The following is a 104,910-nucleotide window of genomic DNA, read 5'->3' as shown; positions in this document are numbered from 1 at the left end:
CCAGGAATCAGAAAAAAGTACCCCATTCTTTTTTTCCTTCCAGCTTTGCATGGACAATACCCTATTCTCTACTTTTGTAATGATTTTATTTGTTATCACTTGAAAGTAGGCATAGGGAATATCTTAGAGCTTAGTTTCTCTTTTGACAAGTACTTCAAGAAACAAACTTACTTTGGCCTTAAGGATACAAAGAAAGTACACATTTCTTATTTTTTCCATTCATTCAGCACTTACTGAGTGCCCACTGTGTGCCAGGAAGGTTGCTGGGTACTGGCAACTGAGCAGTGGACAAGGCAAATACGATCACAGGTGTCCTGGACTCACATTCTATCCGGGAAAAGAGACATGGAACACAGATGAGTGAATGTGATGTGTGTTATAAAGAAGATGCCATGAGAGCTATGGGTGTGAGTAACAATGACATCTAAGTAAGTCTGGGACACATGGAAGACTTGTCTCCCTCCAGAGGAGATATTTAAACTGGAAACTGAAGGATAAGTGGCAAAGGGAGACAAGAGGCAGAGGAGTGTTCCGTGCAGACATCTGTTTGGGAAACACTCCCCCTCACTCTGCAGAGAGCAGTTGGGAATTATACTCTCAGGACTACATTCCCATATCACCTTCCTGCCATCTCTTTCTTGATCTCTGCTTCTACCTTGTTTTGTTCATTCACATCTCCTAATCATGATTGCATTATTTCTTGAATTTAAGTTTACCACTGTTATTTAATGTTCTTAATTTCAAAATTTTATAAAGTATTATAAAAGAGTTTTTTCTAAAAATAAAATAAAGTTGCTTTTTCACTTGTATCTAGTCTCTGATTCCTACTTTAACTGATATTTGCCCACATCAAAGAAGCTTCCTTCATTGTTCATTTGAAGAAAACTAAAACAAGGAAACCATGGCTTGTACTTTTTTTAATGTCTATGTATATTTTATGGGTCAATGAATAGGAACGGGAATAGTTTCATGAAACAATTTGCCTGAAAACAAAGCTAAGCTAAATATGAAAAAATGAATAGTTCATTAACATACATATGCTTTTTAATTCTCTTACACTAACAAAGAAACATATGCAACGGACTCTCTATTTATTTGCCACAATCCAAAGTCCTCCCACCTACCATATTCATGGGCCAGATTCTTCCTGTTACCCAGCTGAGGCCCAAGCCTGCCAATATGGGGACCAAGCTGGACGTGATTTGCAGCCAAGAACAGAAGGGGAGTAATTGAGAGATTTTCTGGGCTCAACAGCTAACATCTGACTAACTGTATGTGTTGTCTTCTACATCGGTACCTAAATGCTATCCAAAGCACTCTTTCCATTATAGGACAAACTATGGTTTTTTGTTTTTAGACAGAGTCTCACTCTGTAGCCCCAGGTAGAGTACACTGGCATCATCATAGCTCACTGCAACCTCAAACTCCTGGGCTCAAGCAATCCTCCTGCCTCAGTCACCCAAGTAGCTGGGTCTACAGGAACGCGCCATGATGCTGGGCTAATTTTTCTATTTTTAGTAGCGATAGGGTCTTGCTCTTCCCCAGGCTGGTCTCCAACTCCTGACCTCAGGCAATCCTCCCACCTTGGCCTCCCAGAGTGCTAGAATTACAGGCATGAGCCACTGCGCCTGGCCCAAACTGTGGTTTTATAGCAGAAAAAGCACTAGAATTGTGGTCAGAACACCTGGGTTTAAATCAGAAGGTCTGGGTTTCAATCCTAGGGGTTGGGGAGGTGGGAGGATCTTAGAAAACTCGTAGAGCCATAAGTGCCCACAGGGGGAATGTAATACACACTTTCACAGGTGTATTAGCTTGCTAGGGCTGCCATAACAAAGTACCACTAACTGGGTGGCTTACACAACAGAAAATTATTTCCTCACCGTTCTACAGGCTTAAAGTCTAAGATCAAGGTATTAGCTGGCTGTTTTCTTCTGGGGCCTCTCCTTGGCTCACATTACAGATGACTGTCTTCTGTCTGTGTCTTCATGGGGTCTTCCCTCCGTGTGTGTCTTTGTCTTAATCTTCTCTTCTTATAAGGACACTAGTCATATTGGATTAGGGTCCACCTTAAGGGCCTCATTGTAACCTAATTACCTCTTTCAAGACCCTGTCTACTAATATGGTTACATTCTAAAGTATTGGGGGTTGGGACTTCAACATATTAATTTCGAAGGGACACAATTCAGCCCGTAACAACAGGATTGATTGATATTTTGAAGATCAGTTTAAATGAGACTGAAGAAATGAAGATACCTGGGTTTTTAGCAGATGTTCAATGAAAGCTGGTTAAATATGAACAAATACACAACTTTTGAAGTAGCCATTGTTTCTAACATCATCCATATCTCTACTCCAGAAACATAGGTACTTGGTGTTAAAGGTAAACTTTAAATGGAAATCTGTACTTCCAGTAGGGATACACAGAACAATCTTGTAATAAAATAATTCAAAATGCTTGAGTTAATTCCTTTGCTGCATTTGAGCTTCAGCAGTAATCAAAGAGAGAAATATCTATGTGATATTATTCACCAGGCTCATACAAATTTTCTTTTTGGGAATTATGAGTATTTTAAACATTCCAGTAACTGGAGTTGATTTTATTCAAGGTTTTATTCTAAACCAGAGTCAAACTTTTAAGTTTGATGTGTTTGCTCAGAAATCTAAAATGTGTGTAAACATGTATGGGTGTGTTTCTCGTGAACATAGCAGAACTGTAAAATCAGAAAAATACTGTGGCAGAATTAGTAAATGCATTAATACATTAATAAATACAGCAATGTAATTCAAACATAAAAATAGGTGAACCATTCAGGACTCTTGCAGGGAACAAATCTAGGCAGCAAATAGAAAAGATCAAGACTTCCCCAATATTCTCAATCATTGAATTATTCTCAAAAAAATGATGAGCCCAGTTCTATGATGATATTCAGTAACTATGAAATGTCCACTCAGTAAACAGCATCCCATTGACAAATGGAAAAACACAGGTATCACTTGACCCAAGTAAATGTGATCTAAGATTTTTGAATGAAGGAGGACAAAAAGTTAAATCATTTACAGAACCTGCAACCTGAAGCAAGTATTGCACCTAATTTGTTTCCTGGTTGGATTACATTATTTTAGGTTAAGGAACCTACACGCAAAGTAGATTATTGAAGCCCAACTCGATAAGAAAGACATTTGTAAACATCCAGAGTATAGAAAAAAGAAAAAAAAAGGGATTATGTTCTAATATCTATAATTAAGGAAGCAGCTTAGAGAATTCCAGTAAGTCCTGGGGATGGGGGAAGGATGAGCAAAGAAAATACTCAGGCATTCGGGCTGCTAAAGTAGATAGAGACTTGGTAAAACACCTTTCTTTAAAGACTAAATAGACCAGCGCATTAAAAACACCTTCTCCAGGCATGGTAGTGCAAGCCTGTAATCCCAGCTACTCTGGAAGCCGAGGCAGGAGGATCGCTTGAGCCAGGAGTTTGAAACTAGCCTGACACAACATACCAAGAGCCCTGTCTCTAAAAAAAATAAAAATGAAAAAATCTTTCACATAAATTATTTAAAATTCATTCTGTTGGGTAAACAGATATATTCTATTCTTGATATATATCCCTTTTGGTTGTAAGAAAGTGGTGAGGTAATACTTTTTATAAAATCCTCACTCTCATTCTCTCTTCCCTTTTGCTCTCACTCACCATCAGTACTCCCTTCCTCCCCAAATCAGGTATCTCATTACTCAAGGGAGGTATCTGGCAAATAACCTGCAGGTCTCTTCCTGGCTTTTCCAAAATCCTAGGCCCATAGGAGAAGGATGAAGTATTTCAAATATGGAGAAGTGGGGAACTGAGGATAATAGGGACCCTCACCCTCAACCCCTCCCTGGGATAGAAAAATATTCCTGAGTTAGGTAGGTGGAAAAAGAAAAATTGCAGGAAAGCAAATATATGAGAACTGAGACCACCTGCACCCACATCGCTATTAGTACTGAGAACTGAGGTCACCTGTGTCATCTTGACTTTTGTATTTACTCCAGGATATTTTTTCCCAGGGAAATAATTCTATGAACTAGAAAATAATTTCACTGTATCCTTCAAAGAACTTCCTTAAAGTAAATTTATCTGAAGAAATAGTTTGTTCATCTGGGCAAAGAATCCCTTCTTAGGACTGTAGGGGGAAAACAAATGTGCTTTAATGAAAAAATATGCATTGTTCAGAGCACACCCTTCTGGATTATATAACTTTTAGAAGGAGGTTCTGTGCCTTTCGTTGCCTTTGTACTATTTTACAACTCTGTAAATTAAATTGTAGATAACTTATAGCAATGTAAAATAATTCTTGTCTATATACTTGCAAATAAATTGACCAGTGAAGGTTAAATTGACTTCCCTCCTCCATTATGGTAAAAGAAAATTTTGCCTCCATTTACACATTCATTTCAGTATTTTTAATCTATAAATGTGTCTGTTCTTTAGATTCTCCTTGAAACCATTCAAAGGAGAATCTCTCTCGTTAATAATGAGTTAAATAATATCTTTACATACGTTCATTTTATATGTGCTGAGGAATTATGATTCTTCCCTTTTAAAAAAATTATTAACTAGACAATAGATTACTTACCTGGGCAAACAGCTAGATGATTAAATAACTGTTTACTTATCAAGATTTACTTTGAGATTCTGATCTCATTGTTTCCACTAACTCTAAGCTATTATACTATCAGATCTTGAACGTTGCCTAATCTTCATCAGATCTGCACATGCAAATATCCACTTTAAACTACTTAAGCGTGGGCCCCAGTTCTCCATCTCTGATTTTCCCCTTCTGAGACACTACAACGATTTCATCAACGTGGGGTTCTCCCTTACCGCAGAATGTTCAGTGTTCACCAAGTTCAGTTTTGTTTGAGCAACACTTTATTTGGGAGGCCTTTTTTGGGAGCTGGCAATCTACACTATATAGAGTAATGGCTTTATAACTTTTGTGACTGTGACCCACAGTTAAGACGTACATTTTACCTTGCAACCGAGCAGACGCCCAGTGCCTGTGTGTGTCTCCACGTATGTAATTGAAATAAAATTTCAGGAAGCCAGAAAACATGTATCTTTTCTACAGGCAATTCCCTTTGATATTTCTATTCTATGTCATTTCTTAAAAACATTGATGATGACCATTAAACTGATGCAGGAGGATACATATTTTAAAAAGCACTTGTATCACTGGTAAGTACCAGCAACCCAGACCAAGCTAAGGGGGAACAGCGGCAAAATCCTCAAATAGGTCTGTGGATCCCCATGAGCAGAGCAGACCTGTGGCCTTGACCCAAGGAGACAGCAAGACCCTAGAGAAGAAATAACTGTCATCATTTGGCTAATGTTAGGCAAACAGGTTCTTAGGCTTCTCATAAAATTACCTGCCCCTCTTCATCAAGCAAAGCAGATGCAGCAGAATGCCTCTCGCACTTGAGTATTGCACAAAGTAAGGATAGGCAAATAGGAATGTCTCCACAAATAGACAATACAGGATCAAGGACCAGAAGGGTGATGGATATTTCACAAATGCCACTGAGAACAGGAAACATCAGGGGTCAGATAGCCCCCTATGGGTAAGTCTCCCAGAAATCAGCCGCAAACGGAGAGCAAGGTGCATGTCTGTGAACCACAGGGAAGGTTGAGAAGCCCTAAATTGAGAGACAGATTTCTGTCTCCCTGACAGAATAAAATCTCAAAATTGAAATTAACCTGAATAATAGAAAGACAAAAAAAGTTACATGTTTCTCATACCTGAGTTTATGTCCTGAATTCCATATTCACACCTTAAAATCATTTCAAAACTACGATTGATGTTATAGAAGTAATATATTCTACAGAGAAACATTTTGGAATACTGCATTAACTGTTATAGAATCATTTTTAACTAGGTAATAGTTTACAAGGAAGAAAACAAAATCAGGGAAATATTCTGAAGGATTAAGTTTATAGTTTGCTTTAGTACATTAAGCTCTATTAGCTAATTGTATTAGTCAGCTCAGGCTGCAATAACAAAATACCATAGATTGGGTGGCTTAAACAACAGAAATTTATTTTCTCACTGTTCTGGTGGCTGGAAGTCCAAGATCCGGGTGCCAACAAATTTGGTGTTTGGTAAGGACTGTCTTTCTGACTTGCAGACGGCTGCCTTCTTACTGTGTCCTCACTTTGCCTTTCCTCCGAGTGTGTGTGGGGAGAGAGAGCGAGAGAGCAAGCTCTCTGGTATCTCTTCTTATAAGGACACTAATCCTATTGAATCAGGGCCCCACCCTTATCACTTCACTTAACCTTAATGACTTCTTTATAGGCCCTATTTTTAAATACAGTCACATTGGAGGTTAGGGCTTCAACAGATGGATCTGGAGGGGAGGACACAATTCAGTTCAAGGTACTAATGTTTTGGGAGAAAGACCTAGCAGAAGTGCCATGTTATAGGACTAAAGATATTTCTTGAATTTTCCCTAATTCTTTAAGCTTGCTTTATATTTTGAGCTAAGAGGCAAAATTGACTTCTGTCAAGACAATATTCATAGAATAAATGGCATTTTAAAGGCAAGGCTTAACTATAAATTAATCTATGTTATATTTAGTTAAAAGGGAAAAAAAGCATTTTTATACACAGCTCTGGAAATTATTTTAGACCTTAAATGACTGTTATACTTCTTCTTAAATGACTGCTACTGCAATTCCAGAAAACCATTTGTGAAACACATTATTGATTGTTGGCAATGTGCTCATTTCTTTGTTAACAGAAATGTCATTCTTTTGGACTGCTCCTAAAGTCATATGATTAGAAGTTTTGGTTCAGAATCAGAAATAAAAATGTATTTTTATTCTGATAGTGAATGATGATGATGACAGTGGTGGCAAAGATGATGAAAATAATAAATAGCTCAGTGTAGATTGATTTACATATTTTTATCTCCTTTGTAAACTATTCATTTTGGCAAATAATATACTATATTATTCACAATGATTTGTCCAGCACTTAAATCTTAAGGGTATGTTTATAATTTTATTGTATAGACAGTGTGCTCTCCAAATCAACTGTACAAATGTATTTTTTGATTACTTACACATTCCTGAATTTGTTACAGACATATGAGATTGAGGGATAACTAAAATAAATGGAGTTTTACTGGAAACTTTACTGTTATATTAAATGAATAATAATCCCACAATTCATAGTCTATTATTCAAATCATGATATCTATCAAATTATTTATAATATGATTACATATTTTGAAATATTATAACGGTACTGAACAAAGACAATTATGCTTCCTAGAAAATGGGTTTTTAGGCGTCTTAAAGTGATGCTCATTAGGAATAATTTATTTGCTAAACAGCAATCCTTTCTTTTTTGTTAAAAGAACCCACCTTGAGGTTTAATGTGTACACCCTTAAAACTATTATCAAAGCATAATTTACACCCCATAAGATTCACCCATTTTAAGTGTAACATTGTATGAGTTTTAGCAAATGTATCTATCTTGTTGTGCAACTACCACTAGAATCAAATTTTAGAACACTTCTGTCACCCCCTAAAATTCCCTTCTGCCCCATTGCAGTAATTCCCCTACTCCCAGCTGCAAGGCAAGTACTTACCTGCTCTCTGTTGTTATACATTTGCCTTTTCCAGAATTTCAAATTTCATGTCTTTTGTGTCTGATTTCTTTTACTTATCACGATATTTTTGAGATTCATCCACATTATTCTGAATAGCAGCATTTTGTTTCATTCACTGAGTTGCATTCTGCTGAGTGTGTGTGCCACATTTTGTTTATACATTCACCGGTCGCTGGCTGTTTGAGTTGTTTCTATTGTTATGAGTAATGCTGCTATGAACACTTGCATAAAATTCTTTGTGTGAACATATATTTTCATTTCTCTTAGGTAAACATCTAGGAGTGGAATTGCTGAGTGGTGTGGTAGGTGTATGTTTCCATTTTTAAGATACTGCCAAACTGTTTTCCTGTGGCACTTTGCATTCCCACCAGCAATGTACGAGAGTCCCAATTATACTGCATCTTCACCGACACTTGGCATTAAGATATTCTAGGCTGGGGATGGTGGCTCTCACCTGTAAACCCAGCGCTTTGGTAGGCCAAGGTGGGAGGATCACTTCAGCTCATAAGTTTGAGACCAGACCGGGAAACATAGGGAGACCCTGTCTCTACAAAAAAAAAAAATCAGCTAGGTGTGGTGGTGCACACCTGCAGTCCCAGCTACTCAGAAGGCTGAAACAGAAGGATCATTTGAGCCCAGGAGTTCGAAGCTGCAGTGAGTTATGGTCATGTACTCCAAGGTGACAGAGTGAGCCCCTGTCTCAAAAAATATATATATATATGTATAGTATTAATATAATAGTCATGTGGTATTATCTCATTGTGGTTTTAATTTGCATTTCCCCAATAACCACTGAGGTTGAGCATCATTTTGTTAAGTGCCTGTACAAACCTTTTGCCTGATTTTTCAAATTGAGTTGTAAAAGTTCTCAATGGATCTGGATAAAGTGCTTTGTCAGATAAATATTTTGCACGTATTTTCTTAGAAGCTGTAGCTTGCTTTTTAATTTTCTTAATGGTTTCAACAACTGAAAGATGTTAATTTTTGTGAAGACCATCTACCAATTTCTTTCATTTTTGGTGTATCTTATCCCAAGGTCATAAATATTTTTCTCCTATGCTTTGTTCTAGAATACATTTGTGTTGTTGGCTTTACATTTAGGACAACGATCCATTTTGAATTAATTTTGGTGTTTGATGTGAAAAGCATTTCAAAATTTATTTCTTTTCCTTGTGGATATCCAGTTATCACAAAACCATTTCTTGAAAGACTATTCTTTTCCCATTGAATTTCTCTGGCATTTTTACTGTAAATCAATTGCCCGCATAAGTGTAAATTCATTTCTGGACTCTCAATTCTGTTCCATTGATTTGTGTGTCTATATTTAGGAATCCTTTAATTTTTAATCCTTCAGAATAGGATAATATTTAGAGAAAAATAAACATGTTCAATACCTTCCACTGAAGTATATAATTTATCAAAATTTAAATATAATAATTGGCAAACAAGGACAATTAATCTTGCTAGAAAACATATTCTTACCTCACAGTTTAAAACAAAATGGTAATTAAATCATTTTGGATTTTTTTACTGGATCCAGAAAAAAATTAGAACAGAAAAACTTGTTGCTTGAGAAAATAAATACTGTTTAGTGGCCACAGCAACCTCAGTTCGTATCCAAGTCACGGCATCAAAAAAGAAAGTAAGAAAAGAAAGAAAGAGGAAAGAAAGAAAGAAAAGAAAGAAAGAAAGAAAAGAAAGAAAGAAAGAAAGAAAGAAAGAAAGAAAGAAAGAAAGAAAGAAAGAAAGAAAGAAGCTGCTAATAACTGATGTATTGATTATATTTGCCAAGAAGAATACTTTTCAATTTTAAGAGGGTTAAATAAACATTATTATGAGACATTAGAAGCATAGCAAGAACACACTTATTTCCTTTAAAATGGTTCAAGCCTTCAGCCACCAATAAATTACATACACAAGTATAAAACATAATGTTAGGTGATGTAACCATATGCTACGGTTTTAACGTCCCCTCCAAAATGCATGTTGAGACTTAGTCCCCATTGTGGCAGTACTGAGAAGTGAAGCCTTTAAGAGGTGATTGGATCATGAGGGCTCTGCCCCCATGCGTGCATTAATCCACTCAGGGATTAGTGGATTAAAAGGTTAAGTGGTTATCATGAAAGTGAAACTGGTGGCTTTAAAAGAAGACAGACCTGAACTGGCACACTCAGTCCCCTCACCATGGGCGGTGAGGTGGGTGGATCGTTTGAGCTCAGGAGTTTGAGACCAGCCTGAGCAAGAGTGAGACCCTGTCTCTACTAAAAATAGAAAAAAATTATCTGCCCAACTAAAAATATACAGAAAAAATTAGCTGGGTATGGTGGTGCATGCCTGTAGTCCCAGCTACTTGGGAGGCTGAGGTAGGAGGATCGCTTAAGCCCAGGAGTTTGAGGTTGCTGTGAGCTAGGCTGATGCCATGGCACTCTAGTCAGGGCAATGGAGCGAGACTGTGTCTCAAAAAAAAAAAAAGAAAGAAATTCCTTTTTTAAAAAATAAATTATCCAGTTTTGGGTATTCTGTTATAAGCAAAAAGTAGTAACAATAATAATAAACTCATACACTCAATAAATTTTTAAAAATTGAAATCATATCAAGTATATTCTCAGACCACATTGGAATAGAACTGGAAATCATTAAACACAAAGAGTGGCTCAATGGATTGAAAAAACAAGAGCTAACTCTATGTTGTCTGCAAGAAAACCACTTCACCTACAAAGACACAGATAGACTGAAAATAAAGGGATGGAAAAATATATTCCATGAAAATAGAAACCATAAAAGAGCAGGAGTAGCTATACTTCTATCCAATAAAATAGATTTCAAGACCAAAAACTATAAAAAGAGACAAAGAAGGTCATTATATAATCATAAAGGTGTCAATACAACAATAGGATATAACAATTCTAAATATGTATGTATCCAAAAATGGAGCACCCAGATATATAAAGCAAATATTATCAGAGCTAAAGAGAGATAGAACCCAACACCATAATCACTGGAGACTTCAACTGCATTAGACAGATCAACCAGACAGAAAATCAACAAGGAAACATTGGACTTAACCTGCACCATGGACCAATTGGACCTAATAGATATTTATAGAATGTGTCATCCAACAGCTGCAGAACACATGTCCCTCTCCTTAGCTCATGGATTATTCTCAAGGATAGACCATATGTTAGGCCATAAAACAAGTCTTTAAAAATTAAGAAATAAAACTGAAATCATACCAAGTATTTTCTCTGACCACAATGAAATGAAACTATAAATCAATAACCAGAGGAACATTAGAAACTATAGAAACATATGGAAATTTAACAATATGCTCCTGAATGACCAATGGGTCAATGAAGAGATTAAAAATGAAACTTTTAAATTTCTTGAACCAAATGAAAATGAAAATAACCTATGGGATAGGTTATAGCAATAAGTGCTTACATCAAAAAGTAGAAAAGCTTCAAATAAATAACCTTTTGAGGCATCTCAAAAAATAAGAAAAACAAGACCAAACCAAACCCAAAGTCAGTAGAAGAAAAGAAATAATAAATATCAGAGCAAAAATAAATGAAATTGAAACAAATTATTAATATGTGGTCAAATGATAAAATAATGATAAAAATTACTAAATGGTGAAATAATAAAATCATCCCCTTGTATATACTCTGAACTCCCTTGCCTTTCTCTTACTTTATTATACTTGGATAAACAATAAAATCTCATTAAATTCAATTTTCAGTCCTCTCTATGACTCTACCTGCATAGTGAAACCTGGCTGGAGAAAACACACAAAGAACTATGTTGATTGGTCTTGCTTAAAACACATGCTTATTAACTGCAATTGGACCCTAGTGATGCTTGGCAGTCATATTTCTCTATTGCATTCATTCTTCCTTTTTCTTATAAAACTATTTCATATCTTCTCTCTCTTAAAACCTCCAATACCTCATCCCTAATCTTCAATCTTAGCTAATAACCTCACTACCTATTTCAGTGAGAAAATACAAAACTTCACACAAATATTTCCACAAGTTCCCAGGACCGCATCAGCCCACCTACCCCACATTTGTGAGAATGTTCTCTGCCATCTGGGCTCCTGGCTAAAACCAGCCCTTCCACTTGTGCACTATATACCATCCCCTCTCCTCCACTCAAGGACATTGCTCCAAAAATGTCCTCTTTCCCTCCATCATAAAATTTTCCCTCTCTACCAGATCATTCCCATTAGCTATTATTTCTCCCTTATTAAAAAAACTAACAAACTAACAGTCTTTTGATCCTGCTTCCCTTCTAGTCACAGACCTCTTTCTCTCCATTCCGTCACAAAATGACATTTATGCCAGTTGTCATGACAGTTCTAGTTTATGCTTGATTATTAATTAATTGAATCTTGGCTTAATTATTAATGGTGCCCTTTTCAAATATGTTTCAGTTTGGACTGTAAACATATGGTTAGCTTACCTTCTAACATAAAACTCCTTAAAAGAGCTAACTATTCCAATCCAGTGATTTATTTAAAAAACAAAAAAGCTATCTATGCTCATTCTCTTCAATTTCTTGCCTTTTATTCTTTCTTGAGTCCCACTGCAAACAGGTTTGTCCCCACTACTCCAAACTGCTGTTTTCAAGGTCACCAACCATGTCCATATTGTTAAATCTGATTGTCAGTTCTCATTTCTCATCTTCTTGACCTTTTAGCAGCATTTAACATAGCCAATCATTCCCTCCTTAAACAATCTCTGCACTCGGCTTTCAGGGCTCCTCACACTTTTGATTTTCCTCCTGTCACTCAGTGTTCCAGCTGGTAGGAAGAAAGAAGGACTAAGTAAAGACAGGCCCCTCCCTTTAAGGAAACTTCCCAAAGTAGCCCATAACTTTTCTGCTTGGTCACATGATCACCCTTAGCTGCAAAAGAGGCTTGGAAATATATTATTCATACACACACACACACACACACGTTTTTTTTCCCAGGCAACTGGATAAAAACTGGGGATTCTATTACTACATAAGAAGGGAAGAAAGAATATTTGGAAACAATTGGCAGAGTAATTTTCAGGTTTTCTATAAGATTTTATCTTTTAATAATATAAGAAAACTATTTTAAAAATACAACTGAATAGGCCAGCGTGATGGCTTGTGCTTGTAACCTTAGTGCTCTGGGAGGCCAAGGTGGGAGGATCATTTGAGGGCAGGAGTTTGAGACTAGCCTGAGCAAGAGCAAGACCTGTCTCTACTAAAAATAGAAAAAATTAGCCGGGCATGGTGGCGGGCACTTGTATTTCCAGCTACTTGGGAGGCTGAGGCACGAGGATCGCTTGAGCCCAGGAGTTTGAGGTTGCAGTGAGCTAGGCTGATGCTACTGTACTCTAGCCTAGGCAACAGACTAAGACTCTGTCTCAAAAAAAAAAAAATACATTTATATATATATGTAAAATTGAATAATGGTGAAAGAGGATAAGAAGGTAAAAGAACAATAAAAAATATTTCAGTCTCAGATTATTTGACAGGTTTCCCTTTGGCTCTTCAATGAAATTTAGAAGCATTAAGTGCATATGAAGTCAAATGTATGGGATCATATTTTTAGTGAATGTGTATAGTTAGTATCTATAGCACTGCATATATAAAGATCTCATACAATTGTGAGGTAAAATACTGAGGTCCCAATACATAAATGAGTAAAGACCAAAAACAAAAAAATTCACAAAACATACCATACCTAACTAAATACAATCTTTATCCTCACTAGTAACTGTAAGAAATAAAAGAGCCAGGTAAAGATACCTATTAATTAATTTTTTAAAGAAGTATTTGTTTGCTTTGTTATTAATAATATTAATTTCTATGATGGCAGAGTTAAGCAGCTGCAACAGAGATCATATGGTCCACAAAATACTTAATTTGGCCCTTCACGGAAAAAAACTTGCTGACTCATGGCATAATATAATCTGAGCCTAAACATGATGAAGTAAACAGAATGATTTACATTAAGGTGAAAAAAAAATCAACTACAAATATACAAGATAGGAGAGACTTGACTCAGTAGGAATGTGCTTCAATGAAAAAGTCCTGATGGTTAGAAATCAGCAAAACTTATATATCGGAGGGAAAAGTGCTTAAAAACCAAGAAAACATATTCCTAGACTACCCTAAAAGAAAAAATATCTGCACTAGTCGTTGCAATTCTCCTGGACCAACCATTCTCCAACATATACTCTTCTCTCCAAACTAGCACCTTCTAATCTGTGGTTAAGTAACACTTATCTGCCAGACTTTAGCTTAGATGTCATTTCCTCTGAAAAGCCTTCTTTAATTCCCCAAGACTGGGTCACGTGTACTCACCTTATCGTGGCATTTAGCTCGTCCTATTGAAATTGCCTCTTTGTCCATCTGCCCCATTAGAGGAATCCATGTAGGCAGAGAGAGGTAGGTGGTATTCCAACACCAGGCCCACTGCCTGCCACAGAGTAGTTTTGTAACATGTTTGTGAAATGAATGAATGCCACAGAACCGTTATATTCCTCATCAGTCAGACTGCATGGTATAAGTACACTCATGTGCTCTTAATGACAGGAATGTATTCTGAGAAATATGACATTAGGTGATTTCATTGTTGTGTGAACATCGTAGAGTGTACCTACACAAATCTATCTAGGCTACAAACCTGTTCAGCATGTTACTGTACTGAATACCGTAGGCAAGTGTAACACAATGGTAAGTATTTGTGTATCTAAACACAGAAAAGGTACAGTGAAAATCTGGTATAAAAAATACAAAATGGTACACTTGTATAAGTCACTTACCATGAATGGAGCTTTCAGGACTGAAGTTGCTCTGGTGAGTCAGTGAGCGGTGAGTGAACGTGAAGGCCCAGGAGATGACTGCACTACTGTAGATTCTATAAACATTATACACTTAGGCTACATAAATTCATAACAACTTTTTTCATTTTTCAATAATAAATTAACCTTAGCTTACTGTAACTTTACATTATATACTTTTTAACTTTTTGACTCTTGTAATAACACAGCTTAAAACAAACACATTGTATAGTTGTACAAAAATATTTTTTCATTATATTTATTCTATAAGCTTTTGCCTATTTTTAAAATATTGTACTTTATTTTAAACTTTTTTATTAAAAACTAAGACAAAAAGACACACATTAGCCTAGGTTTACACAGGGTGGGGATCATCAGTATTACTTTCTTCCACCTCCACCACTTGTCCCATTGGAAAGTCTTCAGGGGCAATAACATGGAGCTGTCATTTCCTATGACAAAATGCCTTCTGGAATAGCACTTGAAGGACCTGCCTGGGGCTGCTTTACAGATAATTTTTTATATATAAGTAGGAGTACACCCCAAAATAATAAAAAGTCTAGTATAGTAAATGCATAAACCAGTAACATAGTTGTTTATCAAGTATTATGTACTATACATAATTGTATGTGCTATACTTTTATAAGACTGGCAGAGCAGGTTTGTTTACACAAGTATCACCATAAACACTTGAGGAATGTGTTGCACTAAAAAGTTACAATGGCTAGAACATGATACGAATTTTTCAGCTCCATTATAATCTTATGGGACCACCTTCGTGTATTCACTCTTATCATTGACCAAAACGTTGTTACGCAGCAGAATGATTGATTTCAGTTTTGGTGATAAGCAGACTACAGATGTCCTATTCAAATCTATCCTCCCTTCCCTGCCTTTCTGGTAGGCAGAGCCTCAGTTTTAGCTTGGTTCTCTCCTCTGGCCAGGTACTCAGGGAAGAATCAATACTACAGCCATGAGAGTGATTCATCTTAACCAACAATAGTTTAGGCAAGAATGTAATGCATTTAAGTGCAGTGAGGTGTAAAGAAAGTCTGCTGAGGAATTCCTGGGAAGGAGTTATACTTAAAAGAAAATGTGTGAGGGAAAATGCCCCTTTTTCCTGTCTTGATATACCTATGTTTAAAGACGTTTTGCTAGGAGCTGCTTGCAACCATGAGCGTTAAGAGAATAAAATTCCATGCATTGAGGATGGCAGAGATGAAAGAACGAACCCAGGCCCTTGAGGTCCTTGATAACATCAATAAGCGTGTGGAACCACACCATGGCTAAATGTATTGTTTTAAGTGAAATAATAAACTACTATATCTAAACCACTTTTAGGGTAACACTTATACTTGAGAGTTCTTTCACTTGTAGAAACATGCTAACTTATGTAAGTGACATTTTAAGAGAAACTTTGGCAAATTGGGATGCATCTAAATGACAAGTAACGTCCAAGGCTTTGGAAACCACGTCTTTTGAAGAATAAAGGATTAGGGATTTAAGCCTAGAAAAAAGAAGACTCGAAGGGAGATATAACAACTCTAATGTGAATGCAAAATCAGGGACTAATGTGCTTTAATTCACTAATTGGGGGGGAGTTCAAATAATTAGAACTACTTAAAACAGAAAGGTTTATGAGGTAGTGTGTTTTCTCATTGTTAAAAATTTCAACTGTAATTTCATGACTCCTTTTTGGGAGCATTCCAGATTTGCCTTGGTGTGAGGCTGAGCTAGAGAACTTCTAAGTTTCCTTCCAACTCTTAAGATGCCATGATTTTATTCTTTGACTTCGTGATATGCACTGCAATAATTGTACAAGCAGGAAAGAAAAGTGCAATTAACCCTTAACAACATGGGTTTGAATTGCGTGGGTCCACTTACATGCAAATTTTTTTCAATAAATATAGTCAGCATTCCATACCTGCAGGTTCCACATCAGCAACCAAACGTTCATCGAAAAATAGAGTATTTGAGAGATACGAAATCTGAAGATATAAAGAAGGCCAACTTTCCGTATATGCAGGTTCCACGAGCCAACTCTGAGACTTGAGTAGGAACATGGATTTGGTATTTACAGGTGTCCTAGAACCAGTCCCCCGAAGATACCAAGGGATGACTGCAAATATAATCACCTGTGTATACTTTTATATTATCTGTGATTCAATTTCTAAAATTGGTCACACTATAATAGCCTCTTGACATATTTATGGAATACACAAAAAGTGGACCAAAGCAAAATCAAAATTGAAAGCTACTCAGCAAAAAAACTGTTTTTTTTTGAGACAGAGTCTCGCTCTGTTGCCCGGGCTAGAGTGCCATGGCATCAGCCTCGCTCACAGCAACCTCAAACTCCTGGGCTCAAGCAATCCTTCTGCCTCAGCCTCCCGGGTAGCTGGGACTACAGGCATACGCCACCATGCTCTGCTAATTTTTTCTGTATATATTTTTAGTTGTTTGGCTAATTTATTTCTATTTTTAGTAAAGACAGGGTCTCGCTCTTGCTCAGGCTGGTCTCAAATTCCTGAGCTCAAACGATCCTCCTGCCTCGACCTCCCAGAGTGCTAGGATTACAGGCATGAGCCACTGCGCCCAGCCAGCAAAAATATTAATAAAAAACAGAGTTTTTCTTTAAGGCAAAAAAAGTGGAGGTGGGGAATGATACATGTAAAAATTGCAAAGTATAAACTGGGCTCTCATTAAGACTTATGGGAAAGGTTTACACACATGAATATAGTAATTCTCAAATATCTGTTCTAATGTAGAAAAAATCTAACATTTTTAATAAAGACATGGTTGGCACTGGCATGTTTTTAGATTTATTTCCATTCTGTTTAGCTGGGAATGCTTTACATTCGGGAAATTTATAGAAATAGGATATAAAAAAGTTGCTTATTTGCTCATTCTATATCCCTCTTCAGAACTCTTTTGCCTTCATAGTTCTAATGTTTTATATTGAAAAATTCCTTGCTCAACTGCAAGAAATTGAAAGAGTAAAAATAAACCAGAATGAAGAAAGCACCAAATAGGGATTATCATAGCTACTTGTGCTAATAAGAATTATAAAGCAAATACATTGGATTCAAACAATATACTCAGTTGTACCAACTTAACTGGCATAATGATAGAACGTCTCCCATACCAGTGAGGGTCCCTGACTCACTTTTCATGTCAAAACTGGAATTGTAACAGATTCCAATAGATATACCCTTGTGGGTATATAATTTGAAGAATTGAATTGCATGTGCTAATTTTTTTCACATTAAATTGGAGAATTTTTCTGTATATGTCAAGATTTTTGCTTTAGGTTTTAATCCAAATGATACACATGCCAAGTTCTTTATTACGCATCTATTTTAGTTGAAGTTATTTTAAATATTGTAAAGAATGGACTTTCATCATACCCCTATGAATCTGTTTCACCCATATCCTTCAGGGATACTTCAGATCTTTTTCTTATTTAAACCTTTATTCATGTGTCTACTTTTTATTTAATAAACTATCATTTATTCTCAATGACATTTGTCAGTATTTTAGTTTTTTGTTTTATCAAAATGCTCTGCTGAATGACGCAGAAAGGTTAATCACTTCATTGTACTCTCCTAACCTGCATAATGCTCAAGTATTTCTAAATTTAAATAGTGAAAGAGTTAAGTCAAGAATACAAGAAATTTCACTTACCATTAAGAGTTCAGTAATTGATAAAGAACAAATTGACTTTTAATTGATGACTTAGAGTATATTGAAAATAAAAACTAATTTATAAGTTATATAGCATTACCTTTTTATCTAAATTGTTTCAGAATTTTTAAAACCCAGATTACTCTTCTTATTATTTTTTCCTAGGGCCAAAAATTTATTGTACATGATTTATAATCCTACATACAAAGCAGAAGACATTTTCTCGTTTCTTAATATGCTTCTCTTTTAAAAGTTTCAAATTCTCAAACCTGCTGAGACTACACAGTAGTGATGGCAACAAATATGCTGAATTTCAATATTTTAACACTAATATGAATTTCTTTCCATTTTTCAAAATTCATTATAGTACTGGTTTATAAAAACCATTGTGTTTACATTTCGGTTTCACGTTACTTTAATTTTAACACCTCAAAAAACACCCAGTCAGGAACAAAAAATAAAAATTTATCAAGTATTATAATTTAATGAAATTGGTTTTGTAAAACATTACTGCTTCAGTGTTTCTATATACTGTTAATGTCTAACTTTTGGGATTTTATATACTCTAAAAGGAAAATCAAAATATAGTTCAAATTTTACTTTCCATAGCACCTCTAGGTACAAGCTAAAGTTTGTTTGCACTTTAAGTAGTTAGGCACAAATGAAATTAATTCTTAGTGTCAGTCAGTTTCCCAAAGAGAAATCATTTCAGCCACTACTCTTTTGGATTTATTTCCATTCTGTTTAGCCGAGAGGACTGGCAGATCTCAACAGCCACACCACCATATGTTACAATCAAAGCCAGATGACATTCTGGCACTGCAGCAGTACCATGAAGAATGTTTACATTCTTTGCCTATATATTACAGCTATATTTCATTAATTGACATACTGATTTTAATTATTTTTATTATTGCCTATATTATAAATACAGGTTATATATGTTACTGCCATAAAATATAAGTCAATATAAAAATCATAAACGTAATATCCCCCTCTCCCACTCAAAAAATATTACAAAAAATTATAAAAACTGAAAAATGAAATACATTTTTAAAAATACAAATTCCCCAACATACAAAAAACCCCTAAAAATTATATATTCTCCCATGTCAAACTCTTTCTTTACAGAGTTCCTCCCACCCCAACTATGCTCCATTTCAGCAAGAAATAGACCAATCAACAGACGAGTTCCCCAAGATTGAGAAATAAACGAAGAGGAAGGAGCCGTATAACCAGCTCCCTGAACAAAAACGCCTTGTTGGAGTTCTGTTATGTTTCAAGTTTCCATGCCAGAAAGATTTGCTGTCCAGAACTTTATAATTTTGTTTCACTGATACCCTCCATTTTAAGTTGTTTTTCAGAAAAGTATACCCTCCTTACAGTAACAAGATACACGCCCCAGTTGTTCAGAGAAGTCAGGTGGCGTTCCACCACACATCTTGACCAAGGACCCCCAAGCAAGCTACTCCCCACAAACTGTAAGTGCACAAGAAAAGATTATCAATATTAATCCCCAGCTCATTATACTACAAAAATCTCAGCCCTAGGAGGGGCTTATCTGCCATTTTTTTAATCACGCAATGTATGTGCCAGTATGATTTCTGTGTTTGTATGCCTCGCACTCCACTCCAAACATGTAATAATGCTCACTAACTTCATGCATCATTCATTTCATCTCTAAAAATACCCCTGACCCCATCGGTCAGGGAGGCAGATTTGAGGTAGTGCTCCCACCTGACATCTGCCACAATAAATCTTTCTTCCGTGAAAATCCTTGTGTCAATAATTGGTTTTCTGTATGGTGAGCAACAGAGGGAACCCCCCTTGTAGGTTCATTAACAAAGTGATATGCTAATTTTGTTTTGTGATAAATCAACTAGAAATTCCGATATTCAAAATTCTGAAGAACACACAGTATGGCAAACATTCCCACCCCACCCTCCTACCTTTTTCCCCCCTTCAGACTCAAGACTGCCCTCTTTTTATAACTGCCAGCAACTACTTTTCTGCCTGTGTTCCATCTCCCTTCAATCTGAAAGGACGAATTCAATATCTGAAAAACATCCTTGATACCTCATGCATTCATTTTAATCTTTCAATAAATTTATTGAGCACCTACTATGTGCCAGGCACTGTATGAGGGATAAGGAATACAAAGTTGAACAATGACAAAAACACAACTTCTGTCCTTATGGAGTTTACAATCTAGTGGGCCTAATATTAATCAAATGAACACATATAAAATTACAAGTGTCAGATGCTAAGCAGAGGTATGTGGTCATGTGCGAAATATATTAAAATAGCAGTGGATCTTACTCTGAGACCGAAATTGAGAACGCTTCCCTGAGGAAGTGACGAATGAGCTGAGACCTGAAAGACAAAGAGGAATTACCTAGGCAATGGGGAGGGACAGGTAGTTCAAGCGAAAGAAACAGCATCAATAAAGGTCCTCTGGTGAATGAAGCACTATAATTCTCACTACAGATATTTAAAGAAGAATGAAGGTACAATACAAAGTAACACATGGTACACAATGAGGTTAAGTGGTAATAGTAATAACAGGTTACCTCTACTGAGTGTTTTTTTTTTTCGGTGATACGCCAGCCACTGCTTTAATCTTTTCAGACATTAAATGCCCAGAACTACCTTATAAATTAGATAGTGGCCCTAATATACGTGACCTGATAGGTCACATATTTTGTTTTCATCCTAAGAGCAATGAAAAGCCATTGAAGTGTTTTAAGCTAGGGGTGAGAGTGGGGGTAAGTGGGTTGCCTTGATTAAATTTGCTCATTGAACAAAAAAGAGAATTCTGCCTGCAGTACAGAGTGAATCCAAGGAGAGCTGGAGTAGCTGCGGGAAAATGAACTAGGAGACAACTACAGTACTGCAGACAAAAGGTGCTGATGGGCCGAGTGCCATGGCTCACGCCTGTAACCCTAGCACTCTGGGAGGCTGAGGTGGGAGGATCACTTGAGCCCAGGAGTTCGAGACCAGCCTGAGCAAAAGTGAGACCCCATCTCTACTAAAAAAAAAAAATAGAAAAAAATTAGCTGGGTGTGGTGGCGTGTGCCTGTCAGTCCAGCTACTGGTGGCGCTGAGAGAGGAGGATCGCTTGAGCCCAGGAGTTCGAGGTTGCGGTGAGCTATGATCATGTCGCTGCACTATAGCCAGGGTGACAGAGCAAGACTCTCTTAAAAAAAAAAAGGTGCTAACACTAGCTTAAATTAGGGAATATTTAGAAGTGAAGAAAAGTAGACAAATTTGAGAGATGTTTACAAGGTAAAATGACATAAAATGACACGACTTGATGATGAACTGATGGAGAGGAAGGTGTCTTAAGGTGAGTTCTAGGTTACCAGTTTGGAAATCAGGGATAGAAAGATGCCCTGGTTACACTGCAGGCTAACAGAAACTTATTAAAAAGTAAGTATTTAACTCCCATGCTGACAGTAAACAACAATAATAAAAACGCAGAAAGGAGTTTCTGATTAATTTTTCCCACATATATTTGTGATCATATACAGCCTGTGATCATATACAGCCATGCTTATGTGGCTTAAACTAAAAATAATGCTTCATCAAAACCAGTATCATATGGTGCTGTTTTGAAGTTTTAGGATAAAATGAGAAAAGAAAACAAATGGAAGATACAAAGTTTTTCTGGCATGCATGAAATTAAAAAGCAAAGCATGGAAAACCTACTACAATGCTACTGTAATCAAAACAACATGGTACTTGCATAAAAACTGACACATGCATCAACGGAACAGAATACAAAACCCAGAAATAAATCCACACATTTACAATGAATCCATCTCTGACAAAGATGCCAACATCACACAATGAGGAAAGGACCTTCTCACCAATAAACAGCGCTAGGAAAACCGGATCTCTACATGCAGAAGTATGAAATTTGACCCAAATCTGACACCATATATAAAAATCAACTCAAAATTCATTAAAGATGTAAATGTAAGACCTGAGACTGTAAAAACACTAAAAGAAAACATAGGGAAAAAGCTCCATGACACTGGTCTGGGCAAAGATATTTTGAATATAACCCCAAAAGCACAGGAAACAAAAGCAAAAATAGATGCATGGAAGTATATATGAACTATTAATACAAAGTTTCTGCATGGCAAAGGAATGGACAGAGTGGAGAGATACCCCACAGAATGGGAGAATATACTTGTAAATCATACATTTGTAAGGAGCTAACATGCAAAATATATAGGGAGCTCAAACTCAATAACAAGAAAACAAATAATCCAATTTTTAAAAATGGGTAAAGGACCTAAATAGACATTTCTCCAAAAAAGACATGCAAATAGCCAACAGGTCTATGGAAAGGTGCTCAACATCACTAATCATCAGGGAAATTCAAGTGAAAACCACAGGAGATATCATCTCACACCCGTTAGAATAGCTACAATCAAAAAGCCAAAAGATAATTAAGTGTTATCTAGGATATGGAGAAAAAGGAATCTTCACACCCTACTGGTGGGAATGTAAATTAGTACAGCATTATGGAAAACAGTATGGAGGTCCCTGAAAAATTTAAAATAGAACTACCATACGATCCACCAGTCCCACTACTGGGTATGCACCCAAAGGATACAAAATCAGTATGTTGAAAGGGGTATCCGTAATCCTATATTCACTGCAGCATTATTCACAGTAGACAAAATATAGAATCCACCTAAGTGTCCATCAATCGATGAATGGATAAAATAAATGTGGAACATATGCAAAATGAAATACTATTCGGCCCTAAAAAGAAAGAAAAATTAGCTGGGTGTGGTGGCGCACACCTGTAGTCCTAGTTTCTCCAGAGGCTGAGGCAGGAGGATTGCTTGAGCCCAGGAGTTGGAGGTTGCAGTGAGCTATCCTGCACTCACTCTAGCCTGGGTTACAGGGCAAGATCCTATCTCAAAACAGAAAACAAAAACAAAAAAGAAAAATTTGACATTTGTGACACCTAGAGGACATTGTGTTAAGTGACATTAGGCAGGCACAGAAAGACAAATCCTACATGATCTCGTATGTGGAGTATAAAAGAATGTTGAACTCATAGGAACAGAGAGTAAAATGGTAGTTATCAGACTGGGGGTCAAGGGAATGGGAAGATGTTTGTCAAATGACACAAAATTTCAATTAAATAAGTTCAAGAGATCTATTGTACATCATAGTGACTAAAGTTAATAACAATATATTGTATACTTGAAAATTGCCGAGAGATTTTAAAGTGTTCTCACCACAAAAAAATAAGTATGTGAGGTAATGCATATGTTAAATAGCTTGATTTAGCCATTCCACAATGTATACAAATATCAAAACATCATGTAGTACACCATAAATATATACAATTTTTATTTGTCAAATAAAAATGAAGAAAACAAACCCAAAAGCAACCACCACCCCCCCCCAAAAAATAAAAAGCAAAGCATAATTACTCTTTCTGTCCCCTGATCATTAACATCTCTCTCTTAGAGATTTAATTTTTTAAAAAATTCAGAGTCTGACAAATTTATTTCTAATTTATGGTCATTTAAAAAACCCTGGTAAGTATATTATGAATTTATTCCTGTATTACTCACAGTACTAAACAGTTTGGAGCTAACTTAAAAATTGCCCCACTCTCCTTTAAGTAGTCTGAATAATACACAGTAATACATACATCCATCCTACATACACAATTGAAAGTATTATAGTCATTTTTAAAAGAAAAATAGATAAAACAGTGATTCCTCCCTTAACCCTAACCCTGAGAAAATCTGTGAATTAATGATCAAGCTAAAATGAAAGCATGTATTTAAGCTTTAAGTCAAAAGGCCAAGTTAATAATTGTGATTTTGGTCATTTGTCTTTTCTGAGCCTTAGGGTATTTTTTAATTCAAAACCTCTAACATATGAATAATACCTACCTCTCAAAATTTGTTGTGGGCATTACATGAATAATGTTTTTGAAAGTGTTTTATGAATTTTAATCCTCTATAAAAATAGTATTCCTTATAAATTAAAAAAAATAGAACAAAGCACATGCAGTGCTCAAATTATTATCATCTCTAGTGTTTATATGATTTTCTTGGGAAGGCCAAATTTAAAAGCAATAAGAAAAACACTCAGCTTCTTTAACATTAGGCAATTGTAATAGACCACAGAAAAAGTTAAATTTATACAGAATAGATTAATCCTGAAAAACACTGTTGGCTCTAAAGAAATTAATGTCCCATTAATCCTTTTCTATAACAGAGACTGTTTTTGCTGAACATATACCTACAAATCAAATGTTTTCTTCTACCGGCATAAGCTATACATCTTAAATCTTTAATTAGACCTTTGCATTTAATCTAATGCTATTTAGGTTTAACATGTTTTTTAAAATACTCTGTGGTAAAATGTTAACAATTTAATCTGTTTGTGGCTGTATCCTCAGTACTCAAAACAGTGCCTATATTTTTAAGTAATGTCAATAAAAATGGATGTATAGAAGGTAAAAAAAAAAAAAGGCTAACACTGTATTTTCTCTTGTTCTTTTTTTTTTTTTTTTTTTTGAGATAAGAGTCTTGCTCTGTTGCCAGGGCTAGAGTGTAGTGGTATCATCACAGTTCACTGCACTCTCAAACTCCTGGGATCAAGTGATTCTCCTGCCTCAACCTCCCAAGAAACTGGGACTGCAGGCATGAGCCACATGCTCGGCCACTGCTATTGTTTTTAATAAAGCCTAAATCACTATAGCACTTAATATAAATGAAATATGTATTTTCCCCAACCACTTGGATATAAGGACAATTATTTAAGTCACACCAAACAAGCAAAGCACCATAAAGTGTTGCAACATGGTTTAAAATTTTCAAGTATCAAGAAAGAGAGTAATCCAGCTGTTTCATGTTCCATCTTGAATATATTTATGTTTAAGAATGTGAATTTTAAAATAGATACCAACTTAGTTTAGTTTCATCATAAATATATTTTAAATCGTTAAATTCCTGTTTCTTAAACACTCATGTACTTTTATTTCATAATGCATGATCCAGATTCTCTCATGTGGATTTTAACCTTAATCCCTAGAAAACAGAATTCGAAATTTACCAATGACTTTTATTTTAGAAGACTGTGTATGTGTGTATATATATAATATTTATATCAATCATATAGCATTTTAATCAAAACTAGCTTTATAAATTCAATATGTGCAAACACCCACTTAATAATACTACAAGAATGGTATGAAATTGATTTATGTGCACAAAAAGAAAATTCTCTGAACACATTCACTTCTTAAAGAAGATGAAGAAATCATATAAATAGTATTAAGTAAAATGTTTATAGTTACAAACGCCAAATTTAGCAAGATAGTTAAGTTAAATTACTCTTTTACTTCTAACAATAAGTGTTTAAAGGAATGTACAAGTAATGCTTTTTGAATCACTTAGTCATATACTCTAACATTTTGCCTTTGTACAGTTTGTGCTTTTCATTTTTACATTTGTACCATCTTTTTGTTGAAAATTATAGCTTCTACTTATATAGTTTACCCATCACTTAAAATGATTTTCCCCACATTTTCAAGACACTTTATAATTTCAGTAGGGTGAAGATTTTCCAGAGTTTTCAAACCCATTAATTATATAATTTATTAATTTGCTTGGATTTTTTACAATTAAATAATTATAGATTTAAGTACATAATTTGAGTAACATTACAATGTAAGCCTCTTTTTATTTTACATTAGCCCTAGAAGCATTTGAATCTTTGTAAATAAAAGTAAATTATTAAGAAATAGTAAGAAGTAAATTCAGCGGTCTGTATGGGCAATAGGTTTTCATTTTCCTTTTTAAAAAAATGCCTATAATGAGACATCAAAATTAGGAAATGACATCTTTTCATTAGGCATGTAATTATTTTACAGAATGTATTGACTTCCCTAGATCACACCAGTTTAAAAGAGGGTTGAACCCCAAAACACAAAACAACCAAAAGATTGTAATGCTCGTACCTCATACTTTCTAAACTGGCTTTGGACTAGTCACCACTTGTTCACACTCCATTTCATTTTATTGTCTTTTCATGAAAATGAAAGTTTTCCACTACTTGGTAACATCCACATTATAAATATAACCTTCCTACTCCAGAGCTATAATTTGAATCTTGACTGCCACTCCTGTTATTCAACTGTCATCTTCTTTATATGATGGAGAAGAGCATCTTTTTCCAAGTGAGCCTCTGCAAGAGCCATTTTAGCTTTAGCCAGTTCCTGTTTAAGAGATTCATTCTCTTCCATGAGCTGAAATAATAAATTGGGAAAATAAAGAGAATTTATGTCATTCTCAGAAAATACAGACTATATATAGTATACAAAGGCGTGATACTTAGAATAGCAAAAATACCCAACGCTGGTGAGGGTACACTTAAGCTGAAAATTACTTTGAGAAGCTATTTGGAAACACGTATTTCAAGCATGTAAAAACGATCCTATATTTTGACCCAGCAATTCAAAATACTAACTCCTAATTTCCAAATCTAATAATGATTTTGTTTCATATTAATTTCCCTGGACTCTCTGTGGCCACAGAGACAATGCTGATCTACCTCTACTTCCTAGACTTCTCTCTTTTATTGGCTTTTATGCCACAGCTGTTTCATGTTTCTCTCTCACAACCTATGCCCTTTTCATCTTTTCTTCTGTTTTTTTTAAGAACCCTTAAATTTTGATTTTGTTAGATTCCATAGTTGGTCGTCGTCTCTTGTCATTAGAGTCACTCTCTTGGATGATCTCATCTACTCCCACGGCTCCAACTACCATAGATAGCCTGATCTAGCACAGACCTTTCTCCTGAGCTCCAGGCTCACATTCTGAATATCCATTAGACATTTTCGTCTAGATGGCCAATAAGTCTCCCCTCCTCTCTTTAAGACTTAGACCAGGTGCAGGGGCTCATGCCTGTAATCCTAGAACTTAGGGAGGCCAAAGTAGGAGGATCACTTGAGACCAGGAGTTCAAGATCAGTCTGAACAACACAGCAAGATCTCATCTCTACAAAAAACAGAAAACTTAGGGTGGCGTGGTGGCACACACCTGAGGTCCCAGCTACTCGGGAGGCTGAGGCAAAAGAATTGCTTGAGCCCAGGAGTTGGAGGTTGCAGTGAGCTATGGTGATGCCACTGCACTCTAGCCTGAGTGTGCACACACACACAAAAAGACTTAGTTCAAGTAAGTATTTTATTCTCTTAGAGCCATTCCCTAAACCCTAAGTATGAGGATACAGCAAAACTAAGGACTTTTTGCATTTATACAGATACATTAATACACATGCATTTAATTTCAAAGAGTTCTCAGACTTCTTTAATCCCAGCTTAGGAATTCCTGCCTTACAGACCAACTGAAATACTTCCCTATACTTGCCCCAATCCATAGTATAGCACCTGGCACAGTGTGTACGAACACTGATTGCACACTCTTGTCTTTCCCACTGCATTGACTTCTTCAGTAGAACAGGGATCGTACACTGTTCTATTCCATATCCCTACCTCAGTTGGCAACCAATAAATCTTTGCTGAACAGATAAAGTAACATATTCTGCGGTTCTATCATAGAGAATTAAAACTCTGCTGAATATTTTGTTTATTTATAATGGCAAAAAATCAGAAGCAATCAAATGTTAGCAAATATTAACAGGAAGGCTCAGAAATGATAGCACATCTACATCCATATTAGTCAGCCATAAAAATAAATATGGGACAAATGTAGCAATATGAAAAAATATTTCTTAAATAATGTTAAGTAAAATAATATAGTATATAGACTTGAATATTAATTGCTAAAAGAAATGGAAAATAACATGTGAGGAAAAATCACAAAAATATTGATAGGACTACAGGAAAGCAGAAGAAATTAAACTTGTTTTCTTTATCTTGCTCAACACTATAACCACAGCATCTAGCACAGCACCTGGACACAATAACAGGCATTCAATACATTTTATTTAAATTAGTAAACAATGTGTTAATTATTAGCATCTTAATATTTAATTATTTTAAATGCAAAAAATAACTCTGAATTAGGTATTCCATTACCTGTTCCCTAGTAAAGTCAAAGGAGCATTCAGGAAAGTTAACTGACTGAGAAGGCCAAGGAACTTCTGGACTTGTCTGAGTGGCTTGAGTGACACTGCATTGTTTCTTCAGATCATACTGTCCACTGGTCAGTGCTACTGAGTCAGAATCACTTTTGACATTTTCTTTCAAATCATTTCCAGTGTTAAGTATATGAGAATCTGATCAAATAAATAAAATGCTCAGATAACATTTCCAGATATTTGATAAATCTTTAAAAGTTCTATCATGAAAAACTAATTTTAAAATGAATATATATCAGTAGATTATGGGATAGAAAAACAATATGGAAAAATCAATAAGACCAAAAGTTCATTCTCGGAAAAGATCAACAAAATTGATATACCTTTAGTTAGATCGACCAAGAAAAAAGAAATTGCAAGAATCAGAATTGAAAGAAGGAACATTACTACCAACCTTACAGAAATAAAAATTATTATAATGAATACTATGACCAATTATATGCCAATAATTGGATAACTTAAATGAAATAGGTAAATTCTTAGGAAGACACCAACTACCCGAATAGATCCAAGAAGACAGTGTGAATGGACCTACAGCTGGTAAAGAGACTGAATCTGTGATCATAAAACTACTCACAAAGAAAAGCGCAGGCCCAGAAAGCTTCGCTGGTGAATTCTATCAAACATTTAAAGAATATCAAATCTTTATAAACTGTTCCAAAAAAAAAAAGAGAAGGAACACTTCCATACTTTTTCTATGAAGTCAGTATTATTTGATACCAAAACCAGACAAAAAAAAAAAATCACAAGAAGGCCAGATGTGGTGGCTCACGCCTGCAATCCTACCAATTTGGGAGGCTGAGGCGGGAGGATTGCTTGAGGCCAGGAGTTTGAGATCAGCCTAAGCAATATAGCAAGAACCTCCGTCTCTGCAAAACAGAAAAATTAGCCAGGTGTGGTGGTACGTGCCTGTGATCCCAGCTACTTGGGAGGTCAAGGCAGGAAGATCTTTTGAGCTCGGGAGTTGGAAGCTGCAGTGAGCTATGACGATGCCACTGCACTCTAGCCTGGGTGACAGTGCAAGACTCTGTATAAAGAAAGGAAAGAAAGGAAGAAAGAAAAGAAAGGAGAGAAAGAGAAAGAAAGAGAGAAAGAGAGAAAGAAAGAGAAGAAAGAGAGAAATAGAAGAAAGAAAGAAAGAAATCACAAGAAAACTAAGACCAAAATGCTAATGAGTATAAACATAAAAATCCTCAAGAAAATATTAGCAAACAGAATCCTCCAATATATAAAAATAATTATATACTACAGCCAAGTGGGATTTACCTCAGGAATGAGTTGATTTAACATCCTAAAATCAACTATTGTAAAGCATCATATCAATAGAATAAAACCGAAAGCCACATGATCATCTCAATAGATACAGAAAAAACACTTGACTAGATGATAAAAAACACTCAGGAAATGAGGAACTGAAGTGAACTTCCTCAGTCTGATACAGGGCATCCTCTACAAACACCCCACAGCTAACATCATACTTAATGGCGAAACACTGGATGCCTTTCACCTCTGCCAAAACCAGAAACCAGACAAGGTTGTCTGCTATCATCACTTTTATTCAACATTGTCCTAGAGGTTCTAGCCATAGCAAATGGGCAAGAAAAAAACTAAAAGGCATCTGGATTGCAAAGGAAGAAGTAAAACTATCTCTACTCATGGATGATTGCCTTGTATATAGAAACAATTAAGGAATCAACTACTAGAAGTAACAAATGAATTCAGCAAGGCTACAGAATACAAAATCAACATACAAAAGTTAATTGTATTTCTAGGCACTTGTAATGAAGAATTCAAAAGTGAAATTAAGAAAACAATTCCATTTGAAGTATTAAAAAGAATAAGAAATTTAACAAAAGAAGTACAAAACTTATTCTCTGAAAACTACAAAACGTTGTAAGAAATTAAAGATGATCTAAATACACAGAAAAATTCCCATGTTCATGGATTGGAAGACTTAATATTGTTAAGATGGCAACAGCCCTTAAACTGATCTACAGTTTTAATGTAATTCTTATCAGAATACAAGCGGGCTTCTTTGTAGAAATTGTCAAGCTGATTCTAAAACTCATGTGGGATTGCAAGGGACCCGGAAGAGTCAAAACAATCTTTAAAAAAGAACTAAGTTGAAGAATTTACATGTGCCAATTTCAAAACTTATTCCAAAGCAAGTTGGTAATCAAAATAGTGTGGTACAGTCATAAGGACAGACAAATATATAAATGAAATAAAATTGAGAATCCATAAATAAACCCATGTGTCCATGGTCTTTACCCACACCCAAAACATAAAAGCTAACTCTAATGTATACAATTGAATTAAAGAACTAAATTATCTAAAAACTAAATCTACACAACTCTAAAACCATTAAGGTAAATCTTCATGACCTCAGATATGTCAATAGGTCCTTAGGACATCTGAAACACAAGCAGCAAAAGAAAAAAACAAATGAATTGAACATTGTTGTCTTATTTTAAGAAATTGCCACAGCCACACCAACCTTCACCAACCACCACTCCGATCAGCCAGCAACCATCAACACTGATGCAAGACCCTCCCACCAGCAAAAAGATTATGACTTGCTGAAGACTCAGATGAGTGTAAACATTTTTTAGTAATAATGTATTTTTCCATTAAGGTATAAACATTGTTTTTTTAGATATAATACTACTGTGGACTTAAACTACAGTATAGTATAAACATAACTTTCATATGCACTGGGAAACCAAAAAATTAATGTGATATTTGCTTTATCATGGTGGTCTGGAACCAAACCTGCAATAATATTATTATCTGAGGTATTCCTATATAAAGAAGGGGTTCAGCTTCATTCATGTGAATATTTAGCAGTTCCATCACCATTTGTGGAAATGGCTCCTTTCCCCCATTGAATGGTCTTGGCAGCCTCATCAAAGCTTAACTAACCATTCTGGATTCTCAATTCTATTCCATGCAAATAATCTTTTACCAAGCTCCTTTTCTACTCAATCAGGTGGAGATTGTTTCTTGCTTACAATTACGAATGCTGACTGGTACCATTTTTTTCAAGTGTTTGAGAATTCCTGTATGTATGTTAATCCCATCTTTTTGACTATAGATGCTGTTTCTATTTACCATAGTCAATTTCTAGTGGTTATAGAAGAGGAGGGGTTGTGCCACAGGATGAAATACACCAAGTTTGTCAACTGGGTAGGGACTCATTCTCTTCCTGGGGATTAGCAGCTGCAGAATCTACCCTCAATACTTTGGTCTATATGCAAACCCTGCCTAAGCCTGCTACTAAGAAGAACATAGGAGAGGATCTCAAAAAGCAATGCTTAGGTTATTCATGCTATTGCCTCAGGGACCCATTCTAATTTTAGCACCTTTTTGGGAGGATTCCCCCTTGTTTTTGAGAAGGAACATCCCTAGAGTAGTTCTCCTGGACTCTCTTGGTCCCCTTTCTCACTTCTTCCCAGGGAAGAAGGTATGACTTATCTGATTGATGAGGTTAGAAAAAAGAACTATGTATGTGTGGTTCGGTCTCTTCTCGCTTTGGTGTATACTATATATCTTGCCTGCAACAGGGTGCTCTGTGTTCTGCTTTGTCTACAGACGTATAGTTTGGGGAGCTAACGCGTTTTGCAGATGGAGCAACACACCAAGCATTTGGCAGACAGAGCAATGCACCAAGGTGCACTATATCTTCTCACACACCTAAGCTATCCTTTCCACCTAAGTTTGTATCAGTTATGAAGCTGACATTTTGATGTATATACAACGTTGGGTGAATGTATATAAAAGAACAGTGAGACATAAAGCTAAGAAAGCAATCAATTAGGAGACAAATGTAAGATCAAGAGACATGTGAGACCATAAAAGCCTCTATCATGGTCATTCAAAACACATTTCTAGAACAGTCAGCCAACTATTTCCAGGGTAGAGATCCATACATAAATGATACTTTATTAAAATGTACTGAGAGTGTCCCTCAATCATCTACTACTGCATGTATACATGCATGTATACATATATACAAATGAATGAAAAGAAATAATCAGTGTATAAATAATTTAACTTTAAAATCTGAGTAGGTGTTCATTTAAATTGTTTTTCATATATACCTCTGATATGAAAAGAACCATCATCATTTCTCTCCACCACAAGATGATCAACATGCACAGTTACAGGAGCTGGTTGAAGGGATAGTGTACTACTCCGAGGACTGTCATCCTACAGGAAAGAGAGATAATATTGGCAAGGGTTATTAAAGTAAATGATAAAATTAAAATGATCATTTTTAATAAGGACTACTTTAGCCAGTCATATTTTTAATGAGTGAGAATATATCTTTATATGCTTTAGTTGATACAGTGAGAAAACTGCCTGTTATATTTTGACATTTTATAATTTGTTTTTCTTTTTTTTAAGCCACGGTCTCACTCTGTCACCTGGGCTGGAGTGCAGTGGGATGATCACAGCTCACTATAACCTCAAACTCCTGAGCTCAAGGGATCTTCCCACCTCAGCCTCCCAAGTTGCCAGGACTACGGGCATGTGCCACCACATCCAGCTATTTTTTTTTTTAATTTTCTGTATAGACATCGGCTTGTTGTGTTGCCCAGATTGGTCTCGAACTCTTGGCCTAAACAGATCCTTCTACCTCGGCCTCCCCAAAGAGCTGGAATTTTAGGTGTAAGCCACTATTCCTGACCACATTTTCTAATTTCTAAGAAGGATCTCTACATCATTCAACCCAAAGACCAACAAATTCATTTTAATAAATGCTTATATATATTATATATAGAGAATATATATTATAAAGAAGGCATATTCTTAGGTATGAATAAAAATCCAGATATGCAAAGTGTACATTTATAAAATGAAGATACAAAAGTATTTATTAACATACTTTTAAATTTATTTTTGTGTTAGAAACTTGTATCTTCATTGGCATTACTGTTGCAACAGTTTCATCTTCCAGAAAATGTTGAATATTCATAAGAGAAGATATAAGAAACTCAGTGCTGAAGTTTTCTATATGGCATTGCAGGAATCCATTTTTTTCTGCAAGCAACGAGTGTATTGCAGCACCAGGCCCACTTACAAACCTCAGAGAAATCTCAGGAGAAGATGTGCAATGAATTACAGCTTTCTGATCCGAACCTAAGGAAAATGAGCATATGAAAATGATAACTTTGTAGAGCTACTCAAAAATATCACTACTGTCATTAAGAGGATACTGTCATTTTGTACATTGAAGCAATGATAGACAAAATAGTTTTAATATTTACCCCTAGTTTAAATATTCTATAGTACATATACAATATAAATACACATTCTAATTTCAATTTTTTTAGATAACTTTCTACTACAATAATGTTGACTTCCCTATATTTTCTATTTTTTGGCAATAGGAAAAAATCTGTCATAACTCTGATATACCTATCTTAGTTACTTAGAGTGTGTTTTAGTGTGTACCTATCTATACGTTTGAATGATGACTGTTATGGCATAAAAGTGACCCTTAAGCCATTTCCCTTAATCCTGAAGTTTTACACCTTCCTCATTAAATTGAGTCCTTAAATAATGAAAAAATAAATAAAGAAGGCCTCATTAAAATGCTTCTATTAGAAGACTGAAATTATCATAAAGGAAATATATGTATATGTATATATACACAAAAACAGACACACACATATAATTTTATTTATCTATGCCTTGGCCTTGTTCCAAAAAATAATTACAGATGGCTTGCAGAGATACAAATATACAAGTTTAAAAACAAATTTTAAAATTTCAATAAAGCTCCCATTGAATATATAATTTAAAAATAAAAGTAGTGGAACCCCCGAAATAAATTACTTGTGAACTGACACTCATGGTGACTATTTTGCTTTTTTATGCTACCTAGTTCCAAAATGAATGAGAGGCAATATGCACATGGTATAATCCAATAAAAAATGAGTAAAAAAAGGAAAAAAGGATGGAAGAAAAAGGGAGAAGGTATATGGTAAGGTTGATAGCCCAAAATACATTATTTAAATTCCTGCGCCAAAGGTAGACTAAAAATTAGCTTCCTAGCAAAAATTAGAAAAATACAACCAGTTTCACATTCACAAAGTCAATAAGATTAAAAACAAACTAGCTGTTCTGGAAAGGCAAAGCTGTTTCTGTTTCTGAGATATGAAAGTTATTTATCCCATAGTACTCAGAAGAAGAACCCTGCTAATTAAATTCATGATAACATTTTATTTTATTTCCCCCTAGTATGGGTATCAACAGGCCTCCATTCACAACTCAACATAGAGAGCTGTTTTTAAAACTTTTATTTCAGGTACAGAATTACATTTAATTAATGTTATTACTACTTATTAACATTTAAAATAAATAAGAGTTCCAATATAATTCCAAAGAATTCTCTAAATATTTAAAAGTTCAGATATTTTTATTTTTTAAAATAGAAGGTTAAACAGTCATAAATCATTAACGGTTAGATAGTGTTCTTTCTTATATCAAGAAACACAATAAGAGTAACTTGTTGATTTAACAAGAAGAGAAATTAGCAACAAACAACTTGGTTAATGGGAATTTATTTTGCCTTTAAGTATTTACTAATTTTTAAGAGACAGGTCTCACTATGTTGCCCAGGCTGGCAGGCACTGGATATTCACAGCCATAATCCTATTGCTGATTAGCATGGGAGTTTTGACCTCCTCCATTTCTGATGTGGGCCAGCTCACCCCTCCTTAGGCAAACTGATGGTTCCCCACTCCTGAGAGGTCACCATATGGATGCTGAACTTACTGTGGACACCTGATGGGCATGGAGCACTTTGGCCCAAAAAGCCTGGGCTCAAGCCATCCTCCCACCTCAGCCTCCTGAGTAGCTGGAACTACAAGTGTGCCACTGGCCCAGCTTGTCTTTTATCTGTCTATATATCTACCATCTGTATTTATACTCTCTCTCTCTCTCCAGGGAGCTGAGGATTTTAAACAAATCAGTATTTTGGTGCAGAGATAAAGCAAAATCTTTATTATTCAAAATCACTCCTCCCTCTTTCCAAAACTGGCACTTGGGCAAAAAGAAATAAAATTCTTAAAGAAAAAAAAAATCACTCCTCCCTACTGCCCCTTATGCCATGGAACTATTATGCCATGTCTTCCCAGTAAATGAATCTAAGGTCCACACAATGAAGAAAATAACAACCAAACCAAAAAATCAAAAACAACTTTGCAGTACTAACTGCTCGTGTCAGAGTGACAGCAGTATATACAAACTGTAAGTCAAACACTATCTTGTCAGTATGGTTGTTATTGCTTAAAATGTTCAAGCTAAACTATTTATTGCTGTGGTTTTCCTTTTCATTTCCCTATAGACCCCCTTCCCCTTTCCTTTTCCTTTTCTTTCCTCTTATTTATCTTCAAAAAATCAACTGAGACAGTTGGGAAAATAAGGTTTAGCACTTATTATATAACAAGGCATTCCAATACAATTTCTTCAGTTAGGAACAAAATGAAACAAAGTAATAGGATATAGGATTAAGTAAGCTATAAAGAATAGTTTAAACATTGTGCAACTCAAAATAATTTAAGAATGTACAATTTGAAAAGTGTTTGGGTTGGGTATACTATAAGGTCTAGATTTTGACATTTTATTTCAAATCGTATTTTGTTATTTTTTGTTCACTATGAAACTTTTCCAAATGTACACTTAGCTCTTCCATCTTGCATGCTACTAGGATTTAAACAAGCTAATAAAAAATTCTTGAATTTTTTAAAGCAAATACACTGTAAACCACAAGTCCTAACACAGAAAATCACCAGGAGCTGATTTTTTTCTACTATGTTGGCTTATAGACAAATGGCTCATGTTTCTGCAAATCCCAGGGTCTGAGGTGATAGCATATTTATTTGGCATCATGCAAGACTGCGTTTATTTCAACGTATTACAGCTCAGTGACTTTTTAAAAGACTTTTTTAAATGAACACTGTCATTTCAAATTCTTAGTATGATTCTGATAATTTCTTCCAATGACTGAAAACCACAAGTGATAACTCTACATAAACTTTGAACAGGGATGGTTTAATGTTTTCCTCTTTACGCACTACACGTTTTGTTGCTTAGCATATGTATTGATCTCAGAATGAAGAACTGCAAGGACAGCGTACATATTTTTTTCAGATGCCAAATACCAAATACTTTGCTTAAAAGAAAGATAATGGAATAAAGAAACTGATATTTATCCCAGAGAGGAACAAAATTTGAACTTTTAAGATTACTTTATCACTCTTTACATATAGACAAGAGCTCAATTTTTTCAGACTCATTATCTCAAAGAATGTAAAGATGAGAAAAAAAAAAGAGCTTGCCAATTTAATCAGAACATGTTACGGAATTAAAGTGATCTAAAGGAACAAATTTCTTCCATTATTATTATTATTATTATTATTAATGCAATTTTCCTTGAATTCAATTATACCAAAGATAGGACTGCTGATGAGTCATATAAAAACAAGTTTAATGCATATTAATGTATTTTGTTTGAAAATCTAAAAAAATATAACTTACCAATTGGACGATTACAGAGGTAATGCCGAAGACTGATGTTGCCTAACTGGTCTGGTGTCACCTGATTCACTTGAAGACAGATTTCTGTGTCTTCCCCTCGGATGTCGATTTCCCCATTAACACCAGTAATTTTAAATACCACAACTGACATCTATCAATGATTGCAGAAATAATATTAGTATAGCAAGTAGTTGACAACAAAATTGAAGAAACACAGGAAATTATCATTAACCTCTAAAAAATATAATTATGTTCTACCAAAACAAAAATATACTTGTGACTTACAGAAAATGGTTGTTACATTATAGTGACAATCTTCAGTTTCTTTTCTTTTCCATTTAGTCATGAAAAAATATTTTAGGTCACAAAGATTATGACATTTTTATGTAAAATGATTTTCACTAAAAGCTGGACACAATATATTTTTTAAGTCTTTCTTAAGAATATTTGAGGGCTGGGCATGGTGGCTCATGCCTGCAATCCCAGCACTTTGGGAGGATGAAGCAGGAGGATTGCTTAAGCCCAGGAGTTCGAGACCAGCCTAGGCAACATACTGAGATCTGGCTCTATAAAAAATACGAAAATTGGCTGGGCGTGGCGGTATATGCATGTAGTCCCAACTACTTGGTGGAGTTGAGGCAGGAGGCTGGCTTGAACCCAGGAGTTTGAGGCTGCTGTAGGCTATGATCACACCACTGCACTTCAGCCTGGACAACAGAGTGAGACCCTTTCTCTTAAAAACAACCACAACAACAAAAAAAAGAATATTTCACTGCATCAGGAGGGCATAAAAGAAACAAGTAACATATTTCCTTTGTAGAAGGCCCCTCAATATAAGGACTAACAATCTTCCTTGCAATCAAACTTTTTCAACGTGTATTTAAAAGGGACAAAAATACAGGTCAGGCTGGGCTCAGTGGCTCATGCCTGTAGTCCTAGCACTCTGGGAGGCAGAGGCAGGAGGACTGCTTGAACTCAGGAGTCTGAGACCAGCCTGAGCAAGGGTGAGACTCTGTCTCTCCTAAAAATAGAAAGATTAGCAAGGTATGGTGCAGCACACCTGTAGTCCCAGCTACTCAAGAGGCTGAGCAAGAGGATCGGTTGTGTCCAGGAGTTTGAGGGTGCAGTGAGCTATGATGATGCCACTGTAATCTACCCAGGGCGACAGAGCGAGACTCGGTCTCAAAAAAATAAATAAATAAATAAAATTTAAAAATAGGTCAAAAAATAAAAGGCAAGACAGAAAAAAGACAGAATGTGAATAAAACACATTTAGAAAGTAAAATGTAGAGAAAAACAATTCATTAAGCACTTTCAAGAATAGAAGGAGCAAAGTGAATCACCTACCACCTAAGTATTCATTTTATATGTTAATGTCCTAAAAGTGTATATATTAAACATGAAATAAAGTTGATGGCATTTCTCTTCATAGAATCTTTCTGAAATGATTACCAGGTCATCATGATTTTCTTGAGCACCCTCTGAATTTGTACTGATGGCATCTGGAGAAGTTTCACCATAATTCTGTAGGCTTGCACTAGCATTCACACTCTCAGCTGGGCTCTGGTAATTTGCAGTTGAGCTCTTTTTATTTCCTGAATTAGCACAAAAGTAAAATAATAAATTAAAAATCAGTTTTACACGTGACCTAACAGTGTGTGTTTAACCAAAATGAACTATTCCTTCAACTCTTTCTCAAGCACAGCCTTGTTTAAAAGACAAAAAGAAAAATTAGATTGTGATTAGTGAACAAATAAGAAGAAATAATTTTCCACAATAAAATGTCAGCTATACTAAAGCCCTAAGCGTAGTATAAAAAATCTTCTGCTACTGAACACAGCCTGTTTTCTCCACAATGTAGCTGCAGTACTGGTTTAACCAACAGGTTCCTGGTCAGCTTCGCCCTCTTCTCATCTATCCACACTGAATAGTCCCAGTCTGACCACTTCATTTCTCTTTTCAATATCCTATAGAAACTCCTAATAATCTTTCACACAAAGTTAATACCACTATTATTAATGTGATATTCTCCATCCTTATCTAGCTGCCTTCATTTCTCAGTGTGCTGTACTTCAATTTTTCTCAAACTATCTGTGGCAAAAGACAAACTGTTAAAAATTTTCTGTTCATCACAGATCAATACTTTTTAAAAATACCATAAAAATGAATAAAAAAATTAAACTGGAAATGACATTATCAAATTTGTGTTTTTTAGCGCGTATTTTGTCTATGGAATAAAAATGAACTGCAAATGGATAAGAATAGATGTGGCGACACTAGTCAGAAGCCAGTAGTTGCCCAGTAGCCCAGTTATGTCTTCATGTATGAGTATTCATGAATATATATATGTATGTATTTAAAAATACACATACATGCATGCATACATTAGCATATCTGTATACATATAGATGTGCATGACACACACATATACACATATAAAATTACTTAAAGTCCTGGAGGTATATATACCAAAAGTTGATGGTAGTTACTTCTGTAGTGGAGAATGATACCAAAGGCAGAGTAAGGGTAATATTAAAGTGATAGCTTCAATTCTTACTTTAGACATTTCCATATTATCAGATTTTTTTACAATGAGTATTCATATATATATTTTTTAAATTAAAACAAAACACCAAAAGCCTCCTCCCAAGGAACATTAATTCCTCTGACATAAAATGAATAACAAAGAGTTCAAGAGAACAGGAATATATATTAAATGTTAAATGTTTAAATGTTACAAACAACATCAACATTTTTCAAGTCCCTAAAAATGGCTACTGTTTGAATTTATTCTAAGATAGTAATGAGAAATGCTGAAAAAATTTATGAATGATGATATTAACTATACCATTTTTATAACTAAAAATTATAAACAATCTAAACATCTAACATAAGGGAAATGATCAAAACGTCATGGTACATGCTTATGGCAACTTTATATAGGCTTAAAAATATTTCCAAAGAAGATTAAATAATATTAGGAAATACATACAGGTAATAAAAAGCAGGTTATAAACCATATATGCAATACGATGACAAATACCTATATATATGGTACCTATACAAATTCATAGAATAAATCACAGTTGATATCTCTAGGATGTGAGACTTTTGGGTGATTTTATTTTCTAACTTGTAGTTGTATTTTCCAAGTTTTCCATATTTGAGTGGTAGTCACTTTTACTTATTATTTAATTATTAGAAATAACAATAAGAAAATCACTGATACTTGGAGATTAAATAGGGATATTTGCCAGAGGTACACTGTTTTTGAAGTATTTTGATCATAGGACAACACTCTGTGTTAAGGCAGGATTATCCACCATAAAGGGGGCAAGGGGCAATTAGAGCAATCTGAAAACCTAGGGTAGATTTTTATGACCTATATCAGTAACTCTTTTACATTTAACCAATATGCTGGAAAGGAGATTGCTATGAATTACCTTTAACAGGTTTAGAGTGAGAATTTTTGTTTACATATAGTAATCATTTACTAAGTCGAAGGAACCGGTATAACATATTGGTTGGTTAAAACCCTGGGCTCTTCAGTTAGGCTAGCTGACAAATCTGACTCTATTACTTCCTGGTTGCATAACTTTGGACAAGATACCTAATTTCTCTAAGCTTCAGTTTCTAAATCTATATAAAAGTGATCAAGAATCATAATTAACTACCACTTATGGTTGTTTTGAGGATTAAATCAATGTATTTTATAGCACTCAGCAGAGTGACTAGGGTTGTTGAATAAATGCTTATTATTGTTATTAAATGTCATCCATCATGTAAGGTAGGACTGACTAGCATCTCCCACCTACTTAGAGTTAACTGTGATTGAGTAGAGAGCTTTTTTCTGACTTTTTTGTGCAGTGTGAATTTGTTTTAAGAAGGTGTGTTCATGTCAGACAGAAGAGCTCAGACTTTTTAAAGTCTGACTGCCTGGGTTCAAATGATAACTCTACCACTTACTAGCTATGTTACCTTGGGTTTGTTATTTAACCTCTCTCTGAAGATAACAGCACATTATTGATGGAATTGTTGTGAGGATTAAATGCATTAATATATATACAAAGCACATAGAACAGTGTCAACACATAGTAAATGCTCAATAAATATTGGCCATTGTTACAATAATATTATATATACTAGTAACATATAACTGTTATAACAGGGTTGTTGTTCAAATTAAATAAGTAAACTATTCAAGCACCTGCAATGGTTTGAATGTGTTCCCTCCAAATTTCATGAGTGGCCAAAGTGACAGCATTAAGAAGTGGGGCCTATAAGAGGTAACCATGCCATGAGGGCTCCTCCCTTGTGAAGGGGATTAAGGCCCTTATAAAAGAGGCTGCAGGTAGTGTCTTTTGCCCCTTTGCATTCTGTCATAGGAGGACACAGGCAATCTGGTAAGGTTGGAACTTAGAATTCCCAGCCTCCTAAACTGTGAAAAGTAATTTTCTGTTCTTCATAAATTACATAATCCCTGGTATTCTGTCATAGCAGCACAAAAATTGACTAAACAACACCTGGCAATAAATGGTAGCTACTATTACAGCAATTACATTAACAATATTTATTATATTATTACTTATATACTTACTATATTTATTATTATATTACTAATTATCTAAACTAAGCTGTTTTCAACTTATCAACAGGCTTATTTCCCTTCAAATAGAAAGTAATGTGTATTTGACACTGGTCTCCTATGTTTCTATGTCTGTGGCAACTACTATCTGACTATGGCCCATGATTTTATTCCTGTTCACAAAGTATCCAATGCCTTACTGAGGGGTATGCACCTAATACCTTCTAAGTCATTCCCAGTGGTCTTTCCTGGGGCATTGGTTGCCTCTGAATGAAATGAGGGAATCATGTAGTTCCCTAATACATCTTCATATATGTGAAAGAATCCTGGTTTTGTAAATCTGTAGCTCCAGTCTGGAAAAATTTTAGTCATAGGACCATATAATTGAATTCACCATGCAAATTAAGCCCACCTAATCAAATTTCCAGATATAGGAGTCTCTGTAAAAGAGGCTAGTAGCATTAATGTTGGCTGCTTTATGGTCTAAATGACCGCATACAAATAATTGCTAGATGTAGGCCATAAAGAGGAAGAAGGAGTATCTGGTTAAAAGAAACCATGAAACAACCATTAGAAAGTTAGGTACTCTTGTTGTGTGTGTGTGTGTGTGTGTGTGTGTGTGTGAGTCAGTCTTTGTTGGATGTAATCAATGATTATTGAATATAACTTAAAAAGTTAAACAGCACTTTCTTGTAAGATCTGTGTGTCTAACATGAATTCTTAAAACTTTCTTTTACCTTTTTCCAAAAATATATGGCTATCACTTCCATCACTTTCTAACAACATTTCTTCCAATACCATGCTGTCAAGTGAAATGGTATCCAATGACATTTGAGAGGAGCTTCTTTTCATGTTCTTGTAAGAAACACAGAGTGGAGCCAAGTTGGGTGGGCATCGTTCTTTAGGCTTTCCACTGTTAACAAACAAAATTATTAGAAAATTACTACATGTATAGAAAACAATTTTATCCACAAAGTACTTCTAACAAAATTAAAATATGTATATAGCATATACAAGTTTTCATATTATATTATATTTAAATATATAGGCTCAAAGCATTCTCATATTTTTAAAAAATCTATTCTTCCATGTATTAACTCTAAGAATGCCATCTCTTGTCATGAGGTTTTCTGCCCCAAAACAAAATATACTAATGTTCACACTTAGCAAACCACGCCCCTCCCCCCCAAAAAAATCCCCAAAATTCCAAAAATATGTTGTTACCTTAAAGATGACTGGGACTTAAGTGTCATAACTGTGGGTGTCTCTTCTTTACTGATTTCCAGGTTCTCAGAGGCTGAAGCTGCTTCTGGAAGCAAATCTTCAGCTTTAAAGATTGACTCTATGGTTTCATTTCCTTTACTAGTTAAACTATTTGAAAATATGTTTTGATTACCATCATTATCAAATGACAATATATTTGAATCTTCTCTGTTATTTAAGATACTGTTTGAATCTCTGTAAGAAGAATCCTTCTTGTCACTTATTTCTGATCCAGTTTCTCCTGAGCCACTTTTGTAAACAAGACCACTACTTTCATCTTCACTTATTTTCCCTAAATGTTTGTCTGATAAACAGTCCAGAAAAGAAATGCCTGTTTGCAGATTTGTATCACTAGCTGATTTGAAAAGCAAAGGATCCTTTAAAGGGACATGGCTAAGGTCAACACTCATAGATCTGTTGTCTGACATGTGATTAACAGTTACACTTCTAATTCTATTTATACCACTAACTTGTTTCCTTTTTGAAGATAAAACTTCTCCATTTTCAGTAGGCAAATAATCAGGAACCACTGGACTCACACTTTCAGAAACAGGAGACTTGATCCTGTTGGCCTGATCCACTGGATGTAGCAAAAGAGCCAGTTCTGCACTTCTAAGTAAAAATCCAATGCAAACAGATGTTTGATTAGCAGGATTGCCAGTTACAGCTTCTACATCTTTCCTTAAGTTCTCTAAAAGCAAAATAAGTGAATCATGGAGGAAAAGTAGGAGCAGATACTGGTAGTGATTGATTTGCAAACTGACATGTTTATGAACGTGAACGAGGACATGAATATCTGCTTCTGATGATGAAGAGGAAAATCTTAAAAATGTATCTGATGAAGAAGGTTTCTGACTACCATTTGTGAAGGGTTCAGACTCTGTACTATAATACTCCTTCAAGAGCTTTTTCCGCTTCAACCGGCCAGCTAAATCACTAGATTCACTTTGTGATGTATTTAGAGATACTTGATCACAAGTCTGCAGCTCTTTTTGTGACTCTGTATATCTTGTTGGTTGACAAATCCAGACAGAAAGAGGGAAAGAGTCTACAAAGCTTATTGGTCGTCCTTTTCCACTTTTCATCCCTTCATAATCTATCCAAAATTGAGAAAAGTAAACAGCCCACACATCCATGGCAGCAGAAGTTTTAAGAGTATGTTTATTCAATTTGGGAATAATATTTCCTTTATAAACTTCATGCATTTTTGTATCTTGTTCATGAGCATGTCTCTGGAAGATTGGATGTAGAAGATTAAAATTGTCACAAGATTTGGGGAAGCTCGTATACGTTTTACTAAAAAAATCACAATCTTTGAAATTTTGAAACAAAGCTTCTAGATCAGAATGTCGACAGTTTGGACAATGCCTTGTATTTGTGGCAATCATTTCAGAACTCTGAATAGAAATTGCACGTGGCTGATCTTGATGACACTCCGATTTCATTTCAGAGGGAATAACAAGCTAGAAGAGAAAAAAAATTAATCTAGTCCAAATTGCAAATGCACACATCTCAGCAATTAAATAATCATGAACATGACTTAACTCAGTAATTCTTTTTCGTGACATGTCCCTCCAAAATACTACTTTCTTATCCAGACATAAAACACTCTTTCCCTCAAATCTTTTTATTAAATTCACTAAAGGAGACTTAAATGATTGACTACTAAGAAGAAACAATCTTTTTTATAAAGAAAATATGAATAATATATATTTCATTTATATACATATATATATAGCACACAATACATCACTAAAGAACAAAATTGAATTAAATCATTACTACTACATTTTTCCTATGCCCTGAGTATATAGAAGGAAGTACTGAGCATGGAAAAGGAATTTTCTGTTAGGATATTTTAAATCCAAGTGTTTTGGAAGATGAAGTGGATGAGTCAATGGAATTACTAGAAAGATGTTGCCAGAATCACTTTTGTGGAGGAAAGCTATTATGAAAATAAACTTAAGCGTATAGGTCAAGCTATTTACTAAAATAATTTTCAAGGGATAATTAAACTCAGTCCCCAAAATACTCATATCAATGAGCCTCAAGTGACTGGTTTTAATACTACCCACACTCAGAAAATGTAAAGATCATTGTATAAATGTATCTTAAACAATAATTGTAAATGTTATAAAGTACATCCTTATAAATTTAAATTTTATAAGATCATTGAGAAGATCTTTAAAATATTTCTGCAAGGCAACTGTTGAATGTTATTAACCTCATTTTAGAAAGAAGGAAATCAGGTATATAAACAGTCTACCAGCAATAGACCTATAAACTGAAATTTTTACCCATGCCCAAGTTTTATTCTCTAAATTTACTAAAGTATGTATACAAGGTGTTTTTTAAAAATCCCTTTCTTTAAAGTTTAAATATATAGAGAGTTCAGATTATCAACTACTTGGCTATAATAAAAAGCAAATTTCTATTATCTTTGAATATTAATAACAATAAATGTGAACAAATAAAACTCAGACATAATTTTAAAATTTCATTGTATAATTTATCCTTCTTAGAAAAAACTTTATTGGCTCTGGCAAGTAGAAAAAAATTACTGATTTAAATTTTACTTCTACAGCTCACCTCCAAATGGATAAATCGTGAAAAAAATAAAAAATAAAAGGAAATTAGAGAAAGAAGGGGAAAAAGCTCTAAGAAATACACAAACCTTAACTCTTAAACCTTCTACAATTGAGAATCAAAATTAAGCGTGACATTTCAAAACTAAAATTAAGATTACAATGAAGTTGATTTATGTTTGAATACCCATCTTAAATCCTAGAGATTATAATGCTGTCAACTTTACTTCCTCCATAAAAATGGTTTTGTCGTCACAGCCACTTGTTTGTATGGTACCTTTAGCATTAAGCCGTCAACCCGAATATCAACATGCTCATCAGATTTTGAATTCTCATTCAACTTGTACACAGCCATGAATTGATTAAGACTCTGTTTTAAATCCAATAGAAATTGATTTAACCATAGAATGCTTCTTTCATCCACAGTAAACTGCAGTGCATTCAGCTGGCTATATAAGTTGGGAGATGGAACTGCAGAGAAAAAAATTTTTTTTAATTTTTAATTAAATAGATAGCTCTAAATCTTCCCTGAGAACAGAAAAAACATTTTTTAAAAGTTTTATTCTTTCTTAAGAAAAAAATTTTGAGATTTTATTTACAAAATTAAAGTGATACATGTAAATGACAGCAAACACATTTAGATAGACAAAAACATTTTTCAATGCTTTACTAACTGGAAAATATATAAATATTTTTATAAATATTTCAAAATATATATATGAATATTTTAAATATATAAATTAATCTAAAACTAACTGCATAAATAGGAAGTACTATTTGGATTTCTTTTCCTAAGATTACATTCACCAAGAAGAAAACTTCTAAAAACATCACCTTCCTGATGAACTATCACATCAAAATGGTCATCAATCACATATTTCTATAGGACTTTACTACCTGGATCTTAATCTAAATCCTTTCAAATGAAAGAGCTAAGTGTAAATGACCAATTCCTTATGAAAGTGATAAGCCAGGTAGATCCTTGAGAGGAGGAACCATACACAGTTTTATTCCCCACTTTAACCAAGACCTTAGAATAATGCTTGGTGAAAAGTAAAAACTCAAGTATCTCTTGAATAATATGATAAATACACTCTTTTTCATAGTTCTCACAAAGTAAATTAATATTTATAATTAGTACATCACTTCCTGAAATCCACACATATTTCTATCATAAAAGCCATTTACTTTTCACATCTTGGTGAAGATCTCTTATTCTAAAAATTCAGACACATTTACTTCTAACAAGGCCAAAAATATGCATATCTGGAACTTTTAGATTAAATTAACTTAAGAAAAATAAATCTAAGGTGTGGAATATCAGTAGAGAAATAACACGGTAGCAATGTTCTGAATATGGTTTTTTGCTTATGTTATTCATTTATTCATTCACTTTCCTTTAGCAAAGCATCACTGAATGTCAACTACACAAGTCTGTGTACTTATACTAAGCACAAAGAATAAAAAAAAAATAGGGAATGGTCCCTTTCCTTAAATTCATAGTTAATTACATAAGGCAGATAAGAAAACACAAAAATTATAATTCAAGTCTATCAGAAACATGCAATTGTGAAGTCTATCAGAAACATGCAATTGTGATACGGAGGAGCTTTTCTTTGGGAATAGAAAGGAAGTGGGGTGCTGAGGAGATCGCATAACACTCTGGAAGGAAAGGGAAGAGAATCTCAATGTGTGGATTGAATGATGATGGTGGCCGCAGAGAAAACTGGAGAGCAAATGGTGCCCTAAGCTAGAGCAGAGAAAGCAGATCTGGGACTGATAAAGGAACACAGAACACTAAGCAATAGAAAGCTCTAGATGCAGTTTCCAACCAGGTTCTATTTATGAAATAGATTACTACATAGCTATTAAAAATATTTAAAATGAGCTTGTAGAAACCTCAAGTATGCTCATATCATTAAAGGAAAGGGGCAGGATGTAAATCATATAGTAAAAGAATCACATTCATAACAGGACTAACGATACCATAATTATTGTTATGGACTAAATTATGCCCCCCCCCAAATGAACTGTGTTTTATAGCTAAAATATAAATAGAGCTTTACTAAAGGGGGGAAAAGTGACCTTGCTCTACAAATAACCTAACTTTCATTCATTCTTTTATTTAACAAACGGCAACTAAACACAAAAATGAGTTGAATCTCAGGGATAAAATGAATCATAAATACGATTCCTGCCAGCAAGGATGCCACAAGCTGGGGAGGGAAAAGGACAGATGAACAAACGATAACAATACATAAAATTGTTAGACTAAAGTTATGTACTACATGCAAGGATTATAAGAATAAAGAACAATGGAATTTTCTTTTTTCACATTTATAAAATTCAAAAACTCAGCAGGAAAAAACAACCCTTCCCAAAAATGGACAAATAATAACAAAATAGGAAACACTCTTACTTGGAAAATCCTTTCCATCTGGATAGTAATATTCTGTGAATTCTATATAGACAGCTGACATTTCTTGTGGCAGATACAGAGATTTTTTATTGCAGGAAATCATACTTTTGGGGGAAGAACGACATTGTTCTGCTGTAGAGACCTGAAAAAATAAGTTTATAGAAGTTACACTGAATAAAGCACTTTCCTAAGAATTTATGCAACTTCGGTATCATTTCAAATTCTTTTAAAACTAATTCCAATTAATTTGTTAATAGTTCCTTTCCAATGTAAACTTTATATTTATCTTCACATTAAATTTGTTTTAAATACCCACCAACTATTCAGAAAACTCTTTAACTTTTGGATCTTTATCAGTTACAAAATTAAGATTGCACAACATTCCTTGCAAAGTTAGTATTCTAAGCTTTAAGATAACAGATGGAAAAATAACAATAATGATATTCTTTCTCTTTGAAGTTGTGGATAAACTGAAAAAAAAAATCACTTTTTTTGAGACAGGATCTGGCTCTCTGGTCTAGCCTGGAATGCAGTGGTGCAATCATAGCTTTCACTGCACCCTTGAACTACTGGGTGAAAGAGATTTTCCTGCCTCAGCCTCCTGAGTAGCTGAGACTACAGGTGTGCACTGTCATGCCAAGCTGTTTATTTTTTGTAGAGATGAGGTCTAGCTATGTTGCCCAGGCTGGTCTTAAACTCCTGGCCTCAAGCAATTCTCCCACCTTGGGCTCCCAAAGTGCTGGGATTATAGGCATGAGCCACTACACCCTGCCCATGATAATGATATTGTAACAGATAATATAAATAAGTAAACAGCAGTCAAGACAAAGATCCATGTCCTTAAGTCCAGAATGCTTCCCCAGTATACTCATTATAATAACTCTTTATCACAATTTCACTACTATAAAAAATAATACAGCTATATTTAGAGTTTCAGTTTGGGATAACAAAAAAATTCTAGAGATGAATAACGGTATTGGATGCACAACAATGTGAATGTACTTAACACCAATAGACTGTATGTTTAAAAATGATTACAGTGGTACATTGTTATATTTTACCACAATAAAAAATAATATAACTATAAACACTTCCATCAAAGGATGATCTCTTAAATTATTTTTCCAAAAAGAGTATTAGCTTTAATTTTTTGATTACATTTTCACTCCTCCCTCAAAACCAGCATTGTTTTATAATTACATAAAAAAATGTATATGCAGATGTCCCCAAAGTTCTGCCAATGAGGTTTTATTGGTTGTATTCATTTATGTTAAGTTTAGTAGGCCCAGGGATGTACCCTTTTTCATTCATTCGACATGTATAGTTCTCATATGAAGTGGAATACTTTTTTAACAGTTTATGTTTTCTCCTCTTATATAAATTGCCTAATTAAACCTTTTGATTATTTGTACAGTTAGTTCCTACAGTATCTAATTAGAAAGACTTTCTCCACATATGTGGAAACAAATCCTTTTCAATTCAAAGTGTCAATTTATTTTCATAAATAACAGCTCATTGCTTTTTCCCTTTAATAGTTAAAAAGGTATTCAAACTGGGAAGAACATACTATTTTATTTTCTTCTAATTACCTGTATTCATTTTATTTATTTTTGGTGTATTTGGGGAGGGGGGTTTCTTTGCCATATTTGACTCTTAACCACTTGGGATTATAGGTGACTCCCTTACCTCATTTTCATATGAATTTATTTAAATCTTGAAACTTAAAGTCTGCTTTAAAAAGCTGCAGCATATGCAGTCATACACCACGTAACATTTCAGTCAATAACGGACCACTCATAAGCGAGTGGTCCCATAAGATTATAATGGAGCTTTTTACACAATAGTTACTGTACTGTTTCTATGTTTAGAAATGTTGAAATATACAAATACTTAAAATTGTGTTATAATTGCTACCTTATTCAGCCCAGTAACATGTTATACAAATTTGCAGGCTAGAGCAAGAGGCTATACCATATAGCCTAGGAGTGCAGTAGGCTATACCAACTAGATTTGTGTAAGCATACTCTATGATGTTCACACAATGACGAAATAATATACCCATCATTAAGCAATATATAACTATATATAGAACGTAATGAAAAATATAAAGGCACTATGAGAAAATCACTGTTAAATCAGCATCTCTCAAAATTGGCACCATTGACGTTTGGTCTCCCTTTTTTGTGGGGAGTTGACCAGCACATTGCAGGATGTTTAGCAGAATCACTGGCTTTTATTCACTAGATGTCAGCAGTACACCCCCCCAGTTGTGACAATCAAAACTGTCTGTAGCCATTGCCAAATGTCTCCGAATCAGAGTCAAATAAAAACTTTTGAGATTAAACTAAGTCTCAAAGCCATAGACCAGGGGTGGCCAACCTGCGGCCTTAAGGCCACATGTAGCTTTCTAGGTCCTTAACTGCATGCAGCCTTCTGACTGAATCCAAATTTTACAGAACAAATCCTTTTATTTTTATTAATATATTTTATTCATCTTTTATATTTTTATTTTTAAAATGAACATATTTAAAATACCTAAGAATAAGTTTCAACGAAATAATCCTCCCAGACTGACCAGAACAATTCGAACACTAGTAAGCCTTAAGGGCTAAACTGACAGCTGCTATGCTCATGATTGAGTTCTAACTTCTCCAGCCTGATTGGAGCCACTGCTGCATGAGGCTGGTTGGTGAGAGTTTATAGGGGTCAAGTATGCCAGTCTGTTACCAACTTTTGATAACAGTGTACTGTGTTTCTGTTTGAAGTGGAATTTATGAATAGCTGCACAACTTGACAGGATTTTTTAATTCTGTCTGCTTAACAGGCCATCATGTCAAAGAAAACCAAGAGAATGATGAAGGAAGAAAATGGATTTTTTAATGAGGATTGGGAATTGCAATATTATCTTGTTTTTGCTAAAGATAAGATGATCTGCTTGCGTTGTTATACTGCAATATCAACATTAAAGAAATGCAGTGCTCATCAGCATTATAACACTCATAAAGACCACAAATATTTTAAATTAGAGGAAAAGGCATGAAAGGTTGTACTGCAGAAATTAAAAAATGAAAAGCAAACGCAAAGACAAATCTTTCAAGCAACAGTAAGACCTGGAAATAATGCCACTGAAGCAACTTATAAAGTAGCTTACATACTTGGGGGGAAAAGGGAAGCCATTCAGTGATGTAGAAATTGTGAAAGAATGCATTGCCAAAGTTGTAGGATGCTTAGACCCCGATAACGTTTCAAAATACAAACAACTGCCTCTTTCAAGGACAACCATAATTATCGGCAGCATGAATTAGCCTTCAACTTAACAGAACTTCATGCAATACTTCAAAAGGAAAACATATATTATTCAATCGCTTTGGATGAATCAACTGATACTACTGACTTTGTGCAGATTTTATACTTCCTTGAGTCACAACAGAAGAATTTCCTTTTCTACATAGAGTTACTTGCTTTGGGCACTCATGCCAACAGAACACGGGGAATAGATATCTTCAACAACATTCAAGATAAATGTGAAGGTAGACTGAATTTAGTAAGTTTAGTGAGTGTATGTACAGACGGTGTACTTTCCATAACAGGAAAACATAAAAGTTTTATTGCACAGATAAAAAATATTATTAACAGATCCAGAGGTTCTCATTTCTTTTCATTGTGTCTTACATCAGCAAAATCTCTATGCTAAAGCTACCATTTTAAGTGACACTTTGCAACAAGATATAAGTACTGTTAACTATATTCAGGCAAATGCTACATGGCATCATCAGTTTCGTAACATGCTAAAGTTGAATGATGAGGTATTTGGTGTGGATTTGCTATATCATTCTAAAATGTGTTGGTTATCACAGGGACAGGTGTTAGCCAAAATTTTATCTCTGTGAGAACAGATAGTTAAATTTTATAAAAAATGGAATCAGCAAGGAGAATTATTGAAAGAAGATTTCTATAGGAATACAGCATTTCTGTGTGATATCATGTCAGATCAAAATGACTTGATTATTTCTTTGCAAGGTAAATCTAAATCTATATATGATAGTGTGGCAAAAAATTCAAGCATTTCAAAAAAAGCTATCTTTTTTCAAAACATGTCCTCTTCAAAAGGAAATTTTGGATGAACATTTTCTTCCCTGGTAAGCAAAGGTCATTGATGAACAGGAGGATATATGCAAATCATCTGAAGAATACACAGCTGTTATAGACCTATTAATTGGAGAATACAATGAAAGGTTTACTGACTTTGAGAATCATGACATCACACTCAAATTAGCATTTCAGCCTCACCTAGTTGATATCACCAAGGTACCTAAAGACTATTGATGGAACTGATTGAGCTCTCAGTAGATGACATTTTACAGTCATTGTCTGATGCTAAGAAAGATCCAGTTGAAATATGAAAAAATGCAGTAGAACACCCACACCTTCGGCAACATGCCTGAAAAATGTTTTCTTGCTTTCCAACCACTTATTGCTGCGAATCTATATTGTCCTACCTAACCCAAGTCAAGACACCCTTAAGGTCACAAATGACTGATACCCATCTAGAGGATCAACTGAAACTGCGGACCTCCATGATGCCACCAAATATGCAAATACTTTCCAACAAAAAGCAGATACAACGAAGTCATTAAAAAGTTAATTTTAAAATTAACAAATAATTTTCAATTTTTGAAATTATTAAGTACATAGTAGTTAGATTTTTAAAAAATAATATACATTTTAAAGTATATCTAATTGAAGTTTCTTAAATGTGGCCTTATTTGATTACAGCTAAACTAATTCCACCTTCCAACATGAAAAGGTTCTCCACTCCTACTATAGATTTATCAAAATAAACCAGGACAATTTATAAATGACACAAATCTGAAATCCTTATTTTTTAAAAAATAGGTCATATATTCTATTGTTGTTCTCAAGAATCGATATCAGATGATGTTAAATTATTACTGGCTGAATAAGATTATTAGTATAAATGGAACAGAGTTCTTAGCTATAAAATTATGTTCATAGTATAGCCAAAACTTGATAGTCCAGAAAAGCAAAAAAGGCATTTTAGTTTGTTCAGAGACCATTGTGTTATAAGGAATTTGGCCTCCCTTTATCCTTGCTCTTGGGAAGTAACCAGGAATTGGAATTTCCTATTCTTGGTGGGCCCCTGGGACCATAACTGATAGTTTATGCTAAAAAGATGACTCAGGGTGGGGCTGGCCACATGTGATAGTCTTAGTTGTGTTTTGGAGGTGGGGTCTTTGGCTTATCTGGTATCCGTTCATCCAGAAACTGAGTTCAACCACATGGGAAATACTTCAGGCACAGTGTTACATATCTATGTGTGATGTTACACGATGTCTTTGGGAGGCTAAGTAGTCCTGAGGAAAAGTTATACACTTGGAACCCTTCCAGACTCTGCCCTATGCATTTCTTCCTGTGGCTGGTTCTAATTTGTCTTCTTTCCCTATAATAAATATAATAGATTTCTGTGAGTGCTGTGAGTCTTTCCAGTGGTTATTGAACACGAAGGTAATTGTAGGAAACCCCTGAACTTGCCATTGATGTCAGAAGTCTTAGGCAGACTTAGCAGTATGAAGGACTGTGCCTTTAATTTCACAGATCGGCCAATTCTGGATAACCATATAAACAAAAATAAATAAACTGATAATTTCTATACTATTTAATTGGGGCATTTCATAAAAGTGGTCAACAATTTTTAAATAAAATGGGGGCATTAGTTATTAGAGTTGCTTATATGAGATACTAAAAGTGTTTAATTTTAAAAGTAACACATACCTGGTATATATTGAAATCTGCAAGTCTAACCACAAGCGAACTAGACATGAGCTTAGCCTTTGATTGCTGAGATAACACTGAAGGTGTTCTGGATGTCCCTTTCAGAGTGGAGTCCTGCTCTGCGGTAAACAAAAACTTCTTTCAATTTATTGCAAAATTATTTTTAACAGTAAAACAGCTACTAGAAATATTTATGAACACTAATTTCTCAAAGAAGATAATATTTGTGAGATACTTTATAAAGTGATACAGGCATAATAAATAAATCATAAATCTAAAAAAAAAATAAAAAACATAAAATGATACAGGATGTAAGTTACTGTGAAAGTAGAATAGTGGTTACTAGACGTCGCGCCGCACTCGCCTGCAAGGACGACGCAACAAACTGGAGTTCTTCCAACAGCAGTTTAATGAGGCATCTAGTCTAGTTACATGGCGAGAGACCCCGAACAGGAAGGACAGTTGGCTTATATACCATTGCAGGTAGTCGTGGCGGGAAGTGATTGGTAGAGGGCCCTGACAAGGCTCCCAGCAATGATTCTATTGGCTATGTGCTCACCCGTAATCAGAGACCGCTCCCAACAACTAGAGGCAGGGAAGAGCGGGGTAGGGGGACAGCCAAAGGTTGATGAATGGATACAAAGTACAGCTGGATAGGAGGAATAAGTTCAGGTATTCTGTAGCACTATATAGGATGACTATAATTGACAATAATTTTGTTGTATATTTCCAAATAGCTAGAAGATTAGATTTTGAATGTTCCAACCATAAAGAAATGATAAATGTTTGAGGTGATGATATGCTGATTATCCTAATTTGATCATTATAAATTATATACATATAAAAATATCATACTGCACCTCTTAAATATGCAGTTATGTCAATTAAAAATAATAATAAAAGGAAAAAATGAAAGGTCTACTGGCCATGTAAGAGTCTGAAAAATTCTACCTGGGTATTACTGTTTACATTAATTTTAAAAGTACTTTGGTTCATTAACCTGTGTTGGCCTGAATGAAGGGGGGAGGAGTTTTAAACTTTAATTAAAAATAATACTTAAAGAAAATATTATGATCACACGTACATATAGGCACACAGGCGCACACACACACATACTTAATATTGGGGAATGCCATAATGTTGTCATAGGTAAAATACCTGTTTGTGTGTGCTGGGGAGAGGCATGCGTTGGGGATTTAGGAGGTGAACCTACATTATGATCCTTCACAGCCTGTTTAAGCATTTCAACGTTGCACTCAAATTCATGCAACAACTCGTTGGCCCATCCATTTTTTGTTTTTGTTGCATCACTAAAATACATCCAATGATTACAACTATCTCCTGTGAAATGAATAACAGGTATTTCACTGAAAAATGCACAATTTTCATTTATTCTACTACAATAATTCTTCCAATGAGATTTAGTCATTTTCTCCAGGAAGTCTTTAATGTCTGAAAAATTTACAACCTTCACCTACTACTTGCTGCTCTGAAATATGAGTAAAACATTTAGAATAGAGAGAAACAGTGTCAAAAGTAAAGGATCTAGAAGAGTTTCCACCTAGAACCCATTTTCTGGGGAAAATCACTCAGTTTCAGTCCAAAGCCTCATGACTGGTCACACTTCACTGGATGCCCAATTACCTGGAAAACCTCCGCTGGACAGAATCCCAGAAAATATCATCAAAAAAATCCCTTCATCAAAATATTTTTTGTAAAGTGACTAACAAAAACCTGATCCAAAAAAAGATAAGATGACAATTATTAAAACATTTAAGAAACCAATAAAACTTCTTAGGATGAAAATCAGTCTTAAAGTATGTTTTGGGGAAAAAATACAAAATCAAAAGTATTAGGGTTTCTCTGTAAAAACTTAAAAAAATAATATGTACATAAAAGGGTTAGGAAAATAAAATACTTTATGATTGAAAGTTTTACCTCCCAAAATATGAACAGTTTCTAAAATTAAAAAAATCTAAGTATATGTAAGAAGCTTGTAAGTCAGGAAGACAGTATAAAACAAAGTCCTTCAAAAGAAAATCAAAGCAAATCATACAACCTTTAAATTCTGTCACTTACTAACACAGAAATGACAAACATTAGCAGGTATAAATGTATGAACAGAAAAACTTCACCATTGTTTAAAAGTCCTCGAAAACACATTATAGTTTGTTTGATTTTTCTTATTTGTATGAATTATAAAAACAAAAAAGCCACATACCACCCAAAAGGAAAAATGGCTATAAGGTGAGATCACTTAATTTGGCCATAAGTAATCATACATATTTTTATCTTTTTATGATGTGGGAGAAAAGAACGTACCAATAGTTGACTATTAAAAGCCTATGAAATCTGGAGTCCTACAACTCAACCTCACTGTTATCCTTTGCTTCATACCCTTTTTTGATTTTTATATATGTAAGTCTATCATTTACAAATTCAAAAAAATTAGTTAATAACTTGTTTTTTTCGCAACTAATAGCACAAATATGTCCTCTGTATACTGATTTTTTAAAGTTTTAAATTGGTTATTTAGAAAACTGTCCATTCCTAATTATAGTTTCTAATAATCTACAGAAACCTCAATAAAATATATGAATATATTCTATGGCAATTCTATTTCTTGGTAAAATACTGCCGTAAGAAAAATAACAAAGATCTCTTTTCTCCTCAACAAATTAAAGCAAAATAAGCAAAATAAATGGGTTATACAATTTTAAAGCAAGATTTCTATCTTTTAAAGAAATTGTTAGACATACCGGCTTTATGATAGGGATAATAATCTATAGTTAGCTGGGTAAAAGAGAGCTGCATAGCCCCTCCAGTAACACGTCTGTTTGACTCTGGGAAAAGAACAACAGAATTAAGAAAAAGAAATATTAAGCAAATTATCAGAAACATTACATTTACCATGAATAGTTTATACCATACTTGGAGTCCAAGTAGTCATAACTGCCTCTCTTTTATCACACAAAATAAAGATTTTAGGAAATGAAATTCAATCCAATAAGTATTTACTAAGCCCCTATCATTTGCAAGGTACTAGGAGAAAAAATTAGGATAAAAGAATAGCAGAATCCCTGCCCTTTTATTGCTTACAGATGATAAAAGCAGACCTTTTATATTTACAATCTCTAACATGTCAGGCATTGTTTCAATACTTTAGGGATACTTATTCATTTGATTATCATAATAATCCCATGAGATAGGGTTATTATTTTCCCCATTTTCTAGATAATGAAATGAAGCACAAAGAGGTTAAATAAATAGGCCAAGGTCATACAGCTAGTCAAGTGCAAAGCTCAGGTTTGAACCAAGGAAATGTTAACTACTACACTACATCCTGCCTCTTCTTGAAGAGGAAATTAAAAGTCTATTTGGTTAGCTAAGTTGCCCAAAGTCACATAGCTATAGTCTGATCAAAAGTAGATCACAAGTTTGTGTAACTCCAACATAAAAGTCAAATCTTAAAATAGCATGGGCAAATCAATTAGAATTATGAAAAATACAAAATAAAATATAGCTGTGTATACACTACCTATATTATTTTGTTAAGTCCAATTTATCTCAATTATTAATAGAATTTCTAGTACAGATCCACAATCCCTTATGCAAAATATCTGGAGCCAAATGTTTCAGAATTTTTCAGATTTTACGAAAATAATATGGTACACACAGGGCATATCATACAATACTTCTAGCAGGTCCTGAGGCAGCACTAAGTAATAAAAAATAGTAATTCTGCAGCAAAACTTTATACTAAGTGGATAAAATAAAGATTAAAAAATGTGTTGGTTTGGGTCGGGTTTTGCCACCAAATGAGTTTGAAGTAACATTTCAGAACCTTTTGGATTTCAAAATAGTAGAGGATTGATTACAGACCTGTACTATGATGGAGATATTTTGGTGGAAGGGTTTCCCCCTTAAATTCATTCAGCTTATTCTATGAGGGAATAATAGTGAGCAATATCAGCGTTTAGAAAATATCTTCTCCATTCTCATGTTTATTATTTAACACATTGACTGCCACACTAGAAAAAAAAATTTTTTTCCTTGGGGCTGCGGTGTTGTGTTACAAAAATAGAATAAAAACTTTGAAAACAAAATGATCCTTCCTAATTTAATGAAAACTTTATTTTGTATTGCTTTCTGTGCATGAGTAATATGCAATTAAATTGTCAATATTAATGGCAACAATAAGAATCCCAACAGTAAGATTTTCATGAACCAACTGCAGGGTTTTGCCCAGGGAGCCACTCATCATGTAGCACGGCAGCACTGAGTTGCCTGAGCACCATGCAGCTCCCAAGGTAAAGAGACATGTGAGTTACATATGTTTTACAAGGCCCCAGGCTCAAAACTAGTGAGTTAAATACAATTCACGTGGCAGTTAATGTATTCATCCTGACTACTTCATTTTGTTACTTTAGTTTGTTATAACTTTTTTTGGATTTTCCTTTCAAATCACTGAAGTATAAGATGCCAACTCTAAGCCAAATGATACAAAGGTGGTCAAAGGAAAGGACAACAAATCCCTTTTACAACCCCAAATTTTCCTCACCTTTGTCCCTCTACCCTTTTAGGCAGCCACCTCATCTAATAAAGATAGGGTAACTTCTACTACTAAGTATCCAGGGTCTCAATATTCGCTTTCTCAGCTTTAAAAATTCAAAGCAACAATTTTCATAGATATTGATTCTGATTTAGGTCAGAGGTGCACAGGTCAGATAACTATTTTTGAAAGATCTTCAGCTTGATTCTAATGCTCAAAGTTTGAGAACCATTGTCCTTGAGGTAGGCCTACCTGCTAAACCACCCCAACTCTATATATGTGGACCAGAGATAGTCCTCCAGCTGAGAAAAAGAAATATCCAGCACCTAGATTTTCAAAGTGACCAAGAGTGCTTACCCTGCTATGTTTACTAAATAAGGATAAATAAGAGGAACAAACGCTAAAAGAAAAAAAAAACTGCCATCTAGAATTTAGCTTCCTAACCAAATTTTGGGAGGAGGTGAGAGGGAGACACAAAATATGTTAAACAGTCACACAGTTGCATTTACACACACGATCCATAAATTAGAGGCATGTACGATTAGAGGTATGAATATAGTGCTGAAAACACATGTGCAAATAATTATAAATGAAGTATGGACTATAATTTATGGGCAATTTCAAAATTATGCAAAAGTTAATTTAAAGGGAAGTCTAATATTTCATCATCCTCCAAGAAGAGTGTTATCTATTCACTCTGATTTTTTTGAAAACCCATTTCATTGCTAGCATTGATAACTAACAATTAATTCAGCTTCAGTACTAACTGCTAAAGCAAAAGAAAATTTCATGTCAATATATAATGCTTCAAATTATTCCTTTCATCAATATATCCATGAATAAAATTATGACTAATTATCTTATAGTACATACTACATAAGAGATATAATTTTTAAAAACCCAGTTTTATAGTTAATTCTAGAAAAACTAAAACAGTTTGAAATACGCAAATTTTATTACCTTTTTCTTTAGCATGAATGTCATCACATATGTGTAGATCTAGATGAGAAATCACTAAATGATGGGAAGTTTCTTTAACATCAAAGTCATTGAATAGTTTCACAATTGCATCATTTAGGTCAGGAGCATTTGAAGTCTGTGGTGTCTTCACTTGCTGGGTGGATGGGACTACTGTAGAGCTCTAAAAAGATTCAAAACTGCCTTATCATTGAGAAATTAAATATCTGAAATTCACACAAGAAAGCCTAAATATCTGCAGTAAGAAAATATTCAGTATGAAAATATTTTCAGAAATAATAAGCACAATACATTTTCTTTTTCATCAATAACTCAGTTCCCCTAAAATATTTTCTGAATTCCATAAGAAAAAAAATAAAACTTAAAAACTGGAGAATTATACACAATTTGACTATGAACCCAATGTCTCAGTAAATATCTGAATAGTTATTTTAACATATTTATAGCACTTGTTTTAGAAAATATGATTGTTAAAGGCAGGTTATTTGAATATTATTAGTTCTACATATTAAAAAGATAACAAATATGAGCCCTGTATATATTGTTACATATCCTACAGGAGTGAATCACTTCTATGTAAAAGTCTTTGTGATATGATTTAGTACTCTAAGTGCTTTGGTGCTCTCTCCTAAGAAAGGTGGTGTCTCCTTTGAAGTTGACTATCTAAAGAGGTATAACATCAAATACTTTTATGTCATCATTAATTCTAGTGCCTACTACAGAGCTCTAAACAAAACAAGCATTATACAGATACTAACACATTTAATATGTTTTCATCTAGATACCACGTATATAAAATTACATAGAAAATACCTAGATAAGATTCTTAGAATAACGTCTCACAATCTATTTCACTTAAAGGAAATACCAACTAAATCGTTCTTATGTTTAGACTATTTACTTGTAATGTAAATCTTTGTCCTATAAACTTTATAGCATACCTGTGTAGGTTCAGGAGCCATACTCTTCCTTTGTTCTGTTGATTTTTCTATAGCTTCACTAAGAGATTTTGCATATTGTACCATAGCCTTTAATTGGGAATCCGTTAAAACCCATAATAAGTCATCCAATGTTAGAACTAACTTTGTTGCTATGACGTTGCAGTCCTTTAACTGTTGGAAAAAGTGATTTATAAAATTAAAATAAGAAATAAAAATTATAATACATTTGTTTTAAAAAAAAGCTTGAAAAGTGTTTGAATGGAATCAAATATGTATTCTTCCTTCATTCAAAAAATATTTATTGAGTTACTATAAAAGAAATATCTCCTTGTGCTAGATACAGTGGTAACAAAAGACTGACAAATCCCTGTACCTTAACAAGTTATTATATATGGCACTTACATAACTTAATTTTGCATTGATAGCTGATAATTCATATAATTACTGATATTAATTCAACTAATTCTAGTAGAGAAAGGGGCATTAAAATTAAAAATTAAAATACTGTTTTATCCACATTTCATATTTCAGAATATCTGTTAAGCACTATACTCTGAAAAAACACATTTTCAATTTTCCTTAGTATAGTTATTCATGCCTAGTGATAAAGAACATTGTTGAGGCTGGGCATGGTGGCTCACACCTATAATACTAGCACTCTGGGAGGCCAAGGCAGGAGGATTGCTTGAAGTCAGGAGTTCTAGACCAACCTAAGCAAGAGCAAGACCCCATTTCTACCAAAAATAGAAAAATTAGTCAGGCATGGTGGCACATGCCTGAAGTCCCAGCTACTTGGGAGCCTGAGGCAGGAGGATCATTTGAGCCCAGGAGTTTGAGGTTGCAGTGAGTGCACCACTGCACTCTACCCAAGGCAACAAAATGAGACTCTATCTCAAAAGAAAAAAAAAAGAATTGTTGAAACTAATTGAGCCATGGTTAAAAAAAAGTGAGCATTTCAGGAACCATAATGGACTCTCAACTTTTGGTATCCTTAAGTAACTACCTTTCCTTATTTATCTAAGTTACCAGTCATATCTTATAATTTATTAAAGCTAATAGTTTTGCTACTGATAAATGAAAGCTTTGCTCCTTACTCCTGAGCAATATTCCATAGGAGAAATGAAATTATAAAATATCAAGCATTCAAAAAATATTTGGCAATTGAGAGAGAAATCTATTCAACTTATCAAAAATAAAAATCTGTGAAAATCTAGATATTAAATCTAAAAGCCTGAGGAATGTTATGATTACAATAAATTTCTACAAATATTGTTTCAGGAACCTTATCTCTCTTTATTTCGCATTGCTTTAAATATGCTACTGATAATATGTGAACATTTTACCTAAAAAATTATTTTAAATTTCCTATAGTTAATTCCAATAATTAACATGTGAATCAAAAAGGTGATCCTGTTGACTTACTCTTCTTTTCAATGTGACTCTGATTTTGGATTGGTTGGTTATTAATCGAACAGGAGCACACATAAATTCAAGATGTGAACTTTGGGTAGCATCTGCCTCTATTCGTATCATCTGCCAATTTATTTCCTTAAATGTCAAAACCTAAGGAGAACACAGAGATTAGCTTCTCTTACTCATGCAAAATAGAATAAGAAATATGTAGATCTGTAAAAACAAACCAAATGTATCTTCTCAATTTTCATATGACATTTGAGATATATTCATCATCCTTTTCTTTAAAATTGTATACTTCCATCAAATAAAACATCTTTATAATCATATCACTTGTAAAGCTGTTAATATTTAATTCTAAACAATTTAACTAAAATAAAGTATAAAGAACATTTGAACCATGTGATCAGGAAGCATTTAAATATCATAGTTTTATAAATTTAAAAATTTAATCCTGAGTGGCTGGGAAGTTAAATGATTAAGAGTAATAAAGAGAAAAGGATAGTTAAAAGGCAAGAAGCATACATCTGGCAGTAAGCATGAATCTGGGCAACAATAAGACATGATGGTTGTAAGTGTCCTCTTTTATTTATCACCAACTAAAACAATTTTTTGAAAAAGAAAAAAAAAGTCTTTACCTCTCCTCTCTGTGGATCTTGAATACGAGTGAATCTTAAATCTCCATGTTCCCAGTTTGCATTTACACTATAGATCCGTAGCTGAGAAAGTTCAAATGATGCATTGAAGGCTTTTGCTCCAATTCTAATGACAATGGAATTTACAGAAACAGTAATTCCCTCAACTACTTTTTCAGCAAAGCCGTATTCACTGGAAAAACAAAATAAAATATAACACACTAAACCAAAAAAATCATTTAATAGAATTTATCTGGTGATATTTTCACACAAGTACACATATAAACAACCACAATATTACATTATTCATTTTTATTAAAAAAGATAAATTTTTTTGCTAAAACAAAAATCTAGTCAGGTTAGACATAAGTTACAAAAAATGCTCTTCTCAAAATGTAAAATAGTTTATAAAATTGGAAGTTACTCTCTATTTTATTAAAATCAATATCTATAGCTGATTACTCTCAAAAAGCATTAGTCCAGATAACTGACATCTATAAAGTAAATAAGAGAGCTAAATTCTCAACACAAACAAGACTATGGAGTCTAACTGGAATATAACCTCATAATTTAGGAATAAAGTCAGAAAAAATTTATATTCTATAATTCAATTTAACAAATGTTTAGTGATCTACTACCATGTGAATGATGCCGGGACATGAAACTAAAATTTAGTTGTAGCATCACAATATAACATGAGTCAGTCCATAATTAACTGCTTTAAAAAAGGAACAACAGTACACCTGGTAGAGGAATAGATTGCTTATCTTGGGAAAAATAAATCTAGGAAAGATGAATGAAAAAAGCATGAACAAAGACAGAGAGGTAGGAAAGGAAAGGTCACATTTTGAGAATAAGCAGTACAGTATAACTAGAATACAGAATTATCAATATGTTTTGGCAGAAGGGGTGTTGAAAGTTTACCCAACTGACAGATTATATCAATTATCATCAATATGCTCATTACACCTAAATTTATGTCTCCATCCAGATCTTTTTACTGGAACTTCAGATTGTAACATGCAAATGCTCCCCAGATATCTCCACCTGGCTGCCTCTCACCCATGTCAACTTTGTGGAAGATCAGTTGGTTGTAGGTATGCAGCTTTTTATTTCTGGGTTCTCCATTCTGTTCCATTGGTCTATGTGTCTATTTTTATGCCAGTACCATATATAACCAGTACCATTTATAACCAGTACCAGCTGTTTTGGTTATTATAGCCTTGTAATATAATTAATTTTAAGTCAGATACCTCCAGATTTGTTTGTTTTGCTTAAGATTGCTTTGGCTATTCAGGCTCTGTTTTGGGTTCCAAATGAAACTTAGGATTATTTTTTCTAGATCTATGAAACATGACATTGGTACTTTGATGGGTATTGCGTTGAATCTGTAAATCACTTTGGGCAGTATGGACATATTAACAATGTTGATTCTTCCAATCCATGAGCATGGGATGGTTTCCATTTGTTTGTATCATCTACAATTTCCTTCATCAGTGTTTTGTAGTTCTTGTAGAGATTTCACCTCCTTGTTTAAATGTATTCCTAGGTATATAATTTTTTTTGTAGCTATTGTAAATGGGATTGAGTTCTTGATTTGGTTCTCAGCTTGGCTGTTATTAATGTATAGAAATGCTACTGATTTTTGCATGTTGATTTTGTATACTGAAACTTTACTGAAGTCATTTATCAAATCTAGGAGGCTTTTGGAGGAGCTTAGAGTTTTCTAGGTATAAGATCATATCATCAGCAAACAGATAATTTGCACTCTTATTTTCCAATTTGGATGCCTTTCTCTTATCTGATTGCTGTAGCAGGGAAAAGTACACTCTCTGTTCAGTAAATGGTGCTGAGAAAATTAGATAGCCATATGCAAAAGAATGAAATTAGAATGAAATTTCTCACCATATGCAAAAATTAAATCAAAATAGATTAAAGACTTAAATGTAAGACCTGAAAACATAAAAATCCCAGAAGAAAACCTAGGGAAGAAATTGCCCTAGGCAAATAAGACCTCAAAAGCCAATGCAACAAAACCAAAAACAAATGGGACTTAAATAAACCAAAAAAGCTTCTGCACAGCAAAAGAAATAATCAACAAACAGACAACCTACAGAGTGGGGAAAATATTTATAAACTATACATCGACAAAGGACTAATACCCAGAATTTATTATACAAGGAACTCAGATAACAGGAAAAATATATATATGATCCCATCAAAAAAGAGCAAAGGACATGAACAGACATTTTGCAAAAGAAGACATACAAGTGGCTAACACATGAAAAAATGCTCACTAATCATGAGATAAACGCCAATGAAAACCATGAGATGCCATTTTATACCTGTCAGACTTAATTATTAAAAAGTCAAAAAAAAAAAAAAACCATGTTGGCAAGGATACAGAGAAAGGGAATGCTTATACACACACTGTTGGTGGGAAGGTAAATTAGTACAACCTCTATGGAAAACAGCATGGAGATTTCTCAATGAACTAAAAGTGATCTAACATTCATTCCTGCAATCCCACTGCTGAGTATCTACCCAAAGGAAAACAAATCATTATATAAAAATGACACCTGCACTAGTATGTTTATTGCAGCAGCATTCACAATAGCAAAGTCATGGAATCAAACTGTGTGTCCATCAATGGATGACTGGATAAAGAAAATGGGGTACATATACACTACTGAGCCACAAAAAAGAATGAAATAATGTGTTTTGCAGCAACTTGGTTTTTTTTTTTTCTTTTTTTTTTTGAGACAGAGTCTCGCTTTGTTGCCCAGGCTAGAGTGAGTGCCGTGGCGTCAGCCTAGCTCACAGCAACCTCAAACTCCTGGGCTTAAGCAATCCTCTTGCCTCAGCCTCCCAAGTAGCTGGGACTACAGGCATGTGCCACCGTGCGCGGCTAATTTTTTCTATATATATTTTTAGTTGTCCAGATAATTTTTTTTTTTAATTTCTATTTTTAGTAGAGACAGGGTCTCGCTCAGGCTGGCCTCAAACTCCTGACGTCGTGCGATCCACCCGCCTCAGCCTCCCAGAGTGCTAGGATTACAGGCGTGAGCCACCGAGCCCAGCTGCAGCAACTTGGATGGAACTGGAGGCCATTATCCTAAGAGAAGTAACTCAGAAAGTCAAATACTACATGTTCTCACATATAAGTGGGAGCTCAGGTATGGGTACACATGGAAATAGAGTGGAATAACTTTCTAAGCCTGAGGTGACTCTGCTTTTACATGAGGTAATACTTTGTAGGTTATACGTAGATTACATGAAATAATATATATGAACTAATAGACCATTTCTTAACCCATGATAAACACTTTATAAAACATAACTATCTATCTCTCTATATATACACACATATAGTATTCATTTATTTATTTTGAGACAGGGTCTTGCTTTGTTGCCCAAGCTGGAGTGCAGTAGTATGATCCTATATACCTTACTGCAATCCCAAATTCCTGTGCTCAAGCAATCCTCCTCCTTCAGCCTCAGACTGCAGGTGTGCAGCACTATACTTGGCTAATTTTTTTATTTTTAGAAACAGCAACTCACTATGTTGCTCAGGCTGCTCTTGAACTCCTGGCCTCAAGCATTCCTCCTGCCTTGGCCTCCCAAAGTGTTGGGATTATAGGAGTAAGCCACTGTGCTGGCCCTATATACATATTATCATTAATAGCAATACAGTCATGCATTGCTTAACTACAGAGATATGTTCTGAAAATGTGTCATTAGGTGATTTTGTCATGGTGGGAATATCATAGAGTGTACTTACATAAACCTAGATGGAACAGCCTAATACATACCTACACTATATGGTATAACCTGTTGCTCTTAGGCTACAAACCTATACAGCATGGTACCATACTGAACACTGTAGACCACTGTAACACAATGTTAAGTGTGTATCTATACATATCTAAACATAGAAAAGGTAAAATAAAAATGGTATTATAAACTTATGGGACCACTATCATAATGTGCATTCCATCATTCACTGAAGCATTGTTATGCAGTACCTGACTGTATATCATTATTAATAAACTCCTGAAAGTCTCTGAGCCTCAGTTTCCTCATTTGTAAAATGTAAATAATACCTGCCTCAAAAGGCTGCTGTGGTCCTTATGTGAAATGGTGTATATGTAATAATTTACATACTCCTTCGCTTCCCTAAGGTAATTTTGTTATAAAACAAAATGGTCAACTACTCTGAGTTTAGAAAATTGAGAATTAAAGACGAAGAACTCATCAGCATCTTAGAGAGGAGCTGCTTTGATACTAAAGATAAATAGTGGTCATTCAAGATAGAAATAGTCCTAGAATAATTGTGTGGGAATACCCTTTGGAATATCCAACCCCATCTCTAATTCTATATAAACTACAAAATGTTACAATCCATATTTAAGGATCTACCACTTGAATGGTGAAGCCTGAATCAATGAACAAAGTCTACATTTTTTAGATTATGTTGTCCACTTTCTAGGTGAAATTCCCATTTACAAATACAGTTGGCCTTCTGTATCTATGGGTTCTGCATCAGTGATTTAACCAAACTCTGACTGAAAATATTCAGGGGGGGGAACCCACAAAGTTTCAAAACGCAAAACTTGATTTAGCAGTGCCTCAAGTGCTACGTTGAATGATGTGAAATAAAGTGATGTGTAGGCTTTGTATTAGGTATTATAAGTAATACAGAGCTGATTTAAAGTATACGGGAGGATGTGCATAGGTTATATGCAAACACTGTATCATTTTATTAAAGGGACTTGAGCTTCCATGAATTTTGGTATCCATGGGGGGGTTCTGAAAACCAACCCCCTACACATACCAAGAGATGACTTACTGTCTCTTCTGAGTCTGACTAATCTTCACATAGAGAATGCCTGTTCTTCTGCTTCCATTTTCAGCTGCTGCTCTGCTTGTGATTTATCATTACTATTTAATAGCAAGGATAGCAAAGTGAACATACAAGCTAAAAGTCTTATCTGATATTTTTGCAATATATATATATATATATATATAATGAAAACTATAAAATGTTTGATGGGAGAGGGGACTGAAATAGAAGCTGTTAAGGATTTTATTTTATTTTTTTTATTTCAGCTTATTATGGGGGTACAAAAGCTCAGGTTATATATATTACCCATGTCCCACCCATCCCCCCGAGTCAGAGCTTCAAGCGTGTCCATTCCCCAGACAGTACGCCTGGCACTCACCAAGTAATCATACCTCCATCTCCTCCCCCCACCCCCTACCTCCCCGAGTCAGCACCTTCAAGCATGACCATTCCCCAGACGGTGTGCAATGCACTCATCATGTAGGCATACACCCATCCCCCCCCCCCCGCTTCAGTCTGATATCCAGTTGGTATCATTCCCCAATGTGCATTTAGGTGATGATGATCAGGGAAACCAATTTTCTGGTGAGTACATGTGATGCTTGTTTTTCCATTCTTGGGATACTTCACTTAATATAATGGGTTCCAACTCTCTCCAGGAGAACCAAAGAGATGTTGTATCACCGTTATTTCTTATAGCTGAGTAATACTCCATGGTATACATATACCACAATTTAATAATGCATTCGTGAATTGATGGGCATTTGGGTTGTTTCCACATCTTTGCAATTGTGAATTGTGCTGCTATAAACATTCGGGTGCAGGTGTCTTTTTTATAGAGTGACTTTTGTTCTTCTGGGTAGATACCCAATAATGGGATTGCTGGATAGAATGGTAGGTCTACTTGAATTTGTTTAAGGTATCTCCATAATGCTTTCCACAGGGGTTGCACTAGTTTGCAGTCCCACCAGCACTGTATGAGTGTTCCTGACTCTCCGCATCAATGCCAACATGTGTTGTTATGGGACTTTTTGATAAAGGTCATTCTCACTGGACTTAAGTGATATTTCATTGTAGTTTTGATTTGCATTTCCCTGATGATTAGGGATGTTGAGCATTGTTTCATATGTTTGTTAGCCATTTTTATATCTTCTTTTGAAAAATTTCTATTCATGTCGTTTGCCCACTTTTTGATAGGGTTGTTCGATTTTTTGAGTTCTAAATATATTCTTGTTATCAGTCCTTTATCTGATGTGTAGTATGTGAAAATTTTTTTCCATTCTATAGGTTGTCTGTTTACTCTCATGACTGTTTCTTTGGCTGTGCAGAAGCTTTTTAATTTGATCAGGTCCCATTTATTTATTTTTGTTGTTGCTGTGATTGCCTTAGGGGTCTTCTTCATAAATTCTTTGCCTAGGCCAATGTCTGTAAGAGTCTTTCCTATATTTTCTTCTAGAATTCTAATAGTTTCCCACCTAAGGTTTAAGTCTGTTATCCACCGTGATTTGATTTTTGTGAGAGGTGAAAGCTGTGGGTCCTGTTTTAGTCTTCTACATGTGGCTATCTAGTTTTCCCAGCACCATTTGTTAAATAAGGAATCTTTTCTCCAGAGTATGTTTTTGTCTGCTTTGTCAAAGATTAGATGGCTATATGAGGATGGTTTTATATTTGGATTTTCTGTTCTGTTTCACTGGTCTGTGTTCCTGCACTTGTGCCAATACCAAGCAGTTTTAATAATCACAGCTTTGTAGTATAGTTTGAAGTCTGGCAAATTAATACCTCCCATTTTGTTTTTGTTGCTTAAAATTGCTTTTGCTAAATGGGGTCTTCTCTGGTTCCATGCAAAGTGTAAAATTATTCTTTCTATATCTGTGAAAAATGATGTTGGTAATTTAATAGGGATTGCATTGAATCTATAGATAACTTTGGGCAGTATAGACATTTTAACAATGTTGATTCTTCTGATCCATGAGCATGGTATGGTTTTCCACCTATTTACATGCTCTGCGATTCCCATAGCCAACATCACACTGAATGGGGAAAAATTGAAAGCATTCCCACTTCGAACTAGAACCAGACAAGGCTGCCCACTGTCCCCATTACTTTTCAACATAGTATTGGAAGTCCTTGCGAGAGTTATCAGGCAAGACAGCAGAATCAAGGGAGTTCAAATAGGGAAAAAGAAGAGATCAAACTCTCACTCTTTGCTGATGATATGATGTTATATCTAGAAAACTCCAAGGATTCAACCAAGAGACTCCTGGAATTGATCAATGAATTCAGTAAAGTCTCAGGATACAAAATCAATACACACAAATCAGAGGCATTCATATATGCCAATAACAGTCAAACGGAGAACCAAATTAAGGACTCAATACCCTTCAAAATAGCAACAAATAAAATAAAATACCTAGGAATATATTTAACTAAGGAGGTAAAGGACCTTTATAGGGAGAACTACGAAACGCTGAGGATTTTATTTTCTTTACTTCTCATTACTACAGATAACAGAGTTGATTATAGAAAAGAACTCCCACCAACAGTCATACAAATTAATGGAAACAGCTTACCTTTGTCCTGAAGCAGTTGCAATAGGTGATGGGCCATTAGGGGCTCGTGGTTCTTCACATGTACTCATTTCCATTATTACTTTATCCAGGGACTAATAAAAATGTTAAAAACGCAAACAATTAGATATTATATTTTTATGTATATTTTGCATGTATTATAATACTATTTTCTATTTCATTTCTTTAGGAGCAAAGTAAACAGCAAGTGAGAAGAGTTCTTTTAAGTGTTATTCTAAACACCTAAAAAGACAAATGCTAAAAAAGAAAACAAAGAACTCATTTATTATTTGGTGGGAAAGCTGTGTATATTATAGCAGTATGGGCATAAAACATTAAGAAGTAGCTGTTAACTGGTGAGATTATCAGATTTTATGGAAATTCCAGACGTACATTATTATTTAATAAGTAAGATTATATATTAGTAAATAGGCTTGAACCACCCTTAATTTTTTTTTTTTTTTTTGAGACAGATCTCACTCTGTCGCCCTGTCTAGAATGCAGTGGCAATATCATAGCTCGCTACAACCTCAAACTCCTGGGCTCAAGCGATCCTCCTGCCTCAGCCTCCGAAGTGGCTGGGACTACAGGCATGAGCCACTGCACTTGGCTAATCACCCTTAAAAATCTTATCCCCATCTAAGATCTGAGACATAAGACATAAAACTACAGAAAATAAGATATAAGCAGGAAATGTGAAAAAAATAAACACTCTCATAATGGAAAAAGTTCTTTTTTAGGGTAATACTTTTTTCCTTGAAGAAAGATCTACTGTCCTTCACAGTCATCACTAACATAACACCAGCCATTATTTCCTATTTCATACACAGCATTTATTACCTGAAACTATCTCATTTGTTCACTTGTTCATTGTTAGTCTCCTCTATTAAAAGTTCTCTCAGGGCATAAGACAGGACTCAATAAATATTTATGGAGTGAATCAATAAATGACCAAGTGATCAATTTTCTTCAACCTTCCTTAAAATGCAAACTATATTGAAGAACACATTACTTAATTTACTAGATCAGTAAAAACACAGAAATGCACAGAACTGAGGATCAAATGTTATTAAAAAAAGAATCCCGGCTGAGCGTGCTGGCTCACATCTATAATCCTAGCACTCTGGGAGGCCGAGGCAGGTGGATCGTTTGAGCTCAGGAGTTCGAGACCAGCCTGAGCAAGAGTGAGACCCTGTCTCTATTTAAAAAAATAGAAATAAATTAGCTGGACAACTAAATATATATAGAAAAATTAGCTGGGCATGATGGCACATGCCTATAGTCCCAGCTACTCGGGAGGCTGAGGCAGTAAGATAGCTTAAGCCCAGGAGTTTGAGGTTGCTGGGAGCCAGGTTGATGCCATAGCACTCTAGTCCGGGCAACAGAGTAAGACTGCCTCAAAAAAAAAAAAAAAAGAAAGAAAGAAAAAGAATCCCATAGTATGTTAATAAAGAGTTAAATGATGTAATACCATACCAACTTAGAACATAACATTCTAGATCTGAAAAAATTTAAAGATCCTATTTTGATGTTTAAATTTCTCATTTAACAGCTGAGAAAACTACGTTCCATCAAAAGCAAATGAAGTCTAATTAATGAAAAACCCAGGAAATTATGTTTCCATGAAACAAAAGATTAATATTAACAGAGTAGCTAGATAATGTGAATATATTAATATGTTTACTTCTGAGGTGGTTTCAGAACTCACCAAACAGATAGGATGTGTTTTCAGTTTTGTCCATGGGATCTACAAATAAGAAAATCTCTTTGAAATGAATCATTAAGAAAAAAGCAATATCAACATGCTTGCTCTCTTAATACAGTGACAGACATATCAAATTACATCAAATGAGTTTTTTCTTAAATTGCATAATAATAACCAGAGCAACTCATTTATACTTTTGAAATCAGATATAGCCATTTTATATAAGAAAATATTACTAGCTGTATTTTCTTAGTCATATTTTTAAATGGGAACTTCCAAGTGCTTTGAAGTATCTTTTTTCCCAGTCCTTAAAACACATTTTCATTTCATAATTTAAACTTAGAGTCGCCAGCAAAGCATAATCAGTATTCTGTTCATTTAACAATCTGTGTTTAATACTATATTTCTTCCCTAATTGTTTTATAAATATGCAAGACAAAATACAAAAGTGAAAGCATTAATATAAAACGTAGGCAATATCAAATAAATAATGTTCAAATATATCCTGCTCTAAAAATATCAAGTCCTGTAAATATTTGGCTTTATGGAGACAGAACAAAAATTTAAAGTGATGATTAAAGGATATGGGAACCTTTTCCACAATCTTTTCTTAGTAGCTCAAATTTTAATTTATGGAACAAATTAGCATGCAGTATTTCTACTGAGCAGGCTCTCAAACGAAGCCTGGTCTCCAAGAGCAAGAAATGGTACAAACTGTCATATGATTAGAGACAAAGATAAGTAGAATAAGTTATAGTCAGTAGTAATAATAATAATAGTAAATAGAAAACTTTAAAAATCTCAAAATGAGAACAAATTAAAAAAGGGATAAAATTGAAAATAAAACTATATGTAGAGAAGGAATTTATTGGTTCTTATGTCTTCATTTGAAATCAAGTATTTACTTGCTACAAACTTAAATTGTCCCATCTGACAATAAATCCTATGAAAAAAAATCTATCTTTAAATATGTACCAAATGGAAACAATGATTTTATTAACAAACTATTAATAATTTCATTTAAAACATTAATACAATTAAATTTTAAACAAAAATTAAGACCTATATAGTAGTAATTAATAAATGACTTCAATTATATAATGCATACAAGTCATGCAATCATTTGTGCAAAGCCATTTTTCTTTCCAAACTATGTTAATAAAAATGCTTCTTTATAGAATTATATGTAAAACAAAATATTTTTTAAAAAGATAGACATGAAATGTAGAATGAAAACATAAAAGGCATTCCACAGATATCAAACCACAGATAAAAATCTCACCCTAATGGATGCTTTATTACAGAACACTTTGTTGATAGCAAGCCACGTTGGCAAATCCAACATATTCTGGAGCACCTCTTCATCCAACTCCAAATTCTTCAGTTCACCTTCTCCTTTAAGGGTACTTAGATTGATCTTATCGGGAGACAAATTTTTGGTAAATCTGAAAGAGAATATATACATTGACATTTATTTTTGTCAGTTACTGTAACCCAGAGTCCATTCTTACAAATATAGAGAACATTAAAAGTGTAATAGCACTAAGAAGCACAAAACTGCTAAGAGGCTCTATTTTAGAGCCTATTCAATGTGTTCAATGTGTTTTGATCTCTGTTGCCTAGAGTTCTCTTTTACAATGGCTACAGTTTTTTTGGCACACATTTGAATATCATTTTCCCATATATGATCGATCTATCCTTGGTTCTTACTGCCTTTCAAACACAATGAGCATTTAGTGAGCATCCACTATTTTCCAGGTACTAAGCAAAGCAGTAGGGATGACTTTGAGGCACCCTCTATTACAGTTTGTTCTCTTTACTACATATTACAGCAGAGAAGGGAATAGATCTATGCCACTAGCCAACTTGCAAAGAAGATAAAGGAATGAGATCACCCTTCAGAAGCAACAGCCGTGGTTGCAGTGGCAGCAGCAACAGCAACAGCAGACGTCATTCATCATCCAAAGAATGATGATCAAAGGATATCAATACTTCTGTCAGAATCATGCAATGATTCCCAGAATTAGAAACTGACCTAAATCAGCCAGGTGCCGTGGCTCACACCTGTAATCCTAGCATTCTGGGAGGCCAAGGCAGGAGGAATGCTTGAGGTCAGGAGTTGAAGACCAGCCTGAACAAGAGTGAGACCCCATCTCTACTAAAAATAGAAAACTCAGCCAGGCGTGGAGGCACCCACCTGTAGTCCCAGCTACTCAGGAGGCTGAGGGAAGATTATCACTTGAGCCCAGGAGTTTGAGGTTGGAGTGACCTATGATCACGCCACTGCACTCCCGCCTGGGTGACAGAGCAAGACCCTTTCTCAAAAAAACAAAAAACCCAAAAAAACAGAAAGAAGAAACTGACCCAAATCATTCCAGGAATACACAATGGTATATACATCTTGTTTTAAAAGGTCTCTTAGGAAGGAGATTATTCAATTCTATTTAGCAGCAGATTTTGGTGTTTTCTTTGTGAGCTTCTTTAAAACATCAATTATTTATAACCCTAATTAGCTGTACAAATACCATTTATCCTTTTTAAAGGAGCTAAAATAACAAACATAAAATATTTAATTAGAATATGACAAGTCACAAAGGAGACTAGACCCTGAATTCTAATGAAAGAACTCAGATTCTCTATAATGACTTAAAAATCAAAGCCCTTAAACTTAACAAGATTGGAAATGATAATAGTTAATAAAATAGTGAATATTTTCCAGGGTTTACAGTATACCAAGCTCTTTGAATGCATGCATTATATCTTATCTAATTCCCAAGATAACCCATTAGGGTCAGTACTAATTTTATCCCCATTTTTGAATGAGTAAACATAACAAGAATCTTGAACATACTTGCCTAACATCACAATAATAATAAATTGAACATGTACTTTAAAGCACTTTCATATATATTACTTTCTTTAATCCTCAAAACAATCCTAAAAAATGAAAAAGTGCAAACTTTACCCAAGTACTTTTTCAAAAGTAAAACTACTGACAAAATTAACTATTGCCTAACAAAAGAGTAAGTCAGTCTTCTACTTTTTTTGGAAATTAAATATCAAAGCAACTAAATGTACTAGATATTTACATGCCTTACATGTCAACAAGAATACCAATCAATACACACATTTCTCCAGTGACTTCAAACCAGAATTTCTTGTGCCAGATTCTATATGGATTCATATCTCCTCACAGAAAGTCAATTAGGAAATACAAAGTTCCTTTTTAACCCATATTTTACCAGTGAAGCTGTATTATTCTTACTAATCATACTTGATTCAATACCATGAAGTTTTCCAGTAGGCTTCCATTCCTAACCATAGATAACCTTAAAAAAAACCTTGCCACTTCCTTGACATAAAATATTAGAGCTGGAAGGGAGCATTCAATAAGTATGTATAAGGGTTCATTATTCAGAAACACACACTGGCAAGCAGTACACTCAATGCTCATGCCCTTGTGGAGTTTTCAGTTTAGTTCGTGAGACAGAAGATCAAATGGCATGACTAGGAGAGAATACAGGAGGGGTCCTAATCCAGAGCTTCTTTGAAACAGGGACTTTTGAGCTGATATCTGAAGGATGAGTACAAGTGAACTAGGGTAGGAAGAGAGAGGGGTAGGGAAAGAAAGAGTATTCCATCCAGAGGGAATAAAACATATAAAGGTTCTGAGGCAGGAAGAAGCATAGTATAAAAATAGAACTGGAAAAAAGACCAGTATCTAGTAAGTACCAAGAAGGCCAAGAGAGTAGAGGATAAACCTGGAAGGACAAGGGAGAGGGAGGCAGACTACACAAGGCTTTGAGTATTTTATGTATTCATTTGTTCCATGAATTAGTTGATACCTACAATTTAACATGGAGTGGGGATTTGGAAATGAACAAAATAGATAAAAATCTCTACCTTCATGGAGCTTAATGGAGGAGGGAAAAGAATTTTTTAAAAAATAAATATATAGTAAGTCATTCTGATAACTACAGGGGAAAAAGCAAAATAACAAGACAGGAAATCTAAGTGGAGGAGGTTACAATTTCTGATAAGGGTGGACAGGAAAAGTCTCACTGAAAAAAATGACATTTAGGCAAAGATCTGAAGGAAGTAAAGGAGGTACTACCTATGAAAATATGTGAAGAAAGCTTGCTCTAGGCAGAGGAAGAGCAAGGGCAAAAACCTGAGATGTTAGCATGGCTTGGCATGTCTGAGGAATAGCAAGAAGGCCAATGTCACTGGAGCAAATGAGCAAAGGCAAGAATAACAGGAGATGAGGTTAGAGCCATAACAGGAGCTAGATCATGTGGGACCTTTTAGGTCACTCTAAAGATTCTGGCTTTCACCCTGGGTAAGAATGAAAGTGACTAGTGATGATTTTGAGTAGAACAGGGGACTCTCATGTTTAAAGGTTCACTCTATAGAGATTATATGAAATGAGGACATGGACAGAAGCAGAAAGCACAAAGAGGAGGCTATCGCAATAATCCAGATGAGAGATGATGTTGCCTTGGACCAAAATGCAAGAGTAGGAGGAGGTGGGAAGGGAATGGCCCGCATTATGAAGATTAAGCCAAGAGGATTTGATTGTACAGACTGAAGTTAAGGATGACACCAAGGTTTTTTGTCTGAGTAACTGGAAGGATAGAATTGTCATTTTTAGAGTGAAGACAGAGAAATAAGTTTTAAATTAAGGGTCAGAATTTAGGCTTTGAACAGTTTAAGAGATGTCTATTGTATATTCAAGAGGAGATGCCAACTAGGTAGTATTAACGCCCTGGATGCAGATATAAACATGGTCATCACCAATGTTAGAGATGGTATTTACAGTCGTCAGATAGATGAGATCACCAAAAGATTAAGAGTAGACAGAAAAATAAAAGGGCCCAAAGACTGTGGTCAGGGACTACTAAGAGATCAAAGAAATGTAAAAGAAACTAACAAAGGCAATCAAGAAAAGAGAGTGTTTGAGAAGAGAGAAGAACAGGCAAAACTGTCATACAGGGGAGTAGAAGAAAAATGGGCAAGAACAATTAGGATTACAGGGGAGCACTACAGACTCATTTCAAGGTAATTACAATGAATATGAAGTAAAATCAATTATGTGTTTTCCCCCAGCAAATCAACCTGGTCTATTCTGTACCTGTGAAGTTACAGGTGCAGAAGAGGCAAAGAGTTGTACTCCATCAGTAATTTATGAGTCAAGTACAATGAATAAAGAGAATAGTCAAGGGAGTTGAAGAATTATACAGGGGAATGGTTATAACGATAGACTATGCAATCTGTACTGGATACAGAAAATAAGAGGCAGATAAGGAATAGAGTGGTAGGTCAGTGAACTAGAAAGCTAGGATGTGCTAGTCAGAGCGTGAAGCTTAAAACTGAAATTATAAAGGGGGTACAATTACTGGTAATAGCAAGATCTGGAGTCTGGCTAGGGAAACAAATGGCTGACAAGATAAGTGAAAGAGGGGAAGTCCAGGAATTGAGAGGCTGGAATAGTAAAAAGGACCAAGTTCATGAAAACTGAAATCAACAATCATTATGTTAATAGGAAAAAAATCCACAAATTCTATAAAGTAATTTAAACAGGTTTATTCTGAGCCCATATGAGTGGCCATGGCCCAAGAAGCATTATCTTAAGAAGTCCTGAGAAAGTGCACCATAGGTGGCTGGATTAAAGTCTGGTTTTATACATTTTAGGGAGAAAGGAAATGCAGGTAAAATCAGAAATCAATACATAGTATACATTGGTTTGGCTAGAAAAGGCAGGACATCTCAAAGCAGAGGCTTATAGGTGGGTTCAGAGATTCCTTGATCTGTAATTGGTTAAAGAAATAAAGCTTTGTCTAAAGACCTGGAGTTAGCAGAAAGGAATGCTTAAGTTAAGATAAAGGGATCTGCTATCTGTCATGTGATGCTATACCAGTCAGGTTGGAAAGCAAGCCACATTATATCAAGTTAATTTAAAAAACAAATTTTTTTTTTTTTTTTTTTGAGACAGAGTCTCACTGTGTTGCCCGGGCTAGAGTGAGTGCCGTGGCATCAGCCTAGCTCACAGCAACCTCAAACTCCTGGGCTTAAGCAATCCTACTGCCTCAGCCTTCCCAGTAGCTGGGACTACAGGCATGTGCCACCATGCCCGGCTAATTTTTTCTATATATATATTTTAGTTGACCAGATAATTTCTTTCTATTTTTAGTAGAGACGGGGTCTCGCTCTTGCTGAGGCTGGTCTTGAACTCCTGACCTCGAGCAATCCACCCGCCTCGGCCTCCCAGAGTGCTAGGATTACAGGCGTGAGCCACCGCGCCTGGCTAAAAAACAAATTTAATGAGATTTTAGGGTTTGTAAGGCCTGACTTAACCTTTGCCTTGCATAGCCTTAGGTCCTGTTTGTAATATAATATCTTACTGCCACAAAGAGTCTGTTTTGTCAGTCTTATAATCTCTACTTTAACATTAATGCCAGTGTGTTTAAACTCAAAAAAAAAAGGGGTTATGAGGAGGTGTGTCAGACCTTCCTTTCCATCATAGCTTTACTGTTTTTCTCAGGTCCCCTTAGCCAAGAGGGGGTCCATTCAGTCAGGGGCAGGGGTGCGCTTAGGATTTTATTTTTAGTTTGGAATTATGACAGGAGTGCTGTATTCCACATTAAGAATTTAGCACTTTATCCCAAAAGCTATAGGAAGCTGGTAAAAGACTGTATGAGGAAGGAAATCCACTTGTTTTACACATGTATGTCAAGTCTCATCCTTTGGAATAGCCCTACCAAATTGAACAACACAACAGCTTCTGAAAATATCACTCTTTAAATCTCTGCCTCCCCAAAGTTCCTGGAATGCTCAGACCTTTCCCGACCAAGCAAATTCCTCCTTCTAAGGCCCAGCCCCAACAGAACTCTTCCAGAAAATGTTACCTAATTCCCTAGGTGGAGTTTGTCATTCCCTTATGTGTATTTCCAAACTCTTTTGCACTATAAACCATAGCTACCATTTATCAGACTCTCAAAGCTGTCAAGCCCTACAATGAAGAGCTTTATAGTCCTTGTATCAATCCATCCTAATAACTCCATAAAGTAAGTATAATTATTGCCTCCATTTTAAAAATGAAGAACCTGAGGTAACTTAGGTTCAAGTCCCTATGGTTTCTATTGACGCTGTTCACCTTACCACATCTCTTCTACCCTTTAAAACCCAGTTCAGAATTTATACCCCAAAATAAGTTTTTATAACTAACTCCTTGAAGATGAACATGTAGTATTTAGATATGAGAAGGAGAATTCTGGTTAAGTGACTATCTTTTAACCGAAAGGCATATGGACTATAAATTTTCAAGGAACTAGAATAAAAGTTAATGAACACAAAACTGTTCATAATTCTCTTTTATTACTCAGAAGGCACTTGGAACATTTTAATTTTTTAAATGTATCAGTGGAAACTTCAATATGATCTGTAAATATAGCCATACAGGATTAAGTTAAATAAATATTTACTCCCTAGATGGCAATATCCTAAAAGCTTTTTTAAATTTTATTTCAGAGCCACGCGTGGTGGCTCATGCCTGTAATCCCAACAACTGGGGAAGCTGAGGTGGGAGAAATGCTTGAGCCCAGGAGTTCAAGACCAGCCTGAGCAACATAGTTGAGACTCCCATCTCTAAAAAAATAAAATAAAATAAAATTTGTCGGGTGTGCTGGCACGCCCCTGTAGTCACAGCTATTTGGGAGGCTGAGACGGGGGTGGGGGGTGTCACTTGAGCCCAGGAGTTCAAGGATGCAGCAAGCTATGACTGTACCACTGCACTCTAGCCCTGGCAACAGAGTGAGACTCTGTCTCAAAAAAAAAAAAAAATCTTTTTCACACATGAACTTGCCTTCCCACTCCATCCTCAAAAGTTGGTTTTCCATTATCTTTAGTGTCCATGTATGAGAAATGGCTTCCTGTTCTTAAATAACTAGTCATGTTACTTACCTTCCAGCAACTCATATGGTATTACTCTCTTCTGGGGACTAACTAGCTTTATTAAAGTTTAAGAAAGAGTCTTTAAAAAATTCCATAAAGGTAGCATTAATTAGTCAAAACAAGGTAAAGAAAATTAGCATTACTCTGTTAAACATCAGCATCTGACAAAATTGCTTAATAACTCTACATCAAAATTTTTAATTTACATAATCAAAATATGGCAGTGTTCCATGTGCTATTCATTTACATTTTTTTATTCAAGCACATTATTGAAATTAAATTGATATGCTTATACTCAATTTGCAGTCAATTTCAAAAGTGAAAATTTTTTTCAATTTTTTGAAATTGTCTTTAAAAATAAGTAACAGTGTTTTTTTTTTAACCAATTAAGAAAGCCCAAAGACCCAGATACAGTATATTTTTAAATACTTTCCATTTTTTTTCTATTTTATAAAATTCAGTATGCAGGTTGTTTCTTTAGTGAAATTAATTTACCTAATCTGTATTTTTCTTATATTTGAAAATTGATTGCTATTCAAAACTGGTTACAATTTTGCCATGCAAGAAATAATATAAAAGAATCATAAATTTAATATTAATGATAAAATTTTATAGATATATCAATTTCTCAAAAACTCAACCAAATAATACTTGCCATGTAGGCGAGTACCCTTATTAATTTACCATCTCTTTGCAATTTGTTTCAAAGATTTATGTTTTGGTTCATACAATACAATGATCCCTATAAGGTCTGACACATAAACCAAATTGGTGGTGGTTGAACTTCTTACCCTTTCTCACAGTGTCAGAGTAGTGTGAATTCTTCTTACAAAGAAAGAAACATAACTGAGAGAGAAATTACCAGTTCACTTAAACGTCAAAACCTTGGGCTTTAAGGAAGACACAAGTGAAGCTAATGTTTTGAGATAAAAAGTGCTGGATTAAATATACATATAACATTTGTATTATATTAACATGTGTCGTATAGCATGTAACATATAATATGTACATGTTTTATATTAATGTTATTCTACAATTCCATAGTAAAATCAAAAGAGCCCAGATAGGGATGCCAGAAAAACCCTACTCAAATCCTGCCATATTTCTTACTTGAGCACATTTCTTAACTTTTCTCAGTTTCACTTTTGATTTTTATAAAATCTAGGTGATACATACCTAATTGACAGAGCTCTTTTAATGATGGTCTGAGTTAATATATTGCAAATAAATAATAGTTGACATTTCTGCACAAGGATTTTATACATACCAAGTCTCCAAAATCCTTTAAGGCAGATTTATTATTATCCCCAATTTACAAAAGAGAAAATAAAAAAGAGGTACTAAGAGAGAGACACATGGCCTAAAGTCATACAGCTTGTGCGACCAAAGATCCAAATCCAAGTTAGCTTATCTTGCCATCTACTTCCCTCTAACATGCATCAGCTCCCACAAAGCTAGTTACATAGTAGGTGCTCAAGAAATGCTAGGTACCTTCATCAGTCTTTCCTAACATTAAATATCCTGGGGAAGTGAAATCATTCAGACTTTAGCAAGTGTTTGTTATGACCAGAGATACAAACAAACAGTGGATAATATAAAACTTCATCACTTTCAATGTTAAAAAATAGGAACACAATTGTGGAAAACAAACAATTTAGGGGGAATTGTTGCCTTCATATCTATGCTTTATGACATACCTGGGACAAATGTTTATTGGGCAATAAAGTTCTCTGCCTAGTGTTATTACCCAAAGCACAGTCTGTGAGCATTTTCTGTCTGTAGTTTGTTGTTTGTGTTGGATTTACTGCTAAAGAAAAAGATATATTGTCAAGCCAGGAACATATGTCTTCTATTGGTCTGGCCAACAGATGTGGTAATATGTGCTGGGATCCCCACTTGACTTTACCAGCCACCAGCAATGGCATACTCTGCCATGGAGGCAATTTAGAATCCCTACTTAGTTAACTTTTCTGAGAAATTGTGCGCTTGGTTGCTGATTTTGATGAGCCTTATTTGTCATCCTTCACTTCCTTCCATACACGGCACTTACTTTTCTCATCATAGTGTCATTTAGGTTCTGTTGCCCAGTAAAGGGTAAGGGAGCCAAGAATACAAAACCTATGTCTCTCTTCTGTCTGTGTTCTATTTGGCCATTCAGTTTACTCACTGTTAACAGGTGTGTGGTCTGAGGCTGTGATTTCTAACAGCCAGTATTAGAGGCCCTCTTGGTCCCTTTTAATTGCCTATTCTTGGGAGGATGTGCATGGGAGTTATTAATAAGAAAATTACTTTTCTACATTTCTGTAGTGTTTTGTAATATAAATTTCAATTTCTACATGCCCTGTCATACACTGAAAATGAGATAGGTAAGTATTATTATCCAAATTCACATACTGAGAAATTTGGGTGTGAACTACTTTCAAAGATATCCAGCTGGTAATTAATAATCAGTACTCAAACCTGAGTCTTCAAATGCCTAGTCCAGTGCTTTAGGCAACATATAACATCAGAATTAAATTACTAGAGTTTTGTGTCATTTATTCTTCAGCTTCTCTAAATAATGTTTGAATAACTAATTTATAAAGGAAAATAATTTCCTGGCATTTTCCTTAAAAAAAGTAACCACAAGACAACATTTTTATATTGTTTCATCTTAAATTTTAAAGCAAAATAAAAGCAAAGGGTACTGTATAAATAAACTGCCTGTCCTCCCACTCCTAGGCTAAGCAAAATCTTCATTAGAAGAAATTTTCTCAGAGTAATTCCTTAAAATCTGGAAGCTACTGCAAATATTTTAGGTTTGGCATGGAACTAAAATTAGCAGAACAATTAAAAATGGATTGGAGACTTCTGGCTTTGGTTCTGACATGTAACAAGCTTAGAAGTCATCACTCCCTTCCTTATAACAAGAAAAAGTGGAACAAACTGAAAATAATCGGTTTTTTGGACCCATCAGGGAACTGTGATCACAGGGAAAACCACCACCCTGAAATCTGGAGAGACAGGTATATACAGTCACAGATGAGGTTTGCTTACCTGAAGCAAAAGTCTCTGGAGCCATGTATTAACTGTGTTTTTTATTTTCTCTATTCTGATGCTTTGACATCTGGGTCCTTGCTGACCCTGGAGGGACTGCCCCTCTTAGGGTTAGTCAATTCCTAGAGATGGTAAGCAACTCATCTGTGAGTGTACTTTTTGAACACAAACCAACCACTCTAGAGCCCACACCCCAACCACCTTCTTTATTGGAGTCTCACACTCTGGATCGCTATCTACTTGCCCTAATTATCCCAAGCAGCTAGGAATGGTTTCTGTGTTCAAAGCTTGCTGAAATTACTCATACTAGCCAATCCTAAAACTGCTTACCCAGTGTCTCCTGTTCCTTCCCATGGGCACCCAAATGAAGGTTTTTGACAAAAAAAAGACTTATTAAAAAGCTGTAATACTCAAGAAAGTCTGATGGTGGTTAAATAAGCAAATGATCAATGGAATAAAGTGCAGAGTCCAGAAATAGACTTGATAGAATTCAATTCACTGCAAAAATGATTATTTGAGGCTGGGCATGGTGGCTCACACCTGTAATCCTAACACTCTGGGAACCGAGGCAGGAAGATCACTTGAGGTCAGGAGTTCGAGACCAGCCTGAGCAAGAGCAAGAGCAAGACCCTGTCTCTACAAAAAATAGAAAAATTAGCTGGGTGTGGTGGTGAGCACCTGTAGTCCCAGCTACTTGGGAGGCTGAGGCAGGAGAATCACTTGAGCCCATGAGTTTAAGGTTGTTGTGAGCTAGGCTGATGCCATGGTACACTAGCCCAGGTAACAAAGCGAGTCTCCATCTCAAAAAAAAAGAAAGAAAAAGAAAATGATAATTTGAATACATGGTATTGGAATAATGCTATAGCCATATGCAAAAGAAAAAAAAAAGAACCTTGACCTTTATCTCACACCATAAACAAAAATTAACTCTTAATGGATCACAGACCTAAATCTAAGAACTAGAACTATAAAACTTCTATTAAGAAAATGAGAAAATCTTGGCGACCTTGAGTTTTGCAAAGATTTCTTTAACACAACCAAAAATGCACAAACCATAAAAGACAAAAAAAAAAAAAAATCAATAAATCAGTCTTCATCAAAATTAAAAACTTTGCCCTTCAAAAGACATTGTAGTGACTTTTTGGGAAAATGTTTCATTTGTTAAAAAAAAAAAAAAAAAAGACATTGTTACTAAAGAGCAATCCACAAACTGAGAGAAAATATTTACAAAACATCTATTTGAAAAAGGACTTGTAGGCTGGGCACAGTGGCTCACGCCTGTAATCCTAGCACTCTGCGAGGCTGAGGCAGGTGGATCACTCGAGGTCAGGAGTTCGAGACCAGCCTGACCAAGAGCGAGACCCCATTTCTACTAAAAATAGAAAGAAATTATCCGGCCAACTAAAAATATAGATAGAAAAAAAAAAAATTAGCCGGGCATGGTGGTACATGCCTGTAGTCCCACCTGGGAGGCTGAGGCAGTAGGATCGCTTGAGCCCAGGAGTTTGAGGTTGCTGTGGGCTAGGCTGACACCACGGCACTCACTCTAGCCCAGGCAACAGAACGAGACTTTGTCTCAAAAAAAAAAAAAAAAACAAATAAATAAACAAAGAAAAAAGAAAAAGAAAAAGGACTTGTATCTACAATATAAAGAGAACTCTTACATTTTGAAAATAAGACACCTCTTAATAACATAGGCAAAAGATTTAAACAGACTCTTAAACCAAAGAAGACACAGATGACAAATAAGCACATGAAAAGATGTCTGGCATCATTAGTCATTAGTAAATCACAAATTAAAAACCACAATAAGATACCTCTACTTAACCACCAAAAAAGCTAAAATCAAAAGGGCTAACCATACTGAGTACTGGTGAAGATATGGAGCAACTGGAACTCTCATTTACTTGGCCATGAATGAGAATGTAAAATGCACAATTTGGAACCACTTTGGAAAGCTGTTTGGAAGTTTCATAAAACGTGATAGATGTACCGAGCATATAATCTAACCATTCTACTTGTAGGAATTTTCTCACAAGAGATAAAAAGTCTACTCTCACAAAAATGTTCATAATAGCTTTATTTGTAACAGTCAACAAACAGAAACAACTCAAATATTCATTATGAATAAACAAATAGTGGCATATCCACAATGGACTACTCCTTAGAAGTAAAAAGGTATGCATACAACAAAATAGATTAATTGCAAAACAATCATGCTGAAGGAAGTCAGAAAAGAAATGTATACCATATGATTCATTTATATAAAATTCTAGAATATGCAAACTAGTCTAAGTGAGCTCAAGTAAACCAGCAGTTGCCCCAGGATGAGTCAAGAGGGGAAGATTACAAAGGAGCATGAAGAAACTTAAGGGTGGTGGATATGTTCATTTTCCTAATTATGGTGATGATTTCCTGAGTACATACATGTTGAAATTTCATCAGTTGTACACCTTAAATATCTGTGGTTTATTGCATATAAGTCCAGTTATAGTCCAATACAGCTGTTTAAATCAGATATATACATACATATATATGTACATATATACATATCTTAATTTAAAAAAAATGGACTTAGCCAGGCATGGTTGCGTACACCTATAATCCCAGATACTCAGGAGGCTGAGGTGGGAGGATCATTTGTGCCAGGAGTTCAAGACCAGCTGGGTAACATAGTAAGACAGCATCTCAAAAAATTAAAATAAAATAAAATAAATAAAATAAAATAATAAAATGAAGCATGGACCTGTTAATAAAATTTAAGGGAATAAGAATATATAAGGTACTTGAATTATGGCTTTTTGAAAACCATCCCATTGCATTTGCCATCTAATGAATATATTAGGAGCAATTTTAAGCTAAGTAAAAAAAAAAAAAAATGAATAAAGCCATAGGCAGCCCTCATATTACAAAGAATATCACACAATTTAATCCAAACTCCTCATTTTATAGCAGAGAATGTAAAGCCCAGAGAGATTAAGTAAACTGCTCAAGGTTATACCAAAGCAGAGCTAACACTGCAATCAAACTTATACAATTTTCACCCAGGTATTTTAGGATCAATTATCATTCCATTATCATACTGATGAATTTCAATTTAACCATATTTACTGAGCATTTATTAGGCATTGTAGGAGTATATGGCAATTTTTAAACTCAAGGAGTTTTCAATGTCAATTTGTGAGGCTTATTATATATTCAAGGCATAAACATTATTTTTTAATTTTCATTTTTACTATTATTTTTTTTTTTTAGAGACAGGGTCTTGCTCTGTCACCCAGGCTCGAGTGCAGTGGTGCTATCACAGCTCACTGAAAATACAAATTCCTGGGCTTGAGCAATCCTCCTGCCTCAGCCTCCTTAGAAGGTAAGATTACAGGTGCATTCTACCACGTCCAGCTAATTTTTAAATTTTTTTGTAGAGACGGGGTCTCACAATGCCCAGGCTGGTTTAGAACTCCTGGCCTTAAGTGATCCTCCCTGCCTCAGCTCCCAAAGTGCTGGGATTATAGGCTTGAGCCAACATGCCTGGCCCAACATTATTATTTTTTTTAATAAAACCTACAACGGAAGAAGAATCAAGATATATTCATAATAGCTTAAATTGTCTTTTTTTTTTTGACCATTCTCAATTTACATAGAGTTTGTTTGGCTTGGTTATTTCTGTAGTATGTGTGTAAAGAAAATCAATCTTGTATAACCAGTTTTTCCACATAAACATTTAAAAAATGAAAGAGGCTGTAAACTGGCAGCCTGTGAGCTATATTCTGCTCACAGACATGTTTTGTTTGGCCTGCACAGTGTTTTTGAAAACCCGAATTTGTTGCTAGCATTTAAAATGGGTCGACCTTACGTTTAAGTCTAGATATCTAGATTTTATTGAAATACCAGAAGTTCTGACACCATTAGATATACAACCTTCATAGCAAAAGCTGAGTATCTACTATCTGCCAGTCACTCATTAGGCTCTTGGGAGACTTAGACAAATAAGACATAGTGACCTTACATTTTATTATTAGAGGCAAGCACATAAATCACTGTAGTACATCATGATCTTATTACGTACCAAGTACTGTGTCAGATACAATAAACATGATAACAGGATACAATGGAGGCACAAGGGAGAGGGTGATCAATTCTGTTAATAAAGAAGACTGCTTTGGAAAGGCTTCACAGAGTAGGCAGCACTTGAGCTATGTTTTTAAGAGTAAGTTTTTGCCAAGTGAATAAGGCACAGAGAAGGACATTTCAGACAGAGGCAGCAACATGTTCAAGGTTATAGGGTCACATACAGTAGGCATAGATGTAGTATAAGGCATCAGGTAGTTTGGAAAGAAATGATATGCCTTGGGAAGCCGACTGTCACCAGATCATGGTGACAAATCATAAAGGACTCTATTTTCCATGCCAAGCAACATGGGTTTCAGGCTTACATCAGTGTTGTTCCCACACTGCTTCTAAGGAGACTTCACATGGTTTAACCCAGGTGGGGGAAGAAATAAAAAGAAAAAAAATATGCCAGAGAAATATCCCCCATTACTGATTCAACTAGAAGAGTTCGACATTTGTATATTTTATGTAGTCAAGTTCTGTTTTAAGATTTTTTTAGGCAAAAAAGTTCTACTGTTATGAACAAATTTTTTTTTTTTTTTTAAAAAAAAGCTTGAACAGGAGCCAATAAAAGATTTTTAGCAAGAAAACAAATTATATGATTAGCATTCTGGAAATATCTCTCTGGTAACAGCGCCAAAGATGGAATACAGAAATATGAAACCCTAAGGATATGAAAATACTTAGTTGTAACAACTGATGCAAAAAATAATGAATTAAATCTGGGTAGTGACAGCAGAGATATTTAAATCTTACTGATATCTACTTTGTTCCAAGCAGTCTGCTATGTCCTAGGTTCATGACAAAGAGTATAAATTCAATAGTTATTGAAATATAAAGTAATCATGACTGATTAAAATGGGAAGATGAAGAAGAAAAAGGCATTAAACTTGGTAGGTGACTTGAATAAACACATGGATAGCTGCAGAGATGTAATCTAGAAAAAGCAAAGGCCTACAGTTGTGACCGTACTTCATAAGTAAGTGTCTCAGAGGATCTGCTACAGGTATATACAAAATCAGAACCATCCTTGAAAGCCATTTTAACAACACAAGACCTTAACCATCAATATACTAGAGTGAATTTCAAAGGTTTCTACCTGAGTTTAAAGCTTGGTATCATCTTTCCCTTGCCAATTCTGGTTGAGATCCAGACTCCCAAATGGCAGCATGGAATCAAGGTAGACAAGAATATAAAACAGTATTTAGGTCATCATACCTATACAGTTGCTAGCTAGCATATGGCCAGCAAGTTTATCAACTGTCCCATTACTCCTAGGGTAAGTATGTAATGAATTACGTAATTCTACTCATGGTTATTTTTTAATGAACAATTTCCTATGAGACTTTTAAAATAGGTGGTGGTAGCTCATGTCTGTAATCCTAGCACTTTGGGAGGCTGAGGGGGGAAGATTACTTGAGCCCAGGAGTTTGAGACCAGCTTGAGCAACACAGTAAGAATCTGTCTCTACAAAAAGTAGAAAAATTAGCCAGGTGTGGTGGTATACTCCTATAGTCTCAACTACTTGGGAGGCTTAGGCAGGGGGATTGCTTGAGCCCAGGAGTTTGAGGTTGCAGTGAGCTATGATGATACTACTGCAGTCTAGTCTGAGTGACAGACTGGAAAAAAAAAATGAATGTGGATAAATTTCGTAAGGACTAGAAGTGCTCAGTGATGTGAGTTTACAGGTTTTTCACTGAGTCCTAAGTTGAAAGAAATTCAGCACCATTTCCATGAGTCTGGTTTTATAAGATAATTGCTTTCCCTGATGATGAATTTTTAAAAGGGACAGGAAAGGGGAGAACAGAATGGGTTAAACCCCTTAAATTCTTCAAAAATGAATCGCATTTGTACTGCTGTTTGTGAGACTTATTTCAATCTCTTTGATAAAGGTTATAATTAACATTAAGTACACAAAATAAACTCTTAAGTCCTTCAATGATGAGAGAATTAATCAAAACCCTCTTTATCAAAAGACCCTTAATACCTCACTAATTCCATGAGACTATGAAACCTTACCTATTAATAAGCAGATCAAAAGCTAACTACTATTTCCAAATAGCTGGCTGTAAGTTTAAAAACTCTTGCAATATCAGAAAGCTGGTTATGACTTTAAGTATGTTGCCAAATCTTATCTGTTGGAAAAGACATTCCAAGAGAGGAATTATAAAAACCTGCAGCTATACAGTAAAGAAAACGAAATAGGTATCTGACTAAAACAATAAGAAAATATTCTTGAAGTATCTTTATGAGGGGCATAAAAAGTGCTTGCATCTATAGAAAGAAAAAAAAAAGGATGGGGAATAGAAGTATTACCTGAGGGCAGGAAATTCAGACAAAAGGTCCCTAATTCCTGGTGAAAGCAAGCAGTCAGTTGCCAGGGTTTCTTAGACTCCTCAGGTACTCATTTGGGTGATTATGCAATTCACAGCACATCAATCTCCACCACAGCCAGCAGGGAACGCTGTAGGGAATGGGTACACAGGGGACACAGAAGGGAGCAAGTTTAAGGGAAGGAAGAGGAAAGGAATGATATGATAAAGATATTTAGCTGTGGTGCACTTTAAAAAAAAATACAGTTGTATTTCACACTGGATTAACTAAAGGCAAACAGTGCTTAAATTCTAAGATGAATCACTTAGGATTTTCTTCGTTTTCTCTACCACTGATATTACTACTAATCGATTACATTCATTTTTTTAATTTTTATGTTAAAATGTTAACAAACAAAAATGAGATAGCTATGCTGTACAAATTATACAAAGGCTGAGCTGTATAATTGAACATTAAATGAAATCAATTAAGACGAGCACTCTACAAAACAAGCAATCTATAAATACAATTATCAAATTAGTTTCAGTGCCAAAAGCCCTGAAATTAAAACCGTAATCCTCATTTTACAGAGAATACTGAGGCATAAAGTTACCTATAAAAAAATAATCCTCTTGAAGGCCGAGGTGGGAGGATAGCTTGAGGTCAGGAGTTTGAGACCAGCCTAAGCAAGAGTGAGACCCCGTCTCTACTAAAAATAGAAAAAATTAGCCAGGTGTGATGTCACATCTGTACCCCCAACTAATTGGGAGGCTGAGGCAGGAGGATCATTTGAGCCCAGGAGTTTCAGGTTGCAGTAAGCTAGGATGATGTCACTGCTCTATAGCCGGGGGCGACAGAATGGCGCTCTGTCTCAAAAAAAAAAAGAAATCCACAAACAAGAGAGAGACAGATCCAGCAACAGATTATATCTATATACTCAAAAATTAATTGACGATCTATAGTATTTGCCAGGAAAAAAAGCTTTTAATCTAAATTTTGTGGATATAAGTCAACTAGTTAAACCCACCAAAAATGTATTCAGGGCAACAAATTTATATTCTATGTATTCTGTGGAGGCCAAGGTAATATACATTTATTTCTCCCAACAGTTAAAAATGTGTTTTAACAACTACTATGTACCACAATACTGTGGCAGATGCTAACGGTACAACAGTGAACAAGACAAGCACAGTCACTGTCCTCATAACTAAAACATATCAGGGCGATTCTGCCCTTAAAGAGATGACAATCTACAGAACTAATATAAATGAAGCCTTTGTTTTACTAAAACAAACAGGATAAATTTATGAACTAAAAAAGTTCAAAAATGGAGGAGACCAATGAAGATTAGCCCAGCTAAAGCTGCCCATGAAAAACAGACCAATGAAGATTAGCCCAGCTAAAGCTGCCCATGAAAAATGTACTAATAAAATAAAGCCTGAGAGAAGATGGCCTACCATGTAGGGATGCAGACAATCTGGCTGTGGGAAACAAGGCTTAAAAGATGGGTGAGAAAAAAAGGGAGAAAAGTGTGGTATTGGATAATAAAATTGTAGCCAAACTTGGAGGACCTAAAAACTTGCCCTTCACTTTTCCGGATATTTGCTTTAAATATTTCCTTTGTATGCATGACTTAGTCAAAAAATTTAATAACTATTTTATTACCCTCAAGCTGTCATTTATGCGCTTTATTTCATTCGTTCTTTACAGGCTTCTCTGACATTTAGACCACCTCTGTCTCACTATCTCCCCTTCCATTGAAGTTGCATAGTACTTTGCTTGTGACCCTCTCTAAGACTCACACCCATCTACCAGACTGTTTTCCAAAAGATATTCTTGTATCTTAATTTTATTTGTATACCTTATAGAATCTTCTTTTAAGTATTGGTACAAAGGTAAATAAATGAATGGATCCTATCAATGGGGATAATCAGATAATCTTACTTGCAATATCTGTATTACTTAAAGATAAATCTTACATTTTATGGATGCCCCTTCTTATAGTATACCTCAGTTATATAAAAAGTTGTATCACAGCAGAAGTAAAAATTTGGGGCAAAAACTCAATATCTAAAAATATTGTTTTACTAAATTTTTAAATCAATGAATTTTCTGGTATCACTAAGTTTATTCCTAACAATAAAATTACATACAAAAGATTTACAAATAGACAATAGTAGAGCAAAACACTTGATGCTATGCTAGCAGTGGCAAAAAGAAGCCAGAGATGCCTTTCTTAATAGTATTTTTGGTTAGAAGAAGACTACATACCCATAAAGTTCAAATTAAATGTAAAGAATAGACCAATATAGAAATTAAAAATTGATATAGGCTGGGCAGGGTGGTTTACACCTGTAATGCCAGCACTTTGGGAGGTGGAGGTGAGAGGAATACTCGAGGCCGGAAGTTTGGGACCAGCCTGGGAAACACAGGGAGACCCATCTCGACAAAAAATTTTAAAAATTAGCTGGGCGTAGTGGCGCATGCCTGTAGTCCTAGCTACTGGGGAGGCTGAGTTAGAAGGGTCACTTGAGCCCAGGAGTTAAAGGGCTGCAGCAGGCTAATCACACCACTGCACTCCAGGCCGGGCGATAGAGTGAGGCACTGTGTCAAAAAACAAACAAACAAACAAAAAACTTACATAAAACATTCATCTTGGCTGAGAGAAATCTCAAAAAATGTCAATGAATGACCGAACTATTAAAATTTAATGCCTAAAAAAATAATATATTACTATATCCTTCCTTAATCATATTGGGCTTTGGCTCTCAATTTTGTTTTAATAACTAGGTCTTTTTTTTTTTTTTTTTTAAGGCTGGTCAAGTAGAGCAGTGGGAGTGGAGAAGGAACAAAGGAATCTGTTACTGGTTGTGATCAATTAGTTGTAAACACCACTGCACTCCAACCAAGGTCTTGATGGTAACTGTTCCCTTTTCACTCATAGAAATACCAAAACGTCTTTCACTTATAATTTACATTCAAATTGAGCTCCAGTCACCAATACTCACTATTAAATATCAATATTTAATAAAATATTAAATTACTCATCCTCAACATATAATATGCAGAATTTAAAACACATAATTGATAAGAGACCAACTTATTTTAAAAAGTCTTTAGACTGGAAACTGCAATACTAAGACAAAGTATAATACTACAAAAAGTAAAATATGCAAGTAAAAAGAAATGAATGGAGAAATCATGTTACCCTGCTATGGTTTGGATATGATTTGTCTGTCCCTATCAAACCTCATGTTGAAATTTGATCCCCCATGTGGCCCGTTGGGAGGTACGGCCTTAATGTAGGAGGTGTTTGGGTCTTTGGGGGCGGATGCCTCATGAATGGCTTAGTGCTGTTCTCACCCTAGTGAGTTCTCTCCAGAATGGATTAGTTCCCACAAGAGTGGGTTTTTATAAAGCCAGAACACCCTGGGGTTTTCCCCTCTTCCCAGCGTCCGCTTCGATCTTCTCCACCATGTTGTGACCCACATAAAAGCCCACTCTAGAAGCCTGGGCCATGCCCTTGAACTTCTGAGCCTGCAAAACCATGCATGAGCTAAATAACCTCATTTCTTTATAAATTATCCAGTCTCAGGTATATATTTTTTTCTGAGACAGAGTCTCACTCTGTTGCCCCAACTCCTGGGCTCAAGCAATCCTCCTGCCTCAGCCTCCCAAGTAGCTGGGACTACAGGCATGTGCCACCATCCCCGGCTAATTTTTCTATATATATTTTTAGCTGTCCATATAATTTCTTTCTATTTTTAGTAAAGACGGGATCTCGCTCTTGCTCAGGCTGGTCTCAAACTCCTGAGCTCAAACAATCCGCCCGCCCGGCCTCCCAGAGTGCTAGGATTACAGGCGTGAGCCACTGCACCCGGCCTCAGGTATTCTTTTATAGCAACACAAAATGTACTAAGACATCTCCTAACTTCAAAGAACTGCTGAGTCAAAAGATGTTGTTCTTCCAACTTCAAAGGACTGAAGAGTCAAAGGATTCCCAAGTAATAAAAGAATATCCTAAGGAATACTGAAGCAGGATGGCAAATCACCATTAAAGAATAGTAAGGAAAGTGACAAAAATTGGATAAAAGAAAAGCAAACTGTTAGGGAAGGATGACAACCTGAATAAGCAGCACAGCAAATCAAATGAAAAGGATACTGAATCAGTGACTACCATTCAGCATTATCTGTCAGACATTGGCAAGTCACAACTCAACTTTTTAATAATTTCCTTCTCTGAGATAGGAACAGATCCCTTCTGATTCCAGGATTCTAGGATGGTAATACCACAACATCTACTAGACCTGCAGTCCCCAACTCCCAGCCTCTGCCCGGTACTGGTCTGTAGGCTGTTGGGAACTGACAGCCTATCACTGCCTGAGCTCTGCCAGTCCCAAAAGTAACTTTTATAAGAATCAATATCTGGTTTTAGTTGGAAATTAATGTGAAAGAAAGACATCTGCTCTATTTTGGATACTTCTACACATAGCAGTCCTCATTTAATCTGTAATTTCACTTCCCAGTTTCAGCTACCCACGTACAGTGCAATAAGATATTTTGAGAAAAAGAGAATACATTCACATAACTTTTATTATAATATACAAGTATAATTGTTCTATTTTATTATTAGCTGTTGTTAATCTCTTATTGTGACTAATTTCTAAAACTTCATCATAGGTACATACGTATAGGAAAAAACATAGTATGTATATGTGTGTGTGTGTGTGTGTGTGTGTGTGTGTATATATATATTGTTCAATACCAGCCACAGTTTCAGGCATCCACTGGAAGCCTTGGAATGTATTGCCCATGGATTAGTGGGAACAACTGTAGGACATTTAATAGCAAAAAGAAAAAAAAAAAAAAAAAAAAAAAAACCCAGAACCAAAAAATCCACCCCTGAAATTTCAACTTACAGTTTGCTTTGCAGTAATAATTATTTCTTGTACAAACCAAATGATAACCACACAAAAATATTTCCATTGTCTCCAGTCTAAAACATGTGTCCTCTAAATTAAGTCACAAATAAAAGGGAGAATATCTCCATTTAAATAGCTAACATTTATCCAAATTAATGTATTGAAAACCAAACTCCTTACCTTCTCCCTTAAACCTGTTCCTCCTGCAGTCTTCTCCTATATAGTTAATGACAACTCCATCTCATCCATTGCTTGTGTCAAAAACTTTGTAGTCATCCATTACTGTTTTCAATCTACATCTTATATGTCAGTCAATCCTGGCTCTACCTCCAAAATACATCTAGAACCTATCTCAACTCTACTGCATCTACCTTCATCCAAGCCAATATCTCTCTCAAATGAATAGTTATCATAATAACAACCTCTTAATTGGGTTCCTGTTCCTGCCCTTAACTTCCTATTACTTATTTCCCATATGGCTGCCAGAGTGTTCCCTGGCTCAAAACCTTCCTTCCAGTGGCTCCTAATCTTACTTAAGGTAAAAGCCAAGTCATTACAAGGCCCCACATAGTCTGGCCCTTATTTTCTCTTTGATGTCTTCTTCCTTTACTCACTTCACTCCACTTTACCTATGTTGGTGGCCTTGATGTATTTCAAAAATGAGAAACCACCTCCCACTTCCAGACCCTTTTCATTTGCTCCTACCACCTCTTTCACGACTATTCTCAGATATTACCTTCTCAATTAACCCTGCCAGATCACCAGATTTAAAATTGCAAGCTCCATCCCAACTTCCTGTGTTACTTTTTTCAATAGCACTTAATACAAACTGATACATTGTACTATGTATTTCACTTATTTACTTACTATCTGCCTCTCATTAAAATGTAAATTCCACATGGGCAGGAATTTTCACCAATTTTGTTCACTGCTTTACCCCTAGCATTATAGAGCAATACTTGATACAAAGTAAACACTCGGTAAATTATTTGTTAAATAAACAACTAACATATCTAGTGTCAAAATCCAGATTACTGAGGATCATTTATAAATGAATACTGCCAATTTAAGTAACACAAGTTACTTTCAAAAACTCTCAAACTTTTATAAAAGTAATTTATTTACAATCCAAAAAGCAGTATTTAACTCAGTCTTTTCCCAGTTACCTAATCCAAGTAAACAAAATCTCAAATTTCACATGGCAGTACAATTTAAAAACAGATTACAGTTAGTAATCCTACTCATGCTTGTTATATCAGAATAAGAATCACTAAAGTTTCCCAAGAGCTGAAAACATGTCTTATTCATCTTTGGATTTCTAATGTCACTGTCTGACACATAAATATGCTCAAGAACCTGGAATACATAAAGGCTCAAATATTATTTATTGAATCTTACCATAAAAGTAAAGCATACAAATAATTAGTCTATCAATATTCAAAAGAAGTTAGAATTTGAAAAAATAACTTCTGGTAGACTAAATAAACAGTGTTGTATTTCCTTCTGTGAATCTCCAATACGTGAAAGATTAAAGACCTAGTAGTATTTATCTCCAATTACGTGCACCTTAACTTCTTTTCAACAGCTCACTTCCATGGCCATATCAGATAGCTTATTCTAAACCAGACCTTCTTCACCTCTAAAATCTTAAACTTCAATATGACACTTTCAGACAAAATCTCCAATCCTTCCAATTAGCTCATTCCTTTACTTCACTACTCTTCCACCTAGATAGCACTCCCAGTCCTTCGATGGTTCTTTCCTTTTCTCTCCATACTATCAGCTGCTGCTCTCCCCTTTCCATCCTAACATGTCCTAAATCTAGAGGCTCATTCCATCAACACATTGTGAGGCACCCTAAACTCTTATCACTGTGGCGTTCGGTCACAAAACCCTGCAAGTGTTCAACCCTTCCTAATATATATAACAAATATTCTAAACATTCAACAATCTTCTCAGGCCGTCCTCCCTCTTTAAAGTGTTCCTCCCCCTCAGTTTATGGAACAAGTCATCTTGAGACCATCAAGCAGTTTCTCTTACCTAGATCCTTGGAGCTGGACTGCTCCACTCTGTTTCTAAGTCTTGTTCTCCAATTTCTTGTAAGTTCTGCAGGACATCAATATCCCTCCAATATATTAGTTTTCTACTTAAGTTATTCAGAGTCCATTTGTATGCTCTATATTTCAACCCCAGATATGCTCCTGAACCTCAGACTCCAAAACCCAGACTTCCTCTTTATCTTTTTTTTTTTTTTTTTGAGAGGGAGTCTCACTTTGCTGCCCAGGCTAGAGTGCCATGGCATCAGCCTCACTCACAGCAACCTCAAACTCCTGGGCTCAAGCAATCCTGCCTCAGCCTCCCAAGTAGCTGGGACTACAGCCATGCACCACCATGCCTGGCTAATTTTTCTATATATTTTTAGTCGGCCTGCTAATTTCTTTCTGTTTTTAGTAGAGACGGGGTCTCACTCTTCCTCAGGTTGGTATCGAACTCCTGACCCCAAGTGATGCACCTGTCTCAGCCTCCCAGAGTGCTAGGATTACAGGCATGAGCCACCCCACCTGGCCTCCTCTTTTATCTTTATTAGCAGTCATTCCCTGCCCCCAGGATGAAGTTCAACTTCCTTAACATTGTAAGTGAGGCCCTTGAAAATATGATTTAGTTCAGTGCTTGTTACAGATGCCAAATGGAGCAACAAACCTGACTCAAATAATTCTCCTCATAACTATATTTTTGCAGTACAACCCTTTGTCCTTGCTAATTGATCCATGGATAGACAGAACTGGGTCATACAGGTTCTCTCTTCAAGGAATCTGAAACTTGATAGCAGAAATCAGAGATTGGGAGTTGTGGAAGATGGGGTAGCACCCTAAAGCTGTGGTTCTCAGCCAGGAACAATTTTGCTTCCCAGGACATATTTAGCAATGTCTGGAGGTATTAAACATCCTACAATGCACAGAACAGCCCTCCACAAGAATTATCTAGTTCAAAATGTCAATAGTGGCTGGGTATGGTGGCTCAGGCTGGTAATCTCAGCACTTTGGGAGGCTGACGCAAGGCAGGAGGATCCCTTGAGCCCAGGAGCTCGAGATCAGCCTGGGCAACATAGTGAGACCCTATCTCTACAAAAAATTTTAAAAATTAGCCAGGTGTAGTGGCAAGCTCTTGTAGTCCCAGCTACTAGGGAAACAGGCAGGAGGATCGCTTGAACCCAGGAGTTCAAGCTTGCAGTGAGCTACAATCATGCCACTGTACTCCAGCTTGGGCCACAGAGTGAGACATACCGAAGAAAGAAAAAAGTCAATAGTGCTGAAGTTAATATCTTACTGTAAAAAGGTCTAAGAACTCTTCCAATGAGATTCTAGGAGCTGGTTGCTTCCTGCTCTTTCCCTGGTTTGGTTGTTCAGATTTTCTGCTTTCTGTTATACTTCCCTTTTTGCCCAAATAGAGCAGGTTTCGGTTGTTTGCAGACAAAATAACCTTAATTAGCACAGTGCCCTAGCTCAATCATATGACACACATCTGTATACTTTAAACCAGTTTCTCAACATGGGAGCCACTGACATTTGGGCCAAATAATTCTTTGTTGTGGGGAAATGTGCTGTGCATTGTAGGATGTTTTAGCTGCCTCCCTGCTCTCTCTTAGAAAATCCCCCAAAATATATTCTGTGCTGATATAATTTGAAAGATCGCGGATAATTTCTCCTTCAAAGGCTTTTGTTGTTTCACTTCTCCTAAAAAAAAGTAACTACTCTAACTTCCCCTTCCCCCCCAAATACACTCCCTTGTCCTCATTTCAGGTTAGTCAAGTACATAAACTTTTTATTAACAAAGCAAGAGATGCTTAGAATACAAACTAAACAATTAGGCAAGGAACAAGTATATGGATTAACACTTCTCAAATAGTCTGGCATTTACGTAAAGCATTTGTTAATCTCTTAAGAACAATTCCTGAACAATTCCTCTTTCCCAATATACCAGCTTCTCAAGTCCCCACATTTGGGCAATGATAGTTTTGTTGGGGCTCAGAAACCAGCACCCCAAAATATGGCACTTTGACATACTGAAATGAAGCCTCAAGGTCTCTCTGACCTTCCTTCCACACCATCTCTCCCAAAGAAGCTGAAGTCCCTTTATCTGCCTAAAATCCAGACCTACCAGGGATAATTGTTTTTTTTTTCTTCCTCTCCTATAAAACCAAAAATGTTTGAAGACCACCACCTACAAATGCTATTTACAAACTAATTTTTGTTGCTTGATTCATTCCCCCTATTAATCCTTTGTTGCTCCTCAACAAAATTTCTCTTCTCTCTCCCACCCCCATAATCTGTGTTACCAGGATGATATACAAACTCTTGAACCCTGCAGAGGGGTGGGCAACCACTCTGTGACTCTCCCCAAGTGCACATGAAATAAGTGTGTGCCTTTTCTCCCATTAATCTGCCTTTTGTGAGTTGATTTTTCAGAGAGCAAAGGTAAAGCTTCCCCTTGGCCCCTATAGCTTTAATCTTGCAATTTCATTATAATTCAATCTCAAGGCTAAGAGTGAGCATTCTTACTCATATTGGTTTCTAAATAATCTTCTTCCTTACTGGAAAACCCTCCCCTCACATAACAACTAGGTCATTTCCTTACTGGAAGACCCCCACACACACCCTCCTTATAAGACCCTATATGAACTAGGCCATTTTTGCTAGTTCTTCCTTTCCAGAACTCCAAAGGCACCACGTTTATTCAATGACTCAATTACCTATTAACTCCTAAAACCTCAGGGAAACTGGTCATCCCAAATCTCAATAATATTAGTGACATACAGTCTTGCCTCAGTTAAAAAGAACAGCAATATGAGGGAGAGCCAGCCCATCCATTCACTCAACAAATAGTTGTTAAGTACCTACTTTATGCCAGCCTCAAGACAAAAATCCCTGCCCTCATGCAGTTTACATTAAAGTGTAGAGAGACAAATAGCAAAGAAGTATGTATTATGACAGATGAGGATGAGTGCTATGGAGGAAAATCAAGCAAGAGGGACAGGAAGCATGGGGGCTCACAATTTTAAAGTCTGGTAAGGAAAGGCCTCCTTTGAGAAGGTGCAATGGGTTGCACACACAGACCACATGAGTTGTCTACTATTAGAAAGTGATACGTTCTAAGTGTTTCCTATTAAACGTATTAAATTGTATTCTAGACCACTAGATCAATATAGTAACATCTTCATTACTGAATAATCTATAAAATTAAATTTGACCCAGATAATTTCAAAAGTTCAATCCTACTGGAACAACTATAATTTATCACAACATCTACCTTGTTTCATCTATTATGAATTGCCTTTAGGTTTATGAATAACTGCATTTTTCTTAGGAGATGACACCAATTAACACTAATACACTAACCAAAAATAAGAATTTGATACTCTTCAGTCACCTGAATTAAGGACATTTTTTTGAAATGTGAAATAACTGAAAACTCAACAGTTTCAAAAATGCATCTCTGAAAAAAAATCCTCATTACCGTTAATCAGAGTCATTAGAAACCATACAGATTAAAAAGTAACCCTAAGGCCTCAATTTTGATTGTGTGGGCGTTGTCTGTTACAATTACAACTTTTCTCCTAATGTTTAAGAGTCCTCAAATGGAATTCTACAAAAGAATTAAAGATACTTAGTGATTGAATTAACTTTTCTCCTTGTCATCTAGAGTGGTACTATTTACTATCATCTTTGAAAGAGTAGGAAAATAAGTATTTCAAACATTTTTTTAGATCTGAATTTTCTTGTGGAACTGGGTATAAGAAAGGCTGGAGGCCATCAGATTTATAAAAGTCAGACTTTACCCAAATAATAAATAGAGAAGTAAAACCTTCCAAAATAAGACAGTTCAGTTTTGAACCACATGCACAATTTTTTAAAAAAACTTTCCAATTAGTTATCTCTAAGAAACGTATATCCATAAACGCTGCTACAATTTGCTACTTTAAAAAGAAACTATGTTGTATCTTATTCAATGTTACAAGTGAGGAAAATGTTTGCTGAATCACATAAGTATTGATTCTGTTCCCCAATAGGTAACTTGTGGTATAAAACAAGCTGGAGAATCAAGAATTATGTTTAGTACACAAGTCTATCATTATACCTGAGTCTCTTCCTAAAATCAGTTAAAAGTAATCATTAACTTAAAAATAACAGAAGAGGAGAAACGGATCCGAACCCAGCGCTTTGAATTCTCGGTTAACAGCTTGGAAGAAGATCCTACATTTTTAGCCTGTGTCTCAAGACAAATATGGAGAAGCCAAGAGCAGTAACAAACTGCCAGCTTTACTGAGTCATGTTTCTGACTAAAACCACGTTATGAAATGGAAAGAATGACATATCCTGGGTTTTAATCACCACAGATGTAAAGTCTCTGAATTTAAGAGTCTCAGATGAAAAAGAACAAAATTCAGTGAGAATGATGTGAGACTGAAAGGACTCCAGAAAGAACCTGCCAAAGCTGGGAACTCTGGTTATTTACCTAAAACAAATCCTGCCTGAGCAAACAGACACACCCTCTAACGCATCAGGGGGAACCCGAGGCGGGGGCGACTCAGAACAATAACAAGGTTGCCGTTTCACTGAGAACGCGACCTCGGCTCCAGGAGTCCACACTGCGCCAAACGCCCTCAGTTAACGGAACCGCTCTGCTCCGAGGGGACGAGCGCGGAGCTGCAGCTCGAGGCTGCCACCTCAACCGGGCACCTGGGTGACGCCGGGCCACCTCCAGCCTCCGCGCAGGACCGCCCAGAGCGGCCCCGGGACGCCCCCCGGACGCCGCGTCGGGAGCAATCCCAGCTCGCCGCCCTGCGCGCTCCTCCGCGAGCCCGCCCCGGGGGGGGCCGCAATCGGGGCTCACTCGTGAGGCCACCCCGGGCGCCGCAAGCGACGGCAGACCCCGGCCGCGACCTCTGCCCGGCTGGGGCGGGGAAGCCCGAGGGTCGCCTCCCGCACCGCCGCCAGTCCCCGCCGCCCCCGAGGCCGCAGGCCGACTCAGTGTGGACTAGGGCGGAGGCGGGCTGGCCCCCAGGCTCCAGGCTCCCACTGACCTGGAGAGGTGCTTCAGGATCTGTTTCTTGATGATCCCAGCCATGGTGCCGAGGCGGGAGACGCCGCGCTTTCGCTCTGTTCCTCACTGCCTCCTGTCTCCGTGGCCGTCTCCTCTCTGTCCCGGCTAACCCGGCCGGAGGACAGGCGCCTGAGCGCTCACGCACGGGAGAGACGCCAGGCCGCGGCCAAGGCCGCCGCTGCCGCTGCCACCGCCAACGAGGACCCGAAGCATCACGCTTAAGCCGCCGCGGCCGCCGCCGGCGCCATCTTGGCTGCAGCATCACCTAAGAGACCTGGGGGAGGGCGGGGGCGGCGCGGCGCGAGGAGGACCCTGGGCGGGAAGGGCGGAGCCAGAGGCTCGAGGCCCCGCCCCCTCGCCGGGCTGGCGCAGGGATCCACCGCTCTCCTGAGGCCAGAGCCCTCTGATTCCCAATGCTACAATCTTCTTGGGCCTTAATCCTTCCCTACCCTCCCGATGCTCTCGTTCCTGCCACCACCACTGAGTTGTCCTTCCACCTCCTACTTCTCTTCTTAATTTCCTCAATATAACTGCTCAACAAACGACTCTGCTTTTGACCGACTCATCTTTCTTCATATTCTTCCCTGAATTCCTTCCCTTTTGCCTTTCCCTTAGCTGAGTGCTGTAATTTCATGTTTCTCCTGGTTATTCCAGTCCTAAGGGAAGTAAAAGTTGAGGAGGTGTCTTTATAGAGTCTGGGGAGGACCTAGGAATTCAAGTCCTGGCTCCAGTATTTTCTAGCTGTGTAATCCTGAAGAAAATAATTTCTTTATATTTAGCCTCACTTTAGTCATCTGTGAAATAGGTTAATCACATCAGTGCTACCCACTTCACTAGGTTGTATCTAAAGAAGTATGTAACAAATTGGGAGGCATCACTTTACCAGACTTCAAGCTATACTGCAAAGCTATAGTAACCAAAACATCATGTTACTGGCACAAGAACAGAGAACTCAGATATAAAACCATCCTCATATTGCCATCTGGTCTTTGACAAGCAGACAAAAACATACACTGGGGAAAAGAATCCCTATTCCCTGGTTCTGGGAAAATTGGATAGCCACAAGAAGACTGAAACAGGATCTGCACCTCTCACCATTGACAAAAATTAATTCACAATGGATAACAGACTTATACATAAGGCATGAAACAATAAGAGTTCTAGAAGAAAATGTTGGAAAACCTCTTACAGACATTGGCCTACGCAAAGAATTTATGAAGAAGACCCTAATCACAACAACAACAACAACAAATAAGTGGGACCTGATCAAATTAAAATGCTTCTGCACAACCACGGAAACATTCACTAGAGCAAATAGACAACCTACAGAATGGGGGAAAATATTTGCATGCTGCATATCCAACAGGAATGATAACCAGAATCTACAAAGAACTCAAGCAAATCAGCAAGAAAAAAATCAAACAACCCCATTAAAAAGTGGACAAAAAACATGAACAGAAACTTTTCAAAAGATAGACTAATGACTAAAAATCATGAAAAAATACTCAACATCTCTAATCATCAGGGAAATGCAAGTCAAAACCACAATGAGATATCACCTAAATCCAGTGAGGATGGCTTTTATCAAAAAAAACAAAAAAAAAACAAAAACAAAAATGCTGGCGTGGGTGTGGACAGGAACACTTATACACTGTTGGTGACACTGCAATCTGCTACAAACTCTATGCAAAGTAATATGGAGATACTTCAAAGAACTAAAAGTAGACCTACCATTTGATACAGCAATCCCACTACTGGGCATTTACCCAAAGGAAAAGAGGACATTTTATTTTAAAAAAGACACTTGCACCCAAATGTTTACAGCCACACAATTCACAATCACAAATATGTGGAAACAACCCAAGTGTCCAGCAATACATGAGTGGATTAATAAAATGTGGTATATGTATACCATGGAGTACTACTTAGCCATTAAAAAAAATGGTGAACTAATACCTCTTGTATTAACCTGGATGGAACTGGAGCCCATTCTTTGAAGTGAAGTATCACAAGAATAGAAAAACAAACACCACATGTACGCACTACTAAATTGGAACTAATCAAACAACACTTATGTGCACATATGGAAATAAAACTCATTGGAAATCAAGCAGGTAGGAGGGGGGAGGAAAGGATGAGTAAATTCACACCTAATGGGAACAATGCACACTATCTTGGTGATGGACACACCTATAACTTTGACTGAAATTGTACAAAAGCAATTTATGTAATCAAAATGTTTGTAGCCCATAATACTCTGAAATTAAATTAAATTAAAAAAATAAAGAAGTATGTAAATGTCACTTGAAAACTTCAGTAAAAAGGAAGGAAATTGTTGAAATAGAGAAAACTTGGCCAGGTGTGCTGGCTCACACTTGTAATCCTAGCACTCTGGGAGGCTGAGGCAGGAGGATTGCTTGAGCTCTGGAGTTCTAGACCAGCCTGAGCAAGAGTGAGACCCTGTCTCTACTAAAAATAGAAAAAGTTAGCTGGGTGTGGTGGCATGCACCTGTAGTCCTAGCTACTCAGGAGGCTTAGGCAGGAGGATCGCCTGAGCCCAGGAGTTTGAGGTTGCTGTGAGCTAGGCTGATGCTACTGCATTGTATCCCAGGCAACAGAGTGAGACCCTGTTTCCAAAAAAAGAAAAGAAAAGAAACCGTAATACCCCCATATTAAAACAAAAAAGTAAAGAAAAAATAGAAATAGGGAAAACTTACAATCTTACACTTTCTCCACACCCACCCCCCAAACCAATATTTTTCAGAGATGAAAATGACCACTCAGTGATATCTAAAAGAGGAAATGAAATTACACTACCCCTGAGGAATGTGTTAGGAAGGTGTGAACTTGGGTTGGGGAGGAGGCAAGTTTAAACATAGTCCAACAACCTGGCCCATTGTGGAGAATGGAAAGAATACGTGTGTGAGTTGACTGCACTCACTTCATATTTGTTATGTAATATAGACCAGGCACAGCCAGGTGTGGTGGCTCAAGCCTGTAATTCTAGCACTCTGGGAGGCCGAAGCGGGAGGATCATTTGAGCTCAGGAGTTCGAGACAAGCCTGAGCAAGAGTGAGACTCCATCTCTACTAAAAAAATATAGAAAGAAATTAGCTGGACAACTACAAATATATACAGAAAAAATTAGCTGGGCATGGTGGCACATGCCTGTAGTCCCAGCTACTCGGGAGGCTGAGGCAGTAGGATTGCTTGAGCCCAGGAGTTTGAGGTTGCTGTGAGCAAGGCTGACGCCATGGCACTCACTCTGGCCTGGGCAACAGAGCAAGAGTCTGTCTCAAAAAAATAAAAAATAAAAATAAAATAAAATAAAAAATAAAAAAATAGACCAGGCACTAATATTCAGGTATCTGGGGCTACCTAAACAAAAGCAAGAAAAAAAATCTATTACTGCCATCTGAGTTAACAGCCTAGCATGAAAGGTAAATTTGTATTATAATATTAAGACCTTCAGGTCTGTCATTAGACTGGTTCAAATGCCATCTCAGTCACTTTGTAGCTGTGTAAACTTGGCAAATTACACAACCTCAGTTATTTCTTCTGTTGGAGACAACATTATCTCAAGTGTTTAACAAAGTGCCTAGCATATAGCAAACTCATAATGAATGCTAGATATTATCATTATCAAAAACAGAAGCAAAGTGCTATAAGAACACAGTGAAGGGAGTGATTCATTCAGAGACAGATTTACAGTGGAGGTATTATTTCAAAGATGAGAATAAGTCAGTTTAATTTGTTACAAGAACTGACCCTGAAATCAAAGACTTGGATTTGAAACCTAGCTCTGCAGATTTCTTTTAGCTATGATCATAGGAATAGTATTGAACCTCTCTGAGCCCTGTGATGCTATATACTTTCATGAAGTTGTGAGGATTAACCAAGCTAGTAAAGCTAAAGTACTTAGCAGAGTGCCTGACACAATAGAATGGTAGCTATTATTATTATTATTAGGTCATTAAATATGAAATGTCTGATTTTGAATCAAAAGTTTAGTTTATTATATTTCAAACAAGAAGCAGTACAATTAATCAAAGTATGTGCCTAAACTATTGACACAGTTTGGAAGCATCCTCATCATTTCATCCAGTTGGTTGCAGTAGACATCCGCTGTAATCAATTGAACAGGTTTCATGAAGCTGTAGTGGATAATACCAGCACTGGAGCACCAGACAGACACCATTAGTTTTTTTGGATGAATATTCAGTTTTGGACCATGTTTTGGCACTTCATCTTTATCCAACTGTTGTGCTGAATGCTTGCAATTGTCAAAAAAAATCCATTTTTCATCACACATCACAATATGGTGTAGAAGTTGTTCACCTTTATGTTGTGACAGCAAAG

The 104,910-nt window shown here is 35.6% G+C and overlaps 1 protein-coding gene across 4 annotated transcripts; it reads right to left on the bottom strand.

Annotated features, from left to right (window-relative positions):
• Window positions 1-25,462: 25,462 nt before the first annotated feature.
• UHRF1BP1L (UHRF1 binding protein 1 like) lies at window positions 25,463-100,825 on the bottom strand. 4 transcript variants are annotated; one of them, XM_045553158.1, is made up of 22 exons: window positions 100,532-100,548; window positions 88,532-88,679; window positions 72,402-72,564; window positions 71,123-71,161; window positions 69,418-69,509; window positions 62,008-62,197; window positions 61,379-61,519; window positions 59,957-60,127; window positions 58,998-59,178; window positions 56,245-56,328; window positions 54,644-54,826; window positions 53,486-53,604; window positions 47,693-47,834; window positions 45,551-45,744; window positions 42,650-44,151; window positions 42,163-42,338; window positions 38,293-38,435; window positions 36,841-36,991; window positions 33,182-33,435; window positions 32,394-32,502; window positions 28,232-28,431; window positions 25,463-26,441 (listed from the first exon to the last, which is right to left on the bottom strand). In XM_045553158.1, the coding sequence occupies exons 3-22, from the start codon at window positions 72,462-72,464 to the stop codon at window positions 26,322-26,324; spliced, it is 4,254 nt and encodes a 1,417-aa protein (XP_045409114.1). In that variant the 5' UTR covers window positions 72,465-72,564; window positions 88,532-88,679; window positions 100,532-100,548; the 3' UTR covers window positions 25,463-26,321. The 4 variants fall into 4 exon arrangements, with proteins under 4 accessions (XP_045409114.1, XP_045409112.1, XP_045409113.1 ...); XM_045553156.1 differs by lacking the exon at window positions 88,532-88,679 and having other exon boundaries at window positions 100,532-100,825; XM_045553157.1 differs by lacking the exon at window positions 88,532-88,679 and having other exon boundaries at window positions 53,486-53,599; window positions 54,699-54,826; window positions 100,532-100,815.
• Between the last annotated feature and the right edge of the window lie 4,085 nt (window positions 100,826-104,910).

Source organism: Lemur catta, chromosome 6, assembly GCF_020740605.2.
Source record: "Lemur catta isolate mLemCat1 chromosome 6, mLemCat1.pri, whole genome shotgun sequence".
NCBI classification, from domain to species: domain Eukaryota; kingdom Metazoa; phylum Chordata; class Mammalia; order Primates; family Lemuridae; genus Lemur; species Lemur catta.
The sequence above is the reverse complement of the archived record's forward strand: the minus strand, read 5'-3'. Positions and strand labels throughout refer to the sequence as shown.

Coding starts and splice junctions, on each gene's coding strand:
- UHRF1BP1L (XM_045553156.1), bottom strand. CDS start 100,575: ATGGCTGGGATCATCAAGAAACAGATCCTGAAGCACCTCTCCAG. Junction 45,745..47,692: donor AGATGGAAAGGATTTTCCAA/GTAAGAGTGTTT, acceptor TTTTCTCTGCAG/TTCCATCTCCCAACTTATAT. Junction 36,992..38,292: donor AAGAAAATCATGATGACCTG/GTAATCATTTCA, acceptor AATCATTGATAG/ATGTCAGTTGTGGTATTTAA.